The 130,194-nt window shown below is 35.7% G+C and overlaps 3 protein-coding genes across 6 annotated transcripts; 2 read left to right on the plus strand and 1 right to left on the minus strand.

Annotated features, from left to right (window-relative positions):
* The first annotated feature begins 9,324 nt into the window (after positions 1 to 9,324).
* Positions 9,325 to 30,848, plus strand: LOC129245218 (E3 ubiquitin-protein ligase MYLIP). The gene is made up of 4 exons (XM_054883257.1): positions 9,325 to 10,118; positions 26,876 to 27,825; positions 29,331 to 29,987; positions 30,061 to 30,848. Exons 1-4 carry the CDS (start codon positions 10,032 to 10,034, stop codon positions 30,185 to 30,187), a joined length of 1,821 nt encoding a protein of 606 aa, XP_054739232.1. The 5' UTR covers positions 9,325 to 10,031; the 3' UTR covers positions 30,188 to 30,848.
* Positions 30,849 to 32,274: 1,426 nt separating this feature from the next.
* LOC129246442 (uncharacterized) lies at positions 32,275 to 98,746 on the plus strand. 4 transcript variants are annotated; one of them, XM_054885278.1, is made up of 14 exons: positions 32,275 to 32,930; positions 33,009 to 33,485; positions 33,551 to 35,164; positions 47,919 to 48,138; positions 48,220 to 48,506; positions 58,855 to 58,991; positions 64,736 to 65,017; positions 65,099 to 65,288; positions 71,134 to 71,261; positions 71,395 to 71,613; positions 72,184 to 72,325; positions 76,230 to 76,305; positions 95,213 to 96,016; positions 96,084 to 98,746. In XM_054885278.1, exons 3-14 carry the CDS (start codon positions 33,560 to 33,562, stop codon positions 98,249 to 98,251), a joined length of 6,258 nt encoding a protein of 2,085 aa, XP_054741253.1. In that variant the 5' UTR covers positions 32,275 to 32,930; positions 33,009 to 33,485; positions 33,551 to 33,559; the 3' UTR covers positions 98,252 to 98,746. The 4 variants fall into 4 exon arrangements, with proteins under 4 accessions (XP_054741253.1, XP_054741254.1, XP_054741255.1 ...); XM_054885279.1 differs by having other exon boundaries at positions 32,275 to 32,548; XM_054885280.1 differs by having other exon boundaries at positions 32,275 to 33,485; positions 72,229 to 72,325.
* A 17,752-nt stretch (positions 98,747 to 116,498) lies between these two features.
* LOC129244615 (5-oxoprolinase) lies at positions 116,499 to 121,794 on the minus strand. The gene is made up of 8 exons (XM_054882339.1): positions 121,240 to 121,794; positions 120,854 to 121,133; positions 120,479 to 120,791; positions 119,540 to 120,302; positions 118,714 to 119,456; positions 118,388 to 118,648; positions 116,801 to 118,001; positions 116,499 to 116,730 (listed from the first exon to the last, which is right to left on the minus strand). The coding sequence occupies exons 1-8, from the start codon at positions 121,414 to 121,416 to the stop codon at positions 116,578 to 116,580; spliced, it is 3,891 nt and encodes a 1,296-aa protein (XP_054738314.1). The 5' UTR covers positions 121,417 to 121,794; the 3' UTR covers positions 116,499 to 116,577.
* Positions 121,795 to 130,194: the final 8,400 nt, after the last annotated feature.

Below are 130,194 nucleotides of genomic sequence, written 5' to 3' on the forward strand. Positions count from 1 at the left end.
ACTCGGCAGACAATGGCACACCTCCGAGTGTATTTCTGCCATGACAAAGCTCCTCATAAAAACCATCTGCCGTTCTTAGTCGGTCTAAAATTGTAGGTCACTCCATTTGAGGAACAACATGAAGACGCATGACACAAATAGAAGGAGGAGCTGCACCAAATACCCAATAAAGGGAGTAAGGGCCAATTATATTTATATCCTTGGTGATGAGAAAAACACAAAAAAAAAATTGTTTATCAAACCCTGCCTAGGTCGGTTAGTCTAGCGATGTCAAAAAGGAAGTAAGCTTCCTCGACAACTTCGGACCAAAACAAATAAATTCCTATACTTAGCCGAAAAGTTTAGTTTTACATCCGCTAGCACTTGGCTTTCGATAGAAAAACTGAAAATTATTGTTAAAAAAAAAATGGAAAGTAAAAAATTACGAAAATTTTAACTAATCTAGTTGATAGTATAGTGATCTCAAAAAAGCTCTTCTTAATAATGCAGATTTGATAGGTTTATTAAATAAGGTGTGATTCAAAGGTCTGGCCAACATGGAGCTGTTGATCGGCTCTTGGGGAATTTGAAGGAATCCGCTGATTTGCTGACGTAATAAGGGATATGAATATAAAATATTCTTTTTTTTTTTGTTTTTTTTTTTGTTTTTTGTTTTTTTTTTTTGTTGTATGTATACTTTTATTTGCAATCTATCTTGACGACAATAAGCAAATGTTATAATTTTTGTAATCTTAACCTAGGTAGTTAACAGAAATGGTTTAGTCTCCACTGAGACTAACCATTATATGCCATTTTATGTTGGGATATTTTATATTATTTATTTGATAAATCTATTGTAGTATATGGAATCGTTTTAGTCGTCGTATACTTAGACTATTATCTAACAGATTTATAGCTAGGGTATTACAATAATTGTCGAGTCGATTAATATACTTTTTGCTATATTTTTTTATCTCTTCTTTAACATAAGGAATATTGAGGTCTTTATGTATGTCCTCATTTTTCACAAACCAAGGAGCACCTGTTATTAGTCTTAGAGTTTTTGACTGGTGACGTTGGACTATTTCCACATTGGAGTGACTTGCTGTTCCCCAGAGTTGTAAAGCGTAAGTCCAAATCGGTTTTAAGATTGCATTATAGATTCTTACTTTATTTTCCAGGCTTAGCTGCGATTTTTTACTAAAAAGCCAATACATCTTTTTTGTTTTTTGGTTAAGTTGCTTCACTTTAGAGTTTATATGTGATCTCCAGGTCAACATTCTGTCAAGATGTACACCAAGATACTTCACAGTCGTATTTTGTGGTATTTCAGTACCACAAAGATTAACAGGAGGACAGTCTCCCTTTCTAAGAGTGAAAGTTACTCGTATAGATTTTTGGGGGTTGACTCTAATCCTCCATTTGTGCATCCATTTCTCTACTTCATAAAGCTCTTTCTGTACATTCAGCGACGCTCCTTCTGGGGTCAGAGATGTTGCAATTATAGCTGTATCATAAGCATACGTTGCAATGCTTACATCTGCCAACACTGGCAAATCGGCAGTGAATATTGTATACAGAACCGGACCTAGCACACTACCTTGCGGCACACCAGCATTTATGCAGTATATATTAGATGTTACGCCTTGATTTACAACATAATACTTTCGGTTAGTTAAATATGATTTCAGTAATAAGTAGTATGGAGCGGGAAGTATTTTCTTAATTTTATATAAAATTTCCGGGTGTCAAACTCGATCAAATGCCTGTTGTATGTCAAGAAAAACTGTTGTACAATATTTTTTACTTTCCAGTGCCTCTGTAACATGATTGATGACTCGGTGGCATTGCTCTACTGTTCCATGACCTCTTCTAAACCCAAACTGGTGTTCCGGTATTATATTATGCTTGTCCAGTACTGGCAGCATTCTTCTTAGAAGTATTCTTTCAAATACTTTACAACATATGTCAGCAAAAACTGATACTGTATTGGTGATTTACGATGAAATCAACGTAGCCATTTCTCATTTTATTTTGTTGATGTCCGAACCTCGATGTCAGAATGCAGAGGTGTGGTCAACATCGAATCGTTAGCGGCTCTCGGCGAATTAGAGTATGCTGATGAGCTCACGCACCCGAGGTCATGGCAACGATTTGTTTTCGACAAAACTGTGTTGGCGATATAAAAAAAACCAACGCAGCTCTCACTCCTGTTACTTCGTTGCCGTCTGAGCTTAAGGACCGCTTGGCCGAGTGGGTGAATACGTAAGAAATGAGACAGCACAATTTTGCTGTCAAATCCCCCATTAGCTAAAATTACTGTCACAATTTTTCTTCAGATTGCCAAATTTTGTAATCTATCATTCTTTGGTGTAATTGATAACGAGTGGAAATGAGTAACAGGTTTAATGGCAATTTTTTAAGGATGATAGATTTACAAGGATTGCTCTTTAATGGTGAAAAAGAAAATTATGAGGGCAACTACGGCTGCTCTTGGGAATTCGGCTGCCGAACGATCATTTAACATGAATGCACACAACCGACCAATCAGTTGTTCAGATAGCAACGAAGCAATATGAGCGAGATTGTGTTGATGTTTTTTCGTATATCACTAACACCACTATATCACTATCGCCAGCCGATATTTGCACGATCATTTCACACATATTCACACACTCGTCCAATTAGTCGTTGTTCAGACGGTAAGGAAGTGCCATTGGTTGATTTTTTTCGTATATCACCAACACAATTTCAGTTTTTTTGTCAACACATCCCAAGTGATGTTAGCCTATCAGCTGATTATTTCAAATTCGTTCAGGTTAAATGAAGCTTGGAAAAACTCCAGAGACCTCATAATTGGGGTGAAAACAATAGGCTCTGACGATCGACATTCACAATGAGAATTCCCTGCTAGCGGTCAAGGAGCACAGTAATATGCTCAGCAAGCAATTCCTGCTGGGGTGTTACCATAGGAATCACCCCTGCAGTCACTAGAGCTGGAGTCAGAGCCATCTCCCAGACGAGTCAGGAGGCATCTCTTCGACAACACCGACAAAATCCAGGAGCAAATACAACTGCAACTACTGAATCGGACAGTATATGGACAGACATTAAACGACATTCATCGGGATACTCTTACCACCTTCCAGAAGTCCTGACCCCCGAATACTGTTATCCGGAGTCCAAACACCATTCATGGTGACCCTCATGAGACCCGCGTAACTTGGACTCAATTACGGTCTGGATATTATAGCAGGTTAAACACCTACAAATCCAGAAGCGATCCCCCTCCATACTAAATATATATCCGGCATGTGAAGATACTCCACCAACTATTCACATGCCCTTTCGAACCTTCTCATCTAACACCTCTCTCCCTCTGGGCCCAACCTGTCGAAACAGCACGTGGGCCCACCGGTAGATGAGTTAAACGACGACGATCGGTGACTACACGGCACTGGCAGGACATAGTGAACTGCTACAACAATAATAATAACAACAAGGGCTAGTCAGTTTCCGAACGGTGAAAAAGTGCAGGCTAGGCAAATACCTGTCCAGACATCGTTTCACAATTTGAAAATGGAATACCTTTGATATCGGAATACCGCGTATTCTTTTGTGGCATCAGAACTAACTAAGTATTGTAAAGGGTTTTCCAATAAGAGGTGTTATTTTGATATTCAAAGAAAAATGCTATTTTTTAATATAAATGATCGGATGTTTATTTCTTTATAAAGCGGAAGGTATGCCGTTAATAGTGGAAAATAACATCAGGCAAATGACCACCACGTCCACGCTTACAGGACAAAATCCTTTTCATGAAATTTTCCATAACCGATTTGCAAAGTGGCTGGTAAAGTTTTGGTAGAAAAATACAAAATTGTGCGCAAACGTGGAGTACAGCCGACTCAACAAAATAAACACTGAATGGTGGGCAAGGCAGTGCACCAATTTATACCTTCTTTCAGATGTATGTATGTATATATGTATTTCTAGGTAAATCCAATGAGCAAACCGAATTTCATCTGAATCGGACAACATTTAATATTCCCGCCCATAAGAACGGTAGGCATGGCGATGCGCTAATCTTTACTGTATAATGTACTTAATGGCTAAAAGAGATCGTCTATTAATGAAGAGTACTCATGGGAGTTATTTGTGAAAACTCTGTCATTCGCATTACAATTATGTTAATCTCCCGTCCTGAGTGACGGTGAAGAAAGTGAAGGAAGTAATGTTAAATATGACCACTAGCAACTAGTTCCGGTCCAAGCAATATTACACTTGATCAGCTCAGTTCATCTAACATAACCTTCAAAGTCTTAGGAGCATTTTTTCAACTAACCTATAACTTTACAGGCCACTTTATCACAGCGGTAAATGCAATTTCGTCATCCCAAGCGTTTATTAAACTCTCGAGCCGATATATCAGATTTGGTAGGCTGTTAAAGAGTTATCCATTTATTAAAAAACGCCGAAAAATGTTTAATTTGCTTTATAGATTCAATAACTTTTATTGCCATCCCGTTACTCATCACATGTGTGGCCACCAGTGGTCAGCCACCCTTAGGAAATTAGCCAAATGTACAAAATCAGCATTCACCTGATTACCAACCGAACTGAAAAATGCAACAAAGGTAGTGTTAATAAGATCACAACCTGACTTAATGCTGCATTTACACAACTAATTGGATTTGTTTGTTGCAGCACAAAGAACAAGAAAGATAAAAGCGAACAAAAGCCAACACGTTTTAGAGGTCGCATTCGGAAAACGTGCGAGTTGTCGCATGCAATGTGTGGACTTATATGAACTCGTGTATGAAGACAGTACTTTGCAAAATTGTACATAAAATGAAAAAAATTGACAAATCTGAAATACAATGAGAAAAAATAGAACTAAATGTATAAAATGACAAAAAATATATAAAATTAAATTAAGTAATAAATTTAATATATCTGAAATAAAATTAAAAAAATGTGGAATTAAATGCAATAAAAAATAGTAAAATAAAAATAAAAGTTTATTAGAATAAAATAAAAATTTGTGTTTTAGTTGTTAAAAAAAGATATTTTCGATAAATTGTTTTTGTACGTAAAATTATATTTTATCGTCTTTTACAATATAAAAACAAAAACAAAATAAAAAAACAAAACGTATTTTTATTTTTGACTACATAATAGTTTTTGTTTTAAGATTAATATTATATAATATAATTTTATGTTTTAAAGATTGATATAATTTTGAAGTGATTAAATTAAACGTAAATAAATTAAATTAAATTCAAATTAAACAAAACCGAAGCATGCAATGCATTTAACTAAATTAAAAAAAAACATTATTGAATATTCCGTAAAATATAACTTTGAAAAAATCCAGTGAAATAAAATTTAATAAATTAAACGAAGGAAAAAAGTATAAAAACGCATTTTGATATGCTTTTTTTTTAATTTATATTTCTTATCGTTTTTTATATTATAAAAACCAAAAAAAAATTAAGAAAATATGATTTTTATTTTTTATTTATACTTTTATTTTTAAGGTTGATATAATTTTATATTTTAAAGATTAATGTAATTTTAAAATAAATAAATTAAAGCTAAATAAGTTAAGTAAAAGATAAATGAAATGAAATGAAATTAAATTAAATTAAATCAGATTAAATTAAATTAAATTAATTTAAATTAAATTAAATTAAATTAAATTAAATTAAATTAAATTAAATTAAATTCAATTCAATTCAATTCAATTCAATTCAATTCAATTCAATTCAATTAAATTCAATTCAATTCAATTCAATTCAATTAAATTCAATTCAATTCAATTAAACTAAATTAAGTTAAATTAAATTAAATTAAATTAAATTAAATTAAATTAAATTAAATTAAATTAAATTAAATTAAATTAAATTAAATTAAATTAAATTAAATTAAATTAAATTAAATTAAATTAAATTAAATGAAATGAAATGAAATGAAATGAAATGAAATGAAATTAAATTAAATTAAATTAAATTAAATTAAATTAAATTAAATTAAATTAAATTAAATTAAATTAAATTAAATTAAATTAAATTAAATTAAATTAAATTAAATTAAATTAAATTAAATTAAATTAAATTAAATTAAATTAAATTAAATTAAATTAAATTAAATTAAATTAAATTAAATTAAATTAAATTAAATTAAATTAAATTAAATTAAATTAAATTAAATTAAATTAAATTAAATTAAATTAAATTAAATTAAATTAAATTAAATTAAATTAAATTAAATTAAATTAAATTAAATTAAATTAAATTAAATTAAATTAAATTAAATTAAATTAAATTAAATTAAATTAAATTAAATTAAATTAAATTAAATTAAATTAAATTAAATTAAATTAAATTAAATTAAATTAAATTAAATGAAATGAAATGAAATGAAATGAAATGAAATGAAATGAAATGAAATGAAATGAAATGAAATGAAATGAAATGAAATCATATTGAAGGAAGCATGCAAAGCATTTAACTAAATTAAAAAAAAACAGTCAATAGCCCTCGTAGCTAGCTCTGTAACCTAACTATTAAATTTTATAATTTATAATTCAATATTCAAATATGAAATTCAATAAATAAATTAATAAAAAAATATTAAGTATTTAGTAAAATATAACTTAAAAAAAATCAAATGAAATAAAATAAAACGAAGGAAAAATAAGTATAAAAAATTTACATTTGAGAGAAAAAGTGTTCATTCATAAAATAAGAAAAAAATGTTTTAACAGAAATCCCCAAATTTCAAATATTTTCGAAACCATTTACACAGTTAATTTCTTTTTTTAATCAATATTTTCCAAACTTTTCACAACTTCTCCCAGTTTCACATTTTAACTAAATTCAAACACAATACTTTTTTTGAGTCACTGTAACGTGCATGGAGAGGTGGCTAATAATAAAAGCGTTTAATTTGCCCAGAAACCTGTGCCATATTACGCATTTTACGATTCTGTTGCAGCGATGATTGCAGATGTGACTCTCGATCGTCGCCAACGATATGTTTATATAAGTATGTATGTATGCATACATGGCTGTATGTGCATATGAATGTGCGTATGCGTGTGTTTAAGTGTACGTAGTACGTGACATTCTACCAATCATTCCAACCGAAACTGCCTCGCCAACAAATTGCCATTCATCATATTATATGTACAGGGGGTGGTCGATAAGTGGGGCATAATTTTTTTTAGCCGTTTTCTCATTTAACCAATAAAGTGAAGCACCTCTCACACCAATCTGCTCACCTTAAGACCGACCGCGTCGAAACATAACGTGGATCGATTTCGTGTACAACTGCAATGCAAGCCGACATAGACAGGGTTTAATAAGCTATTACAACAATAACCACGATATATAAAAATTTGTAATTGATCGTTTTGGATCGCTTTTATATAACAGTACTTCTAAACCTTTTCTGAGTCGGTGCAACTTTCAAGTGCAGTCATGGATGTCATCTAATAGTAGGCGCAGAAAATGTGTTTTCTCACCGGGCTAGGACGACTAGGATAGTTGAAATTGAAATTGAAATTCGAAAAGGTCGAGCCAAGGAGCACCAGGAGATTTGGTGGCTCTTAAAACATTCAGGCTAAAAAGGCGTATTTAGAGCTCTGGAAAGAGGGTAGATAGTCAAGGAGGGAAGGGGAAAAGTATCAGAGAAAGAGACAGGAAAGAATAGAGACAGAGATAGAGATAGTTAGTCCTGTGAGAATTTTCTAGATTCTTTGGCAAATCTGTAGATATCCTCCGGTTTTAGAGAACGAATATTACTCATTCTCACGACATCGGAACCCAAAACTCGTAGCCGTGCTCTAACAAAGGCAGGACACTCACAGAGTAAGTGCTCAGTACTATCCGTCTCCTCCAAGCCCGACAGGCACATTAGGTCCTCAATGATCCCAATGGTGGTCCTATGCTGATCCCATGGGTTGTGTCCTGTAATAATCCGACCATCAACCGAACGTCTTTCCTTCCAAGTTTTAGTAGAAAATTTGACAGTTTTCTGTTCGGGCTTGTCACAAAACACTTTGCGGTTCTGCAGCGTTCTAGACCGGACCATCGCTCTTTATGTAGATTGCATACATAATCGCTGATCCAATTCATGATTCCTGCGGAACTGATTCCGAATATTGGCTCTGGCCCTTGTGAGGGAACCGCTGACCCACAATTGGCCAATTCATCGGAAAATTCGTTTCCTTGAACACCGGAGTGTCCTGGAACCCATATAAGTACAAGTCTATTTTGTCAACAGAATTAAGGATAGGATAGTTAATACAAGGAGGCGCAAAATTAATCACCCTACTGTGATAAATAAAAGGGATTGGATTTACGATGTCCTTTTTTAGGAACCATTGTGATGTGCAAAGATGTGAAAGTAGCTTCAACTGCCACGTCACCGAGGATTTGATAGCAGAATTTTATCTGCTCATTTCACACGTAATCATCACACACTCTGTCCATCAGCAATGAAGCAGTGGTGTGTTGCTTTTTTCACAATCTCAGTTTTTTTTATAAAGAAACCGTTGTCTTAACCTCGGTTACGGCAGAAAATTAGTTGATTCCATCAGAATCGCTGAGAAACGGTTAACGGTCTGAATTTGATCTGCATTCTGTACATCTTGCCAATATGCCACGTACTTGACTACTCGATGAATGCTAACCAAAGACAGTCCCCGGTTAAATATTCGCATGATTTACAGCCAACGAAAAAAAATATTTTCGCATAATTTATTGAACGATCCTCGTAAGTTCTGCTAAAAATATTTAGCGGAAAAACAGCTGGTTTGTTAACCAAAAAATATTGGCGCTTTAGGACAGATGAGCCGCCTAAACCACTAAACAGTTGCTCTTAAATAAACACTGACAGTCCGCTCTTAAATGCAACATACACACAAAGAGCCACACATACATAAGCGTGCATGAGAATGAACACTGCTTTGAAACACCTTGCATTGGTGGTATTTCAGAGACACTCATGTATGTATGTTTTGTATGGAGAAGTACGGAAATGTCAGCGTACGCTCAGTCTGTCGCTCTTCGGTGCCTATTTTGCGCCAACCGTTCATTTGCGGTTGCATGTGTGTGTACGTAAGGGTGTATGTGCACGCGTGTACTAATATCAGATACAACTCAGACTTTCATGCTTGTATGGATTGTTTTCTTTTTTTCGTTTTTTGTTCATTTGTTAGTAAGTTTTGTTTTGTTTTTGTTATATTTTTGCATTTTGGTTTCGACGTTGACTTTCTATCGGAGAGGCGCTGTTTTGTTGGTTGTTTCAAACGGAAAACGTTCAATCACTACGGGGATTTCAAGCAATACAGTTGTGTGAGCGGCGTTCGCAAGACGCAGGTGTACTACCATATATAAAAACATATGTACACACTTAATAATAAGCATATTAAATGCTAAAATAAAAAAATTTAAAGTGTTTATTTTTTTAATAAAAATTTGGTATAAATACAACGCGAAAGAATGCTGATACAAAGAATTCGGGCAATTTAAACGCAAAGCTATTGAACTTGTTGGAAATATCAAAGTAAATAAATTTTTTGCAATCAAAAGAAAATAATTTTTTTGGTTTTTTCTGATAAATGCGATCGAGTGTTTTTGAAAACAGTTAAATAATAAAAATACTAATAACAAAATAAATACAAAAGACTTTCGTATATTTCAACCGTGAAAAACATACAACAAAACTGGTATATCTGTCGTGCGCGAAACTACATACGTACATATGTATACATCGTAGCTACTAAAAAGCCAGTTTGGATATCCGTGTATATGCATCTTTGAGACGGTAGAATTCACGCAAATTGCACGTGAACAGCGAACCGAACAACCAAATAAAAGGCCAAGAAGGAAAAGTGTCACAAATTGTGAAAAACAAAAGAAAAATTAAATAGAGAGACAAAGACATAAATAAGAAACAAAAACATTACGCCAAAGTGAAAGGCTGGCCGCTGCAACTCCAACTACTCCAGCTACTGCAACGCAAAGGAGGCGAACTCAGTCAAAATGTGGTGCATTGTCAATCTGCCGAACGGCACACAATTAGCGGTCAAATGGGATACGAAGGCAATCGGACAGGAGTGTCTCGAAAAGGTGTGTGTTTTCTGTTTTTGTTTGGCTTTTTTTGTTTGCTCATAAAACTGCTTTGTGCTTCATACCTTACCTTCCTCACTCAGCCATGCACGCAACAACAAACATTTGTTTGCTGAGTTTGTTTTCTCATTTGTATTTCTGTCTCTGTTCTTCTCTGTATTATCAGAGAACGTGTATTACACTGTCTGTGTTGCACCGCATACATATCGGTTTTCATAATGACCTACGCAACAAACAGTTGCCGCATATTCGTCATTCAGCAGCAGCAGTAAAGAACAAGAAGTGCAAAAAGCACATATCATATACATTCATGTATCATACATATTTATGTGTGTATGCTCATATAAACATGCATATACCAATATTTGTTCATGTGCACAAATATGCATACATATGTATGTATGTGCATATGCACTTACTCACAATCCATAAGTCGCTGATTTAGCGCAGGGAAGCCTCTTTCTTCCTACTGAGCACTGTGTTGGCTATGTTGCTCTTTTTGTTGCTGATGTTGCTGCGGACTAACTTTGCGTAGTTGGTGTCATTGATGGTTTTTTGTTGGTTGTTTTTTAGTTATTTTTTTACATACCTATGCATTTATATATGACAACGAAGCAAAGTGCAAACTTGTCATTCAATTCCACTACACCTGTTTAAAGTTCAATTTAATATTTTCGAAAACACATCAATAAAATGAGCATTTGTAAGTAAGTAGAATTGATTTACAAGAATACCTATATATGTAAGTATATATATATGTTCGTACATATGTGGACACACCTATCGCAAAAAATAAGCTACTTGTTGATTGTTTAGTTGCTTGGCCTTATCAATTGTATTTTCGATTTTTATTTTCTGGTTTCCCTTTTTGCTTTTTTTGCTTTTTTTAGGGTACTAATGTCGAGTAAAATAGGAACTGTTTTCGATAGCACAGCTAATGAAAATATGTAACAATGTGCATACGTTCTATGAAACTACTCTATATACATATATATATTTATATATATAGGTACATATATACAATATATATACATATATATATATATATAGATATAATTTTACATACATATTTGTATAATTCTACTTCCATACCCTGCAAGGAAATTGAGTTGAATTGAAAATGTTGATAACTTAAATATATAATTTTATTAATTATGAATTAATTGCGAAAACTTACAAACTTAGCGAAAATAAGTAACTAAGTGAGCTACTGACAAATTTTATAACTGTTATTTTCGTTCAATAGCTTTCTCAAGCTAATTCATCAAGCTCTGTAAATATCCACCAATTTAGATGGAGAGAATTAATATCTACAATTCCCTCTAAAAAAAGGATTTCCCCACTCCCAAACGAAACTTACACCTCCCTTCTGCCACCTTCGAACGACAATTAGTTATGAACACCTTTTTCACGACAGAAATGCATTCGGCTGCCGTCGTGCTGAATATCTCTGAATAAGAGACTATCGTGTAAGATACTCCATCAAGTTAATTTTCCCATAAAATGTTAAGATAGGTATTCAGAACTCAAGCGGCCACCGTAGTCGAATAGGTTGATGCGTGAGTACCATTCGAATACCAAGTTCGCAATGCTGGGCATGAAGCAACAAATGATGGAAAAGTTTTTCTCTCATAGTCGTCGCCCCTCGGCAGGCAATGGCAAATCTTCGTGTGTATTTCTACCTTGAAAAAGCTCCTCATAAAACTCCATTTACTGGCTTTACTTTGTTTGCTGCTTAACTTTGAAAGCCTTTATGGAGAAATTATAACTTTGAACGTTGTTACAATAACGGGGAAAAAACGCTTGAGTCAAAGTTGCCATCTGATCAACTTTCATACACTACAGTAGTTTTCCATTTTTGCTTTATAGTTGTCGAAGCACATCAAGCGAATATAATTTTTTTATAGCATTTTGCCTCTCTTATACTGTTTCCCTACTGGGCACAATATTAATTCTTTTAGAACATTTATTGTATAATTGTTTGCTCAAGCAAAATAATGCAAAAAAAAGTAATTAAAACATTTGTCCAGAAATGAAGAAAATGTGAAATAATAAATATAATTATTTCTTTCAGCAAATTCATTTTTCATATCACAATTCAAACAAATCATATCCTAACATTTGCTTGTTTATTGAATTTGCCGCTCATTAAGAATATACGAAAATTTTGCATTTTATACAAGTGAATAGAATTAAAAACTGATATTCAATTAAATTTCTTAAACATTAAAAATTCCATAACTATTAAAAAATTAAAAACTGATATTCAATTAAATTTCTTAAACATTAAAAATTCCATACAAATCGCCACCAAAGTGCTGACTTCGGAGAAATTTTCAAATGCATAGCAAAAAGTTGATGTCAAGTCTCCAAAGTAGCTTCACATCTTCGGCAAAACCTTTTAAGACCAAATTTCGAATGTGGGAGAAAAGTTAAAATCGATCGTCTATTTTCAACCAAACCACTGAGCCTGAGTAAGAAATCCGCTCAAGGCTTTTAATGGAGAAAATCTGTATATGTGGTTGCTGGTTTTGTTGTATAAACAAAAGTCTGCATTGAATTTTGAGAAACGCTGCAAGAATGGCGGTACGTGGTCGGGCATTAATCATAGTCCTTCTGATGAAGTAGAGTCAACTGTCGCGGGAAATTTTATTAAGAGTGTTAAAGAACATATTGAGGACTTTCTTGGTCACTTAATTTAGTTCTCTGGCGCAGCAAAAACAGCTGAAATGGCCATTCAGTTGTGTGTAAATCAATCACCAATTGGTTGTAAAAGTATTGAGATGATCTGTTAATTAACAAAGTTGACTAGTAAACTAGCTCCGTACCCCGTACCCCACCAAAGTTGATCAAATTCGAGGTTGTAAAATCGAAATTTTTCGAGAAGAAGATTGCACTCAAGCGAAAACAGCTAATTTTAGGAAGGCACTAAATTTTAAAAAGTCGCTAAACAGACACATTTCATCACTCCGATTGGTAGAAGTTTTCGATTGGCCTGCGTCCGACTTCTTCTGAACACATCCGAGTTAAGTGACATCGAATTAATTTTTGGTTTTGGTAGTAGTATTCTTTTCAAAAGCGCTCTCGCTCGTTAGATAGTAGTGTAAGCACAGCTTCGTATTGCATATTCTTTATCGAATTGGTTGAGTGAAGTTTACACCACATTTTACGTTGACAAAGTCACGTTGAAATATGTAAATTTATTGAGTCTGCCTAATTTGTTTTCATCAGCTACTCGAGTGGAGCGCTTAAATTTTTTGGAGTCCAATTGTCAAGTAAGTTTATCAGACATATCATCACCAGCATTTCGGTACATTAGGGAACGAGTGTGAGCTACCTATTTTAAAAGTGGAAACTACGCAGTAAACATACATACATATGTATGTATATGCAATTATTATTGCTCTACTAATTTATTATTTACGGTTAAGCAAAAAAATAAAAAACAAAAAGGTAATTAACTGCCATATTTGGATGTACCGCTGAACCGTTATGAGTTTATTGAACGCAAAAAAATGTTTACATTATTTTCATAAGTCACTCAAAAGCGTATGTAGTTACGTAGCTACCCTGCAGGAAGAACTTGAACAAGTGAAACCAAGTTTCTGGTTCAAGACGTTTACCTGGATTAGTATTCGTACTAGAAGTGTTACACCAGACGTGTAACGGCGTAGCGAAAAAAGCGATATATGTCTTTAGAGTCAAATCGAAAATTTGTTTTATTCCGAACTTTTTACTTGTCATCAGAGTGTCAGAGGGGAAGCTGATTTGGGATTTTTATGAATTTTTTATGAATTTAATGAATGTAAGTTATTGCGTCATATTGAAGTTTTAAGGTTATAACAGCAGTTTGTTTACGAAAAAATTGAGATTGTGTCGGTGATATAAGAAAAGAAAAAAAAAAAAACAACGACAAAGAATAACAACTACGAATTCTGCTGCCGAATCACCTGTGATGGGTCAGCTGAAGTTACTCTCACAATTTTACTTCGTATGGCCAAACCTTATCTATCTTTCTTGACTCATTCTGTCGATGCTATAACGCGAATTAGTAATACGTCTAAACGAACTGAGTATACTGGATCTCATTTGTCGAATTTAGTAGTAGCTTCGAGCCGAGAATGGTAGAAACAAGATTACGCATATCGGAGAGTGTGTGACGACACTTTGGTGCAGCTGCATGAGAGCGATGTGAATATACGAACAAGAACGAAAGAAAATGGAGAAACTACACAAACAACACGCAAATAAATTGCACAAGAGCGAGGTCACACGCACAGCGAATCTGTCAAATTCGCTGAGAGCAAAGTAGCGGTACTACGATCGGAATAATAAAGTGGATTATTCTCTCCATCGTGGCTTCGAGCTATTGTAATATAGACGCAGCGTCAAACAGCTGGCACTTCCCAAGAGATCGCCGCGTAAAATTGATGTGAAAAATCATTTATTACATATGAAAAATAAAAATAGCGTAAAGCAATGAAAATTATGAAAACACTAGGAGCACACCAGTACCAGCGGATTTCTCTGCAGGGCATATTACACAACAAAAAAAATATATATACCTATGTATGCGAAACATATACATATGTACATACGTGACTTACTAAACTGTTAAACCCTTTTACGAGCATTCAACCATTGCCACTGGACTTTTCTCCACGCCATGCATTTATCTCTTCCATGCAGTGTTAAATAAGGCGAATAAAGTTCACTTTAAAACACTTGAATTCATAGCGCATTTACTCAAATTATATTTATTTCACCCCCACAATAACTGATAGCAGCAAACGCCTTGATTAGTAATTTCATAATTAACTGATTTTATTGACTTTGTTGTTTACTCGTTAGCAATTTTTATTTTTACAAATTTTCTTCATGCAGTACGTTGTCCTTATCACATTTTCGGTGATTAACAAAACATACTCGTATAGGTAGATAAATGGTTAATAATTCTTTGGTCTGTACACACTCACATATTCGTGTGTAGGTATAATCTATATATGAGGTACTTATTTACTTTGTCATACATGAAGTATTTTATTTATACCTACACCGATAACCGACTCGACTTTGTACCCACTTCTACTTATATAAAAGTTTTTATCGCAAAGTTCAATTTAATATTCATATAATGTAAAAAAAAGTCAATTACCTACCACCACCTACCTTCCATCAAGCGCAACGAAACCGTTTAGCACGTTTGCACGCACGTATGTACATATGTATATGTATAGGTACTTGTACGCATGTATGTATGATTTTGCCTTCATACATTTACGGCCTATTAATTGAACTGATTATGAACAAAATTTGCGGAAATATTTCAAAACAAAGGCATTAATCATATTTAACGGATTAATCAGCTTTTAATCAATTTCACTGTTATTGCGGAAAGAAACAAAGAATTATTGCTCCAGATATTGCCAATAATTATTTTAGGAAATTAAAAAATAAAGGAAGAAATATTAAATTAAATATCAGTCACTCATATGCCGTTAATCAGCGCCACTTTTTACAACCCCGTTGGCTCATTTACTTTTCTCAAGAACGCAATATTATTAATCCACCTGAAAGTAATCGATTTCTCTGGCCCTGTGCTTAGTCAACATAAGTATTGCAATAAGTGTTAATCGCTTAAGAAATTTTGCTTTCTTATGTATTTTATTTTAGTAATAAATTAATTTGAATTGTAAGTAGAAGCGGGCGTGCTGCCACCTGCAGCATTCATAATTCACTTAAATCTAAGCTGAATTGACCATTTACGATATTTGTGATTCACATTCCATTTACATGTACATACACAAGCACATGTATGTATTAGTAGAAGGTTTATTAACGTTTTGAACTTTAAACAGCGCTGTTAAATGAATTGTCTTGTTTTTATTTGTCCTAATTTATGACATTTTGGATGGGGTAAAAATACTTTTTTTTTTTTTTTTTTAAATAAAAGTATTGTAAATAGTGGCGCCTTCATTCTCAATTGTTGTTCAGACAAAGTACCTCCTTCGATTTGTAGTGGTTTGATGCTATCCTACAAGTGAAGGCATTTACAATTTTACTTTTACGAGTGTATGTAGGTGTATGCGAAGATTTTTCATAACAGCATTTTCTTTGCCATTCTTGCCATTTGCCTTCTGGGCACACACAAAGTTGTTGGTGTTTAATGTCCCCTGTTATAAATTAGAGACTGCATCAGGCGAGAGAAATGTTCTCACAAGAACCGACTGCAGTTACCAGAACGACTCGGATTTATATACATACGTCCAAGATCTGCCATTTCAGCAGCATTCCCTTTACATGTGTGCTGCTACAAAAACAATAAGGAAACTCCACTGTTTTTGCCATTTTATAGACTGGTATTACCCGCGAGCAAATCCACCGGTTTTTTTTAAATTTATTTTACCTACATCGCACATCAACTGAGCTTCAAATAATGTTACTGCTACAACAACAACATCGGCTTTACTTAGAGTTTACTAACAGAGCGCACGAAAATGCACGATAAAGTGAACTGTAATTTTAGAGATTAACGACTCTTAATCTAATGAGAAAACGACTCTTAATCTAATAAAAGCTTAGTATTGTGTAAGCCCAGCAGCGTTTAAGTTATTTGAAGAATTCCGGAAAGCGGTTTTTCATTATATGAAAATATTATTAAAGGTAATCGCAAAGCATCTCAATCAAATACATAGTTGGTTAGCTAGTCACAGCAATGATAACATCTTTTTTCAGGTCAATCTGCCGTTCGGAGGCGGCATAAAACTGTTAGAGCAGACAAAATGCAGATTGCAGCTATTTCAAAGTTCGAATTTTCTACTTCCAACACTTCGACGAAAAGTCTTGCCTCTGCAGTTTAGAATTGGCAAAATTTTTCTTGAGAATAAATAAATCGCCGAGAAAACCACTTCCCGTGAGTATATTTGCGATTGGGCTGATAAACTTTAGTAGAAGCTGCTTACTTAGCTGATTTCTTACGAGTATTAGAAAATTAGTAAAAGGTCAATACTCCGTAAATATCCTAGTACAAGAATAATAAAAAATAAAATATTAAATTAGTTTCATTAAATGAATAACAAGTAAGAATTCGCAAAGTCCGACTCAAAAGTTAAGTTTTTTATTGAAAATAAATGCCACTAAAGAAAATCTCTAAAAAAACAAACAATTGTTGCTCGTATTATATGAAATGAAGCAGATTAAACTCAATTGCCGCTAATAACACAAAATAATAAAAACAAAAAATATATTAATATGTGAGCTTTCGAAGTCTGGTTCAAAAGTTAAAATTGTTGTTTCACTTAAATGTAAATAATTTCATTATTTTTTAATATTATTGTTCAAAAATACGTCAATTTATAATCAAACTATTTGCAAAAAAAGTAATAAATAGTAATAAAAAATAAGTAAAGTAATAAATAGCCGTTTTAAAATTACATAATTCGACTTTGGCATGCAAGTAATTCTATTATAAATATTTTTTTCTGTTTTTTTTTTTCTTTGTTTAAAAATATCTCCATGCAATTGTGTACGCATAGTTTGACGTTTGCTAATTTTCAAAACATGCAAAATGCGAAGATTATTTAACATTACAAAATTACGCAAATTTACTTTAGCATTGCATGCAAATTACGTACATTCATGCATAGATAATGAAGGGGCCTGTTTATTACCATTAGAGCAATGCGTTTTTTCTAGATCGAATTGGTATGCTAAAGTATGCGCCAACTGCAATTTTCAAAAAACACAAAAACACATTTTTCGTAATCGAAAAAATCGAACAGCAGCGTTTTTTACTTTACGAATTAAAGCAGAACAAAAAAATGGGAAAAATTAATTAAAAAAATGTCTGTATGACAAACCAATTTTAGCATTGTTTATATAATTTGAATTGCTTTGTAGCAAGTTTTAAACTAACTTACCCACAAACCCCCAGCTCATTCGCTTCAAGCATTGCTACTAAAAATAAATCGTTTTATTCTCACAAAACGTGACTCAAAACATGTGAATGTATTTAATGGGAGTGTACTTACGCCCTTGCGCCTACTTGTTGATTATTGCAATCATAGTTTAACCGGTCGAATGAAATTGCTCTCATTAGTGTTGTTAGCCGCTGAAAAAAAAATGTATAATATTAAAATGTGCTGATAAGCAGAAAAACTAGCATAAAGTAGAATAAAAAGTGGCAGTTGCTAAATGTTGATTACGAGTTGAGGCAGCAATAACCGTAATTGATAACATTAACATGCCCCCAAAAGCTACATAACTGCATGCGTCAATCGGCGAAGGTTCATTATAAGAGTACACAAAGTAAGCGATTTTTTTGTGATATCATCGAAAAAAAAAACTATTTTTTATGTGATTATAACATACTGTTTAAAATGAGGGAAATCTTAGGTTAGGTTGAAATTAACCGAAGTTTACATAGTACTCACTGTTGTGACGCCAAATGTAGTCGGCATTTTATTTTTCTTCTACATATCTGTAGCTTCAATAGCATGTTGTTGTTATTGTTGTTCTTTTGTTGCTGCATAAACATTACCCATACAGCACAAACATTACAGTGACAGTCTTTGGCCTGATATAAATCCGGGTCGTTCCGGTTATGTAGAACCGACTGCCGCGGGAACGTTCAATAATGTAATTTGGTGTGCTTGCCAACACGAATGGCAAGCATGCCAATTCAACATTTACCCATAAAAGTTCTTTCCAGAATGGCTTCTTCATTTCCCTACAAGCTCAAGACGACGCAGATTTACCTATTTAACAAAGAAGCCCTTTGTGAGGCCTTCGCATATCTTTCGTGTTCTTTCCTGAAAATATGAGGGAGTGACCACACCTTTCCGTGCTAATTCACCCGTTTTCAAATAGCCACCGATTGCCTCATACATCATTTGAGTTGATTTTTATTAGATTACCAACTCATTTACAGATCTATGACATTCACTAAAACTTTTGGAGTTAGCCATTCATGAGAGAAAGACTTTCAGAGCTGCATAAATATGCGAGAAAATAAAAATTAGTTTTTTTCTGTTACTTTGAAAAATATACTTTTATTTATTAATATCTTTATTATACAGAAATTAAGTGCTAAACCACCTGACTACGATACGTAAGAGCGCAAGACCTTCTGCTCGCTGCCTGTTGTTGTTGTAGCAGCATAAACATTCTCCATGCATATACGAGGAATGCTGCTGAAGTGACAGTCCTGAGCCGGATATAAATCCGGGTCGTTCCGATTACGTAGAACCGACTATCGTGACGACGGACGAGCTCGCTGGCCAATTTTTATATTAGTCGTACAGGGGTTTACTGGAGAATTGCTCTTGATCTGAACAGGACATAAATCTAGATTAGTTTTTTTACAATAGATTTGTTAATTCTCAATATGTGTTTCACAACTTTTACAATTTTTTTACTGTCAATAGGTTTTAAATAATCTGAAGGTATACGGTGTTCAAAGATTTTATTTCTGGTCTTTGTAAAATGTTAGCATTCGTCAAGGAGGTAGATTACGGAAAGTTGATTCAAGTTACAATAGTGACACAACGGCCGGATTTCTCCCCTGAAGATGTGGCTATGGGTTTTTATTTTGTGTGATTTCAAATCATTGCAAGCGATGAGAATATATTTTTTTCACTCCCAAGTCTGGGAAGAAAACTGCTACTCTGATTTTCTACTCATTGAGTTTTGAAACACCTCTATTTTTGTTGTTTTTGCTATAACAATAAAATTTGTTGAAAATATGCAAATCCAGTTCGTTCGGGTAAGAAAGAACAAACTATCGTGGGAATGTAGAAATCAACTCGGCATATGTTTATGGGGTGTTCGTGACAGGTTGGTATATGTACATATGTATGTATATATATACAGCTATGTACATATGTATATAGGTGTTGAGCAACAGGATCGCTGCAATTATACTCAATTCTGCAATTATTTATTATTAACCCTTCCAGTTGTTTTAGAGCTATTGATTGCTGAAGTGTAGGCGGTTGAGTGGAGTGTTTTTATACGAAAGATGCCATTTTTTATCATATTTTAGTAGACATTTTTATACTTTTTCGTACCAAAGAAAACTAACTCGTTTCAATGCGCATTAACAATATGTGATACGTGCATGTTCGCACATACATATACATAAACATTTGCGTATATATGCGATAAAGTTTTTGTTCGCATAAATTCAGGACAGGTTTTAATAAATTAATTTTTTTTAATACCTTATTTATTGTGCCAGCAGACAGATTTGTCATTGATAATGTTCAGGTAATTACAAATTACATGCATACATACATATGTAAAAATAAAAACGTTTATAATTTCAAATATTATAATTCAATTACACTAAGCTACACTTCAACAACGAACCTGTAAAACAATTTATCTGCACCCGTTGCAAGCTACATTATAAAATTACAGTCCAATCAATATTTATAAGTAGTGAGATACGTCTGTCTACCACCAACATTCATACCTTGCTACATGTGTGTATGTGTGTGTATGTGTCTACTCGTAACGACTTAATAAAAATATTACACAAACGGCAACTGATTTCACGCTGAATCGCAGTGGAAACACTCGCCAACCGCGTGCTACATTTACAATATCGAAATGTCTATGACACATTTCAGAGATACAGCAAACATTTGGTTATTAGACATATGGCATGTGTTTGTATGTATGCGCATAGGTTTTTAGTCTCCCATTCAGGCCGCCAACGACAAGACGACAGCCTCGATGCCGAAAGAATTCTATGTAGCATAGCCAAGTGATAAATGTGAAATGAGTTTTCACACGTTCATATCTATTCAGAATACACTAACATACATATATTTATACATACTTATATATACTACATATTAACATTTGTACTAGATAATGTCAGCGAACGAATGTAAAGTACTTATATGAGCATTTGCATTCATTGGTTTTTTTTTTAATTTATTTTTATTTTTTTCTCAATTTTTTTTTAAGCGCAAGTTGTTATAAAAATAGCGTGTCATCGACGGCACGAGGTGCTTTGAAATAATTTACTTTTAAAAGAATATATTTCGTGCGAACCACAAACGCTTACTTGTCGGAAAAAGCAAGAAGCAAAAAGCAATACATTAGTAAAAGGTGAAAAGTAAGAGTTAAATTAAATAATTTCACTTTAAATAAAACAAAGTCCTGTTGGTATAAAAAAAATTAAAAAAAAAGAAACGAAAAAACAAATACAATGTTGAAATTCACAAAGCATGTGCATGCCTCATCTCAATCGGGTATCCATTTAATTAGGGTAACCCCGTGTAGCCCGCGCCTCTCAAAGCAGAAGCAGAAGCAACAGCCAGTGCCCGAGCAGCTAAATAGGCAGCCAAGTTAGCCAGTTACAATGTCCGTGTTCGCGCTGTACTCATGGAAATCCCACTAAAGTTATGCGAAACCGCAAGTTTAGAGTTGCCAACATGCGAAATAACTACTTAAATGAATAGATATAGAAAGAATTGAGTTAAAAGCGAGCATTCATGAGAGCATAACCGAGTGTGCATGACACACAGATTCTGAGCTCGAGTGCAGTGGAGGCATTATTTAATCAACAAAAGTATAGAAAAAGTATTTTCGGCAAATGTTGAAGTGAATTTTTGTAATGGCCTCGGGAGACGGTCCAGCATGCTTGACTGAGCTTTGTGTGTGTTAGTGCAGTCGGGTGTCGTCGTGTCACACATACTTGTTGTCGGCTTTTGAATGATGAAAATCAAAAATTTTAGATATTAGCGTCAATCAGCCGACACGCACACATATAAAGTTCTTGTCAAACAATGCTTGACCGTCACCAGAAGCTATAAGCTTAGATTATGTTCAATTGTTCATTAGCTCAGGCAATTGAGCTTTAAATTGCGCTATTGAGTTTGGTGTTCACACAAATAATTTAAAATTTTGTATGGTAAGTTCAGTTACAATTACGACTTGAATTTGATTAGGCGAACGGAGTTTTTTTAATCTACGGACATTCTTTTGATGATACATTAAACCTCCTCAGTCGCAAAAAAAAGAAGGTTTGTATTGCTCAAATTGCCAAGTCGGTGCTTGTTTGCACATGTCTGACTTAAAAATGTGTGAAGCTTGTACGAGGCACGACCTTTAGTTTAGTTTCAGGGGCTTGGAGCTCACTAAATGGCTTATAAAAACTACTTTTTCATTCTTTTAAAAACTTGTACAACCCTCGGGCCGATATATTAAATGTTTTGTTAATGTTGCTCTCAAAATATGTACATAAGTAATTAGAAGTAAATTAATGTGAAATGAATTAATTCAATGCAAATAAAAAAATAATTTGTTTTTCTTACCAAATTTTTACGTAATGTATTTAATAAATGATATAATAATAGTCGTTCGATGGCGAATAGTAACAAAGGTCTTTGCTTATTTTATAAAATCGATATGATAATTTACCTTAATTATAATTTATATTTTTACTCAATTTTCATTTAATCTCAATTCAATTAATATACATGGTAAATATTCATTTTCCAGTTCAAGTGCCAGCAATATTCAAGGCTTTAAATATTAATTTAATTGTAATAAAAAATTGCAACGCACTTTAAAACAGGAAAAGAACGTCAGCAATGTCAATTTAGCACACAAAACCGCAAACTGAATGAAAATGAACCTTCAAATACACATGTGCGTACATTTGTATCTACATACATACATATGCATTATTCACTTACCTTCATATGTTTAGCTAATGACAACAAATAATGTTTAATTAAATGTATTTACTAATTTTTTCTCTACACCTTATATTCCAAATTAATGGCAACACTATATGACCAACCCATTAACACTCGGCGGCATGAGTATGCCGCGCACACGGCAACCGTCAAGCAAAAAAAAAAAAAACTACAGAAACGCGTTCAGTTGAGTTCATATGTGAATGGGTACAAAGTCCAATTTTCGTTTGGGTCGCGTTCCAAAGTCCAATTTTACCATTCACACACAGCATGCTTTCATATGTATATGTAATGCTTTGTATATGTGTATGTTAGTATGTGTTACATTTCATTTCTGTTTTGTTCACGAAATTCTCTTCATTAAACAACTTTTTTCTCTCACCTACTGCTGTTGGTATTGTGTGCGTTGTTGTTGTTGTTGTTGCTAGATACCAAAGCAAGTAGTGTTCAATTCATTCTCTTGTAACTACTACATAGCACAATGAAGACGCACCACCAATAAAATACAAAAAAGAGATCGAGTGGTTAAAAAAAAAAAAAACAAATGAATCAGCAGCGGCGGGTGATCTTTCGCAGCGATAAACGCATGTTGCGCTCTTTCAAAATTTATCCACTTCACTTTGGTAGACGCTACATGTATATGTGTATATGTTTTGTATCTCTTTAGCGAAGACTCAAATGCTCACATCACGCACTCTGGTACTCTGGTACTCACAAGTGACAGAGTATTTTTCACTATGCGGAGTAATTCACTTTTTTGTTATATTTTTTGTTGTTGCTGTGGAATTGAGTATTTGCGCGCACATCTGTTTCGAATCCACATTAACTCGCTCATCTGCACATATATTGTATTTCACACGTTTGCCTATTTAAAACTCGAGTTTGACACCAAAATCCTCATGTGTGTATGTGTGTGCGTCAACATGAAAGACAATGGGATGGTTTGCTTGGTTGGATGGGTATTCGCGCCTGGAATTGCTAATGTGAAATGCAAATAAGGCAGAGAAAAAATGGCAAAACTTGAAAATGAGACAATAATTATATGTATATGTACATATGTACAGGGAAAGAAGAAGAAAATATAGTGTAGAGCAATAAGAAGCAGAAAAACGTGCTTGAAGTGCGCAAAAGGCATGAAAACCAACTTAATAACAAATGTATGTATATATTTTTGGAAGTTGATACCGCCCTATGGCTAATAAGCCTCCAAACAAAAAAGAAAAAACGGCCACAAACGCATGCTCAAGAGCTCTTGCCTATAAATAAGATTACTAACATACTTACATAGGATATCTCAGCTGGAATCTTTATTGCCATCGCACATGCTATTATATACATACGTCCATAAATACATACGTATGTACATGCATACCTACATACATATGTACAGTTTACCTGCTTGGCTACATACCGCTTTATTTATGTTTACCCAGCTAGATAACAATTCGAGTATGTAAATACATCCATGAAGGCAAATAGTTTTCAAAAAAAAATTTCTAATAATTTATAAAATCTACTTTGCAAAAATTCGTAATTTTATCGCACATTTTAGAGCAGTGATAATTATTTATAAAGAAGTTTGTGTAGACAATTATGCACACATACGGTTTATTTTGAATTCTTCTTGTTGGTTGATGTCATCGTATATTGCGTTTTACTTTATTTGCTGAAGTTATTTGCGGTTGTGTTTATTGAAGTTTACGAGTGAAAAAGGAATGTAAACAAGACCTACATAGCTATAAGTATACCCGTATGTACTAAATATATAGTACAATATAACTGAAGTAAAACGTAAATTAAAGGGCTCAAAATAACACAACTCAAAAGACGAGTCGGTGTTGAAAAATGGCGAAGGTGTGAAGCTAATGCAAATGGTCGCATGAGTATAAAAATGATTGTTCAGTAGTTTGTCTCATCTGTTTTATTTTCTTTAAGCTAGAAATTGCCTTTGAGCAAATAAAACAAGTGATTATTTAGATTTTTCAAGTCAACTCCTTCCATATAGGTGAAGTCAGCTAAACACAAATTGAATTGCATTAGGGTTGTTGTTGTTATTATATTATATTTATTATTATGCTGTTGGAGTGACAGTCCTTTGCCGGATAAAAATCCGGGACGGTAATGTAAAATCGAATGTTGTGGGAACGGTTGCCTTATTCCTGTTGTTATTGTAGCTGTGTAAAATTTTCCCATACATATGTAAGGGAAATGTTGCTGGAGTGACAGTCCTTTGCCGGATATAAATCCGGGTCGTTCCGGTAATGTAAAGCCGACTATTGTGACAACGAATTGCCTTACGGTCGATAGTTCTGTTCCATTTGTAATATACAATTTTCCACTTTGATAGCTATCCAGGGTCATTTCTTCGACTGTTTACGCAAATAACGATTTAAGTCTTTTTTATAATAAGAAAAAGTAATTTTTGGTAAACGTGGCGTATGAGTGATTTATTATCGTATAAATTAGGGGCGCCCATTTGCGAATGCACTGCCGGTAAAATGCACAAACAACAAAAATATGCAAAGGCGCTCATAGGAGCAATACAAAAATGAGAGAAAATGTTAACCTTTTAATTTACCTGTTGAAAAAAGTGTTTACAGGAGTAAGCTGATCCAAACATACCTATACACATTTTACTATTATAAAATTCGCTGCAGATTTAAAAAGGAAGCAACTTTTTTTGTGCTGTGATGGAGCTAAGAAATGCAAAAACATAGTACGAAAAGAAAAGAATTTTTCCATACGCCAAGGCTCAGCACAAATATCAACGCCACGCAAAAAGCTTAGGATTGTTTGAAAAATGAATTAAATAAATTGTTATACATACATACATACATATTTATGTGGATAACAGAAATCGTAAACAGCGTAAATGTTTACAAGTTTAGCTTTCGGCCAGTGTGGCGTATGAGTGATCAGCAGAAGAAGCAGCAAATGATTTTATTAATTGATGTGGAATGGATTTTTAGTATGAGCTCTAAATATGAAGAAACGTCAAAATATATGAATTTTATAACTGTAAAAAAAATCTAAAATTTTCAAAAACAAAGGAATGAGATAAAAAATGCAAATAAAAATGTATTGAAAATTAAAAAAAAAATATTGTATTCAACATTTTAATTTTTTATAACATATACAGCAAGGCGCATTTATTAAAGGTGGTGGCGCTAGACCAACAACAATATTTTGTATGTTTGATTGTCAAAGAAACGTATTGGAAAAGTAGAAAACAAAAAATAAATTCGCCGTGGTTCATTCTGGGCTGACAGCCCCATGGACACGGCGAAAGAAAAAACATAAATCAGCCGATTTACCGATACCACATTCAATATATTCGCCTTGATATATATTGGCGCGTACACCCTTCTTTGGGTATTTGGCCGAGTTCCTCCTCCTATTTGTGGTGTGCGTCTTGATGTTTTTTCACAAATGGAGGGACCTCCGAACGGCAGATATTTTTATGGGAACTTTTTCATGGCAGAAATACACTCGGAGGTTTGCCATTGTCTGCCGAGGGGCGACCGCTATTTTTTTTAGAACATTTTTTATAGAAAATTGGATTTACTGAAAAATCAATGATTTCTTTATACATTTTTGACACCCACCCTGTCGCTGGTTAGAGTTCAGCAACACCTGCTGAATAATGTATTATCGTTTTTTTTCAATGTATGTACTAATCTTTTTGATGTTCCATAACGAATTTATTATTGCCACGCCTAATTTCTTTTTTATTGCCTAGTTAACATTTGTTGCTCACCAACAATTTTCCCTCAATCAATATTGGTTATCTTCAACTCGTCTAGTGCTTGAAAATTATAGGTAAACTTGTTAAGTCGGCCATAAGCTTTTATTGATAACAATAGTTAATTGAAATCACACAGAAATCATAATACAAATAAGCAAAAACAATAATGACTGAAATCATGCATACATACACACACATACATACATTAATTTCATTTTTAGTTTTTATATTTCAATGTTAAGCAAACCCCTTCGCATACAAATTTCTAACCCACCTTTCGCCTTCCTTTTTCTCTATAGGTCTGCAAGGCACTCGACATCGTCTGCGAAATGGAATATTTCGGACTCGAGTATTGGACACCCAATCAAGAGGAATCGCGCACACGCCAATGGATCAATCTGCGCAATCGGCTGTCATGTGACAACAGCAGCAGCAGCATACATCTAATGCTAGCGCTGCGCGTCAAATTCTGGGTGCCGGTGCACTGTTTGCTCCAAGAGAGTGTACGCAACATTTTTTACATGCAAGCGCGTTCCGATTTGCTGGAGAAACGTCTGCAAGCGCATGATTGGAATAATGCGGCCAAATTGTCAGCGCTACTCTGTCAAGCTGATGGTATCCGTTTCAATCCTTTATCGCTAAGAGCGAAATGTCCCACACCTGTGCGCCGGGGTAGCGGTGGTGATGGTGCTCAACAACAACTGTCGCACAAGGAGCGCAAGGACAAGGAACATGTGTTGTCTTTTAAGAAGCGACGCCTGTCGAAACAAAAGTCCACAGAAAACATTGAAAATTCACATCTGCCTACCATTGTCACCGATGAAGGTACGACAGCTTTGTCTGCGAATATGAAATGTGGCGGCAACGTCGTCCACACATCGTCACAATCAGCCACAACAGCATCAACGCATTCCGCGTCCGATGATGACGTTGCGGAAGACAAAGTGTCAACATCTCCGCTAAGTATTTATCAAAATTATATTGTCTATCCAATATGTGCCGAGGATGGTGGGGACATAGACATGCCGGAAGATTTCTACCATTGCATAGCGGTGGAGCATGGCAAGTTGGCAACACTGAAAATGACGCCGAAATCGGCAAAGTATTGGCTGTTAAAGCAAATTCAGGATCTCGAGGGTTACGGCGAGGAGGTGTTCAGTGGTGTTACGGCGCACGAGAATTCAGCTCGTTGTGATGTAGCTGTTGGCGCCAATGCGATCACGACTTGCGTGGGAGACGAAAAGAATGTGTAAGTATTTTTAGTATACGAACAAGTGAGGAAGGGAATGAAACAAATAGTTTATTTTTTTATTAAGACTCCTATTTTTTACTGATTAAACTTACTACATATATGTATTTTGTTTAATTTAACTTGAATTTCTTATTTTATTTTTATGTTGCTTTTAAATTTAATGTAATATAATTTATGCTTAAATTTCTGTTTTCATTTTTTATTTCAAGTGAACATCTCAAATGAGTTGTCAATGCAAATTGCTTATTAGTATTCGTGTATATGTATTAGTAAACAGTTGTAATTATACAAATCTTCTAAAAATGTCTAAGAATAAGAGTTATTTCAAGTTCTTTCATTTTTTGCTTCTTCATTCTTTTCATTTATCTTGAATTCAAAAAATAATTCTTTTTTTTTTTAATAAAACTGGAAATATTTTTTTTTGTTTTAGAATTAAAATATGCATATAATTATAAATAATTTACGACAATTTCATTATTTTTTTATTGGTTTTAAATGATATTTAACATTTTTTTTGCTTTTTTTCATAAATATTTTAACCTTCTTCATTCTTTTAATTTATCTTGAATTCAAGAAATTTGGTTTTGTTTTGAATTAAAACTTGAAATAATTTTTTTTTAGAGTTAAAGCTTGTAATATTTTTTTTTAGAATTAAAAAACTTATATAATTATATTTAATTTAAGACAATCTCATATTGTTTATTAGTTTTAGATGTTTATTTAATTTTTTTTATTTTTGTTGCTTTATTTTCATTAATATTTTCAGATTCTTCATTCTTTTAATTTATTTTCAATTAATGTAATGTTTTTTTTTTGTTTCTTGTATTTTTATTTTATTCGTTTTTATAAATTATTTAAGTTTTTTAAATAATGTAACGTATTTTATTTCAATTTCATTATTTTTTATTGTTTTTAACTGGTTATTTAAATTTTTTAATTTGCTTTGTTTTATTTTCATAAATATTTTTAACTTCTTCATTAATTTAATTTATCTTGAATTCATGTAATATAAGTTACATAAAGAATTGTTTGTATTTTTATTTTATGCTTTTTAATAAATACCAAAAAAAGTTTAAATATTTTAAGTAATTTTATTTTTATTAATATCTTTAAACACTTAATTAAATTAGTTTATTTCACATTAATTTTGTTCTAAATATTATTTTTTCTTATTTAGTAAAATTTTATTTTTAGTTTAAATGTTTATTTTAATTTTTTAAACTTTTTCTTTTGTTTTGAATAATTTAAAAAAATTATTAATTTATTTAAAATTTATGTTCTAATTATTATTTCTTCTCATTTAATTACATTTTATTTTTAGTTTATTTTATTTTTTAATATTTAACTTAAATTTTTTTGCTTTATTCTATGTACATAATTTTATACAATATAATATTATTCAATACAAGGTTCTGTTGATTTAACTATCTTTTGGTTTTCACTCCATCACTTGTTTCCACTCCCTCTAATCGCACATATTTTCTCTTTTCTCTCTCTTGCAGCATCCCGTTCAGCGCAATCGCTTCAGCCAAGTCATTCCGTCGCACCTTCAAGCTGGAATATGTCGGCGATTGCAATGATCGTCGCGAACTCGAAATCAAGTTGCCAAAACATGCCATGGCTGCTGGCCTTTACCGCTCCATAACTGAGCGACATGCCTTCTATGTCTGTGATAAGGTACGCGGTGTGGTCACCAATCAATTTACACGCGATCTCAAAGGCACAATCGCCTCGATGTTTAAAGAGGACACCGAATTGGGGAAACGTTACGTTTTCGATATTCAACGCACTTGTCGCGAAGTGCACGATCAGGCGCGTCGTATACTGCACGAAAAGGGTATCGAAGCGTTAAATAGCAGCGCTGTGGGAAATGAAGATCTCTACGAAAGTATGCTCAACGGTGGCAAGCAGCCACTGAGTGCGAGTAGGCAGGAGCAGCGACTTAGCGAGAAAGAATTGGATTTCGATGATATCTGTGCGGTCACGGATAAATTAGATTTGGCGCTGCGTGAAAAGGAGAAACGCGATGCGGCTATTGCACGTTGTGTGGAAGCGCGTGTTTCGGAAGCGATGACCTGTAAAATCTGCATGGATCGTGAAATCAATACGATGTTCAATCCCTGCTCGCATGTAACCACCTGTGCAGAATGTGCTGCGAGGTAAGTTTGCAAAAATTTCAACGTCATGTTAGAATATTTTAATTAATTCATCTCTTTTTTATTTGCATTGCAGATGCATCCACTGTCCAAACTGCCGTGTAAAAGTTACAAGTACAACGCGTATTTATCTCCCACCTGAGTTGCGAATAAACTCAATGTCGACACCATCCGCCACCACAAGTTGTGTCGCTACTCATTAGTATGAGAAAATTGCATTTTTTGCTCGCCGAATTAGAATAGGTACTATAGAATGAGAGTCTCCTGCACTAAGCAAGAAGTGGCTTAGCTCAAAGCTCGAAATTGTGCTAAACGCGTCGAAGGCGAGTTTTAACGCATATGCGATAATTGCATAAATTTACTTATATTGACGTCATAAAAAGCCAGAAATATGTATGTGTAAACCTAAAGTAATTATTGAATCCCTTTTTATTCTAGTTTCGGTTACTATTAAATTAAAAATAGATTTATGTAAATAGTTGTACGATAAGTAATTAAGACTTCAAACTAATTTAAGTTACTTTGATGCAAATGCATTGAATATATATGCGAAACAAGTATTTTTTAATCAGCTGTTAACTAACTGTGCACTTAAAAGCCGTTAACTAAAGAAAGTATTCCAACCAGAATGTAACAGTAATTTTTATACTATAAACTATACCGAATTTTTGCAATATTTGCACATTTTAATTTATAACTGCAATCACTTGCAAAGGCCATTTTGTCCATTTGTCCAACAGCAATTTGGCTACTGACTATGCATTTTTAATATAGAAATTTGCTATTCAAAATGTAATAAACTTTTTCGACCGTAAAATAAATTTTATATTTTGCTATACATTTAAAAAAAATCCAATTTCCAAATATTTTGGTTTTTCGTTTTTGTTATGAAATTTTTAATTCCGTTTAGCAGTTCATTTATAAAAAAAAAACCAAAAAAAAAATAAAAAAATAAAAAAGTAGAGTAAATTAAATTTTATTCCTATGTACATAATAATTTTAATATTTATATTGTATATTATTACATAAATGGCGAATAACAATCGAAAGTGAGTTAAAAAAATAAAAATATGAAAACAAAAGTTAAAGCGAAATAAAATCAAATATTAATAAAAACACATCAAAATAATATTAAATAAATAGTCTTTCATTTTTGGTTTGGCTGAAATAATTTAAAATACCGCTTCAAAGCTTTAGCTACAAATTGCTTTGTTTTTGGTAAGCGTCCAGGATTAGCTAATTCATAAATGAATTATTGCAATGAACTCGTAAAGCGACAAAATTAAAATTTGAGCTGTGTTTTCAATAATGCGAATTCTTACGACAGTCGGCGAAACTACATTACCAAATTACCTCGATATATATATTGGATTCAATTAAGTGTTATATAATCACGGTGTGACACGAATTTAAGTCGTTCCCACTACAGTCAGTTCTACGTAACCGGAACGACTCGGATTTATATCCGGCCATGGACTGTCACTTCAGCACCATTCAGCACCACCCCGTATATGTATGGGGAATGTTTATGCTGCTACAACAACAACAACAACGAATTTAGGCTCTTCCCATTAAGCATGATACGTATGGAGCGACATAAAGCGCGCTGAATATTACATTTTCGGAAGTTGAAATAATTTATGAATAATGTTGAAGGTTTTCGTTTTTTTTGTGCTTGCAAACTTCCCTCCACGCGTACATAAGATTTAGCAACACTCTTTCCTCTAACGGTTAAATCGGCAAATGAGTACTACATGGATGAGCTTGGCGGATTTGCTTTAATTTTGCATTGAGTGCTGGTGTTAAGCTTTGGGTAAGGCAGTTGTAGGTTACTACAATAAAAAATACGAAAATTTATATTTAATTTAATGAAAAATTTGAATTTCATGATTTTGCAAGAGGTATGGATCAGGCATGTAAAGAATGCGAATTGTGTACTTTTTAGTACATTTTGAATGAATACATATACAAGTACTATTTATGAATTTTTAGTACATTTTTACTCGTTGTAATATATATAATTTTCACTTGAGTGAAAACGTATTATGGAAAATATATTTAACCACATTCACCATTTATATATTGGTTTTAATTTTTAAGTGATCGCTTGGGCTGCAAGAAATATGAAGCGTTTTGTATCAGATATTAGTTCATCCCAAATTGCTCGTAAAAATATAAAATACATGCAATACACAATAAGTGGCAACGCTCAGCGCTGTTTGGTGTCGAGTCGCAAACTGCAATGAGTGTCAGACAATAGCAAAAGAAGGTTGACAGTTATGTCAGAGAGTTCAAAATGGACGCAATATCTTTTGTGTTCCCATTCTTGATCGCGTGAGTAGCAGTGATAAGTTTTTACAATTTACTTTTTCCAAATAAAAAATAGAGATTGTGAAAAACTGAAAAAATGCCATTGAAACAGATTTTGTGATATATTGCAAGTAAATGGGACGAAAGCGGACTAAGGTCCAATGATATTCGTAATATTTCGTCCGCATTTGGGAAGTGCAGTGAATAGAAAAATGAACTGAAAATGTCTGATGGAATTTTGTAATACACCAATTGTGAGTTTTCTTTGTGACCTCACTTTTTGCGTTTCGGCATTCGTGTGCGTTAAGAACTATGCAGTATTGTGTATCGTGTGTTGGCATAAATTGTCAAAGAGGCTGAAATTCATAAAAAGTTTGTCTACCGAAGTAAACTTAAAATTGAAATTGCCATAGCCAAAACTGATACAAAAACCACGAACAGAATTGCAGTAGAGGGAGCAGCAGCCGCAGCAGCAGCAAGAATCTAGCAGTTGGGTGCGGGTGTTTGTATGCATGCCAGCTACAAACGAACGAACGCCTGGCTGGCTGGACACGAAACGCGGAGAAACGCAGCGACAAAGAAGAAAACAAGACAAGAAGAGAAAGAAGATAGTGCGAAAGATCGGAAATCGAGCTGGTGACAATTTGGCATTTTTTTTATTTTATGTTAACTTTTACCTTCTTTTTTCATTGCTGAAAATTTTTGATGGATTAGTTAAATAATGCAACACATATATATATATATATATACTTCCACGTATTACATGCTTGTGGACGGAGACAGAAATAGTGAAGTAATGTTCAAACGAATGTGTAACGCGAAAAGTCATAAATGTTGCAAAAATAGAGCGTATATTAAAAAACTTATACAATAAAAAATCGCTGTGGCAGCTGGCTAAAATTATACAAAAATAAAAAATAAACATAAAAACTCGATATAAATACAAAGCAACAAGTTTCGAAAGTGCCTAGAGACAAGGACAAATTTTAATTCCTTTGAAAAACATCCATCGTGATAAACGCGGATTATCGGTTAGCGTTTTGTCCGCTAAAATTAATTCATTATTAAACAATTAAGCGCCTTTACAATTTTAAATTTTCTGCACGACTTAAAGGTGTTGAATTATATGTACTGTCTTCATTTGCTTGCTGTAAGAAGCAACTACTCGGTCAACCAACTGCTGAAATTTAGGTAAACTTTTCTTGCGCATATATTTAAGGTGTCGAATTTCTTCATTATATGTATATTCTTTTCAGTAACATATTATGGAAAAAGGGAAAGTTCATGTCAAGAGCGAACAACGTGGCGTGCCTACACAATCACAACAGCAAACAACACCAAAGTTAGCTGAAGGGCATCCTGCAGCATCACTATCACCCGATTCGAAATTGTCTCCTTATATGGGAACGCATCACAATTTGGATCATTCGTTACAACAAACTTACTATCACCCGCAACGTCCATCATCCAAAACGAATCCAGCCAATATTTCGGAATGTGATACTGTCGGCAATTCGGCTAATGATGGTGTATTCCCTTTGTGCTATGTGTGTGCCGGTTATGGGGGTTGCGAATCTCTCCGCATACGTCCAAATCAAGAATGTCCAACGGAACCGTATTTTCCCTTCTTGGAACGCCATGAGCCACCAGATGGAGTTCCGAAGGTTACTCCTACACAAACGTATGTAATCGCTTGTATGCTATGCTATCGATCGCTGCGAGAGCAATGGAATTCATACGAACGGAAGAAGAAACCTCACTTGCAGCGTCTGTATCATATGAAACGGGTGGATGGCAAAAATTATATAGGCGCTGACATCCAAACACAGGGTGAATATGCTGCTCAGGTGCTCGGTTTGAGTGCCGATCACTTACAGCATGGCACATTTCATGATGATTTTGCTTACTTAAGCGGAGCACAAAGGACACCAAATCGCGCCGATTATGAACGGCCAGCAAATGTGGTAAATCAATATTATCCTGTACAACCCAACGAACCGTCGTCATCATTACATTATGCTCAAACGAATAATGCGCCGAGTAGTTCGTCGGCACAACAATACTGTGATTATTACAATCGAAACGTTAACGCGACCTTAAATGGCCAATTGACGCCACAACCAAAAGAAAAACACATTAGCTCCACGCAGTTACCTAAGACTGTGGCACATTTGAATGAGGAATCTTCTCCCAATGAATTACGTAAACCAGTTGGTAGCGGTTCAGCATTCGACTCATTATATATGAAATCGTCGTCATTTGCCCACCACAAATTCAAGTTGAGTCAGATTTCCTATATGAACCCAGCTGCAGCACGAAACGAATTGAATCCACCAAATGATGCTCAAAAACCTTCTATTAGCACAACTCCTGATAGTAAATTACAGCAGCGTCAAGATCGCATCAGTCCTTATGATTATGGTATTGCAACCGGTGGCGGAAGTCATTCTAATGCCCCATCTATGGCCGATGCTGATGATACTGGCGCAGCTTTGGATTTGCGAAATTCATCTAACAACATTTGTGAACCCTATATGTTATCATGTGGCACCTCGCGTCAAATGTTTAGAAATGCATCGCCAAGCAATGCAGCAAACCAAGTAGATGTCGGCATACTGGACCTATCAATGCCTGACAAGAATTCATTGACGGAGGTTTGTTATGTTTGCGGTGACGAGCAGCGGCGTGGCAGTCTCATCGAACTCAGTTCTGTACGTCCGAAAGACGTGAAAGGTCGGCATCCATACTTTCCCATTTTTAATGAACAACATCCTCGTCCACCACGTTCACGACCCAAAGATCCGCGTGGCATGATCCAAGCGTGTCAGTTGTGCTATGAATACCTTATACAACAATGGAATAAATATCAGGTAAGGCAAGGGCGAAGGGTAAACATAAGAATTATAAAAAAATAGTGATTGGTCTGGAGAATGCCCAGCAGCAATTCGCAATGTTCTTATCCTAATAAAGTACGGGTCATTAGCTATTACAGCAAATTGTCTTCATGTTCACAATGAAACCAGTAATTGGCGGTGAAAAGGTGCCTTATGCTATGACCCCAAGAAAGGGATTGTTTCGAGGGGACGAGGTGGGCCCAAAATAAAGGTGTTAGATGAGTAGTGAGAATTTAAGTGAGAGGTGGTTAGTATTGTTGTAATTGTAGTAGCATAAACATTCTTAATACATATTTGGGTGCTGCTAGAGTCCTTGGTTATATCCCGCGCCGGGATATAAAGGGTTTTTAATAAGAGGTGTAATTTTGATATTCAAAGAAAAATGCTATTTTTTAACATAAATGATCGGATGTTTATTTCATTATAAAGAGGAAGAAAGTGGAAAATAACATCAGGCAAATGACCACCACGACCACGCTTACAGGAAAATATCCTTTTCATGAAATTTTCCATAACCGATTTGCAAAGTGGCTGCCCTATGTCCTCGATAGCCTCACGAATTCCATCTCTGAGGTCTTGAATCGACCCTGGGTTGTTGGTGTAGACCTTCTCTTTCACGTAGTCCCAAAGAAAATAGTCACAAGTTTTTTAATCAAATCGGTGACCAATTGTGATCACCTCTTCGAGAGATAACACGGTCCGGAAACTTTTCCCGTAAAAGATCAATGATTTCGTTCCTTGTGTGGCACGTACCGCCGTCTTGTTGAAAATAAACGTTGTCCAGATCAATACCATCCAATTCCGGCCATAAAAAATCGTTAATCGTCTCTCGATAGCGCAATCCAATTCAAAATAACACCTGTTATTGGAAAAGCCTTTAGTTCCTTACTAATCAAATCAAAATGCCACAGATCATTATATTGTTGTTGGAGCATTTCATCAGGATATTCCGTCTGTTTTCGTGGACTCTTACACAAGGAAAATAATTATTTATAAGCGGCATAGTCTATTCAAGTAGGATAGAAGATCAATTGAAGCCGATCAGTATTCAGATCGGGCGTTTGGGGCAGACGTCCTCCTTTTCGGCAGGTATTGTTGAAATAGTCGAAAGACTTCTTTTGGAAGGAAAGCAGTCGTTGGCGACCCTCGTTTCCACCACAGGCGGTTCTACGTTATCAGAACGACCCGGATTTATATCCCGCCAAGGACTGTCCTTCCAGTAGCATTTCACAAACATTTATAAGGAATGTTTACGCTGTTACAACAACAGCAACAATTTTGAATGTCGCTCATGACATCCTCTCATAAATATAAAAAAGAAGTAAATATTTACAAGTTTTCTCAAAAAATTTCATTGAGAGAGTAAGTGAAAAAACTAAATTCTTAAAAGGTTAGCCATCTGACAGCAATAGTTGCTATTACTTCATTAAAAAATCCACATGAACTATGGAAATAGTGTAATGATACATAGTGTGCCAGGTAGCAATGCTATTCGTTTTCAGTACGCAGGCCTGATAGCTGAACAGTAAATTAATTTTTCACTCTACTTTGATTCGGCCTCATTTTTCAAAATATATTTTCGAAAATGAAAATAAGGAAGCTTCAAATATTATTACAGTATACAGAAATGCGCACTCGTTAAAGGTAGTGGCACTAGCACAACAACAAAGTTTTGTACATTAGAAATATCACGACAAAAGAAAGTAGAAAAGAAAAAGACGAACTATGTTTTGCAGCTGACATAAAGTTGGAGCTAGAAGCATACGACGGTAGTGCGAAACGAACGGCCTTTCGCAATTTCATTTTATGCTGACATTCGAATGTACATGGCGAAAGAAAAAACAAAAATCCGCTGATCTACCGATAACACCTTTAACAGATTCGCCTTACTTTGAATGATACTAAAGCTGCGATTAGCAACTGTTCTGATCAGACATAGGGGCATCTCTGTAAACGTAATCGTAAGCAGCTGTGGAATACTTTACATTTGTTTTGATATTTGCGATAAAAATTTTAATATTAGAAATGGTCGACGAAAAATTAATTGGCTTAGTGGAAAATTATCCGTGTTTTTATAACAAAATGCAAATGTTGTTGTTGTTGTTGTATCAGTATTAATTGTACTTCAATTTCAGCTGTTTATGGTTACGGCTTGACTAATCGACAACTGCTGTACTGTTACGGTTATGGTTATAGTTACGGCTATGGCGTTGTGTCTATGACACCACTAAGTGCAGTTTAAAGGGAAGGTAGTTTCATTTAAGGCACCTTTCTGGTCTAGAGATGTGAAAATTGAAGGCGTTGAAAATTGAAGAAAAACAATCAGTATCAATTGAAAATCTTTTTTATTCATTAGATCAATTCTTTATTTACAAAAGAAAATATTTTCAATTACAATAATAAAAAAATGCTTCCCCTGACGTAACACGTGCCACTGGCGTAACTGATTGGGCTGCTAAGGTACGTCTGAAAAAAAAAAATTCTTTCGATTATTTTTATCTGTTTATTGGAAAAACAAAAAAAAAATTCTTTTTTCTCGTTCTCGCTCTTAAAAAAAAATATAATAGAAAAGAGAGAGAGCCACAAGTCTACTCAGCACTTTTTGAGAAATTACCAACGCCAACTCGGAAAAAATAGTTTCGAGAAAAACACTGTTAACGCGTTTAACTCCAAACTGTGCTCGTTTTAAAGGGCTGTAACGTTTAAACTACAACGAATTTCAATATAAAAATTTGCAAGTATATTTTTGAAAGTATAAACTATCAAAACATGAAAAAAAATCGATTTTTTCGAAATTCTAAACCAGAAAGTTGCCTTAAATTTTTTTGACGGATGCAGCGGTTTTTGAAGTTTCGTAATTTATTCATGTTGCTAGCAGCGTTGCCACGTTGTTCTTCTTCTTAGCATCATAGTCCTTGGGGAACCATTGCTTCATACACAACCTTAAGTTAAGCGAAACTTAAGTCAAATGGTTAACGTGACTACTAATGTCATTATGCGAAAATACCTCCGTTTTTGTATCATGGAAAAAATCAAATAAAGCCAAGTTAAACATATCAGTTGAAAATTTTTCAAAAATAATTTTCCGTGATTGTTCCAACACACGGGACAGCTGTAAGGATACAGTTATAAAATTATTCAAATTTCCTGCTTTATCATTTTTACGGGAAATGTGGATGGAGACTTGTGAAGGGAGTGCACAAAAATTGCTAAAGCAATACAACAGATGACTCTTAGCTTTGAAGGAGGAGAGCTCAAGAATGGACTAAATCTTAAGAATGGATCACTCTCCCAAACTCAATACGAAGTAACTCCTACCTCTTAACCAGGAGGGCGACTTCTGACATGTCTGGAGGGAGTGCGTGTGTATCGCCACGTCACCCTAACTAATTAAGTCAATGAGGGCTACCCAGTAAGACTGAAATTGCCATCTATAAGGTATAGCTCCCATTTTGCTTATATCTGGTCAATCAGTGGTATGGGACCTATAACCCACAGTCTAATGATATCGAATATTTTTCGAGTGTACTTTGCTTGATTGTTGGGTATGTAGCCCACAAAAATTCATGATTTTAACTGTCTAGATGAAATATATTATGTAGTTATATTGCAAAACTTTGTATCTGAACAATCATGTGATATTTTGGAAAAAAGGTCAGATCGGATTTATAGAAGGTTCGCATAAGGCTTTTTTATTTATTTTTTATTTTTTATTTTTAAAAGCTTAAATAACAATAGAATTGCTAAATAAACAAAAAGATAACGCAGCGCTAGCAACGGAGGCTTTCGCCTGGCTGGTGAAGAATTCCTGGTTTATATACGTCGTAGAAGATCAGAGTCCTTCAGAAATTTATAGATTTTCGAAATGTTGGAATCGGAAGGGTTGATTAATAGCGATAGTGCATCATGACCGTCAAAATTCTGCTGTCTTTGTCTATCTAGTCCAGGGCAAAAGGCTAACAGGTGCAGGATACTGACTGCAGTATTACAAAATGGACACAGGCTTGGTTGCTTCCCTTGCAGGCTTTTATGAAGACATTTGTGGTTGGAATTTTTAGTTACCTGTCAAATCAACGTTTTTTTTGCAGCATGGTATTTTTTGTTTGTTTTTTGTCTGTGCATGTTTCATTCCGCACAACTCAACTGAGGACCAAAAATTTGTCAGAATTCAACATTCGAAAGACCTCATTAAAGAGGGGAGAAAAGACGAGAACCTCCTTTACAACATTGTAACTGGTGATGAAACGTGGTGTTTCCAAGATGAACCTGAAACTAAGCGTCAAAGTGCTGAATGGAAAGCCCCAGACGAGCCACTACCCACAAAATCGCGTTTGGAGAAGTCAAAAATCAAGTCGATGCTCGTTTTCACGATTCCAAGGGAATCGTCCACAAGGAGTTCGTGCCAACGTCCCAAACCGTCAATGTAATTTTCTATCTTGGCGGTTTGAAACGTTTGTTGCATCGCATTCATCGAATTCGCCCTGAATACCGCGAAGGAGGAAGCTGGCGCTTATTGCATGATAATGCACCAACTCATCGATCCACTCTTATGATTTTTTGACTAGAAATTGTATTTTAACCATCCCCCACTCACCGTATTCGTCTGATATGGCACCCTGTGGCTCCTACCTATTCGGAAAATTGCATTTGGCCATGAAAAGAAAAGTTTTTGCGTCCGTAGAGGCTATCCAAAAGGCTTGTACCGACATCCTTAAGGATATTCCGGTCAATGACTTGAAACACTTTCCGAAAAGCTTTTAGATCGCGCAAAACAGTGTATCGAGGCTAGAGGGGACTATTTTGAATAAATATACTCGAAGTTATAAGAACAAAGCGCCTGTCTTTTCTATTTTAGCTCAGTCTTGTTTATTTTGGACTTCACCTTGTAGGTTGCCATTTTAAAAGGGATCCTTTTTTTAACTCAAGTAGTACATCAGGAAAAAGTGAAAGCTAGGGATTTTATTTTAATGCATAAACTGCACGATTTGCACGATTTGACCGGCACTATTTTATATTGTATGGAACATAATTTCTGATAATTGATTGTATTTTTCAGCACGAAATATTTGTCAGTATTAAAAAAAAACAACTCTTTATCTAAACAGAATTACCATATTTTTCATTTAGTCAAACAACAAATAAGCTATAAAAAATCGTGAAAAACGATAATTTATTTTAACTGGTGTACATTTTCGACTGGCGCAAACAATTTACCAAAAACAAGGTTAATTTATGAATGTTTTTGTTTACAAAAAAATATTTAATTTTCAGTAAAATGTAAATTTAGCAGCTAAAGCAATTGTTTAACAAATTATAAAACAACCAGCACGTCTTATCTCTGACGCCCGCAGCTTACCGAACGCCTCATCTCCTTGAACTCCCGCCAGCCCACAGTCAGTAGAATTTGTTTCACATTCAAACACTTAGTAGAGCTCTATTTAAGAACAGCTGTGTGATCAGAATGAACTGGCATGTTCGTACAAATACAATAATTTCCACAGCGATTGTTAATTTTATGATTACAAACTCATTTTTGTTTAACTTTTATAACAACTTTGAGTGTTTGGAAATATTTATTTTATTTTTGTACAATGTCGATTCTCTCGTACATACATTACGTACATACCTATATACATACATATGTACAAGTGTGTGCCATATTGAGGAGTACTAGCATGATTTTGTATTGGTGTAATTGTGGAGCAGCACATTATTTTAGATTACATGAGCGATATGATGGGTTACTGTTATTTCTATTACTGCTTTCTATTCTGACACTTCGCTTCTGTTGGCGCTGAGTCCTAATTAAGCCAACCATTACACATACAAGTCAATTCCCACTGTTATCAGTTTTCCATTTGGATTTGGGTTCGAATTGCTCATTCTCCGCTACACACTCCCAGTCGTGTACGAAGCGTGCTTCTACTCGTTTAATACCGTCAAGTCGAGCGGTAGCGGTATCGTCGGTACTGTCAGTGTTGGTGCGGATGCGTTTCCGTTTCAAGTGTCTGTATTGCTGAATCAACAAACGAGGCAACTAGTTTAATTTCTACATACATTTGTAAATAAACAGTTTATGTGTAACTGCTTCTGCTGTGAATAATTAGATCACAGACGTCAGATAAGAAAGATAATAGACGCGATTTCGTAATGCAAGGCTGCAAAGCCAACAAAAACAATATTTTTGGTAGACTATTTTTAAATAGATAAAAAGCAAAAAAGCCAAAAAATTCAAATTCCGCCTTGAATTCATGTTTCCGGCGCACAAGTGTACTACTTACAATACATACATATGCTCTGACGAAGACTTCCCTGTCCTATGTCGTGTCCATAGATCACTGAAGAGCAATTGAAAATTTATAAATTCGTGCTCAATAAAAATTACTTTATATTCAAAAGTTAAAGCATTGCGTTGCACGAAAAAAACAAACTGCGGAATTAAGCTCCGCTTCTGAAAAAAATATCTATGTGTAAGTGTGTTTGTGTGTGCCTCTTCCCTTGGCTCCCATTACTAATACAGGGTGTATGAATAATAGTACAGAAGAATTACAGTTCCGTAGAAACTGAAACTGTATATGTATGTGAAAAAAGATTGTGTGTGACCCTTAAATCAATGCAAATTCGCAAGTGTTTATTGGTGTTGGCAATGGCAGATTGTGGTGATAAAGGTGCGATCGATGTTGGGGTTACAGCAAACACAGTTGGCGCAACGATAACACTTCGGGGAACAAACGCGACAGCAACGAGTATGCGGAAAGCGAAAAATTTACTGGAAAATGATAACTGGAAGGATTATAAGAAATTAAAAACTTACCTCATACTTAAAGATAAGGAAGTTGAGAAGGTAAATAGTAGAGGAAGGTATACATTTTATTTAAATACAATAAAAAAATAAAGCCTAAAGTACACTTAACAAAATAAATAGAAACTAAGCTAAAACAATAAAATTAAATGAAAAAAGTAAAATATCATAAACTGCATTAATCAGTAAAGAACAGTTTTTCACCACTTTCACCCGTATTTGTCCAAGCGTGACCGCTATAACTTGGAAATAATAAAGCGTGATTAATTTAGAGACGGCCGCTGTAGCCGAATGTGTTGGTGCGTGACTACCATTCGGAATTCAGAGAGAACGTCGGTTCGAATCTCGGTGGAAGATCGAAATAAAGAAAAAGGTTTTTCTAATAGTGGTGGCCCCTCGGCAGGCAATGGCAAACCTCCGAGTGTATTTCTGCCATGAAAAAGGCCCTCATAAAAATATCTGCCGTTCGGATTCGGCTTGAAACTGTAGATCCCTCCATTTGTGGAACAACAAAAAGACGCACGCCATAAATAGGAGGAGGAGCTCGGCCAAACATACGCGCCAATTATAGATATATATATATATATAAAGGGTGATTTTTTAGCTATTATCTTTTCAAACAATTGGTTTAAACAGCTGACGCACGTTTCGTGTTTTGTTTCACTGTCAAACATCTTCAGTTTGGTCTATAACTTAACCATGAATCGTCTTACAAACGAACAACGCTTGCAAATCATTGAATTTTATTATAAAAATGCGTGTTATGTTAAGAAAGTTTAAGATCCACTTTTTTATCGAAAAATTGTGTTCAGCGACGAAGCTCATTTTTGGATCAATGGGTACGTAAATAAGCAGAATTGTCGATTTTGGAGTAAAGATCGGCCAGAAGAATTGCAAGAGCTACCAATGTATCCAGAAAAGGTCACAGTTTGGTGGGGTTTATGGGCTGGAGGTATCATTGGACCGTACTTCTTCAAAGATGCTGCGAATCGTAACGTAACTGTGAATGGTGAGCGCTACCGTGAAATGATATCCAACTTTTTTTTGCCCAAAATGGAAGAGCTTGGTAGCATGACATGTGGTTTCAGCAAGACGGTGCCACATGCCACACAGCACGCGTAACACTGGACTTGTTGAGAGGCGAATTCGATGAACATTTTATTTCACGTTCGGGACCTGTCAATTGGCCACCCAGATCGTGCGATATAACGCCTTTAGATTATTTTTTGTGGGGCTATGTTAAAGCTCATGTCTATTCAGACAAGCCTGCTTCAATTAACGCATTGGAAGACAACATTAAAGCATTTATATGTGAGATACCGGGCGAAACATTGGAAAGAGTATGCCAAAATTGGACTAAGCGGATGGACCATTTGAAGGGCAGTCGCGGTCAACATTTGCATGAAATAATCTTCAAACGTTAAATTATGTGGACTGTACTATCGATTTAAATAAAAATTGCATGCATATTTCTGAATTTTATACGTGTTTTTTTTGAAAAACTTTCCTATAGCTCTTAAAAAATCACCCTTTATATACAATATATATTCCGTAGCGCCCATTTATTTATGAACGTATTCGACTTCTTCAAATATTTTGCTGCAGATGCTCGGGACATTTTTGGACCTTTATGTTGAAAAGGATTCACCTATCTGGGAGCAGTTTTATTTTGTTTTTATAACAAAACTCTAATTTCGAATTTTGGCGTACACGCAAATAGATAGACAAATCAGATAGACTGTATAATGAGACACATACATACATCGCTTGTTGGGAGTTTGGCCGAGCTCCTCCTCCCATTTGTGGTAAGCGTCTTGATGTTGTTCCAAATATGGTGCTACAGATGGATACAGTGTTATGCCACCTCCAACGATAGATATGTTTTATGTGGAGCTTTTTCATAGCAGAATACGCTCAGGGGCTTGCTATTGCAGCATAAGGATTGAACGACTCTTGCAGCGCGGTGGAGGACTGCAAGGGGTGTATATTGGCTATTTCATTTTGGGTGCAATCACGACTTTCACCCGTCATACGACAAACAGAATGTTCCACTATTCGAATGCACGCCCAGTATTTACACATACATATGTACATTTATTCTGGTTCGTTATTTCCGACTTATCAGCGATTTTGAAAATTTAGCTTTTAATTTTTTTTTGAAAATGAACAATGTCAAATGAACAGGTGTCGAATACTTATTTCACTTTTAAATCCTGCGGACACCCGTGCGCTTTCAGGCTCTACAAAAAGTTGATCTATTTTGAGTTCTGACATTAATGGTTTCTTTTAAATGAAGTTTTTTTTTTTAAGAGAAAAGAAAGAGCCGTATAATCCAATGGTTTATGTCTAAAACGAAAATATTGAAAGTATTTGCATATGTATTAGTAAAAATATGTTGTATTAGTTTTCATCATCCAATTGTAGGGCTGCACGCACACCGTAGAGAATACATCCATATTCTTGGCTGTCCAATCACTTTCGCTTATTCTTCCTCTTCTTTTTGTTTGTTTATTGTTTTTTGGACTGATGTGACAGCACTTGGGAGGGCTTGGCTTGTATGCTAGGCACATTGAGCAGGTAACATCAATATAGCAGCTTTTAAATTACTCGAAACTGACAATATTTGTTTAGAGGCTTTGGTATTTTCCGGAACAAAAGCAAAAACAAAATACAATGCTCTATTTGTTTTCGCTATACTGCTACTACCTGGTAAATGTGCCTTGCTTGCAGGTGATAAACATTCATGGCCACACTGCAATAAATTATTAATTTCAGTAGCGGTTTTCCCAGTTTTATTTGGAATTTCACAAAAGCGGCGAAACGAAAAAAAAAAACAACTATGATGTGAACGAAGGCTATAACTATATTGATTATGCAAATTTGTAGATTTTTCAATATAATGAAGATTCTAACAGTTTCTGTCAGCTTAGCTCAATACCACAAGGTAGTAGGTCTTTGATATTCAATGATTATTATACAGCTCCAGATCATCCTTCCACCTGGATGTTTATCGGACTTCTAAACATTTTTTCAATATCCATAACTTCTTCACTGTGCGCATAATATGTCAGAATTATAGAATATTTTCCCCCATAGCGGTTGCCCTCTGAGCATTACTTCCAAGTGTGAAAACTAAAAAAAGAAAATCCGCCAACGTTTTGTTCAGCGAAAGTTGTTAGGCAAATGCGATAGAGCTCGTTTCCACGACATTTGCTTCTACGTTACGGAACGACCCGGATTTATATCCAAGTACTGTTACTTCAGCAGCATTCTCCGTACATGTATAGGGAATGTTTATGCTGCTACAACAACAAAAATAATGATAGAAACCCATATGGATAGCTGGAAGAAATCTTGTACCTACCTTTAAAGGGCCCATATAGGCGTCGGGTTGACATCGTACTAACCTAGAAGGCTAGCGATGAAACTTTAAAGAAGCGAATGAGGCTGATCCTGTTATACTTGCAGGGGAATTGTATGTACCGGGTGTTTTTTAAGGTCTTGAGAACTTAAAATGATAATAGAAAAAAGAAATATTGTTGCGATGAAATGATTTTATTACAATTTATTTTTTGAATACAATATCCCGATATAACTTCTACTCAAATATGAACGAGACGTTATCAATAAAACGGTCCGCGGATGACATATGGCAAAAATAAATTTTTTGTTTTTTGGTAGGACTGTTATAAGCTTACATGGCAAATTTCAGCGTGATATGTCACATAGTTTGTTTTCTGTGCTACTGTAAACAAGTCAAGCTCGAGTGTGTTCTTCGAACTTAACGATGGAAATTCAAGTTGAACAAAGAATTTGTTTGAAATTTTGTTATTCCAACAAAATTTCGGCTTGAGACGCCTTAAAAATGTTGCAGACAACCTATGGGGACTCTGCTCTATCGCGTGCACGTGTTTTCCAGTGGTACAAATCGTTCAAAGAGGGCCGTATATCCCGTATATCCCAAAAAACCACGCCAGAGTCGCTCAAAAATTAAGGTTATGCTGACTGTTTTTTTTCGATTACGAAGGTGTGGTGCACTCGGAGTTCCTTCCGCAAGGCCGATCGGTTAACGCTGAATATTATTTAGGCGTTTTAAAGCGTTTGCGCGAGAACATTCGTCTTAAAAGGAAGGAGTTGTGGGACAACAAGTCATGGTTCTTGCATCACGATAATGCACCAGCTCACACATCACGTCTTGTTCGCGATTATTTGAACAAAAATAATGTTAATATCGTTCCGCAAGCACCGTATTCTCCTGATATGGCTCCATGTGACTTCTTCCTGTTTCCCAAGCTCAAGTTGCCGCTCCGTGGAAAACATTTTGAGACAATTGAAGTCATAAAAGAGAATTCGAAGAACCCACTCGAGCTTGACTTGTTTACAGTAGCACAGAAAACAAACTATGTGACATATCACGCTGAAATTTGCCATGTAAGCTTATAACAGTCCTACCAAAAAACAAAAAATTTATTTTTGCCATATGTCATCCGCGGTCCGTTTTATTGATAACGTCTCGTTCATATTTGAGCAGAAGGTATGTCCGTTGGGGCTACCATTTGCATGGTTCCTTCGAACCGTTCTATTTATTACTACTTTTTTCAATAAATCTGGCGCTAAACGATTAATGATGATATGTCGCCAAACCTTACTGTACAGAAATGTTAGCACATTTCACCATTCTCAGCTGTCAAACCATAGTTATCGATATCGATAGTTCTCCCTTCCACCCTTTATATAAAAATTGGATTGACTGAAGATAGCCCTGAGCCTTTCCGCCAAATATGCCGTTTTGTCTGTAAACGTTTGACTAGTGTCGCCGCATGTTGGTTTCATGCAATGATTCAATAAAATTGAAAAATATGAAAATGAAAAATTCTGCTGAACTACATTTACAATTTATTGCTTGATTTATTGCTGTTTTAGTTAGTTAGTAGATCTTTAAATATTGAATCGGTAGTGGAATTCTGTAATTCCCTCATTAAAATTTAATAATTATGCATAAAAGTAGAAATCATGTAAAAAATTAATACAAGGTGGCGCAAAATAAATCACCCTAACGGAAGATTTATAATTTTCCAAATCGCGTCTTATGCCAATCATATTTGACGCTTGTGAATTAAACAGCTCTAGTATCCAAAGAGGCATGCAAGGGAGCGCGTAAAGATTTCCATCACTCAAAATCATTTTTTTAATAAAAAATGTATGTAAAAAGAAAATGGATGATTAATTTTGCGCCACCTTGCATGTACAAGCATATTATCGACAGGTTGTTGTTATTATTGTAGCAGCATAAAACTATGCTCCAGGTGCTGCTGGAGTTAAATTTTTGAGCGGATTTTAAGCCTTTTGCATTCTCGCTCGAAATGCGCGATGTATTCAAAATACCTTGCGTCGGCAAGACTTTTACTGTTGGTTTTAATGCAAAAGGGGATGTTACAGGATTACCAAAATTATTTGATTATTTTAACAGAAATATTATTTGTTGGGGATTATTCCGCTCTTGGCGGAAAGAGAGAGTTTTTGTTCGCGAATTTTTCCGTTGAATGATGCAAATGGGTTAATTCGGGTGGCTCCTGCAGCGTTTACCCTTTCTTGAGAAATATCGATATAATGAACTGCTGATATTGATGATATTTTAGGCAGCCTCCTTATTTATATACAACTGTTGGAACGGCAGCTTTATTGATATTAACGAGGGATAGTAGAAATTATAAGCATACATTTGATAGAATTTGTTCTCAAGTACTCGCTCAAATTTTAAATTGTATTTCTATAATTTTAACTGAATCTAAAATAATTTTAAGTGAATCTAAAATAATTTTAAGTGAATCTAAAATAATTTTAAGTGAATCTAAAATAATTTTAACTGAATCTAAAATAATTTTTACTGAATCTAAAATAATTTTCACTTTCTATTATTTTTTTCAGACTGCTCAAACACCTGAAAATGAGCGCTCCTATACGCTTCGTAAGAAACCCACACCCGTCTCGGAACGCACCACATTTGTTTGCTATACTTGTGGCGGTGACACGCCCTCCTCACGTCTGCGGCTTGTCTATTGTTGTCCGAATGCTGAACGCGAACCTTACTATCCCTTCATAAAAACAATGAAAGCTTTCAAAAACGCTAGTCCAATCAGTCCACAGGGTGAGCACCGTTTTCGTTTACGCTCATCTATCTCGATTATATTTTTAACAATGACACTATTTTGTTCCAATCTCCCCACAGGCATGGTGCAAATATGTTCCTCTTGTTACGAAAAGCATTTATACTTAGCTGAAGGTGGCAATAATGCCACAATGGCAGCTGCTACCTCTACTGGGCGCGTATCTGGCGGCGGTCCTGCCGACAGTCTTGCTGGCGGTGCTGGTTCCGGTGCAATTTACAGCATGGACAATGACGCAAATCTCACCAGCAGCAATGTGATCGCAACAAGCGCTGAGGGTGTAGGACGTTACACACCGTCTGAGAAGTCATTGGCCAACTCGGATTCTACAAGTAATGTGAAATTTAAGGTGAGCTAAATTAACCAAAAATATTTTCAACAATATTTAATTTATGGCCTCATTGGCTGGTGGTGCTTATCAAATTTTAAGCTGATCGCCCAAATATTTGTGTGCTTAAATATATTTTTAAATGTATGTACGTATGGTTGTGCTTATTCCTAGATTAAAAATTCTGTAGCTTAAAATAAGTGCGCTAAGTATTTTTGCTCTTCTACAAATATTTATATGTATTTATAGGCACACAGAACATAAGTAAAAGTATACATGCACATACACGCACGTACATAAATACACACTTGCTTGTATGCCTTCAAAAGTACTGCAAAATAACACAAGTAATAAATATACGCATTAAATGCTCGGCATCAATATGATGAACAGTCACTTAAATTTATTTTTTGTGATAACGTCGAATGTCAATAAAGGTGCCTACGCGATGTAACAGAGGCTATCGCTCGGGGGCAATAAAACAGTCACCTTTTGCCTTATCAGGCCAAGCAGCCAACTCACATACACTTTATAAAAGTATCAGCAAGTCGCCGAGTCAGCAACAAATATTATTGGTAATACACGCTGTCGCGCTCTATTGAATGCAAAATGATTTAAAGATTAAGCAGAAGGAGAACATAACAATGAAAAAAAAAAAAACAAAAAAACAATAAAAGAACATTGACTGATGTAAAATCCGACTGACGCACGGAGAGACGTAAAACTAGAATGTTACAAAAATTCCGCTATTATGGGAAAAATACTAGTTGTGTGACTGCAGCACAATCCACGTAGGTGACGATAGTAAAGCAAACGTCCATAAATACTATCTAGTATATATGTACATATGTATGTATGTATTGTGTGTGCCAATGCATTGCGTTTTTTCGCACTGAAGGCCGTTCGTTGGCTAATGTGTATTGTAGTAGCCGTAGGTTAAGTAAGCGTGGTGAATAGCAGACAAATTTCGCATGAAGCATTGCTTTAATTGATGCTTGTCACTTTTATTGTATTGTGCTATTGTTTCTATTTTTGTGCGCTACCGATCTAATGGCAAGTGGGTTGACTGATTGCCGGTCTGTCTGGGGCGCGCTGGCGAGGCAGGACGATGCTTATACGTATTTGCAAATATTTAAAGAGTATTCATTATCAATATCACCAAATAAAATGTCAACATGTGAATAAATTCAAGTCAACAAATGTCACTGATAAGATAATAAACCTGGCTGTAATATTTTTTGCGTCCTTCGTTTTGCTTTGTTTGAACTCGTGTAGTATTTATTTCATTTCATTATGTTTGCAAATATGTTTAGAAAGAAGTGAATTAATAAAATGTTACAAAAAAGCAGAAGGTGCAAAGAAAAAAAAATATTAACATGAAAATATTATCGGCTTCACCCAGTAAGCAAGCAAATTTAGGGTCAGGCGGGCACACAAGGCTTTGTTATCCTGTGAGAGGCTATATACAGTTAGGGGGCTATAGACAGCCGAAAAAAGCGAATTTTCCAGAAACTTTTCTGGGAAAACTTTAAAATTTATTGGCATAAAAATTTGTACACATTTTACCTGCATTTTAAGACTTAGTATTAGTAAAAATATTTATTTGGAAAGGAGCTACTGCTGATCTCCGGGAGCTCCTCTAAAACAAAAAAACGTTTTGCGGTGACCACTATATCTCTAAACTGGATCCTCTGAAATTAAAAAAACCAAACAGATTTCGTTAAAGTAATAAATTTTTTTTTACAAAATGGCGGTTGCTCAAAAAAAATGGTTTATGTTTAAGAATTGTAATTGTTTATAAAAAAAAATATTTATTGGAGAGAAAAAATCTTCGATTAACTACTAAAAATATAATATATTTAAAAAGCTCGTGTTAAAATTTGGGACTAATCGGTTTAGCCGTTTTCGAGTAATGTTGGTCACCGACTTTAAAAACACCATTTTGAAAAAAACACGCTGCCGCTCCCTGTCTTGTACCTTCAAGCACTCTAAACGCCTTTTCAAATTTGCTTGTAACTTCGAAAATATTCACCGGAACGATATTAAATGTTCTGTGTGTATTCTTAAATATATGAACACTAAAAAAAAGGTAAAACAAAGATCGATTTTTTGAAAATTCTAACTGTATATAACGCCTTAAGTCCTCACTGGCTCTTGAGTGTATCGAGAAACTGAATCTGTTAGGAACGCACAATCGCATCCGACTGATTTGGGTCTCATGACACAAGGGATTAACTGGGAACGAAGTAGCGGACGTATTGACAAGAGAGGCTGCTGCCTCGGCATTAATAGGATCCGAGCCCTTCCTTGCTATGGGACAATCACGCTTCAAGAAGAAGCTTAGGAGTGAAGCGCTATGACTAAGGGAGGTTAGCTGGCACCAAACTATGGGGTTACGCCAGGCGAAATCCTTACTGGGGGCGGGTACAACCAAAAGAGGTTTAAAAAAACTCATAACTCGCTCCAAGGAAAAATTGAGAATGCTCACGGGCATTCTCACAGGCCATTGCAAGCTGCGCAGTCATCTGTATACAATCGGGATATGATCCACTGACTTTTGTTGTTTCTGTGACCAATCCCAGAAGATTCTAATGCACATTCTGCTTAAATGCAGCGCTATAGCGTGGAGAAGGTTGAGACACTTCGGGCATTTGCAGTCAGAAGAAAGGCACACAAGCTCAGTTCAAGCCAGCTTTATTTTAAATTTATTAAGGAAACTGGGTCTAGATGAGGTACTGTGATGAGTAGGGATCACAAAAGGGTATTAGGTCGAAGTGGGAGTCTCCAAAAAATCTAAATCTCTAAAAATATGGTGTCTTATCAAAAGAAAGTTGCCGCTTTTCTACTGGAATCATAAAATTTATTGTATTTGAAGATTTCCGCCAAAAAGGTTTCGGAAAAATATTAAGATTTACGTGAGCTGGGCCGATTGGAAAATAAATGGTCTTTCAAAAGGCGCGTGTTTTTGTTGTTGTTTTGAAATTAAAATTTTTTTAAAATTTAGTTTCTATAAGGTTTCACTATTCTCATTCAAAATACGGCTCTTAACAATTATTTGTGAAAAATGGCATCATTTAAATGCCCATTTTGAGCACGTCTGCAGGTAAAAACCGCCGAAAAGTCGATTCATAAATGCCTTAATCGAGTGTATTATAAATAAAATTTTTTTTATCACAAGCTTCACAGATCTACATAAAAATGTAGAAAACATGTATTAATGAATTTATGAAACAATTTTGAAGATAGTGACAATAAGGAGATTTTTGGGAGCCTTCTTATTATTAAATCTTTGGTGGCCTACGTAAATCTTAATATTTTTCCGAAATATTTTGGCGGAAGTCTTTAAATACAATAAATTTTATAACTCCAATTGAAAAACGGAACTGATTTTTATATAGAGAATGATGCCCCCTTGTACGAGGTCGAGCTCGGTCCATCTGCATGTTGTCAGAGCTGTTCATATTAATTTGTTTTGCGAGTTTCCCGTTCCGGAAAAAATGAAAAGTTCAAAAATCTAATTTTTTTTAAAAGCAAAAACGAAATGTTATTTAAACAAAAAATCAACATAAAATCCTACGCATTGAGATTCAATAAGTATGCAATAACTTTTTCTAAAATAAATAAATTCAAGCAATAAAATCTCGAATAAGTTAACTGGATTTTTACACTGCAAATTTCCTAAAAGTCTTTTTAAAAAATTTAAACTCAGATATTTCTTACTGTTTTTATTTGTTAATCTTCTAAAGGGTATCCCAATAGGAGAGATAATCTGTTTTGTGTGTTAATTTTTTAATTAAAAGTATATGGTTCAGATGGATGTTTTGTCTCGAAATAATACAAAAAAAAGGCTTTGCAATAGAGGTGGAAAGAAACCATCTTGACAATAATTTTTAGAGCAGTTAATGTTGACCAAAGCGCTTCAACATCGAATTTTTTTTAACACTTGCTAACACTAACCGAGATGAACTCACTTTAAAGAGTCCTTTGATTGTTTGTTTTCTCAGCAATCCGTCGAACAAAAATTTTTTAATTACGAAACCAACGGTAGCAGTAATTAATTATAATTACAATTTGTCTTAAGGAGTTACATGGGTTTCGTAGTTAAAAAAAGGCCTATTTTCAATATTTTTTTTCTATGTAAAAAATTACATATTTATTTAATTAAAACTTTTTTCTGTCTTATAGATACATATTTAAAGAATAATTTCTGAAATTTTCAAAAAAAAAAAAATTAAAACTCCTCCTTTGTGACGTCATTTCCGGTGACCCCTCGAAAAAAAGGTGCGTTCGCGTTGTCAGCATAACTCCTGACAGGATTATCGAAAAAGAAAAAACAAAAATAAGTGTTTTAGTTAAGACCATAAACTCGTGCTTGAACGAAGGAAAAAAATGTAAAAATTGGAATTTTGGCAGACATTTTTCCAAAAAAATGAAAATTTCGGTCAAATTTGCTTGACATTTTGTTTTTTTTTTAAATAGTTGTAATTGAAAAACAATCTTTCGTTCAAGCACGAGTAAATTGTATCTCGAACATCTATGTAAAATTTCATCAAGATGTTTGAGTAGTTTTCGAGAACATTTGACAACCGACTTTGAAAACACAGTTCCGAGAAAAACGCGTTTGAAGTTTTGAGTAACAATAAAAGCGGCTTGGAGCGCACGCCTTCCAAAGGCTGTATATCCGAAACTATTATTCGGATCGACTTGAAAATTTAGGATAATATTCTTGAGATGTTGTAGAAATTAATAAGCAAAAAAAAATCGATTTTTTGAACCCATGAAACCTATGTAACCCCTTAAACATTTTGATCCTGGTTATAAAATTTGAAAAGGCATACCAACTGGCTTTAAAATAAATTGGTCCGAGAGTTCTATAAGCGCTTGAGAACCGAAAATGATGTACAGCCTCTATAAAGTTTATTGTAAAGATAGAAGATAGTTGGGAAAACAGCCTTAAAAGTTTCTGAAAATTATTTCTAAAAACAAGCCAAGTTTTTGATAGAAAATTATATCATAAATATTTTGTTTTTTTAATTTTTTTAATATGAAATAAGTGGCTCTGAAATTATTGTTCCCAGTATTTGCTTAACTAGATATAAACTATATTTTTATATTATTATTATTTTTGTTTTTTTTTTTTAATTTTTTATTTTTTATATTTCTTTTTTAATTTTTGTTAACTTAAAAATTTTTTTTTAATTGTTTTTTTTTTAATTGTTTTTTTTTTTTTAATTTTTTGTTTTAATTTTTTAAATTATTTAACAAATAATTGCTTAGCAGCGTTAGCAACAACGGCCTTCGGCTTTTTTTTACAATAAAGTTACAAAAAAAGTAAACGATAATTTTTGTTTCAATTTCAATCACTTCAAGTGAACTTTTATTCCTAACTTTTATTGAGAAATTTGTATTTGTGAAGTTTAAAAAAATGTAAAAAAAAAAACGCTAAGCTAAACTTAATAGTTTAACGCACAAATCAAATGACTGCTCAATCTGCTCAAATCTAATGAATATTTTTTCGCGTTTTTCATTAATGTTGAGTGGAGTATTCCTGCACTGAACGGTACTTACTCGCTACTTGTCACAAATGATTCTTATTGGCTAATCGGCTACATTTACGTCTTAACGTCTAGCAACAACAAGTCTTAAGGCGTAGTTACTCCTAAAGTCCAGTTACATGCGTGTGTGTAAGTGTATGCTTCACTCCTACAATAAATTAAATGACGTGCTCTGTCAAGCACACTAAAGTCATCGCTCGTTGTCGACTATCTCATCTAAAGATGGGCCCAGGAAATATAATATGTTGGTTTGACGTGGTGGGTCCAGAGGGCAAAGCGTGCTATATCATGTTTCATATTAGTTCTTAATGTTGATTGGGTATTGAATAATCAGCAAAAATAAATTATTGTCTACTTCTTCTGCAGTGAGTGATTAGGGAATTTGCGATTTTGTAATAACCAGTTGAAACCTGTTCTAAAGTGCGCGCTATTTAGTAGTCAAATTTGTAAATTTATGTATGTACATATATATACATATATAAATACAGTCGTTGAAAAATACTTAAGAATGATACTCAGTTCTCTCCATTTGAAACTTTTTTTCAATCAAACGACTTAAATGTTTTGCATATTAGGTTTTATTTTATAAATTGAAAATGTTTTCAATCTGTAACAGTCTTTTTATCTTAAAAAAATATAACTTTTTTTATTTCATATACAAAAGTTAATACAATTCGAAAATTTTTCAAGAAAAATATACCTTCAATACGATGAATTGAAGACACGAAAAGCAGCCCAGTAATTTTGTACTATATCCATCATTTTTGATTACTTCTTCAAGCCGTCGCTCAATACTTTCTACAAGCTTGTGGTGTGGCATCTTTCCTTTGGAATCGAGTACCAAGCCTCCTCAACTGCGGCCCACAAATCATCAAATTTTTTAAAATGTTTGTTAGCGATTTTGACCTTAACGTCATTCCACTAATTTTCTATTGGATTGAGATCAGGGCTCTGCGCCGGCCTATCCAGTACATTAATTTTTTCTCTTCTGAGCCATTGCTTCACTGTCTTTGCAGTATGCTTTGGATCATTGTCCTGCATAAATGTTCAATTGAATGGCATCAACTCGAAACACAAATGGCTCCATTTTATTCTGGAGTATATCCAGATACTGAAATCTATCCATTTTACCAACCACGCGAACAATCGGCCTAACACCATGCCAGGAAAAAGCTCCCCAAATCATGATGCTTCCGCCGCCGTATTTAATCGTCTTTTTTGTGAACCTAGGATTTTGCGCTTGATTTTTTGGACGACATACAATATTTTTCCCATTTGGTCCCATCCTATTTACCTATTTATTTTGGTTTCTTCGGTCCAAAGTACGTTTTTCCAAAACTTTGTCTTGGTGGGCTTTTGCAAAGGCAAGTCGGTGTTTGATATGTCTTTTTGAGGGTCATTAAGTCGCCTTCCTACAAGATTTCTGGACACCTGCAGACCAGATTCTTGGTTTATTTCAAGTTTATTTGCCGTGCCGATTTAGAAGAATCTGTTTTGCTCTTGCGTATCATAGCTCTATCCACACTAACATCAGTTTTTCGAGACTTTGATTTTCTTTCCGTTTTTTTGCTTAGATAGAATGAATCTTTCTTAACTAAATTAAGAGCATTATAAACCATTTTCCGAGAGCACATCATCATTTCAGCTATTTCTGCATAGCTTTTTCCGTTTTGACTCATACGATATATTATATAAGAGCTCTTTTCTCCGGGGTGCAATGTTTTTCGCGTCCCATTTTTAGTAATAACTTTAAACTTTTATTTAAGAAACAAAAAATTATACTAAAAATAACTGAAAGTTTTAAAGTTTTATATTAAAGTTTTACTCTCCGCTGCACAAGTTAAAATGCGCTATTTTTGTGTCGTCTTCAAAACAGCAGTAAGCATAAATAAAATAGAACACAAAAAATTCCATCGAAAAAAAACGGTAAATTCCTCGCATAAATGCAAGCTTAATAACGGTAATGAATGTAACCAAACAAATTTATTTGATCAAAGCAGAGTTCGTACTAAAAACTTAATTTATCATATAAAGTTCACATTTGTCCTATATATATGTCCATGGCTGTATATATGTATATATATTTATTTTTTATTTTATTGCGATAACCCAAGAAGGAAGTGTGGTTAATTACCACAGATTTAATGTTTGTTCGACGTATAAATTAACAGTAGGGGCAATTGTTATGTCCGTGTCATGTGCAATACCGTAATCTAAATTACTACAAAAAGCTCGAAATAAATACCGACCGCACATATATATAGTGTATATGTACATACGTACATATGTTCGCACGTGCAAATGTGTGTTATAATATTAACAAAACAAAACAAAAAAAAAACGCGCTGTGTCGTTCGTGTTTTAATTTGTTTCTTTCATGAGAAATTATAAAAAAATAGTAATGACCAAGAAGTTATATGTCAAGCGTTTGCTGCGTACTCATAACTGATAAAGTGAATTAGTTGAAACCAGTAAAGAGCAGTGGTTTTATTTTGATATCTAATCACCTCGAAAATGCTTAAGTCAACGCTTTCCAATTGTGACAATTGCATTGGGTGTGTGTGTTGACTTTGAGGAATTCGCCAGTTTATACCGGCTTAATAGTATATACAGTGTACGACAAAACTAAAGCACGAAACTTCCCATACCACCACAATCAGAAAATAAACTTTCCAACAAATAGTAATGGCAAATCTTTTTATTGTATTTAGAAGAGGGCACATTGGTTATTGTGTAAAAAAAAAATTATACAATAAACTTCATTCTAAACTTAAATATTAATTCAAACATAAAAGTAGTATTAAATATGCCGCGACAAAACTAAAGCACATTGGTATATACTTGTAAAGAAAAGTTGGTTCTTCTAATATTTCGTAGCGAAGCCCTTGTTTTTCAATACCGCTGCACATCTTCGTGGCATAGACTCAATCAAATTATTTAAAACATCTATGGAAATGCTTTCCCAAGCTCGTTCTACCTGAACAAACAGGGAGTCCTTGTTTTTGCAGTTTTCGCGTTCTATTTTCCGATCTACAATCTCCCATAGATTCTCTATGGGGTTGAGATCGGGTGATTGTGCAGGCCACTGCAATACCTTAATTTTATTGGCAACAAACCATTCTTTCACACATTCAGTGGCATTTCCTCCTCAGCGTGGGGCAGCATAATGGTCTGGAGAATGTCTTTGTACACAAATCTGTCCATTATGCCATTAATTCTATGAATTGGACCCACTCCATTGCCGGAAAAACAGCCCCACACCATTACGCTGCCTCCACCATGCTTTACAGTACCTTTACAGTAACATGGGTTTAAACGTTGCCCTTTAGGTCTGCGTACAAGCTTCAGTCCATCAGAATTTTGGATGTTGAACTTGGATTCATCAGAGAAAAGGACGGTTCGCCACTTGTTGATGGTCCAGTTAATATGCGCCTTCGCGAATTCGAGTCGTGCTCTCCGATTCTTTATTGAAATGAAAGGTTTTTTAGCACTTCTATACGTTTTGAAGCCACCTTCGACAGTTCTTCGCTGAATGGTTCTAAGGCTAACGGGCAATGATAATTCACTTCTCAGGGATCTCGCCGATATAAAGGGGTCTTTCTGGACCTTTCGGACAATTAATTTATCCTCACGAGTAGTTGTTTTTCGGGGCCTACCACCTGAATGTTTGGTTTCAAAGGAGCCGGATGACCGAAAACGACTTATTGTGCGGGAAACTACGCTGTGATGAATCTTGAATTTTCGAGAAATATTGATAACCGATTCACCGCCATTAAATTCATCTATAATTTTTTCACGTAATACCGTATTATACTTGTTTCGGGCCATTTTTAACGTTTTTTTTTATTTCTTTAGCTCGAAAATGTAATAAATGCCGCTAAAACCACGCAATAACACTGATAATGTTTTGCTTATGCTTGACGTATAATATTTTAAATCCTAACGGTTCTCATTAATAACTAACTGCCAGCTATGGATAGAAAGAGGGAGTTGTGCTTTAGTTTTGTCGCAGCAAGTTTTTGCACGTGCTTTGTTTTTGCACATAACAGTACTATTTTTCCGTTAAGAAACTGGAATATTGTATTTTTGTATCATATATATTTGTTATTATCAGATTAAGAAAAAACAATTGAAGGATATAACCATTTGTTGTCTTTTTTTAACATAAAGAGTTCAAGAGGGACTTCGTGCTTTAGTTTTGTCGTACACTGTATGTAAATACATAATTTTATAATAAAATAAATGAAAATATAAAATTACGTACGTACGTTGGCTGGCGAAAATATTTGCCATGGTATAGTAAAAGTATTGCTTCACAAAATTCAATCTTTAGTACAGATTTGAAATTTGGCAGAGTAAACCTATATATTGATTTCTCTCTTTTTTTTCGTAAATACTCAATTTTCGGACATCTTCGAGTATTTGTTTGCACTGTTGTGAAGTATTTGCACAGTGAAGTCACTTGTAACTTTGAATAAATTTTTGAGTGAAACGTGTAATAACAAACATCAGCTGTTAGTAAAATATTACAGCACGTTACATATATATTTGTGTGGCTCTATGCGCCAACTTGGCACTCTCGGTATTCCTGACATATTCACATATTCACATATTTTCCTTCAAAATTTTCAATTTCGCGATAAAAATACATCTTATGAATTTCGGAAGCGTCGTACTTGTGTATGTGTATATTTATGTATGTGCATAAATTTTAACTTGTAATTTTGTTTTTATATGTATTTATAATATGTAGCTACTGTCACCTGGTAATGTAGTAATATAGGTGCCTGCCAATTAAAAATTTTTTTTTTCAGCCATACGAACCGATTTCAAATACTTCGCCATCCACACAACAGCGTGACTTTAAATTCGCACGACAGAGTGATTCGCGTCCAAATTCGCCGACATCATCATCTCAGGGGCCTGGCGAGAGTGAGCGCGGACAATATCCGTAAGTATCGCTAAAGATTTCCATATACATACGAGTACATACTAAGTGAGCTGAAAATGCACAGGGTGAACCAAATAAACGTTTCTTATGAACAAATTATTTTGATGGCGCCTTTCTACTTGGAATCTCTAGACTCAATCAATGTCATATCCTACGCGTTACTGAATTAAAGGTGACGCAAAATTAATCACTCTATCGGAAAATTTATAAATTTTTCCAAGTGACGTTATATGTCAATCATATTTGACGCTTGACGCGTAAAGATCAAAATAAAAATACACTTAAAATATTTTTTTTTTTAATTTTATTTAGTAAAAAAGTTATTTGAAACAAAATTAGATAATTAATTTTGTGCCAACTTGTATCAACACGTTAGCTGCCAACTACGGGATAATTCATTGTCTCATTTCCTGCCATTGTTGTGTAATTGCGCCGAAATTCTTAGAATATCAGGCGTAAAAACCAAAAGTGGGGTTGGGTTATATTAGTTTGGGTGAAAATAAATCTATTATTATTACGCAAAATTTTTGCACAAATATTTAGAAGTGTTTTATGGTCGTTCATAATAGAGTGTAACAATGCACTCAGCAAACTGACTACTCATAATCACTGATTTGGCTCCAGGACATGAGGTACACGAAGGAAACGAGAATACTTTTATGCCAAAAAAGGGATCAGAAGGGCTATTTATTGGAACAAGCCCATTTTTCGGCTTTAATAAAAATGGTAATATAAAACAGGAAACCAAAAAATGGATCCAAACTAAAATCAGGGAACATTGGAACGGCACAAGCGGCCTTATCACTCCAAAAAGTTTTTGAACTTCAATGCTAACAGAGCAAAATCTGCTCTAACCCTAGATAAAAACGGCCTCAGATTACACTGTGGAGCACTTACAGGCCACTTTGCCTATAATAAACACTTAAACACAATAGGGTTGTCCAGTACAAGATTATGCAGGTTCTGCTGTCATGAAGAGGAGTCGATGGCACACTTAATCACGAACTATGAGGCATTAGGCCACAGGAGACACAGAATCCTGGGCTCGTACCTACTAGAAGAGGAATACCTACAATTGTTCGATTCCTCGGTATACTAAATAATTATAATTAAGTAATTAGGGGCGCACAATAGATCAATCTGGTCGCAGTGCATAAAGGCCTTAGCCTAACCCGTACAACCATTACCATTTACCATGGTCGGCCATTAGCTCCTGGGCGATGCTACGACTACTAACATGCCGATAAACCTCGATTATTTCTGTGATTTTATCGACATTTTCTTTAACATCAAAAATGCTTGAATGGCATCGACGAAAGCAAAATTTCACGTAATTAGCATCGGCACCATAAACACTAGGCCGGGTCGATTTGTGGGGAGGCAAAAAAATCGCCCATTGCTTTGTGAAAATCATATTCTAGGGATCAAAATAAGAAACTTTGCCGAAGGAACCATACCTCTAAAACGAATTCTGATGTCCCCCAATTTGGGTCGAACTTTTAGTGTCTTTTGTGGGGAGGCAAAAAAATCGCCCATTGCTCTGTGAAAATCATATTCTAGGGATCAAAATAAGAAACTTTGCCGAAGGAACCATACCTCTAAAACGAATTCTGATGTCCCCCAATTTGGGTCGAACTTTTAGTGTCTTTTGTGGGGAGGCAAAAAAATCACCCATTGCTCTGTGAAAATCATATTCTAGGGATCAAAATAAGAAACTTTGCCGAAGGAACCATACCTCTAAAACGAATTCTGATGTCCCCCAATTTGGGTCGAACTTTTTAGTTTCTTTTCTCATGTAAAGGCCAAAAATGGTGATATTTTGAAATGATTGTATGGGGAACCCCCCAGGGGAGTTCCAGGGAGTAACCACTGGCATGGGTGGATCGGCCGTCCAAAGTTAGTGGGGATCGGTCATACATTTGGACTCGATTGGAGCACTCTAAATGGGTCAAAGTGGGATTTTTCGTTCGTGTTTATTAAACACCATTCACAATTTCAGCGACCTGGCTTATATTTTCGTCTTTACCAAAGAGGAACTGTAAAATGTACCGGATTTTCTCTTTGTTGGCTTCCATTGTTACTGTAACTCACTCAACTGAATGGAGCAATCAAAAAACAGTAAAACAATTTTTTTGGTGTGAAATGTCACCTTGACAACGAGCATAAACTTTAAATTGTTTGATCGGTTCATTTATTTATTTAAATTTATTTATTTAAAGTTTTTTAGTCAAAAACACACAAGCGTTCCTACTGACTATTGCCTTAGTGCTAATATAAACAATATATTAATAGAATAACAAAACAATCTAAAACGAAAATATAACTTAATTAAAAAAATACGATTACATTAGCGAATTAAATGATGTAGCAAAGAAGAGAATTGATTTTTAGTTATTGTAAAATCTAACGATATGGAATTCGATATCTCATTAAATTCGCGTAGATTCCGAAAAATATGTAGGTGCATTGGACTCAAAATTCGTTTTGAATTTCTTGAGATAAAAAGAAAAAGAGCTTCGTAAGGTTTTTGCGAAAGAAACGCACAATCAATGCTACCTTGAATTAAGGAGTTATATACGTCCAGCAGCATCAAAAATGCGCTAAATGAAAAACTGTTTTTAGAAGGGAAAACATTAGAAATAAATATAAAAAAATTGTATACAATGTTGATTAGTACTTAAACTTTATAAACAAATTTGTTTTAAGTTTTCTTTACCAAAATCAAAGTACAATGAAAAAAAAGTTGCTCCACGGTCTGCATCATTTCTCCTTTAACTGTTGATGAATCTTGAAAAAGTAAAATCTTGCAAAATAAAGTTGTTGTTATAGTTTTTCGAGCCGCATTTTTGAATTTCGAAAATTTTTGCAATTTACGGCATTTATAAAAAAGAGTATGCATTTTACGTCATAAATGTCACACTTTAATTACAATATGTTTATTAATTTTTTTAATAAAAATATCGAAAATCAAATTTATAGAGAAAACACTTTCGAATATTTGAAAAAAACCGCATCAGAAAATATTAAAAACTGTATGAGTTGTCATGCAGATCGTGCCGGAAAAAGTAGTTTCGAGAAAAACGATTTTAAAGTTTGAGGTACAGGAGCGCGCGGACCGCTCTCTACCTAGTTAATGGGCTGTAGAAGCTATAATATAGGGAATTTTCGCATGAAAATGTTACAATATATTCCTAATACTTTCGAGATTCGAAATATCGATTCTATACTTTCGAAATATCGAAAAAAATCGATTTTTTGAAAATTCTGGACGTATGTAACTCCTTAAATTAAACACAAAGAAAGCTATAAAATTGTCCTTCTGTATGCAAGCGGCTTTAATCCAATTAATAGCAAACGGGAGCAATAAATGAGCTTACGCACATCCTCTTGGTTTCTTATTGAGACACAATTTTTTACGAGATATCGATCAATACAGCCATCTATCGAGAAAATATTGGATTTCTCTTTCCTCCAAACTAATATAAACAGAAAATTTATTAATAAATGAAGAAAGAAAGATTATTCCAAGTCAGTAATACAATATGGGGTTAAGTCAATGTAGCCCAAAAAAAGAATTGCTAAAAACTATGGAAATTTCATTTATATTATAAGTACAGAAAATGGTGGTAATAATTTAAAAATAAAAAGGCATGCAACATAAGATTAAAGAATAATATAAAGGGATTTTTAATAAGAGGTGTTATTTTGATATTCAAAGAAAAAAGCTATTTTTGTATTAATATAAATGATCGGATGTTTATTTCATTATAAAGAGGAAGAAAGTGGAAAATAGCATCAGGCAAATGACCACCACGATCACGTTTACAGGACAATATCCTTTTCATGAAATTTTCCATAACCGAATTGCAAAGTGGCTGCCCTATGTCCTCGATAGCCTCACGAATTCCATCTTTGAGGTCTTGAATCGGCCCTGGGCTGTTGGCGTAGATCTTCTCTTTTACGTGGTCCCAAAGAAAAATGTCACAAGGTGTTAAATCACAAGATCTCGGTGGCCAATTGTGATCACCTCTGCGAGAGATAACGCGGTCCGGAGACTTTTTCCGTAAAAGATCAATGGTTTCGTTGCTTGAGTGGCACGTAGCGCAGGTCTTTTTGAAAATACACGTTGTCCAGATCAATACCATCCAATTCCGGCCATAAAAAATCGTTAATCATCTCTCGATAGCGCAATCCATTCACCTGTAATACCTGTTATTGGAAAGCGCTTTATTATTATGAAAAGATAGGAAAGTATAATGAAAAGAAAAATATATAAAAAAGTACAATATAAAATGATAAAACGCAAATAAAGATAATAAAGTAATAATAAGTATAATAAAATAGATAAAAATCTTTAAAAAAATGGTGAAAAGAAATAAAAAAAATTTCAAAAATTATAAACCTTCCATAGGGTGATTTATTATGAGCAGACTGTACGTACGTAGTATTTGAAAAGGCTGGGCTGACAAGTGGTGTTTTGCGGGTTGGGTACGTAATGCTGTATGATACAATATTTTGTTTACAAAATGCTGTATACAAAATTCTGTATTTCAGAATTCGGTATTATAAAATTCTGTATACGAAATTCTGTATTTCAAAATTCTGTAAAAAATATTCTGTATTGCCGAAATGCTGTATTGACGAAATTCTGTATTGACGAAATTTTGTATTGACAAAATTCTGTATTGACAAAATGCTGTAAGTAAATGATAAGAAATTCAACAAATTTTATAAAAAAAAGTGCGCACTTTTTTTCTTCAGTTTCGATAGAATCCACCGTATTTTTTGCGTAGAACTCGTTTTCGCGTGGGCGACCTTCGGCCGCGCTTCAAAAAAATAACCCTCATCAGTCCAACTCCGGCTACGCAATCCACCGTATTTTTGCGTAGAACTCCTTTTTTCGTTGACTTTTGTCAACACAAAATTTTTTCAATACAGAATTGTGTTAATACAGAATTTCGTCAGTACAGAATTTCGTCAATACAGAATTTCGTCAATACAGAATTTTTTTAAGACAGTACAGAATTTTGTTTTTACATAATTTTGTAAATACAGAATTCTGTAAATACAGAATTTTGTCACTGCAGAATTTTGTTACGTTAATTTACAGTATTTCGTACGAAAAGAATTTTGATATACAGCATTTTGTAGGGATCCCGTGTTTTGCGATACAAAAGCCTTGATTTTTTCCAAGGTGAATCTATTAAAGGGGGTATTGCTAAGTCAGCTGAGTTGTTTTTTTTCTTTCGCCGTGTTCATGTGACTGTCAGCTCAGAATGAATCAAGGCGAATTCATTATTTGTTTTCTAATTTCACAATACTTTGCTTTGACAATCAAACGTACAGAACAGTGTTGTGGGTCACCACCTTTAATTAATGCGCCTTGATTTTTTCTATATTTTTTTCTAAATATTTCAATGATTGCTACAAAGCCCAATTGACGTCTTCCATGCCAATTAATTTCGAAAATATTACAATGAATAAACCTTATTTTAAATTTTAAAAAACCTGTCTAAACGAAATATTATAATTATCAAACGTCGTATTGAGAAACCCAGTCATTTAAATTGCATTTAATAGACTCAATATTTAGTTTCACGTCCGACATTTCAAAATCGGAAATATCGCAAAAATAACTTTATTTTTTTTTATGCTGTAGTTGTATTGGCATTTTATAACCTCTAAATAATATTTTTTTTATTGTTACCTAATCAAATTCTTGCGTCATTTATTTCCCGTCATAGTTGTTCCATTTGCAAAACTCTTTGCGCCGCCAACAAAATGGAATGGCTCTCCACTAGCGCGGAGCACATGAACTCGCATGCCATGCACTTTCCCTGCTTGCGTGGGAGCAACAGTAATGGTCGTGATAATGCCAGCTTAAGTGGCAACGGCGGTGGTAGCGGTGGTTCTGGCAACAACAACGATAACAACAATCGTGTACTCGCTTGTAAGGATTGTGTGAACTATTTGGCGCGTCAGTGGGAGACCATGGATGCTGAGCGTGTGCCGTTGGAGCATAGAAGGTATATTAATATTTCAATTTCTTTTCTTTTCTCTTTCGCATATTACATTTTGATTCTAATTATATATTTTTCTATTTGTAGATATAATATTCCGTCGCCCATGATCACTTCAAGCTCACCCAATGGCTCACGTCATGGTGGCCTAACTATAACTACACCCCCGTCCACGCCATCTGTGTCTTCAACACCTGCCAGCACATCGATTTATTGTTTCCTATGTGGTTTGCATTCGGATTTGACATTGGCGAGGGTGTTGTATGCGAGCAAAGAGGTAAATTGGGTTAATAACTTTGGTTGCAAGAAGCCGTTGAAACGAAATTTATTAAATTTCCTAAAGATTTAGTTGCATTGAGTTGAATGTTGAATGTTGAAAACGAATGTTTTCTAATATAGTACAGATCGATTCTAAGATACCAGGCATAGAAAATTTAACAAACTAGGGTTTGTCCTAAACTACCGACTTCTCTAAAACTAGTTCTGGATGTAAAGTGGGACAGAGTTGCCACCTAAATTTCGGATCGATAGTGCCGTTATTGTCCTTTAAGTATACAAAAGTTAATGGAAATAGGAAATGTGTAGTTGGGATAAGCTCAAATCTTATTGCAAAGGCTAGCAATGTTACAACCGGTATTATCGCGACGTAAAAATGGACGGCTTGCAGAATTTGCTAGCAGTTGTGGACGTACTGGTACTGGTACTGGTATGCCAGTGTCACAATTTCAACCATACTTTCACGAAATACCGAAAAATAAATGTTTTTGGCGATTTTGGCATCGATGAAAATCAAGTTTAGAGGCTTTCCTGATGCTCTTAATTGAACTTTCACAAGTCTGCCCAGTAGCTATGCGTATCATAGAAATCATTCATTGGTTTTTACTTGTAGCGGGTTTCCTTTGTAAGTATTATTTAGCCACGCTAATAGGGGAATATGACTAAAAATATGCAAAAATATAAAGGATGATTTTGCAAGTTCGCCATCATTTGAAATTAGTAGAATAGCCAAATTCTACTGGCGACAATTGTTGCATATGAGGTTTATTTAAACATATTTATTCATTTATTAGTAGTAGGTTCTCTTCAAAGTAATTCTTGTGCTAGAATTTTCCAATCTAGCTTTTTCCAATCTCCTAAGAATTACCGTTATACCCTTCTTGGTATAGCTTAGAGCTCTCCCAGTGAAGCGCTTTTTATCTCCTCAATTATGGCAAATCTATGACCTTTTATGGGGGTTCTCAGTTTTGACAACAGGAAAAAGTCGTAATGGCTCAAATTCTGTGAATATGATGAGTGTGGCATGATTTCGTTCTTATGAATTCTTTGATACATTTTTCGATAGGTGCAAAGCGAAATCACAACCCGTCTAACTAAATATGCCACATATAGTCAAAACTGTAAAAACGTGGACACGGGACACGGCAAAACAAAAAAAAAATTAAAATCGAATGTACGTTGTTCACGAAATGTGAAAAGTTAAATTACTTTTTGAACACCTCGCGCCAAGGCGAATCTACTAAAGGTGGTATCGGCAAATTAGCTGATTTGTTTTTTTTTTCTTTCGCCGTGTCCGTCCATGTGACTGTCAGCCCAAAATGAATCAAGGCGAATTCCTTTTTAGTTTTATATATTACTTTTCCCATACTTTGCTTTGACAGTCAAACCTATAAAATATTCTTGGTCTAGTGCTACCACCTTTACCATTTACTTCAAAAAATTCAAATTTATCTAAATAAAGAGAATATTCACAGATTTTTAAGAAACCATTTGCGTTTAAAATATTGACTATTCAATATGCATAATTGTTGTTTTAATATTAGCAGTAACTCGGTTTATTTAAGTAATAACGGCAATGACATAATTTTTAAAATTCAAACAAAAAGTGGGACCCCTTATGTGTACCTACATATTTCGTTTTTTTTTTCATAACTGAATCGACTGAAAAGTTAGTCTTATTTCTCACAGTTTACCATTGACGTTGCAAGTTTCTAAAAGTGAAGATGAATAAGTAAACATCGAGAACTGATGGTGAAATACCATCCCGGAGGGAAACTTGTGCGTCAAATCACGAAAAATCCCATTATTTTCTTAGAAAAAATGGTACTGGAAGAGTTTTCAAAATAAACACAAATGTTATCAAGAGAAATTATTATACATTTAATAAAGGAGAACCCGAAAATCTCTGCACTTAAGGGGTTATACGCAGTTATGAAGCAAATAAAAGACGGGTTGTCATTTTAATATGAAAATTTTTGGCGGTTATAAAAGCATCCTTCAAGAACGTAACAAATTTTTTTATTTATGAAAATGTTGATTATAGAGCGCGCTGCAGGCGATTTCTGGAACCTCCTTTAAAAAAAGACGATTTACGGTGTACATCGTAACTCAGGATTGGATTATCTGAAATCAAAAAACCAAACAAATTTTGTTAATATATTAGATTGTCTAGTAATTAATCGTTCGGCTAATCAAAATAGTGAATTTTCACAAAATGGCAGCTTTTAAAAGAAATGATTTCGATTTTTACGTTAAAATTTGGCCGTAAATTGATTATAAAATGAAAAATAAGTATCAGATTTACAAAAGGAACGATTAATTACTAGAAAATGTATCTTTAGAGTTTTAGAGATATCGTGTACACCGACTTGAAAAATGCCTTTTTGAAAAAAAAAACACGTTTAAAGTTTCAATACCTACCTTAAAACGTGCCGAGGCATCTCTACATATTTAGGTATAACTCCGAAAGTATTGCTTAGATCTACTTCAAATTTCGTGCGTATACTTTTGAATATATGTACATTACAAAAATGCAATAAAAAAATCGATTTTTTTGAAAGTCATAACTGCGTATAACCCCTTAATATTACTAAATCACTTAAAAATTCGTCAATTGTAGACGTACTCCCACAAACTATCAGAAATGTTCTGCACAGTAACGAATACAGAGCGTACACTCCTAGAAAAAATTCCCTTTGAAGGATTTATGTGAGTAAAAGGTTGAACTACGCTAAAGGTTACGTTAGCAATCCAAATGAATTTTGGAATTTTTGTTTTCACCGACGAGTCGAAATTCAACAAATTTGGGTCGAATGGCCGCAGTTTTGTCTGACGAAGGGAAGGTACAGCACTCAATCCGTCGAATGTGGAAGGTACTGTGAACCATGCTGGCGCGCATCCCATTCTCCTCAGAGCCCAGATCACACTACCATTGGGCACTTGTGGGCCTACATTGAAAAATAATTGCGCAAGCGGCAGGTTAGTGGTAAAAATGACATAAAATCAGTCATTGAAGAGTTATGGGCAAATATTCCAAGAGATGCCACTAAAACTCTAGTAGACTCCGAGCAACGACGTCTACAAGCAGTAATTAGTGCAATGGGATACTGCACAAAATATTAGTTCATAAATTTTCCTTTATTTCCATATTTACTGTCCCGCTTTATGTTTGAGTTGTAAAATTAAATTATTGTTTTTGTTATTGTTTACTGGAACACTTTCAAATAATTTAAATATTCTATTATTTTCGTTTAAAATACTGAGTTGAATAGTCTATATGGGCTGCTACCTTTTTGGTTGAACCGTTCTCAAGTTATAAAGAATTGAAATCCGAACAAACAAGTGTCCCAGTTTATTTTTGGTTTGCTGTATATAGCAATGTCAAACATTTTGTTCCTCCTAAAGCCCATATTTTAGTATATCGGAGTCCATTATATTTAGTTAAACTGCTGTAGTGTCAAGAATAAATGTTTTTTTTTTGTATATATAATTATTGAAAAGTGCGCCACTTCGGCGTATGTGCAAACACTTCTTAAAACCTAATAACAAAGAAACCTTATTCACTACACTTCCTTTATTCCGAGTAGCCGTTTTTTGTTTTAACAGCATCGTTATGATCATAGCATTCACTTTTCATGAGTTCCACTATCTCAAAAAGTATTGCGGCCCAGACATTTAAGACAACATCTATGCTATGGGGTAAATAGTAACTGTTTTCCAAACGGAAATTTCTGCCGTCCTGAAAGTAGCCGAATGGATAATCGAAAGGAGATGTAGCGGGAACAGATTGGAGTATTCAGCGACAGTCAGGCTGCACTGAAGGCCCTGGAGAACGCGAAGCAAACCTCAAAGATTGTTCAAGAATGCAAGACGAAGCTTAATTCTGTCGCTAGACAGAACAGGCTTGTCTACTCATACGGGTTCCAGGACACTCCGGTGTTCAAGGAAACGAAAATGCCGATGAATTGGCCAACCGTGGATCCACAAGGGCAGAGCCAATAATCGGAATCAGTTCCACAGGAATCATGAATTGGATTAGCGATTATGTATGCAATTTACATAAAGAGTGATGGTCCGGTGTAGAACGCTGCAGAACTGCAAAGTGTTTTGTGACAAGTCCGAACAGAAAACTGTCAAATTTTCTACTAAGACTTGGAAGGAAAGACGTTCGGTTGATGGTCGGAATTATTACAGGACACAACCCATGGGGTCAGCATATGACCACCATTGGAATCATTGTGTTTGTTCCAGTGTGTTTGTCTTGCTTGGAGGAGGCAGATAGCACTGATCACTTTCTCTGTTAGTGTCCTGCCTTTGCTAGAGCAAGACTAAGAGTTTTGGGTTCCGATGTCGTGAGATTGAGTAATATTCGTTCTCTAAAACTGGAGGATATATACAGATTTACCAAAGAATCTGGAAAATTCTCACAGGACTAACTATCTCTATCTCTGTCTCTATTCTTTCCTATCTCTTTCTCTGATACTTTTCTCCTTTCCCTCTTGAATATCTACTCTCAGAGCTCTAAATACAATGGGCTTTTTAGCCTGAGTGTTTTAAGAGCTACCCAATCCCTTGGTGCTCCTTGGCTCGACCTATTCTTAATAAACATGGCAATGCATTTTTTACACAGCATTTCTGCATACTTAAACAATTTTCTGTTGGTTGTGACGTGAGGAAACTAGCGTTGTGTAAAAGGTCTTTCAAAAGACGCATCTAGATGTTGTTTTAAAATAAAACATGTAAAAATTCATATTCTTTCAGATTTCACTATTTTTACTCAAAATACGGCTCTTAACAATTACATTTGAAAAATTACATCATTTAATTGTCGTCCACCAAGAGCACGTCTACAAGTAAAATCCACCAAACTGATCGATTCATGACTCCCTAATTGTTGAGAACGTCGGGTAATCTATGTTGAAGGTTGTTGTTTAGCAACACTTAGCACTACACCAGCAATATTCTCAACAGAACGTCCAGTTTTTGGTCTGCCAGTACTTTTTCTATCCTCGACAAAACCAGTTTCTTGAAATCTTTTCACCAACCTTTAAAATGCCGACGAATTTTGTTATATGTCGTTCTTAAAGCGACCATTTTCATAACAAGTTTTAATAATTTTAGCGCGTTGTTCTATCGTGTAAAATTTTACATCTCTCTACTTGACAAATGTCAAAGATGACTTAAAAAACGACACCGTTTAGGAATTATTCATTACGGACATTTATGCGTCACTTTTGTTTAATTATCCTAGTAATAGTACTTTTTTTCTCCTTGTTCACTCCTCTTGGAAGCATAGGGCCTCGACAAGATTCTTCCATCGTATACGGTTCTGTGCTGTTGTTTTTGCATTCTCCAAGTGTTTTTTGGTCGACCGCGACCTCTGCTCCCTTGCGGGTTCCAGTCCAGAGCCATTCTCGTGATGCTATCTGGTGGTTTTCTCAATGTGTGACCTATCCATCGCTACTTTCTGCGTTTGATTTGCCGAAGGATGGGTTCCTCGTTCGTTAATCTCCACAGTGCGTCGCTACTGATGGTGTTTGGCGAGGTTTGGTTTCTGCAGATGATGCAGAGGAATTTGTTGTTGGTAGCTTTTAAGTTATAGAAATTGTTTTTCGCTTATGCATTTTTCTAAAATTCATTTACAATAAACAAATTTGCATAAGTTAAGCTGAAGCGCCTACTGGGTACTTGGTGACTACAAAAACCTAAAATTAAATGTTTAACACATAGATTTCATATTTCTCATAGTGAATATTTTTTATAAAATTTTAAAGCATTTTAGCCATGCCTCTGGATTTTTGTATTGTTTCCATTAATAATAATATTTTTTCACTCCACTTCTGCAGGGCTCTCGACCATATTTTCCACATCTACTCAAACACAATTCGCTGCCAAACGCGGAGCAACTGCGCAAGGATTACTCGGCTCTCGTTTGTACATTCTGCTATCACTCCATGTTGAATCAGTGGCGCAAGTAAGTTATTCTGTTTCTTCTTCATTTTCCATTCGCAATTTACTTAAGATAACAATTCATTTTTATTATGTTTAACATTGCTTTTCTTCTTTTTTGTGTTTTTGTCTTTTCTTCTTTTTTTTTTGTTTTGTAGGTATGAAGCTCAAACGCCCGCCATAGCGCCAACCGAACGCAAATACAATTGGCACGATTATATCTGCCACTTATGCGGCATTACGACATACCGAAAACGTGTACGAGCGCTGCCCGTTAATGAGTTCCCATTTGTTAAAAATCGTAAAAATGGCGATGGGCTGTTGTTGGAAAATGGTGAATACGCCGTTGTTTGCTTGGACTGCTATGAAAGCCTTAGGTAAACTTGAACGTTCTTTTTCTCGCTTCATTTTAATATCTATCCTGAACTCTTAAGTAAACAATTGTTCAAGTGTTAAAATATTACACTACACTGAATGCAATTATTGTATAATTCATTGCAAAAAATGTAAGATAATGACACACAAACACACAAAACCAACCAAAAAACAAAAGCAAAAAAAAAAAACAAAGAAAAAACGTGTAACTAATTTTCCATCTGTTTGCAATATACAATAGATACTATTTATCGCATTTGTATGTATTTGCATATGAGATTAGTTTGAGTTCTTAATTTATTTCCTTTGAATTTATTTCGCATTCATTTTTTTATAAATAATTATTCGTATATTAGTAACTAAATTCATACGCTACCCAGCTACTAGTTTTCGCGCATGAGCTCAAATTCAGCTGCACAAGCGAGCACATTCATAGCGATTCTTTTCTTTGTTCATATGCACACACATACACACATGTAAAAAATTGTACATGCATTCGTTGGCACCAGCACTCTGCACACATACATAAAGCAAAAGCAACAACATTGCATGTACGCAAATGTCAATTTCAGACAACAAGCCTCGCATCATGATCGTTTTGGTGTACCGATTTCTAGGCGTGGATATAACTGGGTGCCACAACCACCACCACCCGAGGACAGCCCGGATGTTGCAGTTGCACGTTTGCCGTGTGGAGAGCGTTCCGATCGATTTGTGAGTATAAGTAGTTTATTTTTGGCAAGAGATTTGTAAAGTAGTGCCACAAACATTAAAGCAAGAAGTAGTTTTTCAAAGAAAATGAAGATTGGTTAAATGAAAGGTAACTTTTCTGCGGCACTATAGAATAATTTTCCAAAAAACAAACGTTTTTGAAATAATACGTATTATCAAAGACATGAATTTTAGATAAGTATAGTAAAAGAAGAACAATTCTCGATTCAATAACCCTCGAGCATTAAACATTCGTCTAATAGACTACGTACGCCTGCAGTTTTGCGAATTCGACATAATCCCGTCACACCACCTCACTAACAGAACTTTAATAATCAGTTAAATAGAAATAAAATTAGTGTGGGGAAAAAGAAATCCCCACAGAATTATATTTCGTTAGCGCAGTGAAAAAGGAATTGGCATTGAATTAGGGGTACCATGCTTAAGACGTTATAAGAAAGATGTAAAGGGTTTTTCAATTGGTGCGGGTCGATTTTGGCGCCCTGTGGCAGCCATTTTGTTTTGGTGACATCTCTCAAATCTTTTGTTTATTATTCAGTTGTTTATGCCAAAGCATCATGGCAAGTTACACGATTGAACAGCACGTTCAAATGATAAAACTTTATTATCAAAATGAGTGTTCATTAACGCAAACGTTGCGTGCATTGCGCCCATTTTTCGGTAGACGTGGTGGCCCTTCAAAGTCGACTCTTCAACGTTTGGTGGCCAAATTTGAGACGAACGGGGTCAGTAAACAATCAGCCAACACCAGTACGTTCAAGGAACGCAAGATCAGCCGAGCACATTGCCGCGGTACGTGAAAGTATACAGCAGAACCCGAGGCAGTCTATTCCTCGCCGTGCACAAGAACTTGGCCTTTCGCAGACTTGGCGAATTTTGCGTCGGGACTTGGGCCTACACCCGTACAAGATCCAACTGACCCAGGAGCTCAAAGTTGATGACCATAGACAACGCCGTTTGTTCGCTGACTGGATTTTGGGCCGGCGGCGTCATTGGTCCGTACTTTTTTGAAAACGACGTTGGTGAGGCGGTCACCGTCAACAGCGAGCGCTACACAACAATGATAACCAATTTCTTATGACCCATATGGAACCATATGGACCTAGACGACATGTGGTTCCAGCAGGACGGCGCTACATACCACACAGCAAACGCCATTCCATTCCATTTCAACATCTACCCGCCCTTATTGAAAAACCCTTTATTAAAATTTTAGCTTCATTGCATATGCTAGCATATCTAGAAAAGAGAATTCGATTATTCCTTTATTTATTTCTGTTTCTGTGTTTTTGTCAGCATTGGTCTATTTTTTGTAACATATTTGTCGTTTTATTTTCAAAATCAAAGAAAAATTCTTAAGCTTTCGCAAAGAAATGATTAAAATTGCCGGATTGTGTCGGAGCTTTCCAACAAGTCTATTTAAAAAAAAATTAGCAAAAAAACATGTCTCGGGTTGTTTCGAACCTTTTCAACAATAAACATTCCACATTCTACAGAATCACCGGCTGAAAAAATAATAAATTTACCGAATTGTTTCGGAGCTTTTGAGCAAGTCAATAACAAGAAATAAAATAAATAGCCAAAATAAATTTAAAATCAAAGAATAGTCAATAAACCTTACCAAAACAAAAAAGAATAAAATAAAAATTAAAATTTTTATTTAAAATTAAATAATTATTTTGCTTGTGTAAAAAAGAAAAATTGAAAAAAGAATTGAATTGAAAAGAAATTATTATCCCTTAGTAAAAATTCAAATTTGGCAGATAATTTCGTGATTAACCTCTTTGGTGCATTTGACGTCTGAGACACGTCATGCACTTGTTTGCCCTGGTAGCAGATGACGTGTTTTGTTTTTATTAATTTTTTTTTGCAATTCCAATTACCTGAAGTGTACTGTACCTATGAATTCTTACGTACAATTACTGCTTTTACATACTACTCCAGCAACCAAAAATTTAAATCAGACCACATGCAAATATTTTCTCAAATAAATCCGTACCCAAGGAGTTAAGCACAGCAATTAAAATCAAATAATTTTTTTTTATTTGTTTGGAATATTTTTTTTTATTTTTAATATGTTTTTAATTATTTTATTAATTTTTTAATTTAATATTATTTTTTTTATTATTTAAAATAATTTTTTCTTTAATATTCTTTTTAAATTTTTAATTTTTGTTTTACATTTTGAATTTTTTTTAATTTTTTTTTTTTTTATTTTTATTTTTAGTTCTATTTTTTAACTTTTTTTACTAAAAAAAACACTTTTTTAATTAAAATTTTTTTTTTTTAATTTTTTCAATATTCTTAAAAATATTCCTCGGAAAATTTCGCTTTTCAGACATAATTTATATAAGCAACGTAAAAGTCTATAACAACTCAAATAGCAAAGAGTTCCCAATTTCCCTTGAGATATGCAACGCTTTTTATATAATATATTTTTTTCTATTTACTATTTCCTCTCTGTTTTAGTTTCTGTAGACTCTTGCGTTCTTGTGCAGATTTAGTATGAGAAGACCTCTAATGAAATTTTTTGTGAAATAATTTTCTAGAGCATCTAGCGATCTTTTAAATGCATCGTTTAAAAAAAATTCTCCATAAAGAGTCAAAAGAATTATATTTTGAGGGAGACCGTGAAACTGCAGGTCGGCTTGAAACTGTAGGTCCCTCCATTTGTGGAACAACATCAAGACGCACACCACAAATAGGAGGAGGAGCTCGACCAAACACCCAAATAGGGTGTACGCGCCAATTATAAATATATATATATATATATATTAGGGCGGGTCGATTTAAAAATCGCTCATTGCTCTGTGAAAATCGTATTCTAAGGATCAAAATAAGAAACTTTGCCGAAGGAACCATACCTCTAAAACGAATTCTGATGTCCCCCAATTTGGGTCGAACTTTTGTTAGGGGCAAATTTTGAAAAATCCCACTTTGACCCATTTAGAGTGCTCCAATCGAGTCCAAATGTATCACCGACCACCACTAACTTTGGACGGCCGATCCACCCATGCCAGTGGTACACCCCCTGGAACTCCCCCTCAGAATTCGTTTTAATGGTATGGTTCCTTCGGCAAAGTTTCTTATTTTGATCCCTAGAATATGATTTTCACAGAGCAATGGGCGATTGTTTTGCCTCCCCACAAATCGACCCGGCCTAATATATATATATAATGGGTTAAAATAACTGCAAAAAAATACCTCGTGAAATTCTGCTTTATATGTATGTACAAACTAAGCACTTCGCTCAGATAAGTATTTTAACCGTTTTTTCCACTTTCCTCTATATTACGAATGCTCGACACTTTTTTTAAATGGAGGAAAACTCCCAAGGCCATCAGCAGAAAAAATATGTCAAAAATGAACGCAATTTTTGAGGCACTTGAAACTTGCACTTTGCAAATAACAAAATTTAATGGACCACAAAACTGCTTACTCGAACTTTTTCCGGAAATTCTGATTAAAAAGTTTAAAATTTTTATGGAAATTTATAAAAAGTTTAAAATTTTTATGGAAATTTATACAAAGTTTTAAGCTTTGCTTTATATGGTTTGTGGTATAGTATAAACTATAGTTTTATAAAAAAGATAATTGAAATTAAAACATAGATAAAGAAATAGTCAAAACTTGTCAATATGTGGTGTGCACTTTTTTTGACGCTGACATATTAATTTATTTTCAATACTCGGTGAATGCTTATAACTAGAAGGCCTACGTAACCCAAATAAATCTAGGATTAATACGTTGTGACACAATTAGGATTCAAAAGTAAAAATATTTTAAATGTATTCTATATATTATTTCTTACCATCTACTTTTTCGCATTCACTTAACATTGTAATTTTTGTTTTTTTGTTTTGTTTTCATGCTTTTTTCACTCCAGCCCATCAATACCACCCTCAGATCCATATCCACTAAGAAGATTGCATCGCCAAAGCAGTGCGAAAAATCGAAAGATGGTAAGTCAAAAATAAAAATGAATAGTAATACCCAGCTAAAAATATACACATTTAGCATAATGCTGAATGAAATTCGATACGTGAAAAGGTCATTTGTGTACGCTTAAGTAAATCAAAAGTGCAAACAGTTTTTCACAAGCGAACAATTTGCTTCATTTAACATTTGTTTATTTGAGCTGGGGAAGCCGTTGCAGTACAATTACTACCCTAAAGTAGCTGATATTTTCAAATAGATATACGGCTTACTTTCTAACGGCTTTTTATTATTTTCCGTTTTTTTCATTCGTTTTTCATTCAATTGGCTGGAAGTATTTATGGCAACACTTAATACGCACCAACTTTGTTGGCTGTTTTTCTACATTAAGTTTATAAATACTTACCAGGTATTATGTGTTACCAAATCTTTAACTTATGCCGGTTTAATTTCGAGTTACCAAGGGAATTTAATATATTTAGATTTTTCTAATTTTTTTTAGGTTTTTCTTGAATGGCTCGAAGGTATTTAACTTATAGGCGATATAATCCTTAAAGGTTCACTGTAAAATTATATGCTATTAACACGAAACTAGCAGTTCTCCCACACCGCATTCGCTTTTAAATAAAAATTTTCTATTATTATTATTGTTATTAGCCTACTGTATGCTGCGACCAAAAGAGATCTATTGTGCAAAGGTACCCTATATTTATGCTTTTTACAGCACATTCCGGAGTTTATTGTTCCACAATTTATATGAATGCACGACAATACCACCAAGTTCTTGTAGTCTTTTTCTGCTTATTGCAGGACATTCATAAAGAATGTGTTCTAAAATTTCAGAGAGACCAATTTTGTTTAAATGATATCTCAGGCTACAGTGGCCTGTAAAGTTATCAGTTCAAAATCTTTAGTCTACTCTGCTAAGCGAAAATAGCTTATCACCTGTGTCCGGTGTTAGGAATTGTTTCACTTGTCGCTGATCTGTAGAATTCCGCCAGTGCTCAACGAATTTATTCACAGCGCACTTTCTGAGAAATTCGAAAATTTGGCCTCTTGTAAGTCCACAGAAAGGCTCAGGACCAATTAGAGGCATGTTTGCCCCTTTTTTTTAGCTAAATGATCAGCCATTTCATTTCGTTCATATCCCCCCTGTCCAGGAGCCCAACCTAATAATACTGTGTTGAAGTTCCCTAACATATAATATTAAGCAGGTTGAGGCAGTAATTTATGGGTATTTGCGATAGTTTCATATTTATTTTCGTGTACTTTCTCTCTTTGACCTTCGCTGCAGAGTTTCAAATAATGCTGGAGCGATTTTTTTTCACTTTCAAATAAATTTGTTTTGAGAACTCACTCCGGACGTGCGTCATCCCGATACTTTCAACCTTCTTTTAACCAATTTGCAAAACTTTCTAGGCAGAAGTGGATATCTCTAAAACGAGCTGTTTAAAGGCTTCAACAGCTTATTCAGGCGCTGAAAAACGTTGGTTTCGCATTTTTTTTTATGTTCGGTAACAAAAAGAAATCATTAGTTGCCAAATCAGAGCTGTAAGACGGTTGACCCAATAATTTGATGTTCTGAGTGCTCAAAAACTCTATTGTCAGAAATGACACTAGCTGTGTACTTGGGAGCCGTATTTCTGGAATTTTCAATTTTTTTGTTTTTAGTTATGACGTTCTTCCAGCGAACGGGCGAAATGTTGGTCGTTTTGGATGCAAGAAACTGCGATTCGCTTGAGTTCAGCCAGGCCCCACGGTTACGACGAAGCGAATATCTGAATTCTAGAAACTTGAAAGTTCTAATTGTGGGAAACGATTAATGAAAACTACTAAAATTATAACGGCATCATAGATTATTTTGTATAATATTTGTTAATACATTTTTTTGGTCATCAAGAACATAGTTTTAACAAGAGAGATCAGCTTTGTGGAGCGCCAGAAATCGATAAACTATCTGTGTGTACATTTTTCGTATAAACATCTAGTTAACGTTGGTTTCTAAATCACAGTCGATTAAAACCTTAAAAGTTCAATATTAAAACTTATTTATTAATTCATATATTCAATCAAAAAATTACTCTTTTTTACTTTCTTTTACTTAACGTTGGCAACTCTGCGCTCACAAATTGCATGTATCATCGCCTCACCCGTATTCTGTCCGGTCAAATGGTGCGAGTACTAACTAAGTGCCAGTATATGCAAATCTTAAGTAATTTTAACTCGGAGCAATTCACAATGCATACCTGCAAACTTCTCTGTGTCCACCAATATACTCGAATATTGTGCTTTATACGACTAGTGGTATTTGCTTTCCACCACCTGCCCTGTACACATCCATACCCACACCAAAACTGAAAATTTTTTTGCGCCCAACCCCACTCACTTGAATACTCAACAAACTCGGCAATTTTCGCACTCCTCTTGTGGCATAAAAACCACAGTAGCAGATTGTTACGAATGCAAGAAGTCAGTTGTGTGTCCACTGAAGGATATTGGTTTGATTTTATTGCGGCCATCAGTTTCATGTTTCATGTGCATTTGTACATATCTAAATAGTACTAGTAGTAGATACATGTACTCCACTTCACCTCGAGGTACACAGAGGCCAAGTGCAGTTCTCGGCGCAGTTGGTATAGTTGGCTCAGTTGTCATTGTTCTAGTTGTTACTGTAGTTGTGTAGTTGATGTTCACTTCGTTGTGGTGGCAAGAGACGCACTATAAGTTATTTCTTATGTACCAATGATACATTTTTACATACCAAATTCGGCAGCGTGGGGATGCATTTGTATTCGCTGCAGCAACACGGCTTCAGTTTTCGGTTCTTGCTCTCTATTGGCTTTTCAGTAGGGTTCGTTGGGCGCTTAATGCTCGAGAGCGAACACACTTGTGTTTGATGTGAGCATAGATTCACTTATCTTCGGTGTGTGTATTTGGCATGGAGGTCATGCTCAATCTTGGTGCTATGCATTTACTTTTTTTTCGTTATCTTTTTTCTATTTGTAGTCAAGAATATTTAATTATCTCAATTAAATACTAAATTTAGTGCTTTTCGCAGTTTATTTTAACAACAGAATCCTCAAGAGTTCCACTTATAAAGCTCACTCACATGCTTATTCTTATGTACTCTATTGGCGGGTGTCTCTCTATGCAATAGCTGTTTTGGGTGTCTCGTTTACGGGGGTGTTGTTGGTTATTATTTCTTCACTTAAGCGTTTAACTCAGCTGAGAAGTATTGTTTCCGTTTCGTATACTCTGAGAATTCGCAACACTAGCACCATGTCTAGCATCCATTGTACACTCGTGTGCAGGAGAGAGGAGAGAGCGGGCATTGGTGGCATACTCAAAAGAAGTGCTATACAACCCTATACACAAAGCACCCTCAACTAGGCTGGCGACAGTGACTTCAAAAAGTATTAGGTGAAGTTAAAAGTTCTGAATGTTTTACCGTAGATGTTTTTTGATTTGTACTTATACATTGCATCAGCTATTACTAGTCGCGATTTAAAGGTGACATTATCTTAAAAAAAAGTTGTTGTATTTCAAGAAGGCAGTTGTATGTTACCGCATTCCAAAGGTGAAAAAAACAAAGTCAAACGGTTCTATATCACCGGAACGACATGGTTTTATATCCGGTCAAGGACTGTCACTCCAGCAGCACTCCCCGAACATATATAGGGAATGTTTATGCTGCTACAACAATAACAACGGAAAGATAAAGAATCAGGTGATCGAAAAATCTGTGCTTGTTGCTTCTGAATCCTATATCGAATGCAACGGGAAAGCGATGGTTTTAAGGACTTATACCCTCTTGGATATATGCATTTGGGCATTTATTTCATTGCCCACAATTCGACAATTAGTCTGAAAACTATTTGGAACCATTTGCATCGCACCGACGTTAGATAAAAAACGAGTTTGTTAAATTAACGCGAAATGATGGCGGTCACGGTTTTATTTTATGATATTGGAAATAATGGATTTAGATGGAAAATGCAATTTGCGGAAAATGCTAATGAAATCGTTCTCTAGGCAATGCTAAGACCGCTAAATAGTTCGAATTAAGACACTACCACAACATTCAGAATAATACCCTCGCTAACAATAGGTGTAAGCCAGAATCCTAAAGATCTATAATCCCAACAGAAGATTGTGTGTAGTGTAGTATAGAAAATACGAAAAATCTCTACTAATAAATTCTATCTGAAAATATGGCTTCGTTAAGTCTCCACATATACAAGCTCCATTCAAGCGACTTACTCATTTGACATCCTGTAATGCACAACATATTTTTTTACTATACAAATATGAATCTTCCCTTTATTTTGAAACCCTTTGTAAAAAACAGAGTAGACTCATCTCCATTCTATCTCACGTCAACACTTCTTCCTATCCTGGGTAGGTTAGGTTGATCTGGCTGGTTGAAAGCCATCACATAGAGTTATTGGTCCTTAGTGGTACCAGATGGAGGAGCTTCACCCTTATGTTTCCTTGTAGTAGGATTCTTGTAATAAGCCTGCGTCTTTTGCGAATCTAAGTAAGCTCTGAAGCTCTAACTCCGAGAGACATTCTAACCTTGCATTTTGTAGAGCTCCTAAACATTTCATTCGTGTTCTAGCTAATGTAGGGCAAACATATAGAAAGTTTTCTAGAGTTTCCCCTTTCTTCTAGTTCACTGAAAAAAATCTGCAGCTATCATTGTTTGTAATTCCCTTCTATTCTGGGTAATGGAACACATATTGGAAGTTGCAGAATTCGTTAACAGTTCGTGCAGCCAAACTCGATCCTGTAAAACGACGGTCGTCTATAGGTTGAAAAAAAACTACTAAACCTCTTCGTTTTTTACGACACCATTAGGAAACACCGTAAAGCCATATGGGGGTTCGCTCAAACGGCTATAAAAACGTGTGAGCCTTACACACTTACCCCAAAAAAGGTGGCAGTAGGAGGAGTTATTATATGTATATCTAGTCATTTATAAGTAAAATAAGTAAATTTATGAGTAAAACTTGTATTGAATATTATTTAATTGTATATAGTATTACTTCGTTTATTTTAATTTTTATCGCTTTGGCACTGGTCATTAAGCGATGTATGTAAATCCTGGCCAAATTGTTAAACAACGTACTTAATGTCAATGGACAGATGTATAAAATAAAGGGGATAAAAAAAAAAAAAAAAAAAAAAAAAATTTATATGATTGACGGGTAAAAAAAATATTTCCAACGAGTCTGCACTGTTTTCCGTTTCACGTATAAAATATCTAAACAAAAGTGGTTTTCAGAGAAATTAGTCATATGCAGGTTAAAATTGATGTTTAAGTCAAAAAATTTAAAGGGGGAATACGTTGATTTAAAAGCATTTGTTTATACATATTTTCATATTCATGAATAGTTTCGCATATCACTGTAATTAGAATTGGAGTGGGAGAACAAAATGCTTTGCCATTAACACACACACACGCGCGCACGCCAGCAATAAAAACGACAGCGACAATGATGAGGATGTTATCCTGCTGTTCCGGTGTCGGTTTAATACCGTTTATGCTTATTACCAACCCAAAGCTTCGTTGTGTCGCGCTCACTGTATTTACACTATGACACGGTATGTGTGTGTGCGTGTGAGTGTAGATGAGCGAGTAAGTCAAGCATCACATCATACACCGATAAACATTGACTAAGAAAGAATTTGTGAAGATATGCAACACTTCCTGCCACACATACACACATGCACCAGCGCATGCATCCCCATTCATACAGTTCAATGGTTAGACTGAGCTAGCAACTTCCGTCGTGGCAGCTCATCCTTTTAATACTATGTCTGTTGGCATGCATGCCCGCCTGCCTGCCTGACTGACAGTTACACATCCGCGGAGTCTAACAGCCACATATCCAAGGTGTCTGTGCCTTTTTGGGATTAACTTTACCATGCTCTCGCATCTTTTTGTTGGTCCTGTTCTATTGCCGTTGTCGTCGTCCTCGTCGTAGTCGTCATCATCGTTCAATGTGGTTATAAGTGATTCCTCGAAATGCTCATTGGTACGAGTACGAGCACCAGGTTGCCAAGCTGAGCGCACAGACAGTTCAGCTTTGAACAGCGAGCGTGACGGTGGTATATATAGTGGTGCAGAAAAGGTCTATGACGCGTCGGTACGAAACGGTTGTAGTGTTGGTTGGTGCTCAGTGAACAGTACTGGTGTGTGGTGAGTTCTGAGTGGCGTGTTGTGAGTGGTGTTGGTACGAGTACCCGTATCGGTGACGACGATGACGGTAACGGGAACATTCTTGGTCTCGGTATTGGTGTCACTCACTTGCTGCCATTGTTTGTGTTTTTTTTTACTGTTATTGTTGCTGTATCTGGATGTACCCCATGCATGCCACACACACACACATGCCCACACATACACACTTTTTACATTGAAACATGTGCACGAACTGCAGAGCTATGTATAGGTTACTTTTGGCATTAATGGCTGAGAACATTTACGGCTGTCTACAAATGTTCTTACATGTGTTTGTGTGTGTGAGTTTGTGGTTGGCATATAAAATTCTTAGGGAAGCATGGACGGACATATATACTCTTGCATAGCGCGAATGTTCAGAAATTTCACTTTAGTTCTTTCGTATACTTTGACGTGTCTTTGTCATATTCGACGAGACGACGGAAGAGTGCATATTCTCGTATAGTTGTAGTATAGTGCACGCCTATGAAACCTACCACTCACCACTACCTGAGTCTGCAACTCGAAACTCCGAACGTTGAAAATACTCAAAAGAACACAACGACAAGAAAAATCAAAAGCAAAAGAAGAAGAAGAATAGTGCTCGAGCAATCAAAGCAGGGAATTAGGTACTAAGGCAGTACTAAGTGGGTATTGCTTGGATAAGCAGCAGCATTTACGTTGAAACGCGCCAAATAAATATCCAACCAACTCACGAACAAAAAAAAAAGCAAACAAAATGCCATACAAGCACACAAAAGCGATTTAGCGGATTAACTTAAAGTAAATGAGTGTGCGAGTGTGGTTTTATTGCCGGCGTTAAGGCTCTACATGAGGCTTATGTATGGAACAAAGTGATTATTGAAGCGTTTAGCGCAACGAATGCTGCGTCGTCCTTTTTCTCAACATTCACGGATTTTCGGATTTTTTCGGTGTATTTGTGCATTATTTGTGTATTGATTATGGCGAAGTTGCTGTGAAGAAAATTCGAAAAATCCGATTTATACGAAAATCCTGGAAGTTTAAAATAGTAAATTCAAATAAAATCAGTAATCAAAGAATAATTGCAAACAAAAAATACATGAATATTCATAAATAATGCATGCACTACATATATAACCGTGCGTATATCTACAAAAAGTTTGAAAAATAATTGAGAATTGTTTGAACCCAAAACAAAGAATCGCTTCGAAATAGTTTCTTCTGATGTGCTTGATAAATTTCTGAAATATTGTAATATGTTCTGCGCCATGAGCTGATATTAAAATGAAAAAGTACAAAAAAATATGTATATATGCATATACAAATAATACAAATCGAAAGGAATGACCACAAATATCAAAAAGAAAAAAATGTATAAAGTTAAAAAAAATAATAATATATAAATTAAAATATATATAAATAAGAAATACACATTAAGACGAACAAACCTAAATAGAAAAATGTTGAAATCAAATCCAAAATATATAAAAATGTAACGTAAATGTAAAAAACGCAACACAAAAACAGTTTAAGAAATTTAAAAATAAAAAAATTGTTTAAGAAAAATAAAAATGCAAAACTCCACGTAACTTTTTTTCTTAACCCCAAAAGTTATACAAAATAAAATTATATGTATTGTGCAATATAAAATATTTATTTATATATGCATAGTGTAATTGGCGCTTACAATATTTTTGCTTGATATTTCTCCATAAATGGAGGGACCTACATTTTTATACCGCGTCCGAACGGCAGATGGTTTGTTGTGAGGAGCGTTTCCCTGGCAGAAATACACTTGGAGGTTTGCCATTGGCTGCCGGGAGCGACCGCTATTAGAAAAAAACTTTCTCCACCAATTGGTGTTTTGTGCTCGAGGTTGCCCGCCCATGCACTTCCTAATGTAATTCACGCACCAACCCATTCGGCTACAGCGTCCGCTTTATAGGTGTATATAAAATATTTACCTTTCATCATTTTTTCACAAAACTTTTTAAAACCCAAACCATGTAAAAAAGTGAAGTAAAACTTCTAAAAGAAAACTGTTTATATTTTGCTTTTGATTCCCTTTAATCCCAAATAAAAAAATCACAAAATTTTGGAACCAAAGCTAAATAAAACAAAATTGAAATAGAAAAAAATATTGAAATTTTGAATTGAATTATTCTTTATTAAACGTAACAAATTAACTGCAAGTTTTTTGCAAATAAACACAAACAGTTTTTCAAGTCATCACGAATTTTTTTTGTACAAACCTGTCACAAGTCGTTTTTGAAATTTGCTGCTTCTGAAGAAATTCGATCGACTACCACAACCCTTATTATTCAACCCGTCAAAGGGTTAGGTTACCTAAAATGTGTTCTTACCAACCCAACTGATTAAAGTAAAATTCTATTTAGTTTCTGCGAGAACTGTCACATATCACACTTCAACTGCAGCAAAATATCATATTTCGATTGTTAGATTACACGAAAGATGTACTGATTTCCCACGCTTTATCTCGGCTTCTATAAACTGACAGAGAGCATTGGCAATTGATGTTCTAAAAACATTCAAACGATTGCGTGAGAACACTTGCACTTATCAATGAGATCACATAGAATCCCGCAAAGGCAACTTTCAATGCAATCAAAAATTAGTATATAAGTCGATTTCACACAGAGTTGAAAGACTCAATATGATCGCCAAGTTCACATCGACTGTGAACACTGTTTTAATGAATAATTTTCTACTTAACTACTTGGTTTATACTACGACTATATGTAACTTTTTAAGACAATAGAAAACGAAGCATTGTTGCAATAGGCGAAACCAGAGAGAAACACTTCATCTAACGTAAGCTTAAGTTTCGCGGATAGTCAGATGAAGATATGAGGTGGACATGAACGTAGTTCAAAATATTTTCACATAATTTTAGAGTCTTGCGAAATATGAATCTTCCGATAAATTTCCTATCTTATCGTTGGTCATTGTTGAAAAAAGTATTAAATTCAACTGAGTTTTGCCCCAAGTTAGTAGAATATAGGACATGGAAGAATTTTTTCACAAAAAAAAATTGTGCATTAATTTGTGCTATTCTTTATTTCTTTATTTAAGTCAATGGCATTAAAACTTATTGACTAGATTTTCAGCATTACTTAACAATAAGTTAAAAGCAAAATTAAATAGATAGGTATGTTTTTATAAATAATAAGTGTCAATGATTGACTTAAACAGAGATTCCTCTCAAATTTTGTGATCAAATGGTCATATAATTTTAATGAAAAGTCTTTTTCACGGCCCTGTGAGGTGGCAACCGCTTTGTCGAAACATTTTCTCAATAATTGATTTTCATGTTTCAGGTCTAATCTATGAATCGAGTCGACGATTTTCAGTTGCAATTAAATATACTTACAAAATTAAGCTTGCGCGGAGATGGGATCCCTTATCTTCCTCATTCGTTCTATCATTAGGTTAGATTGACGTGGCTGGCTGAAAGCCATCACATAGACCTATTGGTCCTTAGTGGTACCATATAGAGCTTGACCCTTACGTTTCCTTGTAATAGGCTTCTTGTAATAAGCCTGCGTCTTTTGCGAGTCTAAGTAAGCTCTGAAGTTCTAACCCCGAGAGACATTCTGACCTCTCATCTATCATTAGCTTTCTAAGCATTTTTTGTTTGATAAAAAAATAAAATTATTAGGTGCCTTAATTTTTGCAAAGTTTTCTGGATTCAACGAGACAAATAACGGGTTAATTTATTAAAACTGGAGAGATTAAAGTAAAAAGTAAGAAAGGCACTTTATTTCATAATGTGACTAATATTTCATTCCTTAAGCACGCACTCTAGCAAATAATATGCACTTGAAAACTCAGCGAATTGTGGTTAAGCCCCCGGTACTGGGTTTGCGTCCAATCTGGTAGCCTCAGGCATTTTAAGTATGTGTTCTGGCCTAATAACGACGACTTCAAACAAACCTTCCAGATTTAAATTCACCAGTTAGAGTCTTTTTAGCCATCAATCTCAATCATTTCAAAGTCACTTAGTATCCGTACGTTGCCAATTTTTGACTTATCGCACTTAACTTGGTCAGTTCTCGTAGTGGCTAATACTTGGCATTTTTACTCCTCTTCATAACCGTCTTTCTAAAGTGAGTTTGTGCATGTCATAGGGACAATGGTTCGAAGTCCGCTACAGCCATTAAACATCAAAAGTAATTTTTGACAACGGACGCCCTTCGACCGGCAGTGACTAAACTTATCTTTTCATAAGATGTCATCTACCGCAACAAGACGCACTGCCCAAATTTATGATGAAGTTCGGTGTAAAACCTTTCGAGGCTGTTTGCGAAAGTTTGCTACTAAGAAAATGAAGTAGATTGAAATAAAATTGGAATAAAATCAAATAAAATTAAATTAATAAAAAAACTAAAAATGTGAAGAAGACCCTATGCACCATTATTCAAGTCCTGTAAAATCCTGTAACGTCTTCCATTATTATTTTTTTTAGTGTTTTTTATGAGAAAATTTATACCTAAAAATGCATTGTCTATGCAGCAATAATTGCTCACGAAATTTTCTTATTGTAGCTAAGTGAGTGTGTGAGTGATCCCACTTTCCTCTTGGTCGATTTGTGAACAAGTAATATTCGAATATAGCCACAGGAAAAAATATATATACAACTGCGTTAAATCAACTTATGGCGTGTGTACCTTGCAACATCCTTCGTAAGGCGCGCTACAAATTGTATGCCCACTTGCCGCAGATACACGAAAAATAAGAAAACAAAAACTAAGGAGAGCACTACCGAGAGTGTTTGAGATTTACATGTGAGCACGAGTGATTTTTTTGTTTTTGTTTTTGTTTTTTCAAAAACACCAATGCCAACAAGTTTAAGTGCAGTTCAAGAAACAAAAAACCAAAACCAAAAACAACAACAACAAAAAACGAAACACGAGTAACAACAATTACAGTGACAGCCGACAACAAAAACAACAACAACACGACGCGGTAACTAAACGTGAAAAGTGCAAAATACATAATATTCAGCAACAACAAAAAAGGAGCAAAGTTCATGCTCAAACTCTTAAAGCAACAGCAACAAAAAAATGAACGCAAACGTGTAACGCAATCAGTAGCTGACACTCCCATTTCACATCAGATACACCATATGCATTATGTTTTGCGTGTGCTTGTGTTATTGTTGGTGTTAGTGCCAAAAGCAACAACAACTGATATAACCAATACCCATCCCCCCGCCAATAGTGTACCTATGTACCGTACCGACCGCATATAGCGTAGCGGCATGTCGTTATCCTTGCGTTTTATTGCGGTTGGTGTATGAGTGGCTCTGCTGACTGCCTGGTGATGGCTTTGTGTTCCTTTACCCCCGCTTGCCGCGCGCCGTTCACCTTTTGTGTGTATGTGAAGTGTTAACAAAAGTCTTTCAACCCCTCTATAATTGTTGTGCGCGGCTACTGTGTTACCTACACTGTTTTCTACTCTGTTGCTGTTGCCGCTGCTATTAAATGCACCCCTCCTGAGTATTGTGTGCCTGGGTGTGCGTGTGTGTGTGTTGGTGTTTTACCACCACACCACCAACACAATTGTTTCCGCTATTGTTTACCTTTTGTGTGTTTTTAGATTGTTTCCGTGGACAATACTGTGGTTACGTGTTTTCTGTGTTGTTGTTGTCTTTTTGGGTTTGTTTTTTTTTTTTTTTTTTCGTTTTTTGTATTCGCCCGTTGGCTAAACCACTATTAATATGCAGTTTAGTGTATCCCCTACACTGATGAGCAATCGCATGCATCTTATTAAATGTGTTAAGCGTGAATAGATAGACAAATTGACGAGAGACGCAACGAGAAGAGACGAGCCTCTTCCACAAAAGCCACTAAACGCTCGTCCCATATATGTACCTAAACACACAGCAACAGTGGTGGTAACATTAAACGCAGCAGTGAAAATTGTTTAGCTCATATTAAAATACGATATCTCGAAAATAATTGTTGTAGTTGTACGTGGCGCTCTTAGACGCACACGCGCGCGCGTTTCTTCGCTCGCTCGCTCGCATTTTCTCTTCCACGTCACTCACGTTTCATTCTCAGTGCATTGTGTCAGCAATAATAAATGATGGAATGGCTACCGAGAGGATTGCCCAGCATCCATGCACCAATACCGATTTGTGGTGAGTCGTTGGTAACGTTATCTATCATCAAAGCGTACTTACGTATGTATGTGTGTATGTGAACATTTTTTATTGAAATTCAATCAAAATCAAAATTTCATAACATATTATTTAATTTTTGGGGAAGTTTTGTATAGGGGTTTCCAGTTTTGGCTGGCCACGTCTCCATTCATCTTAAGTGCATTGAGGTGAGGCACAGCTCGCTGGCTGTGTAGTACTTATGTATGTACTCGTATGTACAACATAGATGGTGCATACGTATGATTATAATATGTTCAAATTTTCAAAGACCATGAAATTAAAATTAATTTAAAACTTAAATTTGTCCAATTCGAGGGGGGCTGTCTTCTACATTTTCCGCCCAACAATGAAAACACACTAATAAAAAATAATGAAAATAGTAAAACAATAATGAAAATGGCTTTATTGTTCATTTCAAAATATTCTCCTTGGATGCCAAAACACTTTTGCCACTCAGAAGTGGATACCTCCAAAACGGACTATTTAAAGGCTTCAACAGCTTATTCAGGCGTTGAAAACCGTTGATCTCGCATTTTATTTTCGATGTTCGGTAACAAAAAGAAATCATTAGGCGCCAAGTCAGAGCCGTAAGGTGGTTGACCCATTAATTCGATATTTTGAGTGCTTAAAAATTTTCTTGAATGAGCAGATACGTGAGGGCTCGCATTGTCCTAGGGAAAGATAATTTGTCTTCGTCGGTTGGTTTCTTTAATTCTCCGAAAACTTCTGGCAAACGGTGGTGTACCACTCAGAATTTACTGTTGCGGCATGACCAGATTTTCCGAAAAACAACCGACCATTTATTTTGAGATGCTTCTTCCTCGAATAAATTTTGTTGGATTAAGCTTGTCTTTGAACACTCATACGAAATTCATCATGCAATGATCGACGGCCACATTAGAACTCGTTGTACCAGCGTTTCATTGAAAAAAGAACAAATAAAGTTCGTAAGTGAAAATATTATATGTAAGTTTATGCAAAAAAGTACCAAATTTTTCGATAAAAATATCGAATTACAGCTCATCACACGCAGTGTTGGAAAGGCGCAAAATGTAGAAGGCTACTCTCGTATATGGACTTTGTAGTATTGACGACAGCACCTCTGCCAATAGAAAATTTCAATATTTCTGTTAAATTAGTGATCGTGCAAGGGATTGTCAAACAAGTTTATTTTATAACCTAGGGTACTGTTAACTCTGTTCGCATAACGGTTTTCTGTAGCATCATAAAGTGAGCGTCAGTCAATATTAAACCTCCGCGAATCAATTTAACTTGTTTTATGTTTTAAATGATGTAGAGCAATATTCAGATCTTTCACTGAATTCATCGTAGCACAAATTTCGTAGATTCTACACAAGAGGTATCAGCGTCATTTCGTACAATTTTCGCAGGTTTTTCAATTGTAAAAAAATTTCGAAATAAAAATCAGAAGGAATTACCACTTTTATTTTACCAATTTATTAAATTAAAATTTGTCAACAGTTAGTATTAAATTTAATAAATTTTCAAATATTTTTTTTTAACAATTTGCTTTTATGTGATAGCAAAAAATCTTAGCACCAAAGCTATGCTCATGCATAAATGCTGATTTGTTCAATTGAAAACTTTTAATAAAGGTTATAGGTGCAAATAACAAAAGTAATTATCCCTATAAATCACGAAAAATTATATAGTATCACATAGATTTATTGGGAGGCTGGGTTTGGATGATGAACTAAGATGAGTAGAGGGCACAACAGACGGTGGTGTCGAAATGTATACTTAGACTTACTACTTCTACTGTTAGAGCATTTTTTCACTAAAAGGCTATACATATATTCCGTGTGATTCGGTCACCATTTCTTACCTTCTATACCTTTTTTTTTGTTTTTAATAGTTTGAAATGGAAATGGAAATATGTTGACAGTTTTTTTTTCAAAAATTGCTCATTTGACACTTTTTTAACTTTTTTTTCGTTTTTTTATGTGAGGGCAATCTCTTACTTACCTCTCACCTAAACTTGTGCTCACATAATCAACCCTTTGGGGACGAGTTTCGGCATATAGCCGCCCAAATTCGTAGGTTCAAGGCTCGGGACGTCTGTCGTTCTGAGCGATAAGATACGCATAGATATAGTAAAAGATTCACGTTATCTTTCAAAGACATTAGGGGCCATTAGCGATAAAGTCTTACCTACCTTATAATGTAAACTTACGATGTAAGACGGCGGTAGTCAGAACTAATTTCAGTTCTTCGATTCAGTCTCTCAGTGTCACTGCCAGAGGAACCAGCAGACTTTTTATATATTTTATCCTACGCACGACGGCTAAACGATCTAGAGATGCTACGTTAGATAGTGACAGTTCTGACGAATATTACTTTGAATCTGATAAGACGGAAGATGACGGCATTACTTCGTCAAGTGGAAGTGAAATACGTGCAATAAGGACTCCACTCAGGCATTTCAACATTTCATTTTATGAAAAATTTGCCTTGTGTTAAATAAAGCCTTAGTTTTTATAACGTTCAACGTATTTATTTCCCTTGCTGCGCACTCCAATACCTCTCGTCCTCAGCGGCGCTCGCCCGTCGGCGGGGTTTAGTCAGTTTATCTTACACAATATTCACAATATTTTTCATGCTAAGTTGTTCTCTTTATTTTTTTCAATAAAAATATAGCATTTTATAACCAAAATCTTATAAATCAAAGTCCCAAAGTTTGTACGAAATTCACCAAATTTCGAAAAATTTTCGTCAAAATTTTCAGCTTTAATTTAAATCTTTACTTTAAACTTTAACCCGCTGTTGCGCCAGACTTTTTCGACTTTGGACGTGAATTTAACATATTTCTAAAGGGTGTTTTTTTTTAGAGGTTAGGTTTTCAAGATGAAATAAAACGTATATAATTTAATGTTATGGCCAAGAATTTAGCTTTATTATAAAGATAAGGGTTTGCCATTATGTTTTAAAAATGATTTCGGGCAAGTGGCCGCCGCGGCTGGCACGAATAAATTCCAGCCGAGAGGCCCAATTTTCAACCACTTTTTGCAGCAATTGGGGCCGTATGTCAGCAATAACGCGCCGAATATTCTCTTCCAAGACGTTAATCGTCTCGGGCTTATCTGCGTAGACAAGCGACTTCACATAGCCCCACAAGAAATAGTCCAGCGGTGTTATATCGCACGATCTTGGAGGCCACGCCACAGGTCCACGGCGCGAGATAATGCGCTCACCAAAAGTTTCCTTCAATAAATCGATTGTTGCGTTGGCTGTATGGCATGTAGCGCCGTTTTGTTGGAACCAAAGGTCGTCCACATCAACATCGTCCAATTCAGGCACGAAAAAGTTATTAATCATGGCTCTATAGCGCTCTCCATTGACTGTAACATTATGGCCGGCTTCATTTTTAAAGAAATATGGACCAATGATTCCCTCTGCCCATAGAGCACACCAAACAGTGACTTTTTGAGGATGTAACGGCGTCTCAGCAATGGCTTGTGGATTATGTTCACTCTAAATGCGACAATTTTGCTTATTGACATACCCATTCAACCAAAAGTGAACCGAACCATTATTTTCGTAATAAATTTGCACGATTTGCAAACGTTGTTCAGGTGTAAGTCTATTCATTATAAAATGGCAAACCAAACTGAGCATAAATCAAGTGACAGCTGTCAAAAAGACCATCCACGAAAAAAGTAGTGCCAACTTGAAAACCTAACCTCTAAAAAAAACACCCTTTATTATAGCTAACGACTTGCGCTTCCAGATAGCTTCCTAAAATTTAAATTTCTATCGATTTATGGATATAACCTTTTAAAACGGATCCTCGAACAGAACGAAAAATAGGTCAGACCCGGGTGCCCAACTGAAGGTTTAAAAAAAGGTGTCCTACGGAGGGTTGAACGAGATCGTTGAAAAATGTTCGGGTATGCATTTTTATAGCCCCTTAAATTTTGATACAAGAAAGTGAAATTTCGAAGTCGGTCGATTTTTGACAATTTTGTTTGTATGCTTCCATACATATAAAGCACAGGTTCGGAATTCATATCGGGTCATGTTCAGATCGAAATACAATACAATACAAGATTACATATTTTAGCAACTAAAAGTTTTCCTTCCAAAGTCTCAACCATTTCCAAATTATTAAATGCATAGCTCAATATTTGCACTGCACTTTAAAAACTCTCAAATGTTGCTGCCTTTTTTCGTTCCAAATTTGGATTACTGGACTCGCAGTAGAATTAATTTTTTTTGCAAGAAAAGGAAAATATTTGCAAAAAAATTTGTTTGGTTAATTCGTGTCAGCGGTGTTGAGACATCAAAATGCTATCATTTGAGTTTCGCAGTACTTTTTTTGAGTTCACATGAATTCAAACCTTTCATAGTCGTCAGCAGGAGTTGTATTCGTAGCTCTTCTACGTCGTACTCAATGATAATTTTGATTGCAAACCTATTTTGAAAAAGGTAGTGGAGTGCAACTTAATGGTTATTCTGCCATTTCTCGTCAACATTTTCTTCGTACTGCCTAATATCAGTGCAGCTCAAAGCTTCAAAACAGTGTAGACCATCTCTTTAATCTCTTTGAATGAATTTAAGAATGTTGCTGGATTGACTCTTTCGCCGCATATATTCAGCTAAATTATAGCTGAGATGCAACTAAATTCTAAATTTAGCTAAACCGAAAAAACGTCATCTCACTGGTGCCCATTTCATAAGGGAATTGCGCGATATTAGGTTGAAAGGCAGTGCACAGCCAAAATTATTCTTCGTTGAAAAGAAAACATTGCTGCAATGCCGAATGTGATTTGTAAACTCTACTTATGTAAATAATGTTTTGAAATTATTATAATTTTGTCGAATCTCCAGGCCAAATTGGGAGCGAAAACAATCACAACGTAAATATTCGCTGAAAAAGGAGCTATAAGGGGACGTTGGTGAATAGGAATCCAAGTGGAATAACTAAGCGCATTCTTCCAGAAATATAGAAGCTTCAGAAGCGGAGGAGAGTCGAAAACGATTTCTCATCTCCTGTGTAATTTTCTTTTTATATGAGAAACGACAAAGAGGTCCTGTGTTGACGTAGCGACGAGAATGTTACTGTTAATTTATTTTCAGAACTTCAGCACGCCATCGATTTCTATAACTCAACAATTCTCGCCAAAGCTGAATGATAATTTTGCACAAGAACCTGATATTATTTCTCTTGATTACCGAGTTATCACTTCTCAAAGCTCAAAAAAGCTGTATTTTCGATTTTTCCCCCTTGTTCAGTCCTCTCTGGAGTGTAGGGCTTCGGCAAAACTCTTCCATCTTACACGGTTCTGTGCTGATGTTCTGGCACCGTCGCATGAGATGTCGGCATCTGCTAGTTCGCGCAGCATCGACCTTCTCCAAGTGTTTTTTGGTCGACCGTGACCTCTGCTCCCTTGCGGGTTCCAGTCCAGTGCCATCCTCGTGATGCTATCTCGTGGTTTTCTCAGTGTGTGACCTATCCATCGTCACTTTCTGCGTTTGATTTGCCTAAGAATGGGTTCCTCGTTCGTTAATCTCCACAGTGCGTCGTTACTAATGGTGTTTGGCCAGAATATTCTGCAGATGATGCGGAGGCATTTGTTGATGAAGGATTGTAGCCTCTGTGTGATGGTGTTAGATACCAGGCATGCTTCGCTTCTGTACAACAATACTGCCTTTACACATGAGCCGAATATTCGTAGTTTAGTGCGCCTAGAGATTTGCGAAATCTCCCATACTGTATGCATTCGCCCGCGTGCCGCCCTTGCTTTGTTTAGCCTGCAGTTGACATCTTCATCTGCTCCACCATCTGCCGTGATGATGCAGCCGAGGTAGCAGAAGCTTTCAACGAATTCCACCGGGCATCCGTCAACCAATATCTGCCTTGCGTTGTTGTGGTTAACTCTCATGGCCTTGGTCTTAGCGATGTTGACCTCTAGTCCGACAGTGCGTGCCAGCGCGACTAGTTTGCCTGCCTTCGCTTGCCTGTCGGAGAGTTTGTGAGAGAGGAGGCAGTTGTCATCGGCGAAGTCCAAGCCCTCAAGATGTCTGGCTAGCGTTAAAAACAAAATTTCCACATCTGCACGCGATTGTTGAGAGTACAAATTATCAAAAAGTCTGGGGGAATTTTTCAGCAGCTCCAATTTTTCGGAAATAATTGGTATCTAAATGACTTTTTCAGGATCATAATTACTTTTGATTTTCGCAGAATTGTGTGTCATATACAGCTCACTCAATTAACTTCTTTCGTGCTAAGTTCGGTAATCCTGTGATCAGCGACCTTTACAATGCCAATTAACCATCCCCGAACTGTGAAATTGCCCGTTAGACCTTTTTTGGGGTACCGCAACGGCTAACAAGGTTTTGGATTATTTAGTTGACGCGGTGGGCTGTTTTGAGTTTTATAATAATATAGTTTATTTTAATTCTCAAAAAGTAATGCAGTGCTTTCAGAAAAACTTATTTACTCATGTTATATTTTATAATTTCATATTTCTCAAAAGCAAATATATCTAAATTGAAATACTCATTTGTTCGGTAATTGTGTTTTCAGTTCCCCCAAAGAGTGGCCAAAAACGCCCAGCAACAAGTCCGGCTCCACCCATCCCTTCGCCCCATCACATACAATCGCCCTCCACCACACCCGGCGCTGGCAATAGCAGCGGCACCACTTCAGCTGCCCAAATGACGTCCAATCCAGCACTGATGAATCACGTTATGCCCCCCAATCAGTTAAGTGGCTTGCAAGCCGCATCATTGCAACAACAACAGCAGCAACATCAAGCGCATCAACAAGCTGTTGCAGCTGCAGCAGCAGCCGCACAAGCCCAACAACAAATGGTAGGCGTGCCGAATGCACTTAATGCAGCACAATCAAGTGGACGCGGACCCTTCGCCTCGGCATTACGCAACTTGGCTAAGCAAGCAGATATTAAGGAAGAAGATGAAATTAATGTGCGCGTGGAACGCACGGAACGCGCGGTACCGCTAAGTAGTGGAGGAGGCGGTGGTGGAGGCGGCGTACCAACTGCTGTAAGTGTCGCTAACGCCAGCGTTAATGTTTCCAACTCAGCACGTTCTTCTATGGCGAACGATCGTTTACCGCCAAATGGCGGCGGTGGACCCGTTGGCAGTGTAGATGAACGTTTATTGGCCAAAAAGCGTCCGACATCGTCGCCACAACCTAATGAGAAGATTGCGCGCATGAGTTCGCAACAATCGGTGCAGATGCAGCCAGAGCTGTTGGCGCGCAGTGGTTTCCAGCCATACCGGTCAGACGAGCGCCTCATACATCCGGCGGGCGCTTTTCCCTTGGATGCCTATGCTACCTTTGCAGCTTTGCCAACAATGCCGCCAGGTGAGTGCTAGTTTTAAAAATGTCAGACATGAGTTGTTTTACAATTGGTTTTGTTTCTCGTTCGTAGGACCGTTTTTAAGCCCAGCTGGACTGCCTTATTCTGATCAACTGTACTTAGACCAACGCTTTCAAATGTTACGCGCCGCCGGCTCCCATCATACACATCCACATGCCCTATATCCGCCAATGGCTTCGCCTTATGCCTCCCATCTATATTCGATGATTCCGAGCGCCGCGCTTGGTTTGGGCTCTGCGTTGCATGAACGCATGAAATTGGAGGAGGAGCATCGTGCGCGTATCGCTAGAGAAGAGGAGCGCGAAAGGGAGTTGCAGCGGGAAAAGGAGCAGAGAGAACGCGAGCGCGAGCAAAGAGAACGCGAGCAGCGAGAGAAGGAACAACGAGAACGTGAACAGCGCGAAAAGGAGCAACGTGAAAAAGAACAAAAGGAAAAGGAAGCGCGTGAGCGGGAGCTACGTGAAAAGGAGCGGGAAGCTAGAGAACGAGAACGCCAGATACTTTCCGCTTCGCATCACTATACAAGTCAGTTATATTCACCATTGGGTCGAAATTTGCTCGGGCCGATGATGCCACATTTGGGTTTAGGTCTACGTGCGCCGCCAGGTGCATTACATAGCCTGCCGCCGATTTCCGCCTATCACGCTGCGAGTCAACGTCAGAGTCCAAATGCGGCAATGGGTCTAAATTTTGGATTGCCCGGTCTGGGCGGCGTATCATCGCTTTCGCATGGTCCCGGCAGCTTGCCGCATCATCTACAATCATCTGCGTTAGGCTTGCCGCATCCAGGTGCCGCTGGTTTGACACATCCAGGCTTTCCCAGCGCTGCTTTAGGACTCTCTCATCACGGTCTAAACCTAACACATCCACATATCTCACCACACCATCCAGGAATGGTGCCCAGTCATCAAATTTCACCACACTCGTCGTCTATACCGTCAACCTCTACCACTACCACGTCGCCGCATAATTTGAACTTGAGTTTGCAAAGTAATGCGGGTGCCAACATGAAAGTATCGATGTCCAGTAATGCTTCACAATCGCCAGCGTCGGGCTTGCAATCCTCGAGCAGCATGACTCAACCTACTTCAACGCTGTCGTCACACATTCCGCAAATGAATAACTCTCTGTATCACTCACATCACCCTGGCCAGCACATAACAAGCGCTGGACTCGCGCCCACTTCTGCTCACCAGCAGCCACCAACCTCCATACCACTTTCGCTAACTAGCAATTCAGGACGCAGCCACTCGGCATCGCCGATCACAATGAAATCATCGCAACAACCCCCCAACACCAACCCGGGTATGCACAATCAAAACGGCGGACGATGTGCCAGCAGCCCACATCCATCGCGTCAGCTTGGCATCGGCCCGCCACAACACCAACAAACCGCTGCGGTACATGAGAAGCCAAATACACTAACGCCCAATACTCTGGAGCCCGCCACATTGGATCTAACTGGGTCGAACTCGAATTCCAGCGTGCAGGTGTCCTCTGTGGCCAGTAGCGGCGGTCACAACACACATACCAATGAAGTAAATGGCGGTAGCACAGAGGCGGTCGCCGATAGAGATCGGAAAGATGCTGCCGCGATTGCGGCGGCGAAAAACCTTTCACACAACATAAGCACCACCGATAAGAGAAGTCCATCGATATCGCCACCAGTTGCCGCCAAAGATAATGCCGTTTACAATGTGGGTATGTCGCCGCATGCCGAAGAGGCAACGCGTCAGTGCAGTCCCAATAGCGCCATGCCAATTTCCGCAGAACCACATACATCCGTATCACCGCCAGCGAAGCCACCCATCGGCAGTGAAACAATTGTTGGAGCAGGATCAGGTAATTACAGCAACGATCCCAAAGGCATGACCGCCATACCTCCAGACAACAGTATCAAGCCTACAAGTGATCCCAACTCCCAAAATGTGGCCAGCGATTCAGCGCTGCCGGTGGTAAGTGCGACAGAAGCAGTGCAACCAACAGCAACGCCGACCACCACCAACACCGCGCCCACAACGACAACGCCCGATGCGGGTGCCTCTGTAGGTGGGGTGACTTCCACCACCGGTGGCAGCATCTCACCACCAGTTGTGAGCAGCAGTACGAACATTGTGAACAATAAGAAACAAAAAACCAACTGCGATGAAACGGTAACCAGTGCGACGCCGACCACAACCACTTCCGCAGTCGAAGTGAATGGCGGTGGTAGTCGGTGATGCTGTGTTGCTGCGTGCCTGTCTTTGCCCAACCGCGGCGGCACTACTATCAAACTAGCAAAAGCAACAGCTCCATGGGAGTGCATCCCCCACTATACTTATTCGCTCTTATAAATATTTAGCAACTGTAACATAATTACTGTGTAACTAGTAAGAATAAGCCAAGCTTCATGCCATGTACTCACTGATGCAGTTCACCGACCAATTTTTCTTTTTGCTAATCTCTTCGTGCTTTTACTCTAACAAATTCCCTTCTCTACATCTATAGAACTATCTATCGGTTTATACGTTAATATTTAATTTAAGCAGCAACTTACTATCGGGACTATGCGTATGTGTTTGTTTGAATTTATTTATAGAGCAGTTTTCAGTTAATTTTTATTATAATTAATTATTCATTTCATATTAATATTTTCCGTTCTAGTTTAGTTTCTTAAGAAATTGAGTTCTAATAAGAATTATACATATAGATGGTAGAAAAACAATAACAATAATAATAACATGTGCAAATTCTGCAATTTCAAAATTACAATTTTTTTGTTTGAATTTATGAAATAAACTATTGCAACCTAAATTTGAATACTGTGTTTCTACTATTCTATTTATTGATGTTTTTTTTTTTTGTTTTTCTTTTTACCAAAATGGTTGCGTTCGATTTATTTAATCGTGTTTTAAGTTCTTAAGGCACCAGTGAAAAATGCGCAGGTCCATCTCTGCTCACAGTTTTTTGATAGGTTCGTCGCAAAACGTGAAAATTCCATTTTTATTCTTCTGAAGAGCATTTTTTATATCCTGAATTTTAGACTTCGGCCCTGTGCGCCAGGATCATGGAACACTAATTACTGGCGCTTGAATTCAGAAAAATATTGATGCGCATATCCTTGGCCAAATGGTGTATAGCAAAGTAATGAAATAATAGAAGAGGCTAAAAAAAAACTGATTTCTTTTATGTTAATCAAAAGCTCAGCTTAACGAAATTTCGATAACACTTATGTTTTAGAGAACAATGATTAGTAGTCCAAACATGGTGAAAAATCTTTTCTTAAATTTCAGAAAAAATACGAGTATATGTTGTTTTTTGAATACAACAAAAAAAAAGAACAATGCGAAATTTTTCTAAAAAAAAATTAATAACTTTTTGAGTTTTAAAAGAAGCTTTACCAAAATTTTCTGGAGATATTAATTTGCTAAAACTCAGAAACCACATTTTTTGGTTTGGATTTATGTTCGAAAATAGTAGTCCATACACAATAACTGAAAAAATGGATGTTTTCCAAGACCAACAACAATGTTTTGTACGTTTGGTTGTCAAAGCAAAGTATTGAGAAACTAGAAAACAAATAATGAATTCGCCTTGTTTCATTCTCAGCTGACAGCCACATGGACACAGCTAAAGAAAAAAAACATATCAGCTGATTTGAATAGATTCGCCTTGATGTTTTCTTTTTTGATTTAAGTTCATAAATATGAAAAAAAAATCTGAAGCTATTTTCGAGCGAAAGTAATCACAAAGCTGTGCTTAGATTTTGATAATATTATATAAAAATATTATAGTTTAGTAAAAATTTTTGCAAAAAATCCACTTTAGTGCTAAAAAGATTTTCATCTGAGCAGTCGAAATTCGATCAATCAATTCGATCTTAACGGAATTGGAAAAAATGTACCAAAAGCAGTAGAGAAGGTGTCGTTTTACTTTTCAAACATAATCCAAATGCCGTACAGGCCAGATTTACTTATAAAAAAATAATAAATAAAAAAAACACATATCAGAACTAAGTACTTAAAAACGTTAAGAGCAAGAAATACATACATAAAAAAAAAAAAAATAATATACAAAAACAAAGTCAAATATAAGTATGTAAGTCAAACATTTTTTGAGCATGTTTAAAAGAATTTTAACAAAAAATATACATTTTAAACATAATTTTCCGTCAAAAGTTAGACCCTTTTCAGTGCCCATAAAGCGAATATTTTTAACTTGTTTTTAAAGGTTTGAAAATAACAAAATTTTCATAAGTAAAAAATTGTTCGGTTAAAAAACTTTATTTTTTCATTAAAAGCGAATATTTGGAACTTTTTTTTAAATAGTAATTTTAATAAATAAAGTTTCAAACAATTTAATTTATTTAAGTAAAAGATAAAATTTGGAATTCGAAACGTTGAGTTCAAAAAAGATAAATAACATTTAAACAAACATTTTTTTTGCAGTAATTTGTTTTTTAATAATGTTTTGAAATATTTAATTTGTTTGTGTAAAAAATATTGTTGTTAAAAAAAACTTAATTTTTTTATTAAAAGCGAATATTTTATTAAAAGCGAAAGTTTGAAATTAATTAATTTATTTAAGTAAAAGATAAAATTTGGAATCTAAAAAGCAAAATATTTGGAATTTTTTTGCAAAAAAATTAAAATATGTATTTTATTCAAGTAAAAGATAAATTTGGAATTTAAAATGATTAATTAATAAAATATTTTTTTTTTTTGCATTTTTTAAATATTAATTTTTTCAATAAAGTTTTAAAATATTGAATTTGTTTAAGTAAAAAAGATTTTTGATAAAAAAAGAAAATTTTTTTATTAAAAGCGAATATTTGGAACTTTTTTTAAATAGTAATTTTTTAAATAAAGTTTCAAAGTATTTAATTTATTTAAGTAAAAGATAAAATGCGGTACTTAAAAAAGTGCTTTTTTGAAAAAAGTAAAATATTTATTTTATTTAAGTACAAGATAAAATTTGGAATTTAAAAGGATTAACTAATACATTTTTTTTTTAATAATGAATAAATAGGAGGAGGAGCTCGGCCAAACACCCAAAAAGGGTGTACGCGCCAATTATTTTTATTTTTTATTCGACTTCTTCAAATATTTTGCTGCAGATGCACGTGACATTTTTGAACCTTTAGGGTCCATACATAGGAACACTGCTTCTAATCTTCTAATCCTTTTTTATACATGGAACTCATCGCGGAAACCACGTACGCTTTCTAAATTTCTTATAAAACTAACAAATTCCACAACGCGTATGCCGAAAAAGATACGTCCATTGAGCTGAGCAGTATTTAACATTTTTTATTACGGAACTCTGAATTGAATTTTGCGAGTGACGCTTCTATTAGACAGACTGTACCTGGTACAAAATTTCAAATTTTTAGTTCTCCCCTTTCATAATTTTTCAAAAACTATGATAGTTAATTAAGGGATCTTTAAATACATTTTTTTTATTGTTTTTTTGTTTATTGGTTACCAAATTAACTACTGCAAAAATATGAAGTGTTAAGTTTTTGCGCTAATTAATTAAAAGTTTTTGTTTCAAGTAATACAATTTTTAAATAAGATTTCGAAATTATTGATTTATACTTAGACATGACAAATTATTTTAGTTAACAAAATTTCCATTTTGTGCCTCGCGAAAACTATGAATGTACAGTTTGAAAATTTCAAAATAATGCGATAGAAATTATCACAATTTTCCAGAGAAGTTGAAACTGTTTACCTCAAATTACCATTTTAATATTTTAAATAAATAACTATTTTAATATTTTTCTTTCTGTGATTTTTTTTTAAATCACGCAATTTATAACAAAAAAACTGTAAACATTTATAATTATATTATTTTCTTACGCCATTACGTTTTTTTACTTCTTTCACCTTTTATATTGTGAATTATTACTAACTTTTTTTTAACAATTTCCATTCATATGAGACATTCGTTAATTTTCGGTGTCAGCGGCATAAGAGGACCCAAAAACATTCCCATTCGGATCACCTCAATCACAATATATTTACTTCGTATCAAAGGTGTAAACCCTTTGGTACTTTCTGAGCCAGTTCCTTTGACATTTTTCACCTACCGCTGTACGAATCAATTACCCACTGAAAGGTGTTGAATTAACGGGTATAGGCCATCGCTAGAAGATCAGTATATACATATTTGTTAGTTGAATTTTTGGTACGAACTTATGCATAATACTCGTATGTAAGTGTGTATATAACTGTTCCCCGAGTGGATTCAAAAAATCTCCAACCTCTTACAGGGTGACACGTTTTTCTGCCATTTGCCTTCCTCTCCTTCAGATTTACAAATTATACAATAGTTATTTCCCCCTCATTAATTTAGCTCATTACTGAAGCCATAACATTCCAGATGTGGTACAAACATCCGTCGTCGCACATCCGCTGAGCGCGCTCGTCTGCAGCAATCGAAGTACGCCCGAAGAGACCAGCGCATCGGCTTCATGACATCAATTCTTCAATGCGGCCAATAAGTAACTGCTGAAAAATATGAATGAATTTGGAATATATCTGTTGGCCGAGCATGCGGCTTATAACGAGAAGAAACGCTTTATCGATAATTTGCTGATACAGTAGGCGCAGAAAAGTGACAAAGCGAGGGCGGAAGGATCTCTACCGTATTTAGCAAAAAAACGAAAAAGCAAAAACAAAAAAAAAAAAAACAAAGTCGTACAAAAGCAGACTTTAAATAGATGTTTGTTAAATGCTTTTTGATTGCAATGCTGTTTTTAAATTTAAACACAAGAAAGTGTGAATAAATAAAAGAAAATTATTATTTTTTGTTGTTTATGCAACTATGACTTACAAGAAAAAAAGCTAGAAAAAAAGTTCGCATAGCAAGTTACACCAACAAAACGAGGATATTAGGCAAATTTTGAAATTGCAAGTAAATAAAAATAAAAAATGAAGAAAAAATTACTATTAAATATTAAAAAAATATAAATATTGTGATTTTGGAGAGTACGAACGAATTGGTTAAGAACAGAACTGAAATTTTTAGGCAAATCAAATAAGTCTGTAAACGAGATACAAAAAAAAAAAAACACGAAGCGCGATATAAATATTTTTTGAAATTTAAATTTTACGTAAATGGTCAGTTGAAAGTGTCCCAAAAGCAAAGTCTTGAAAAAATTCATCCGTTTAATGTAGGGACTTGCATTGAAGTTATTGAGATGTATTAAAAAAGAAAATTTAATAAATAAATATATATGTACTATATGTATTTATTGTATCTATTGTACGAACAACGCGACATAAAGCTCAGCTAAGCCAGGCCCTGCGCAGCTTTCGTGCGAATCTCACTACTACTTACAAATATAAGTGCGAGTATTTTATTGTAATTATTAGAGATATATAAATGTGTGTGTGTGTGTATAAATAACTTTTTGCGAATACTGTAATATAATTAAATACTAATAATAATATAATTAATAGATTTTTCGTCTTATGCAACGTGAATTATTGAATAATTAAAATACTAAAAAAATACAATACACAAAAAAGCAAAAATAAAAAAAATTATTGTAAACAAAAATTAAAAATTTATAATTATCGATGTTAGAATTTCTTAATTGTACACCGTTTCGATAAGCTACTGTGAATTATAAACAACAACAAAATATAAAATATTATAAATACTAAACAAAGTATTGAATCCAAAAACAAATATTAAATTAATGCGAGAATGCAGAAAATACTGCAACACCTATTGTACGTACACGTTTTTTTCTAATTTTTTTATTTTTTTACAGAGTTCGAATTTTATTTTTTAATTCGCTCATATTTTTCATTTATTTGCATTGACTTAAACGAGTTCGGTAATGTATTTAAACTGGCAGAAAATTTTCAATTTCTTTGCGCTTAAGTTACCTTCGCCGTAGGTGAATTGGTAGGAAACATCGGGCAAGAAGCATCAAATGATAGAACATTTTTTTTCTAATAGCAGTCGCTCCTCGGTAAGCAATGGCAAACCTCCGAGTGTATTTGGCAAGAAAAAGCTCCTCATAAACAAAAAATATCTTCCGTTCGGGGGCGACGTAAAACTGTAGGTCGATACATTTGTGGAAAACATAAAAACGCCTACCAAAGGGCGTAAGCACCAATTTTATATGTGCAGTCAGCGTCAAAAGAAAGTGCACACCAAATATTGACAAATTTTGACTATTTATTTACAAGCAGGCTAATTACCTACCCTATCAGAAATCAAAAATAAATTAACGAAACCAACGCAAGGCAAGTCTTGTCGAGGCTCTATGCTCCCGAGAGGAGTGAACAAGGAAAAGAAAGAAAAAATTTACTTTTTAATTTCAATTATTTTTTAATAAAAACATGGTTCATAGTGCAACAAAAACCATATAAAGCAAAGTTTTGAACTTTGTATAAAATTTGAAAATATTTGGCAAATTTTCATCAAAATTTCAGACATTTTACTCAGAATTTTTAGAAAAAATTCGAGTATGTAGTATAAAACTGTAGCAGTAGCTCATTGAATTTTGATATAATAAACTGCAAGTTTCAAGTGGTTTAAAAATTATGTTGATTTCTTTATTACCGTAGTTTTTTTTTTTACTAAATAAAAAAAAAAATGATTTTGAGTGCTTGTCTGTTTGTATACTGCAGCTGTCTAGTTCACAAGCGTTAAATGTGATTTGACGCACGACGCCATTTGAATAATAAATCTTCCGATAAAATAAAATAAATAACTGGCGCGTACACTTCTGTTGAATAGGTATTTTGCCGAGCTCCTCCTATTTGTGGCGTGCGTCTTGATGTTGTTGCTCAAATGAAGGGACCTACAGTTTTAAGCCGTGCGGAGTCGGCAGATGGTTTTTAGTGAGGAGCTTTTCCTTGGCCGAAATACACCCTTGCCATTGGCTGCCGAGGAGCGACTGCTATTAGAATAAACTTTTTATACCAATTTGCTGTCTCATGTGCGGGGACTCGAGCCTACGCACTCACAAATGGCAGTCACTCATCAACCCAGTCTGCTACGGCGGCCGTCCTTCTTCCGATAGAGTGATTAATTTTGTGCCACGTTGCATAAAAACATTAATTTTTTCCAGAACTCTTTCGCTTTTCACATTTTTATAATTAAATTTGGTTTTTTTATTTCATAGTTTTTATTTTTGTATAATATTTTTAAAATGCTTAACTAAATATTATTATTATTATTAATATTTTTAAAAAATTCTTAATTAATTAATAAAAAGTCTTAAACATGAGTTATTTTAATAAGAGGACCCTGTTAAGACCAGTCGCAAATTAAGTGTTCAAAATATTTTCTAAATTTCTTTATTTTTTTTTTTTTGTATATTTATTATATATATTATTGTATTAGTTGATAATTGTCTTTAACTGACCCAAAATGTACTTATTTAAATGAAGCATACTACTAAGTTCGCGTTTCACTGAAATGGGTGTCAAAATCCATACAAACTGCATTGTCGTGAAAATGCGTAAAATTCCGTATTATCTAACGGCAAAGTAGTACTCAGTTCACGCAGTGCAAATACCGCGCTACAGGTCAGCAACATTTGTTCACACCTATTTAAAATGCGCCCGTTATTTAAAATTGCGCGAAAACTGACAGTTCATTTGCAAATGAAATGCATGGATTCGACAACTCCGAAGATATGGCATTTTGAACGAAACGTCTTCGCAAAGAGTATAAATAATTCGTCTTAATATTTTTTGTGTCAATAAGTATGTATATATGTGCATTAATTTGTTTAAAAACACTTTTCTTACCAACATTTGCCAATTGCTTCTGGTGGCGCTGCTCATAAATTTGACGTTTCTTTTCATTCAACAAGCAATGTTGCTAGCAACATTTTACGGTGAACCAAATGCATGTTGCTGGTGAAATTTCGCGGCTGTGGAGTTAGTAAAGGGTTTTTCAATAAGGGCGGGTAGATGTTTAAATGGAATAAAATGGCGTTTGCTGTGTGGCACGTAGCGCCGTCCTGCTGGAACCACATGTCGTGTTGGAAGGGCCACCACGTCTACCGAAAAATGAGCGCAATGCTCATTTGAACGTGCTGTTCAATCGTGTAACTTGCCATGATGATTTGGCATAAACAACTGAATAATAAACAAAAGATTTGACAGATGTCACCAAAACAAAATGGCTGCCACAGGGCGCCAAAATCGACCCGCGCCAATTGAAAACCCCTTTACTAACTTTTATGAAAAAAGTCGATACATCTCAAGTACTTGTATCTAAATTAAGTTTTGGTTACATGTTGCTAGCAATATATTATTTTGCAACATGTTGCTAGCAACATTCCCTGAGAAGATCCGCTATGACTTAAAACAATTGCTGCTCCCTATTGCAATTTGAGTACTTTTTTTGATTGAAACAACAGGAAAAATGTTCATTTGGAATACTTTGATTACCGAACTCGGTTAGTGATTTATTATTTTTTGTTTTTGACTTATAACTGCTTTTTAAGCTTGCTTGTGTATGGAGTTTATGCGTACTTTTTAAAAACGAAATGTGTACATACAAACATAGAACGTCTAAGAAAAGGCATTAGAAATTTTCATATTTGTACAAAATTTGTTGTTGCTTTAAAGTACTCATACATACGCTAAAACACCAGCAAGCGGGAAAGATCCTTTTGTAAAATTACATTGGATGCACTTAATTATTATTAATTTTTTTCATCAAAAAGAAGAAAAAACAAATTCGATAAATCTCGAGCAATCTGTGATATGGGGAAAAATTAAAACAAAAAAAAAAATAAAAAATAAAAAAATCTTAAGTAACAAAGTTTCGGAAATTCATAAAGAAATCCTTGTTTTTTGTACTAAGTTTAATCGATATATTGCATTTCATTTCTATTTGTATGTATATATTATGTATATGGTAGATATTTAACCTCCTAACCTGTATCGGATAGTTTATTTTTAAGCACCGTAGAAAATTATAGTTTTCCAAAGCTTTACTATTGCCAAAAAATAGAGAGACCAACAAAAATACGAAAATTATTTCCGTACAAATAATTAAAAACAACAACAACAGTAAAATACTTAGAAAATCAAAGATTGGCAAAAGAATACATTCGAAATACACTTAGCAAAGCAAACAAAAAAGAGGTGGCAAGAGTGACTAATTTTTCAAATATGGTTTTACTACTCGTTTGAATTTTTTTTAATTTGCAATGTACTCTGAAAGCCTAAGAAAGCTAAGCTCAAATATTTCTCATAATTTTATTTTTTAATTTCTTAAATCCTTTAATCCTTTATTTGCGAATTCTTTTCTACAAGTCATGCCTTGCCACCTCTCCGCACACAGACACACAATCTTGCATACAACAATAAAGCAAATAAATTCTATATGTTAATAAAAAAAAAAACACAATCAAATAACAGTTGCGCAAATTCTGTAAAAAAGTGTGCTGTAAGTTCCAACAAAATATGCATAGTTCATATATCAAAATACTTGCATACATACAAACATATGTAAGTATGCAATTGTGTATGTATGTATGTACAACAAAAACAAAAAAAAACCAAAATACAAAAATTTAACTAGTAGTAGAAGTCTATTATTTTAAAAGTAAAAACTTCCATACATAAATTCTCAGAAAAAAATTTAAATAGACTTGCATTTGCATTTTTTAATTAAAGGAATACACAAAAGGGTGAGTAAAATAAGTCACAGCCAGTTAATGCTTATTGCTTTTTGATTAAAACCAAATTAAGGGGGCAGGGGAATACTTGTATGGTGATCATCTGCTCAGAAGGCGAGTTTCGCTAAAATATGTAATGAGTAAGGTCCAAAGCACAGCTTTTTTATGCATCTCTGGTGCGCTAGAAGTGCTAATCAATTTGCCTGCACTACCATAAATGTCGTAGGGATACACGTGGCCGCCGTCTCGGCGCTTAGACTCAAAAGTATGGCGCTATGGAAAGAACGGTGGTTTGGCCACGCCTGTATTTGCACACTCTGAACAGGCACAAACAAGAAATAGACAATTCTACTCCTAGACTTACCTTCGACAAGCTCTTCAAGACGAGTATACCGGCAAGAAGGGAGTGGCAGTCACCAAGGCCATGGAGAAGGGGGGAAATAAATTTTTATACAGATGGGTCCAAGCTAGACGATAAGGTTGGCTATGGAGTATTTTCGAAGGAATTAGGACTGGAACTATCCGTTCGACTATCAGACTACTGCAGCGTCTATCAGGCAGAGGTTCTAGCTATAAAAGAAGTACCTTCATATCCAAATACACATGCCGTAACAGAAACGACTATAAATATACTCTCGGATTGCCAGGTGGCCATTAACTCAATGAATGCGGTTATACTAAGATCAAAGGTTGCACAGGAATGCCGGGCAGCCCTAAATGATATTAGCGTCGTATTCAAGTTCAGCCTTATTTGGGTTCCGGGGCACAGGGATATTGAGGGAAACTGCAAAACCGATGAGCTAGCTAGGAAAGGTACTGTTCTACAACTGCTCAGTGACAAAAGTATCATTGAGATGCCTTCAAAGCGCTTCAAAAAACAAACTGAACACTGCATCTTCATGGATGCCAACGTATTGGCCATCTGATCCACAAAAAAATCCGGACCTTATCGATTTCTTCATCACCAGAAAAGTCTCCAGTGCATATCTTAATATTGAAAATGGGCTAGACATGAGTTCAGATCACTCACCAATCTATCTAACTCTCAGCGAAACGGTAGTGTTACGTGATCCAGTTCTCAAATTAACTAGTCAATTCACCGACTGGGATTATTTCCGCAAAATGTTAGAAGAATCTGAAGACAATACGTTTCCAATGGAATCAACAACAAAGATAGATGACGAAGTTTTAAAACTGACGAGAGAAATACAACACTCTGCTTGGTCGAGCACACCTCCTTTAATGAAAATTTCCGCTGACCACAAATGCACAAAAGATATAAAAGAAATGGTACTAAAGAAGCGAAAAATGCGGCGCACAGTGGTTTCTGGGCGGAAAAAATTCCAAATGATGAAAATTAACAAAAATATTTTAAAAATTTTTTCTGAATAGCTAATTTAATGAGGTTTCTGAAAAAAAGAAATTCATTTATTTATATGATATGTGCTGCGCAGGAAAAATCGCGAAAGTTGTACTATTGCTGGCAGCAGGTTTTTCTGAATATTTTTCATAAAAGGTTGATTAATAAGTTCCTTAGCTGGATGAACAATATTTAAAATCTTTTATGATTTTTATATTAGGTATGGATAGTACCTTAGATAGAATATATAATATCGTTCCTCCAGTTATCATGGTCTTAGTAGAACATAAATCAGTTAATCGAAAGAAAATATGTAAAAGAGTATGCGATTAGGAGGTCTATAAAAAAAGCTCCACTCTTCTCCAAGCTGAGTACTATATTTTAGTATTAAGTACATTCTGCGCAATCAGATAGATGTAAAATCAGCTGCCACCAGCTGCCACCTTGGCCGTTTGAGGTCTTTAAATGTTCGTATTAGCTCAAAATCTTGATGAAATCAATTGTGTTATGTACTGTGTAAAAGCACTTGTTGATGAAATACAAATACTGGTCGAAGTAGCATTTGGAATAATAAAAAAATGTTTTTGAGAATAAAGTCAAGGAGTTGAAATAAATGTCATTAAAAAGTGTAGCCACCGGCGAATCGCAGCGTTATCTTGGAGAGTTCGACAAATATAATTTAGCTGCCTTTATTCGAAATTAGCAAGAAAAACTGTACATTTTCTGTTGGCGCGCTTTCTGAAGAAGCTCAAGAATGTAGAAACAAGGATTATAAACGCTATCAGAATCTGCATACAAGAAAGTGTTATAGGGTTTCAACAAATGAAGATGTTATGCACATGATGCTGCTATCATCTGACCCTTTTATCAACAAATTAAGACCGACTCCAAAAAAGAAATTTCTTATTTTAAGTGATGAGACAAAAAACTTGTTACGCGATATTAACAATAACCAATAAAGTAATAATATTCGTTTTTTTCTTAAGGAATAATAATAACTTTTCATAATGATTTTTTATTATCTTTATAAAAAAATCTTTTTAAAATAAAACACAAAAACAAAAAAATATTAGTAGTGCTAATTAACGCCATATTTACTAAAACCATTTGAAATTAAACTTAATTTTTGCGACTAGATTTAGTACATAAGTTAAAACATAAAAAACAATAATGCAATTGAGTTTTATTTATTTTTAGCAATTAAACGACCTTTGGGTCACTTCAACCCTGACAAATAAGCAGTTAGAAGGGTTAACAATTTATTTTTACGAGTTTGAAATCCGTTTTTATTCTTATTCATAATAGAAAAAGGACAAGTTTTTGTAAAATATTATTTTCAATTCCGTAGTTTTTCAAAACTATTTAGAATTTCCAAAATTTTTTCTAGTTTTAGCTTAGACATTTTATGAATTTTCAGTGTACCAATTTTCAGCTCATTCGGACTATCCGTTTGCAAGATATTGAATTGTTTCCGCTTTTCGTCGATTTAGAACCACTGTGCGGCGTAGGTGGCATCAAACAAGATCACCTGTTGATAAAGCAGCTTTGAACAAAGCAGCGAAAGATCTCAGCCATAAAATTAAAGAATATAAAAATCAATCATTTACAAACTACGCACAGCAATTAAATAATAAAAGAGACACAAACTACTCACTATGGAAATGCACCAAAAAGCTTAAACAGCCAGCTAACCATAATCCACCAATCAAAAGAGACAATAATGGGTGGGCGAAAACCAACATAGAAAAAGCAAACATATTTTCAGATTATCTAGCAAAAATCTTTACACCCAATAGCGACACATCACCAATACTAAATAATGATGGCATAGCCAATGATGATTATGGCGATATAGTACCCATAACTGAAGATGAGATGTGCGCCGAGATACAAAAGTTGAAGTCGAAGAAATCTCCAGGGTTTGATTTAATAACTGCCGAAGTCCTCAAACAAGTTCCACGAAACATCATTACTAAGCTAACAAACATAATGAAAGCTTGCTTTAAGCTGCAATACTTTCCAATCTATTGGAAAATAGCTGATGTCATCATGATCCTAAAACCAGGAAAGCCTCCAAACGATGTAGCATCATATCGACCAATTTCACTGTTGCCCATCTTATCAAAACTGTTGGAAAAATGTTTGATAAAGCGCCTGAGCAATATCATAGAAAATAAACAAATAATACCAACACACCAATTTGGATTTCGCGCGCGCCACTCAACTATTGACCAAATTCACAGAATTACGCGTATCATCGAGAACACATTTGAAGAAAAAAATGTGTGTTCGGCTGTATTTCTCGATGTCTCTAAAGCTTTCGATAAAGTATGTCATGCTGGCTTGCTGTGGAAAATAAAGAATGTACTGCCAAAAAAATGTTTTAATATCTTAAAAACCTACCTGTCTGAGCGCTATTTTCGCGTCAGATACGAAGATGAGTTCTCTGAACTGAAAGAGATTAAAGCTGGTGTGCCGCAAGGAAGTGTGCTTGGTCCCCTTCTCTATCTACTTTTTACTCACGACCTGCCAAACAGCAGAAATTGCTTTACAGCAACATTTGCTGATGACACTGCAATACTAACCGTCGGAAAGACAGAAATAGAGTCTACTGCACAACTGCAGCTTGCTATCAATAAAATATACAATTGGACAGATAAATGGCACATTAAACTGAACGAAACTAAGTCTGTACACATCAACTTTACAAACAAAAAGACCAACTACCTGCCAATATACATAAACAGCATTAAAGTACCATACGCTAATACAGCAAAGTATCTAGGTATGACGCTCGATACGAAACTTAGGTGGAGTGCGCACGTGAAAAAGAAAAGGGAAGAACTGGACCTAAAATTCCAAAATATGCATTGGCTAATGGGTAAGCAATCAGCGTTATCCGCACACAATAAAATACTGCTTTACAAACAAGTTCTCAAACCTATCTGGACCTATGGGATTCAGCTATGGGGATGCACCAGCTATAGTAATACAGCGCATATACAAAGATTTCAGACTAAGGCACTCAAGCATGCAGTTTGCGCTCCATGGTATATTAGGACGCAAGACCTAGAACGTGACCTTAATATTGATTCGGTTACGGCAACCATAAAGAAATTTGCAAAGTCGCACGCAGAGCGACTAAGCAAGCATGTGAACAATGAAGCCTTGATTCTTAACGATAATGCAAAATGGAAACGAAGGCTCAAACGTAAAAAACCTCTAGATTTAAACTAATAAATAAATAAAAATCAGTTAAAGTATGAATTGTATTTTGCTGAGGATTAACTCAAATTATTTGTTGTAACAAAACTCTACAAAAATTGCTCGTTAGTATATATACCTATGTAATGTTATACTAGTTGCAATGAAAATACTAATAAAAAAAAAAAAAAAAATTGAGATGCCTATGGCAACGAGTAAATTAATAATGAAAAACAAAATTATCCAAGAGGCCAGTAGGTCATGGACTGCTATGGCCGCAAATAATCAAGAAAAAAACAAATGAATTGCCTAGTCTCTCGAGAGATGATATCTCGAAGGTCGTGGCTTGTGCCACCGGTCATTGGCTATTTGGCGGGCATTCCTTGAGACTAGGAGTATTCTTCCATGAATATTGTAGAAGTTGTAGAGATGAGGAAGAGGAAGAAACAGTTGAGCACTTCCTTTGCAATTGTCCAGCTAAGTAGCTAAAATCAGAGCAGGTTGCCTAGGCAATTCTTCAATTCTCTTACCAATCCTGCGCTTCATAAAAGCCTCAAAATGGTTTAATGAAGATAAATAAACAAGGCTCCCGTGTCGCACAGTGATATCACAATGGACCTGTAAGGTCTAAGTGAGTTGGTCACACGGTCCGACTACCACCATAACCTAACCTGACTTAACCTAAGGGGGCAGCGCCTACACCACTTTTAAATTATCCATTTTTTTATTTAAAAATTAATTTACACTCTAAAAAATATCTTTTCAATGTTTTAAGCGTAAGGGTCTAGAAATTTTAAAACATCGATTTTTTGTTTTTTCGATATTTCGAAAGTATAGTATCTTAAGAATATACTGGGAAATTTTCATGCGGAAATTCCCAATATTATAGCTTCTACAGCCCATTAACTAGGTAGAGAGCGGTCCGCGCGCTCCTGTACCTCAAACGACTTTTTCCGGCCTGGTGTTGTCAAAAACAAAAAAAAAACTATTCAACCGAATCGTCACAACAATGGCTATCGCTCGTACTAGAATCGTATTTTATTTCAATTATTTGGTATTTTTTATTAAAAAAACTGACAAAACCGATTTTTAAGTGTCAAATCCAAAACCGCGCCATTTTGTCAATCTTTTGTTTCTCTTTTTATTTTAGTAGCGGGACATAGCTACAGTCATGAAATTTGAAATTTAAAAAGGTCGAGCCAAGGAGAATCAGGAGATTTGGTGGCTCCTAAAACTCTCAGGCTAAAGAGCCCATTGTATTTAAAGTTCTGCAAAGGGGGTAGATAGTCAAGGAGGGAAGGAGAAAAGTATCAGAGAAAGAGATAGGAAAGAATAGAGACAGAGATAGAGATCGTTAGTCCTGTGAGAATTTTCCAGATCCTTTGGCAAATCTGTAAATATCCTCCAGTTTTAGAGAACGAATATTACTCATTCTCACGACATCGGAACCCAAAACTCGTAGCCGTGCTCTAGCAAAGGCAGGACACTCACAGAGTAAGTGCTCAGTACTAACCGTCTCCTCCAAGCCCGACAGGCACATTAGGTCCTCAATGATCCCAATGGTGGTCCTATGCTGGCCCCATGGGTTGTGTCCTGTAATGATGCCGACCATCAACCGAATGTCTTTCCTTCTAAGTTTTAGTAGAAAGTTTGACAGTTTTCTGTTCGGACTTGTTACAAAACACTTTGCAGTTCTGCAGCGTTCTAGACCGGACCAACGCTCTTTATGTAAATTGCATACCAAATCGCTGAACCAATTCATGATTCCTGTGGAACTGATTCCGATTATTGGCTCTGACCCTTGTGGAGGAATCGCTGATCCACGGTTGGCCAATTCATCGGCAATTTCGTTTCCTTGAACACCGGAGTGTCCCGGAACCCATATAAGTACAAGCCTGTTTTGTCTTACGACAGAATTAAGCTTCTTCTTACAGTCATACTCATTACACATTTTTTTGGTTTTTGTGTTTCAGATAAATAGAAGAGCCAAAATGAACAACACCGTCCAGGTCCAATTTTTCGGGAGGGTCAACTACAGCGCCATTTTAAAGTTAAAAAATTGTTTTCTTTTTGCATTTTTTATGTAAAAGAAGTTAAAAAAATCTAAAAATTTTAAATATCGTTTTTCATTTTTTATTGTAAAAAAAAAAAAATCCTGAAAATACCCTAAATTTTCAAGCCTAGACCACCGGGACAGAAGGTCTAAAAAGTCCCTATGAAGTCAGTGAAGTGATGAGCGTCGAACGAAAGATGAGTAAGGCCGAAAACTTTAATCGCGTTTTTCTCGAAATACGTGTTTTTCCGCGCTGTCGAATACAATTCAAAAAGTAATCAAGATCGTTCCCACGACAGTCGGTTCTACGTAACCGGAACGAAACGGATTTACATCCGGTCCAGGACTGTCACTTCAGCAGCACTCCCTGTATATGTATGAGGAATGTTTATGCTGCTACAACAACAACAACAACAACAACAACAAGTAATCAAGATATCAACTTAAAATCTTACAGAGATATTTTTTATCATATTGGCCTTTCCATGTACCTCAAATTTTCTATAAAAAAGTGTAATTTTATTTCTTTTCCACTCAAATTTTCATTTTTTTGTTTTTTGTAAAAAATAGGTAATTGCAAAGCGGAATAAATTTTTGTCTGGTTGATTTCAGTTGATTACAAGAGCAATGACATTGATGGCCTATGCTCCAAGGTAAACGACTACCTCGCCTGATTTTCTCGCTTCTTCACTGCGATTATTTACAACTTTCCGCCACTAAATCCATGGTGACCCTCTTCACCACCTGGACAAAGGAGGTCAAGCTGCAACTTAAGGTGAAAGTCGATGACACAACAATTCCGACGGTAAACAATCCCAGAATATTGGGAGTTACCTTTGACAGCTTGCTCTCCTTCTCAGCGCATACAACCGCTATTGCAACTAAAGTACAGAATCGCAACAAGGTCCTCAAGTCGCTTACCGACAGCACTTGGGGCAAGGAAATGTTGCTGTCGACTTTCAAGGCAATAGGCCGACCGGTTCTAAACTAGGCTGCGCCTGTCTGGTCGCCTGGAACCAGTGATTCGCAGTAGACGAAGCTCCAGACCTGCCAAAACACTGCCATAAGGACCGCGACAGGATGTCTCATGATGTCCCCGATGCAACACCTACACGACGAGGCGAATATGCTGCCTGTTAAGGAACATAACAAACTGCTCAGCAAGCAGTTCCTGCTAGGGTGTTACCGCAGACCTCCCCCATGCAGACATCTGCTTGAGCCTGAGCCACCTCCCAGGCATGTCAGGAGGCACTCCCCCAACTACGCGGACAAGATCCAAGGCAAAACAGACAGACAGATACTGGATCGGACAGTGTACAGACAGACAGCTACTGGATCGGACAGTGTACAGACAGACCATCAAGACATTCATCGGGAGACCCTTACCACCTTCTTAAGCTCCCGACCTCCGAATGCCATTATTGAAGTCCAACCACCACCCAGCGCAGACGAAGAGCTCCAACTTCCTGGAGAGTCCCACGTAACCTTGGCACGATTACGTTCTAGTTACTGTAGCAGGTTAAACTCCTACTTATCCAGAATCGACCCCGACATACTAAACATATGCCCGCCATGTGAAGGCACCACGCACTACACTAACCACCTCTTCACATGCCCCGTCAAACCGACTCATCTAACCCCCCTCTCCCTCTGGACTGTCGAAATAGCTAGTTTCCTGAGTCTACTGTAAGATGAGCTAGACGAAGACGGCCGGTGATTACACTGCACTGACAGGGCAAAGTTATGGCTACAACAACAACAACCAAACTGCTCCTGTGGCAGCACTGTCCTACTAGTGTTAGACTTGTGCCCTGAATGAATCGGATAGGGCTTGACGAATAAAATATGTTTGCAAAAATTAAAAACAAAAACAAACAAAAAATATGAAAAAAATTGCTATAAATTTTATTTATTAAAAATTGCAATTGCACAATTACTATAAAATCAAATCCATTACGCATACATTGCAGGCACTAGATTTGTATGAAAGTAGACATATTATATGAATATAAAAACATGGTATACTTTAAAATTTCAACAAACACGTAACAAACAAATTGTTATTGCAATATGTAACATATTGCAACGTATTTTTTTAAAAACATATCTCTAAGCTGTACTTTGGCTACACAAATCAGTTAACAATTTTAGCTTTGCTTTTGCTAGCTACATTCTTATATATGGATGTACATATATACATACATATAAACATTTTTATAAATTTTTAATTGAACTTTTAGCTCATCCCTTTACTTTTAGTAGATTTTTATGATTGCTTTACAACTTAAGCCGACTCTTGTGCTTGTCTATATTCAAACACGCTGCCACGTGGGGTTAGCTCATGCTTTTCAGCGTGTGAAACCACTTTGCCACTACTTGCATCTTCATTTGGCACTCCATAACCACCACCGCCCGGCGTTTTGAGAATAAAGAGATCCTGATGTATAAAAATATGCACACATTTCATTAAAATCTGTCAATTTGTTGCCAAACAAGATACTACTCACCCCTGTCTCCACATCTATGCAGGTCTTTCCGCCCAGCGAAATGACACGCCCATCCGGTTTGCGCAACAAGTTCAAGCCTCGCTTGGCTGGTAGTCCACCTGCCAGCCCATAGGGTTGCAGCGTACGGCGCTCCGTCAAAATTGACAGCGTTACTGGCTTACGGAAAAGCAATGCACGCTCAACACCTTCACCGCCGTGGAATTGGCCAGCACCACCGGACTGATCGCTGCGCAAGCAGAACCGTTTCAGTATGATTGGGTAACGCACTTCCAATATCTCTGGATCAGTTATGCGCGTATTGGTCATATGTGTATGTACACCATCTGCACCATGCCATGTAGGTCCCGCCCCAGCGCCACCGGCCACCGTCTCATAATAGCCCCACTCTTCATCGCCAATCGTAATGTTGTTCATGCAGCCACATGAAGCGGCACAAACGTTGAATGTTTTCAGTACAGTATCGACGATACGCTGAGAGGTCAACACATTGCCGCCTACCACAGCTGCACCCTCAGAGGGATCTAACATAGAGTTTTTCGGCACAATTACTTTAATGGGCGCCAAACAGCCCTGATTTAGTGGCACATCATGACCGACCATGCAGCGCAAGCAGTAGATAAGCGCAGACAAAGTAATTGCGCGCGGCGCATTGCAATTGCCCCAAACTTCCGGTCCCGAACCGGTGAAATCGCACAATGCATTGCCTTTCTCCGGATCGATTTCCACGCGCAACTTAATAGGTGAACCATCATCCATGAACTCGACCGCCTCCAACGTGCTGATGCCACTACGTGCCAGCACATTCTGTGCAATTTCCTTGAGCATATCACGCACGGCGACCTCCGCATTTTGTTGTATATAACTCATGTAGGCCTGTACGACATCCAAACTGTAGCAATCAATGAGCTCGGAGACGAGCTGTATGCCCTTGTGATTGGCCGCGATTTGCGCTTTAAGATCCGAAATGTTATCGGGTAAATTGCGTGTACCAGTTGCGCCTTTTGCGCCGGTTGGTGTGGTTAGACGTTCAACAATATTTTTCTCTTGGAATACACCATTTTCGACGATCAAAAATGATTTAAAGGCAGCACCCTCCTGTGCAAGCGATGTGGAGTGTGGCGGCATTGAGCCAGGCGTGATGCCACCGATGTCGGCGTGATGGCCGCGGGACGCAACGAAGAACACTGGTTTCGGTTGATCACTGAAGGAGAGTTTAACATTTTATTGTAAATTTTTATAAATTAAAATGAAGATTTCTTTGATTAAGAAAAACAAGATGAAAGCAATAAGTAACAGGCGCTTATAAACTCCTCTTTCTATTTGCGGCCTGCGTCTTGATGTTGCTCCACAAATGGAGGAACCTACAGTTTTAAGCCGACTCCGAATGGAAAATGGTTTTTATGAGGAGATTTTTCATGGGCTATTTTCAGAAATACACTCGGACGTTTGCCAATGCCCGCCGCTATTAGAAAAACTTTTTTTTTTCATTTTGCTGTCTCATGTAAGGGGATTCGAACCCACGCACTCTCGAATGGTTGTCACGCAACTACCCATTCGAATACGGCGACCGAATTAAATGTTACTCACCGATAAAATACTGGCGTGATGACTGTCAAATCTGGCAAATGCGAACCACCAGCTTGTGGGTGATTGGCTAAAATAACATCGCCATTCTTCAAGCTATCGCCGCGCACCTTCAACTGATATTGCACTGCCTCCTGCATTGCACCCAAATGCACAGGTATGTGTGGCGCATTGCTCACTAGACCACCGTCGGGTCCGAAGAGCGCGCATGAAAAGTCAAGGCGTTCTTTGATGTTTGTGGAAATCGAGGTGCGCTGCAGTACTCTGTAAGCGAACAAACTACATTTTCAGCACATACAGTAAATTAACTATTGATTTCGTGTACTTGCCTGCCCATTTGCTCGGCAATACTCATAAAACGATGACTAAAGATGCTGAGCTGTATAGCATCGAGCTTGCAGTCGACCACGTTGCGATTCCCGGAGCATACATTGATGACGAGATCACCGCGCGTCGTCACTTCTGCCACACATCCCGGTTCTACCAGTATGGTGGACAGCTGATCAATTAAAATCGCTGGACCAGCTATTTTACATCCAGCTAGCAGATTTTTTGTCAAGTATATCGGCGACTCATATGCGCCTTGCTCAAAGAAAATGCGCGTAACACCCTCAGGTGTTGGTGTGGCTGTAACAGATTTGCCGATGTCAGCTTCTACTGGTGTAATATTTTTACCCAAGCCGCGCACGCGTATATCATCGACAACGATGGCGCGATTTTGTAAAACAAAGCCAAACTCGGTGCGATACCGTTGAAGGAATGTGGCGATGAAATCGCCGTAGGAGGTAAGCAACGCATCGTCTTTATTTGTTGTGGTTGCCGGTGAGCACATTAAGGCACAATCGGTACCGTCATAACGCAAATGTAGAAAAGGTTCCAACTCAATCTTGTTGAATCCCTGCGATTTCAAGTTAGTGGTGCATTGGTCGGCCAATGCATCAAGGCGCGCCTTGAAAAGATCGGCATTTCCGGCCGAATACTCTAAACCACAAGGTTCTTGTGTCTCCTGCACCACATCGGCAAGCGCCATACCGTAAGCGGAGAGCACACCAGCGTATTTGTGCACAAGCACCTGTTTTTGTTTTGTTTTGAAATTCAATAAAAAGTTTTGAAATTAAAAAATTGCTCAATTCCTTTTCCAAAGTCTTACATTACCTTGCTTATGCCTAACTCACGTGCAATGGAGCAAGCGTGCTGGCCACCAGCGCCACCAAAGCATGCCAACACATGCTGTGACGTATCTAAACCGCGTGCTTGAGTCAGAGCTCTTATGGGCCGACACATAGCTTCATTGGCAACGCGTATGAAGCCCAAGGCCACATCTTCAACAGATAATTCCTTCACATCGCCATCACTTTTCAGGTACTCATTAATCACTATTCGCAATTGCTCGAATTTTTCTTTGGTTATGGACAAATCGAGCGCTTCATTTTCTTTAGGACCAAATATTTTTGGAAAATATTCAGGTAGCAAACGTCCCAAAATCAAATTGGCATCAGTGACTGTTAATGGACCGCCCTTCTTGTAGCACGCCGGACCCGGATGTGCACCCGCAGATTCGGGGCCGACCACAAACAGACCAGAACGGAAGAAAAGCATAGAACCGCCACCAGCTGCTACAGTATTTATGTCCAATTGGGGGGCTTGTATCGTAACACCGGCGGTCGTACTTTCGATCACATGCTCATAGACACCTGCATAACGCGAGACATCGGTTGAAGTGCCGCCCATGTCGAAACCAATAAGTGGCGCGTCCGTATCATGCGCACCCGTCATTGCGTAGCCCACAACGCCACCTGCCGGACCAGAAAGTATGGCACGCGCGCCACGAAAGTTTTCCATACGCACCAAGCCGCCATCCGATTGCATGAAGAGAACATCAACGCCGTCCAATTCTTTGTGAAACCCTGATTTGAAGCTAGAAAGAGATGAGATAAAATAATTTACTTATCAGTTTGCATGAGAGTATTATGGGTGCGCCAAAAACTTGAGCAGCTAACAGTATTTCACATATAAAAAATATTAAAAATAATATTTTAAATCTGCACAACGATTCATTAGTATATCTTAATTTGATAAGCACAATTTTATTACCTGTTGAGATAACGTTCAACGTGCGGTGTTAGATACGCCTCGGCGCAGGCCGTATAGCCGCGCGCTACCAGACGTCGCATCGGCATAGCTTGGTGGGAGAGTGTAATATGCGTGAATCCCAACTTCTGTGCTATTGCACCTACTTGTAATTCATGCACTGGACAAGCAAAACTATGCGCCAGCACAACTGCCACGCTAGTGATGCCTTGTTTGCGAACTTCTTGCAGAGATTCACGTACAGCCTCTACATCAACAGGTTGCATTTCTAAATACTTTGCACCCGATGTACCTTCAAGCACCTGCCAAGTGTGTTCTGTAAAAAATATGACAACATTAAACTGCTAAATCATTATTGTGCAACGAAATAGTAATTACCTAACTTGCATCGATTCGCTTGTTCGGGCACAATGCGACAGCTAATTTCTACAACCGTTTTATAGAGGTTTGATGGTTTCCGTATGTTGAGGTCGAAGATTTTCGGACGCGCTTGATTGCCAATGTAAAGCAAATCGCGGAAGCCCTCGTTCACCACAAGCGCCACAGGATCTCCTTTCCGCTCCAACAAAGCATTCGTGGCTACAGTTGTGCCCATGCGTACCCAACCGATTTGACTAGTATCCACAAGCCCTTCTGCAGTAACATCACTGCCAGTTTCCTTTGACGAGAAATGGTCAAATATAAGGATAAACCATTTAGTTAATTTAAATCAATTAGTTAATTATGTATGCTTTTCACTTTTGTATGTGGTCGCAGTTACATACCTGTTTTAATATGCGTCGTATTCCCTCTCTGGGAGCGTCAGTGTACCGACGAGGATCCTCCGATAACAGTTTTAATGTTCGCACTTGGCCATCCGGGCGTATGCAAAGAATGTCGGTGAAGGTACCACCGCGATCAATTGCAAAGCAATATTTTCCACTTGTCGTTATTTCTGACATTGTAGTGTATTTCACCAACCACTCTTTGCTATTCAGGCGGAATTAATTTTTAAATTCGTATAAAGTAAACACGTCCGATCTACTTGAATGACAATGGATTCTGTGTGTTCAACTGCTTGGTGCTCTGCTATAAACCGCATCAGACAAAGTCGAAAACGATAACAAAAAACAAACAACAAGTTGTTGGAGATTAGAAGACGTTTTAGGCATAATAACTTATTATGCAAATGTAATCAAGTAAAACTTTGATAAAAAATGATAGCAGAAGTGATAGCGGCAGTGAGTGCTACCATATGTTCGCCGTGGCCTATTCGTGCGTCGAATTTTGATTATCGATAAATGCCGACGCAACATTTTCAGCGATTGTGAAATTCCGAATTGAGAACAATATAAGCTTTCCAACGGATTTGTTTGGCAACAAACTTTCCAGCTCTATAATTACTTATAGATTACAACACGCTCGATAAGATGAACTAATTAAAATCAAGAGAGTTCCCATTAACAAAAGCGTTCACGTTTTCAAACGCCAAACAGATATAAAATCAATATAGCTCACATTTTATTGTTGCATTATATGATATGAAAATTTTAAAACACTGGTAAAATTTAAAACACTCGATCCCTTTTGCAAAAAACCGAGGATTTAAACATATTCTTTTTATGTGAAGCACACGGGTTTCCTAGAACTCATTTTTATGCAGCAAATCTAAAGAAAAAAAGCCAGGCCAAAATGCATTGTGCGTGGAACAAATAGAAAGCATAACTTAATATTAGAGGTCATCCAAGCTCAGAATTATGTGACCTCAATGCAAACTTTGTACATAGAAACATGGAACGCTTATTGTTTTGTTATAGAGTTTTCTCGCCCTGTTCACGTTTTAAAGCAGTCAATGCGTACAAAATGTTGTTCACGTTGTGGAGTGTTCACCTTGTCGAGCGTGTGCGTACACATCAGTATAAACAGCGCTGTGGCATGTATCGAAATTTAATTATCGATAAATGCCGACGCAACCGTTTGAGCGATGGTGAAATTCCGAATTGAGAACAAAATATGTAAGCCTCTCAACGGATTTGTTTGATGGCATACTTTCAAGTTTTGTAATTAATTCTAGATTATTAGCATAACAGCACGTGCTGGTTTTTAAAAACAATTAATGACTGGCTTCTGAATGTAATCAACTTTTGTATGTTTTTAACTGCTCATACTGTTCAGAGAATTCGTGTAAATAAAGGGTAATCAGTTTAGAGTTATTGGGTTATAATTTAAAATAAAACAACGAAAATTTAAATAAAATCTAATAAATATTTTATTTAAAATAAATACTTATAAATTTTTTTTACCTTTCAATACATATGTACATACAGTGGCACAGTAAAGTCTACATACCCCATTGAAAAGCGAGGTTTGGAGATTTCTGTGAACATTGTAGCATTAGAACATATTCCAAACAAATCCAATCTAAGAACAAACAATAAATTTTAACAAAAAAATTGTAATCCAAAAATATTTATTAACAAAAACAAACAAAATTCATTTTCCAAACACCGAAAAGTCTGCATACGGCTTTGTAGTGGAGTACACAAAATGCAGTTCTGTACTCAAACAGTGCTACCAATCACTTCAGGCGTCTTTACTAGATACCGTTAGTTAGAAAGAAGTTTAGTTCTTCGATATTAATATTGTAGCTGTGTGAATTTAACCAAAATGGGTAAAGAAATCTGGGTTAAAGTACGTGAGCTAATTTTGAAATATTATAAGGAAAAAAATCTTTAAGAGAGATTGGAGAACTGGTCGGACATCCAAAATCAAGCATTCAAACAATTATTCGGAAATATAATCACACTAATATTGTAGAAAACAAACTAAGAAGTGGTCGCCCACCTAAACTGACTCCTCGTGCTAAGCGAAAAATATTGTTAGACGTGCAAGAAAATCCAAGAATACAAGAATAACAGCAATAGAAATTGCAACAACCCTGAAAAATCAGGATATTGCTTCAGTGCATCCAGAAACGGTGAGACATTTATTGAGAAGCAAAATAAATATGGAGAAACGAGTCGAATTTGCTAAGAAATATATTGATGCATACTAAGATTTTTGGGCTAATGTTTTATTTAGTGACGAAAGCAAGTTCAACTTGTTTGGCTATGATGGCAAACAAAAAGTATGGCGTCGAAATAATGAAGCATTATTGCCCAAAAACTTGCTTCCTACGGTGAAGCACGGTGGTGGCTCCATAATGGTTTGGGGCTGCATGTCAGCGGCTGGGGTGGGTAATTTAACATTTATTGATATTAATATGGATCGCATGGTAGATTTGGACATTCTCAAAGATAATTTGAAGCAATCCGCGAGTAAAATGGGTCTTACGGCGGGTTGGTACTTTCAGCAAGATAACGACCCAAAACATACCGTTGGTGTTGTCAAAGAATGGCTACTATATAATGTGCCTCATCAACTTCATTCCCCACCCCAGTCACCGGATTTGAACCGCATAGAGAATTTTTGGGATGAATTGGATCGTCGCATTAGGAAAAGGACAATTAAAAATAAACAGGACCTCAAAAATTTTTTACTTGAAGAGTGGAATTTAATTTCGAATAATTACATAAAAGTATTGGTAAATTCCATGCAAAATAGATTAAATGCTGTTCTAGGCTGTTCTAGCAAGTCGTGGCGGACCCACCAAGTATTAATTCTGTTGTCTTTTTATTTCCTTTTAAGTGAAACACATTTTTTTTACAAAGTATGTAGACTTTTCTGTGTTTGGAAAATGAATTTTTTTTTGTTTTTGTTAATAAATATTTTTGGATTAAATTTTTTTTGTTAAAATTTATTGTTTGTTGTTAGATTGGATTTGTTTGGAATATATTCTAATGCTACAATGTTCACAAAAATCTCCAAACCTCGCTTTTCAATGGGGTATGTAGACTTTACTGTGCCACTGTATGTATAGTTAATACTCATGATCGGGTACTTTTTCCCCCGGGCCCGGAGTTTTCAGAGGGGCTCGGACTCGAGATTATACGTATTTATATGAATTAGACATGATTGGAAAGGGCCCGCAATGCAATTTTCCCCCGGGGCCCGGATATGCTCTCTACGGCCCTGGGTAGGTATGTCTAATATATTATCTGCAAAAGATGTGGATGGACACGCCCTCAATGAACAGCAGTCGAAGTGAACGGTCGTGTTTTATTTTGCTCGCTCTTACCGTGGAGAATTAAACTTTTGCTAACTGCCTTAAGATACTGGTGTTGGTCATGAAATTTCTTGCTAAGTTTGTAAAAAAAAAAATTTATAAAATGTGTGCAAAAGCGGATTCATAAAATTTGTGTGCGTGGTTGCCTACAAAACTCTTCAAATTTGGTATCGTCAATTTCACGCCTAACTGAGGGGGTTAATGGCCTATATATTTTGTTTTCCAAACATAAAATGCTGAGTCATCAATTGTTGCTGCAAAAGAGGATTCGACTGTGCCTACGAGTATGCCCTCAGCTGATATTTCTAATATAACTGACAATCATAAAACGAATGCTCTCTCGGCTTTATCGTATGCACGTAGTACATGGCTCTGGTACTGTCATTACTTTGCGTAGTTCTACTCAAGGCGAATTTATTACCGGGGAAAACTATTTTCCGAATTTTGCCTGCGGTAAAAAATCTTTTAAAATTATTTACTACTGCATTCGCTTCCTCCAATTGGATTCTTTATCTCTGCTTTCAATCGCCGCATTTCCTTTTTGAGCTCGGGAATTTCTAACCTCATTGAGGAACCCACTGCAAAACTAGAAGCACATTTGAAAATTGTTATGTTTTAAATTGTCAACGAATAAATGCTGCTTTTGTTCACTTACTCCGTTTGAGTTTCACTATCCTTAACCGACGCTTTACTTACGGGTAAAGAAATAGGCAACCTAATTATACTAATTAATATATAATATTACGTTATAAAATTAATTAAATCGTTATTTTATACATACTTATGTGGCGTATCAAAATTTTGTTCAACGTTAGGTATTTTTTCTACCATCGCGAAATCGGACCTGCATTTCAATCATTTCTTTATAATTTTTTCTTTTTTCAACATCTACACTTACTGTGTTTTCATCAAAATACCGGAATCAGGTATTTGCCACTTCAAACTAGTCCTATACAAATCATTAAAATTGACACTTCTTATAAACTAAAAGATCACCTAATTGTTCAAAATCTTCCACTGGAATCGGTGGCATTTCATTTGAGGTTTGGGAATGGCTTTGGGCAACAATCGTACGGTTTGGCCCGTGTGGGCAATATCCGCCTGGGCACACACTACTTTTGCACATACTTTGCACTTTTTCATTTTGGTATACAGTAGGCTCTGTTTTTATGCGGTAGATACGTTCCGCAAGAAACAGCATAAAAAAAGCTACTAGTAAAACTATAGATACGTTTCAAAAGTGCTAAGCACCGCATAAATCTGAAATAATGTAATAAAATCGCATAAAAAAGGGCACTAGTCCCATATTATTACTATAGATACGTTTCATAGACCGCATGAATCTGAAATAATTAAATAAAATCGCACAAACAAAATATTGTATTTTTGAAAATTATATCTTTATTTAAGAAACGTCAGAATCGAAAAATAAATTTAATTCAGAAATAAAATCAGACAATACCCACATGTTGCGCGTTCGTTTAGGATTTGGCGTCAAATCACTTTCATCACTTGAGGAAACGTACACGTCTGATCTAGATAGTTATGCAGGCGGTTCCATACTTGTAGGGTTAGCATTTCTGATGTAATCTGTGATGAGTTTTTGCTTAGCTGGCTTAGAATCTTGTTTATATGTATAATTCCCGATAGGTCGACATGCATTTTGTAATTAAAAAAAAAACCGCACTATTTCAAAACCGCATACAAAAAAGCCGCATAAAAACAGAACCTACTGTATATTATTTTAATATTGATTTCAATTCAAATTTAAAGATTTCAACGTACAATCACAAATGTAAACATACGAATGTAAACATACCAATACAAACAAAGCATATCATTTTCACGTACGCCATATCTACGGCGAAAAATTCAGCTGAGTGAATGCTGTCACCTATAATAAATCCACCTTGGTTCTACTGCTACTATCGCTGCTGCTGCTGATCTATCGCCTTCGCGCTTTATTTGTGTAGCTAATGCTTCGGCCACACGCTCATGCATTTGCTGTCCAGCAGCTTATATGTGTGCATGTCGGGTGACACACGTAATTGCTTCGTGTCACACATACTTGTTGTCGGCTTTTGCATGACCAACATCCAAAATTTTAGATATTAGCGTCATGCTCCCGACACGCACACATATAAGTTGCTGGACAGCAAACGAATGAGCGTGTGGCCGAAGCATAAGAATCTTGCACCTATTTCCGGTGCTAATGCGTTTAATTGTCAGCATACGAATATGCACTCGGCTTTGCCATATTCGATTTTTTTTTTTGTTGGCGCTAATACTTCTACAATTATTGCTGCTGCTGTTGGTCTGACACCTTTGCACACTGCGATTGATCACACAACACTTATTTCACCGATGCCTGTGAACACTGACTGGGCGAAAGTTGAGAAAGTAAAGGTAAAAAACAATTCAGAATTGTTGATTCACATTTTAAAACAGAGCTGGAGGAGATTAACCGCATGAAGTTGTTGCATCTGTCGTAGTTCATGCCTTCTGTCTCAGTGAATAAAATTATTGATTTTATTTGGAAACATGTTGCTATTGATAAGCAACATATTTCGGGCTATGCGTTGGTTAAACAGCATACAAAGTTGAGTAGCTTGAATAAAGTTAAATTTAAGCTTGATCTCTCAGCTGACTCATATAATAAGCTGCTTTCACCATATTTTTAGTCTGCAAATGTAAATATATGCCCCTTTCGTTTTTTGGAAAAGAACAAAAACAACAAAATTTCCACTCATATTTGAAATTGAAATTTGAAAAGGTCGAGCCAAGGAGCACCAGGAGATTTGGTGGCTCCTAAAATTCTCAGGCTAAAAAGCCCATTGTATTTAAAGCTCTGGAAAGAGGGTAGATAGTGAAGGAGGGAAGGAGAAAAGATAGGAAAGAATAGAGACAGAGATAGATATAATATAGTTAGTCCTGTGAGAATTTTCCAGATTCTTCGGCAAATCTGTAGATATCCTCCAGTTTTAGAGAACGAATATTACTCATTCTCATGACATCGGAACCCAAAACTCGTAGCCGTGCAGGACACTTACAGAGAAAATGCTCAGTGCTATGCGCCTCCTCCAAGCATGACAGGTACACTGGGTTCTCAATGATTCCAATGGTGGTCATATGCTGACCCCATGGGTTGTGTCCTGTAATGATACCGACCATCAACCGAACGTCTTTCCTTCTAAGTTTTAGTAGAAAGTTTGACAGTTTTCTGTTCGGACTTGTTACAAAACACTTTGCATTGCTTTTTAAGTAGATTGCCTACATAATCGTTGATCCAATTCATGATTCCCTGGCCCTTGTGGGGCACCGCTGATCCACGGTTAGCCAATTCGTCGGCAATTTCGTTTCCTTGAACAGCGGAGTGTCCCGGAACCCATATGTGTAAGTACAAGCCTGTTTTGTCTTGCGACAGAATTAAGCGTCTTCTTACATTCTTGAACAATCTTCGCGTTCTCCAGGGCCCTCAGTGCGGCCTGACTGTCACTGAAAACTCCAATCTGTTTCCCGCTCCGTCTCCTCTCGATTATCCATTCGGCTACCTTCAGGATGGCAAAAACTTCTGTTTGGAAAACAGTTGCCATGCCCCCCATAGCATAGTGATACTTTTTACTATCGTTTAAGTCCACTCATATTTAGTTTCGCTTGAGAATGAGGATTCTCTATTAAACCAATTGTTGTAACAGCATAAACATTCCATAACATTATACGAGTAGGAGTTTGTGTGATTCCATTTCAAGGCTAGTGGTACGAAAAGAAGTTGACATACTTAAAGCCTAAAAACTGCACGATGCAAGGCGACTTTTTTGAGAATATTCAGAAATAGAAAAATGTTAACCAAATACTTACCCCCTGAAATCTTTCCCATTGCACCACAATTTGGAAATAAAAACTATGGATTTTGTTTTTTTTTTGGGCGCACGAAATAGATTGAAATTTTTTTATTTAATTGCGTTTTGTGGTGACAATAGCCGTGTGTATGTATGTAAGTCTGTCGTATGTGTGTATATATCCCTTGTCGTAGCACATAACACGTAACGCAATAACACCCTGTTTTAATTTTTTATTTATTTATTGTTAATTCATAATTTAAATATGCATCATATCAATTAATACTTTTCTTTTTTTCCTCAGTTTGCTTTGAATATTTTTTCTTGCTGAACAATTAGTTGATAAACCTCGGCCAATTCTTGTTATATTTGTTGTTAATTATTTTGCGTTGGCTCTTTCTAACCCAACATTTTCAAATTCAACACCTGTTAGCTTTTCACATTGAAACATGCAGTAATTAATAGTTGTGGCATAACAGTTAATTACGCGTAATTGCTTTATAAGTATGTTTGCTTAATTTTTCTTTTAAATTTATTTATTCTGTTTTTTGTTTGAATTAGTTGCTTAAAATGCATTTAGTACCGTTGCTAACATTTAGGTATGTATGTGTATATATAATTTTAATTATTAATTATTTCAATTTTAATTTTTCTTCTTTTTGTTTCTTTTGTTTTTCTTTTTTTATTATTTCATGCGTTCACATTTAAAAACATTTTGATTCCATTGGTTATTCGTTTCTTTTTGGTTCACTCTTAAAGCGCTTGTTTTGCAACCATATATACATATACAATTTATTTGCTTTTTGTTCATTAATTAACACTAATTATTTATGTATGTGTAAATTACATTGATGTTAATGTTATTGTGTGTATATATATTTTTTTAGGGGGTAATGTTTTAATTCGCTTTATTGCAATGTTTTGATGTTTATTAGAATGCATAAGCACATACATACACATGTGCAATCATGTATGTGTGCATTCACACAAGCGAAATCAGGCTTAGAGAGCGCGAAAAGTGTCTGTTGATTTATTTGACAGCAATGAAAACATTTTTGGCGACATACATAAATGCTAAGCGAATGGCAACGAATGTATTTTGATTGCCGATTGAAAAGCTGACAGCCTCTGATTGCAATTGCATGAATACACCCTATTTACAGTTACATACAGGATTGCAATTATTATTTTTTATTATAGGAATGAGTGTTAAACAAAATATACCATTTAACTTATAGTGATTAACTGTAGGTACTTACTTTTAATGTCCCTACATAATTTCTGTTTTATTAAAAAATCGGTGTTTTATATGAGAAATCATTTACTTGGTAATTAAGATAAGTTTTATTGCTCAAATCATTTAAAATAGTTAAAAAATTACCAAAATCAATAATTCAATACAACATATGTAGGCGCATATTTCCTATAATAATGGTAAATGGAGATTAAAAATCCAGAAAACAAAATGAAATGGAAAAATTTAGCTACAGAAAAAGCAAAAACAAAAACAAGGTATTTTTTAAAAATACTTGTATGTAAAATATGTATTTACGTATATATGCATGACGAAAACTAGTTTAAAAAAATTATTATTTTTGGAGCCTGGATTCGAATTAATTGCATAAAAAGTGGTCCTACTTAAGAAAATTTTAAAAGTATTAAAAAGAAATAAAAAAACTTAAAAAGAGAAAATTAGAAATTAAAAAGTTAAAAGTATGAAGAAAGTATTCGAATGG

This window comes from Anastrepha obliqua, chromosome 4 (genome assembly GCF_027943255.1).
Source record: "Anastrepha obliqua isolate idAnaObli1 chromosome 4, idAnaObli1_1.0, whole genome shotgun sequence".
Lineage (NCBI taxonomy): Eukaryota > Metazoa > Arthropoda > Insecta > Diptera > Tephritidae > Anastrepha > Anastrepha obliqua.

What these genes read in the sequence shown, in the direction of transcription:
- LOC129244615 (XM_054882339.1), bottom strand. Translation starts at nt 121,416, where the DNA reads ATGTCAGAAATAACGACAAGTGGAAAATATTGCTTTGCAATTGATCGC. An exon ending in ATCACGCCAGTATTTTATCG is followed by an intron (nt 118,002 to 118,387) that starts GTGAGTAACATT and finishes ACTCTCCTTCAG; the next exon opens with TGATCAACCGAAACCAGTGT. An exon ending in GCATAGATGTGGAGACAGGG is followed by an intron (nt 116,731 to 116,800) that starts GTGAGTAGTATC and finishes TTTATACATCAG; the next exon opens with GATCTCTTTATTCTCAAAAC.
- LOC129245218 (XM_054883257.1), top strand. Translation starts at nt 10,032, where the DNA reads ATGTGGTGCATTGTCAATCTGCCGAACGGCACACAATTAGCGGTCAAA. An exon ending in GTGGGAGACGAAAAGAATGT is followed by an intron (nt 27,826 to 29,330) that starts GTAAGTATTTTT and finishes TCTCTCTTGCAG; the next exon opens with CATCCCGTTCAGCGCAATCG. An exon ending in TGTGCAGAATGTGCTGCGAG is followed by an intron (nt 29,988 to 30,060) that starts GTAAGTTTGCAA and finishes TTTGCATTGCAG; the next exon opens with ATGCATCCACTGTCCAAACT.
- LOC129246442 (XM_054885278.1), top strand. Translation starts at nt 33,560, where the DNA reads ATGGAAAAAGGGAAAGTTCATGTCAAGAGCGAACAACGTGGCGTGCCT. An exon ending in AACAATGGAATAAATATCAG is followed by an intron (nt 35,165 to 47,918) that starts GTAAGGCAAGGG and finishes TATTTTTTTCAG; the next exon opens with ACTGCTCAAACACCTGAAAA. An exon ending in GTGCCGTTGGAGCATAGAAG is followed by an intron (nt 65,018 to 65,098) that starts GTATATTAATAT and finishes TTCTATTTGTAG; the next exon opens with ATATAATATTCCGTCGCCCA.